This window comes from Symphalangus syndactylus, chromosome 13 (assembly GCF_028878055.3).
Source record: "Symphalangus syndactylus isolate Jambi chromosome 13, NHGRI_mSymSyn1-v2.1_pri, whole genome shotgun sequence".
Lineage (NCBI taxonomy): Eukaryota > Metazoa > Chordata > Mammalia > Primates > Hylobatidae > Symphalangus > Symphalangus syndactylus.
The window spans coordinates 128038763-128141709 of NC_072435.2; the positions used below are offsets into that span (position 1 = coordinate 128038763).

Genomic DNA, 102947 nt, shown 5'->3' on the forward strand with positions numbered 1-102947 from the left:
AGCCGCCCACGGCCGGGGACCCCCGCCCCGCAGAGGAGGGCGGCGCTGCCCCCGCCTCCCGCTTGGAGAGCGCCGCCCGTAGGTGCCCGCGGAGGGGTCGCGACAGCCTAGCGCCCTCCCCTGAAGGAGCCGCGCAGACCACCGAGGGCTGCACGGGAGGTCGGGGCGCCGGGGCGGTGCGGGGGTAGGGGGCGAGGCCAAAGGTCGGGCACCTGCGGGCGGGGCGGGGCCTGAATGAGCGAGGGCGGCCGGGCGGGGCGGGGCCGGGGCCTGCGTGAGCGGGTCGCGGAGGGGGCGGAGCCTGGGGGCGGGGAGGGGGCGGAGCCTTGTGAGCGGGGCGGGCCGCGTGAGCGCGGGGGACGGAGCCTTGTGAGCGAGGCGGGGCAGGGGCGTGGTCGGGGCGGGGCGCGCGGGCGCTCGCGGCGGCTCTCACTTCCTCTGGCGAGCGCAGCCGGGCGGAAGTGCGTCAGTTGTTATCTGTTCGGGGCGCCGTCGCCGCCGCCGCCGCCTCACGAGCCCGGTGCCCAGGAGCTCGGCCTCCTGCCCGCCTGCCGCCCGCCGCGCCCGCCCGGCCCCGCCCGCTCGGCCCGATCCCCGCGCCGCGCGCATGGGGCGCGCCCCCGGGGGGGCGGCCGAGGGCCGCTGAGCGCCGGGCCCGCCCCCGCCGATGCGCCCAACCGCCCGCGCCGGGGGTCCCAGGCCGCGCCGGGCCCGGGGCTGAGCCGCCCCCCGCGCCCGGCATGCCCGGCCCGGCCCGCCGCCCGCCGCCGCCCAGGGCCGGAGCCCGCGCGGCGCACACTCAGCCCAGCGGCGCCGCGTAGCCGAGGGAGCCCGCCTGTTGCGAGCCAGGCGCGGGGCGTCAAGGTCACCGGCCCGACGGGGCGCACGCGCCGCCATGGAGGCCAAGGTCCGCCCGAGCCGGCGCTCGCGAGCGCAGCGGGACCGTGGCCGGCGCCGGGAGGCCGCCCTTGACGCCCGCGCCCAGAGCCCGTCGTCGGGCGACGAGCCCGAACCCAGCCCCGGCAAGGAGAACGCGGGCCTCCGCGGCGCGCCTCCCCGAGGCGCCGCCCCCGCGCCCCGCGCCGCGCGTCCCTCGCGCCGCCGCCGCCGCGAGTCCAGCTCGCAGGAGGAGGAGGTCATCGACGGCTTCGCCATCGCCAGCTTCAGCACCCTGGAGGCCCTGGAGGTAGGTGGACGGGCGCGGCTTCGCCGGCGTTGAGGCGAGAACGGGGCCCGGAGTTGACGCGTCGGGCGATCCCGGGACCCCTGGGCTTGCGACCGCCCGCGCCGTGGGCAGCCCTGAGGGGAAGCCCCGGCCACTTGGTCCCCGTTCCAGGGACCCTGGGTGCCCACCGCTTGCCCAGACCGTCGCATCTGGAAGACCCAGCAGCGTCGGTTGGGTTTGGGGACGTTTTGAGTTGCAGAGGCAAAAAAATCCACGCTTCGAAATTGGGGGCTGTCTGACAGCACCGTCGGCCTTTTATCGGTTGTGTTTCTGTTGCCAGCATATCGCTCTGCCTGGTTCAGGACGTGCTAGGGAGTAGTACTGGATCTTAGGGAGGTGGTGATAAAATGGATACTCCGCGGGCCATCCCGTTCCCTCCTCCCTTCGAGGGCTCTGCTGAGAAGGGGAGAAGGAGGGTTAATCTCAAGACCCCTCTTGGTGACTGCTGCCTGCTGCATGGTTAATAGATTGGCAAAAAATATTGCTTGTCTGGCTGACGGGCAATATTTGTTGAGCAAATACTGCCCCTCTTGCGTGAACCCAGCTGAGCAGAGAAGGAAATTAAATGCTGTCTGAGAGTTGGGGCAGGCACTGTCTCCCCAGGACTGGCATGGGCAGGAATGCTAGCAAGGCGCCCTCCACCAGGGCAGAGACCCGCCCATCGAGGTGTGCCCTGTGCAGCACTTACTTTGGGGGACCCTCATCTGCTGGACTTTGACTCCCAGAATCACCCCATTTCCAATCCCTCTCACTTTTCCAGGGGCTTGGGAGCCCATGGCCTGGGATCCCCCAGTCTCAGAAGCTGAGCTTTGGGAAAAGGGGAGATGCCTGCTGCAGGCCCCTGAAGCAGCAAGTCCTCTTTAAGTTCTCATCCAAACTCTGGGGACTGTAGAGAGCCTTGGGTCAGGGCCGGTGGCCAGGGAAGTGGCCCCAGAACAGGTGCCGCTTCGTGTCCCGAGTGCAGAGACAGAGCTGGGGCTTCGTGTCCCGAGTGCACGGACAGAGCTGGGGCTCCTGTGGGCCCAGGAACAGGGGGTGGTGGCCAGGCTTATCACACAGGCTGGCCATCCTCTGTCGTGCACATTATTAGATGGCTCCAGGGCTGGCACACACCATTGCTCTGTGCTGGGACGGGATGGCCCTGGGGCTGTCTTCTGCCCTCTCAGTGGTGATAATGACAGACTGTACGTGTACTGAGCACGTACTGCAAGCCAGGCCCTGCGCTCGGCTCCTGCACTGCAGCTGAGACCGCGACGATGCCCACTTTCCAGAGCTGTCGCCACCCACCCGCACCTCCTGGGTCCCTAACCGCGGCCTCCTCACTGCTCCGAGCGGGTCAGCCCTTGTACCCTGCCGTTCTCTGCCTGCCTGATGTTTGGTGCCTTTGTATCTCTGCAAAAATGTCACCTCCGACTCCTCTGAAGTGGTGCCCCCCACCCCCGTCGACGTTGCCCACCTTCTTCCTGTCATCCCCGCTCTGCGAAGCTGTTTTAGGATGTCTTTGCTCTCCATTATCCTCTCCCACAAGAACTTGTGAGCTGAAGGAGAGCAGACACTGTGCTGTCCTGTGCGTCTCCTATGGGGTCTGGTGCTGGGAAGAGCTGGACGTGTAGAAAGTGCCCCAGATGCGTGTGTCAGCAATCAGTGAGTGAGGAGACCCAGGGCCAATCCCAGGCCCACGTGCTTTGCCTGCAGCGGCTCTGACCGGCTGTCCACCTGCTCTGGCAGGGTCACGTGCCCCCAGCCTGCAGGCAGTGGGTTCAGTGGGTTTTGGTGACTTCGGCTTAGACCAGCCGGCCCCCCAGGTCATAGTGAGACAAGTCTGCTTCTGCGTGGCATTAACACAACCACAGCACCCCGGGGTGGTTTCATGTCCCTTCCTCTGCCCTTCGGAGCCTGCCTGGGAAAGTACGGGGCTTCTGCACAAGTCATAACCTCATGATCGTCCCACACGTGTCTTGGTTGGCCGCATTTTTTGCCAAAGTGTGGTGGTTTTTCCCCAAAGTTCAGATAAATCATAATCGTATCAATAGTAGTGACTGGTTCAGTAAGCATTGTCTCCACCAGGCAATGTTCTGAGCTGCCCTTCACAGACATCAACTCGTTTACTCCTCAAATGACCCACGAGGAGGGCTGGATGCCCCCATTCCACAGATGGGGACCTCGAGGCTCCCCGTTGAGGCAGAGCAAGGAGCACTGGGTGCCACGCCTGTCTGGTCTTGGAGTGAGCGGGCGCTGCCCTGCGAGGCCACCCACACGGGACATCGAGGGAGATGTGGCCACCAGGACCCAGCCCAGAGGCACAGCCTGCCCTTGGCTCTGCCACCTTCGCTCACAGTCCCTCTGCCCCACCCGCGTCTTGGGGGCGCTTCCTACTCTGGGATGCTGGAGGATGGGACACTCAGGAGTTGGAGGACGCCCTTGTAACCCCAGAGGCTGGGTCGTGCCCGTGGGACACTGCAGTGGTGTAAACAACCACACACAGGTGTAGACTTGCCGGGGAGGTGTAGCCTGCCTGCAGGAGTCCTGTTACCTCCTACCCAGACCCCACACGTGCTGGGACCAACTCTCGGCCCCAGCCCCGGCCCCTGGGGCAGGCCCCCCACTCGCAGCCCCTTCTGCCCCCAGGCAGACCACCCTCCCCGCCTGTCTCAACAGGCCCCCCTTGCCCTGTGCCCGGGGCAGGTCTCTGTATCTGTTTTGTGCCCCAGGCAGGTCCCTGCCCCTTTTCTGTGCCCTGGATGGGACACACAGGCCATTCTGTGCCCGGGGCAGGCCCCCAGCACCTGCACATTTATATGTGCTCCTGTAGGGGAGGAGGAGTCCCCACTTATCCTGTTCCTGTGTCTATGTGTGCTGTGAACACAGTGGGCACTCCCTGAATGGTGGTGGTGGTGGTTGTGGGCTGAGGAGGGCCAGGGTATGGCCTGGCTCAGGGTGTGCCTGCAGCCCTGGGGACAGCGTTAATGATTAACTGCGGATGGAGATGGGAACCCTGTGGCAGAGCTGAGGACCTGCAGAGGGGCGTGCTGGGCTGTGTGTGCTGGGGTGGGTGGGGCGGCGCGGCAGACCTGAGCCAGCCCGCTTGACCTTTTACTCTGTAACCAGGGGCAGTGGTTTGTGGGGACAGGAGGCCTGAGGAAGCCCCTCTGGCCTCTCCCCTGCTCTTGCTCTGACCGGGGACTCTGGGTGCTTGGGAACATGGCTCTTGCTGTCCCTTTTGTTTCCTGTGACAGCTCTGTCCCCTGGTTGTACTGACCAGAGGACACGGGAAGCCCCCTACCGTTGGAGCAGTGCTGTGGCCGTAAGTGCCCCATCAGTGCTGCTGTTCTCTACCTGCGGTCCTCCCAAGAAGGCTGGGGTCTGAGAGGTGTATCCAGGGCTGTGCAGACCCCGTCTTCCCACATAGCAAAGGCCATCCTTATCTGGCCTCAGGCCACAGAACAGGTTGTGCCGGTCCCTGCATCTCCCGGGAGATAGGCCAGGCCTGCTTAGCCCAGTGGGCTGCACCGCCCACTCCCACATGCTGGCCGCACAGCCCCAGCGACGCTGGCCATGGTGCTCTGGGCTGCGCCTGGGCCACAGGGAGGTGGCAGGGTGCCTGGGAGCACATTGGCCACCAGCTGCAGGCGGACACTACCATTCTGGTCTGGTGTCTGTGATTTTTGGTTAATTTGCATTTTTCAAACAGCAAATCACTTTCACCTGGTGACTTTCACGTGGTTCACACGTCAAGCTCCATAAAGAAGGTGCATTCTGAAGCTTGAGCTGTTCCCTGACTGGCACACAGGCCACTCAGAAGGTCCACGTGTGTCCCAGGAATAAAGGCGGAAGGAAAGCACCCGGCATCCTGGCTCGGTGGCCGGCGGCCTCCTCTAACGCCTGTGCTTCCACATTCTCTGCTCAGCATAAACCACAGGACATGTACCCAAAACGCTGCTGAACCCGCACAGACGGTTGTGCTTAAGAAATCCTAGGCTACTGAGCATGTGCGGCCCCCAGCCTCCCAGGTCTGTCTGTGGGCGAGCTGTGACCCCTGCTGAAAATGGCCCAGAACCCTGGTGGGCTTAGGGTGTGAGCCTGGAGCCGGTGGGCCTTGGCCAAGGGGAGGGTACAGGTTTTGAGACACGGACCGTGGTGGGGAATGTGAGGGTGTGAGGGACTGGCCCAGACACTGCCCTGCCCTGCCCTGCCCTGCATCCTGGTGGCTGAGCCAAGTGGTCTCTCTGTGAGCCCGTAGTGGGCCTGGTGGGCTTCACAGAGTGGCCAGGGTTCCAGGAGCAAGAGCCCAGGCATAGGGTCTGGGCTGAAAGTGTGACCTGGCCATGTGGGGGCTGGGCCCGGCCCGCCGAGCACCGTGTGTGGGGCCTGACAGTGTCACTTGGACCTCCGGGGACCACTGAGGCCACACTGTTGGTGGTGCCAGGGGCGGCTGAGTTTGCCGGGGGTACTGTGAGTCCATGCCTGGCCCATCTTTCAGACAGATGGGGGTGGGGGCTGAGACCGCAGACATTTGGGCTCAGTGAGGAGAGCCAGGGAGAGGGCAGGCTTCAGCCCAGGGAACTCCCTGTGGCTGCTTCCTGGTCTCCAGGTGGGGAAACTGAGGCACAGAGAGGGGAAGTGCTTTACCCACAGCCATGGGGCAGGGGTGCAGAGCTAAGCCGGGGCCCGCCCTGTGACAGTGAGGGGCTGCCTGGAGGCTGCGTGGATTCCTGTCCTCCCAGAGAGTCCCACAGCTGTGGGCAAGGGCTGCTCCCTCGGGGGAGGTGGACGCAGAGGCCCTGAAAGCAGCGTCGCTGGCCCCTCGGTCCATGTGGGTGCCCGCCACCTGTCCAGGCCCTGTCTGGGGGCCAGCAGCTCCTCAGGCCCTGCCATGGCTGGAGCAGGGCCTGCACCTGGCCTGCTTTGGCTCTGGGAAGGTTCTGCGTCCTCTGCCTGTGGTTCTGCCCCTTACGGGCCCCTGCCCAGTGGTTTGCTGGCCTCGGGGTCGGGGCTGTTACAGCAGGACAGTCACCGGCCCTCTTCCCCATCCCCTCCCCCCCGGCTGCTTGGGCCTGTCACTTCGTGGCTCAGGTTTCCAAGGCCTTCCCGTCCTTGCTGTGGCTACGCCGCGAGCCTGCGCCTCCGCACGTGCTGTGCACCTTCGCATTTGGGGCCTGGTGCCGGCTGCCCTTTGCCTGGAGGGGTCTCCCGGGGTCTCTGTGACTCACCGCACAGTCCTGCAGCAGGGAGCCAGACCCACACCAGACCCCTCATTCCCGACTAGGCTCTCGTGCCCTAGCTGTCCTTACGGGGAGGTCTGTCGCTAGACGTCTCCCATATTTCTCCTTTGTGTGATTGCTTCTCTAGAGAAAGAGAAGTGCCCAGAACTGGCCCTGCTGTCCGTGGGTGGCAGTTTTAAGGCTCCCGATGGTCGTGAGGGTCCCTCCCTGCTGAGGGGCTTGTGTTGTGTATTTACCTGGGCTTGTGTTTTTGTCACTCTGGAAGCCTCATTTCACTGTGTTTTCTGGCTCGTTGTTGCTGTTTGTCTTCCCACCTGACATCTCTACCTGGGCACTTTGTTGAATTCTCTCCTCAGCATGGGCAGTTTCTAGGGGACTCTTAGGGGGTTGTCATTGGCCCTGCTGGCGTCTGCACATGGCTGTGACGTTGCTGCTTCCCCGTGGCTGCGCTGGATTTGTGTGTCCAGAGCGTGAGGATTGGTGTTGTTGTTTGTGGGTATCTGTGTTTCTCCCTCCTTCCCTGTTTCCCCGCATTCTGATGGGCGCCCTGTCTTGCGCGGGGCGCGTCTCTGGTCCAGCATCAGGTAGGGGTGGCCCTGCTTGCCCAGCTTGTGCCGGCGCCCGGCCCTTCCTTCCCAGGCCCTGCGGCGTCCGTGCTGTTGCTGTCGGGCTGTCCTTGAACTCCGGACGTGGCCCTGGCGGGCCGTGTTGGTGGAGTCTCATTTCGGGTTGTTTGCCGACGGTTCGGATTTTTGCCACTCTGTTTCTAGTAAAGTTAGTCTGGTAGTCTTGCTTCCGCTGGTTCTGCTGCATTTTGGTTGGGAACTTTTCATCTTTTTCTGTAACGTCAAAATGGCATAAGAATTAACCACTTTCTCAGCGCCTGGACAGAACACTCGGGTCCCAGTACTCCAGTCCATTTACTGGTGACCAGTTAGAGACCCCAAGTCAGCATGGTTTGGGGTGGGGACACGGGTAATGAGGGAGGGGCCATGGGACCACCTCACTAGAAGTGGAGGCTGGGGGAGAGGAGCCTGGGGTGGCCTGGCCGGGTCAGGAGGGCCCTCTAAGTAGGAGGACCACAGAGCTGGGCCAAGGTCCCGGGGCAGACCCAGCCTGACTGCCCTAAGTCAGAGGCAGCCATGGGAGGAGCCCAGCCCACCTGAGTCTCCAGGAGTCCCTGAGTGACCCCTGTGTCCCAGGCTGCCCCCTCCCTCCAGACTCCCCCTCCATACTCCCCTACCCAGATGGCACCAGGACCCCCTCTGGCCTCAGTTCCTGCTTTCAGGAGCCCACAGGCCTGACCACCCTTCAGTGCCCCCAGGCCTCCTGCCCCTGTCTAGATGAGCTCAGTGGGTGGCCCCAGGCTAGAATCCAGGCTCTGGGCCTCGGGACCCCTAGGGCACCGCCTCGCACCTGCTGAGGCAGTCCTGGGCTGGGGATCTAACCCTTCTCAGTGGCCCAGGGTCAGGCCCTGACTCCCGCTGTGAGGCCCATGACAAAGCCATTTGTCCCTAAACAAGGGTCAGCATCTAAGCAGCCCGCGGATCCCTGAGGGAGGGCCAGGGCTTGTGGCGTGTGATGTGTGTGTTTGTGCCACGCATGTGCCTCCCCCAGAGACTCCTCGGGCCTGATGTCCTCCCCGGCCCCACCCCAGGAGCGTGTGGCATCTGAAGTGGTCGTGTGGCAGCAGCTGGGAGGTCCGTCGCTGAGCCTGGCCTGCACCCCAGGAGAGCTGGCCCACAGGGCCTCTGGGGAGAGTTCGTGCTGTTTCTTTGGGAGCCTGGGGAGGTGGCCGGCGGGGAGAGCCGGCCATCCAGATCTGTCAGGACCCACAGCTGCGTGCCCCCTGTGTGGGTGTGGGTCTCTCTCCGGGCCCCACGCTCACAGTGAGGCCTGTGCGGGGAGCATGGGGCCGGGGGCTGTGTTGGGATGTGACAGCAGTCGGAATGTTCCAGTGGGGAGGCCTTCGGGACCCACAGGGCCCTAGCCACCCTTGCAGAGGCGCCGCAGCAGCCACCTGCCTGTCACACACCTTCTGGCCAATCTCTGGAGGTCCCTGCTGGAGGCTGAGCAGCAGAGTGGATCTGTGGCTGCCCACCCCCTCCCGGCCCCTAGCCCTCCACTCTCATCCTTCTACAGACCCTCCATGGAAATGAGGATGGGCCATCCCCACACACCTGTCCTGGGCTGCCCCTACCACCCCCATGTGGGGATGTGGGTCGTGGAAGTCTGGGGTCTCCTGCCCTACAGCCTGGCATGTCCAGATCCCCTGGGAGCTTTGGGAGGTGCCAGGGCCCCTCGAGGTGCTACTGCACAGGGCCCTCCCTCCTGGTCAGCAGGCGACCCTGGGTGGGACTTGGCTGTGCCCCTCCCTGGGTGGGCCTTGCAGAGCTGGGTGGGGCTGTGCTTGGGTGGCCACCAACCTGTTCTAGGGGAGGGAGGCTGGAGGCTGAAGAACCATCAGGTGCTGGTGTCCCCGTGGGCCAGGACAGCTGGAGGCGCAGCTGCAGCTACCCTGTGTGATGCATGGAAACTGAGGCTTGGCCATGGTACTCACCCCACTGGGGGCTGGGCAGAGAGGCCGACAACCCCAGCCAGGTCTCGTGGCCACCTGCCCATGCTCCCGTCTGCTCAGCGGGCTTCCTCTGCCCTCACCACAGCAGTCTGGGCCCCTTATGCCTGTGTATGTGACCAAGGGTACCTGCCGCCTTTGCTGTCCCCTCTCTGCAAGGCCTCCAGGAGCCTGGGTGGCCAGACTGTCCCTCGGACTGGTGGGCCTCATCCAGCCTCGGCAGCCGCCCCGCCCTTTCCAGATCTATGCTCTGCCCAGGTCTTGCTGCTGCACAGTGGAGCCTCCAGGGCCGGCCAGGCAGGGGTGGTGCTAGGCAGCAGTGGTGCTGGACCTCTGGGAGAGGCCAGGCGAGCCGCTGGCCAGCAGGGAAGGGTTCTAAGCTGTTCTGCTTTCCCTGACAGACTCTATAAGCATTTATTGAGCACCGGCTGTGTGCCAGGCCCTGGGCCAGCCCCCAAGATACACCCACGGGCCCCGTTGCCAGCGAGTATTGGGATGGCAGTAAACAGGCTGTCGTCGGAGGCTAGGAGTCACAGAGGAGGACACGAGGGCTTCTGGGGAAGAGTGCAGGCTGTGAGGGGGCAGCACCGTGGTGTGGCGGTTCCTGAGAGCCCGTCAGGAAGGGCACGTGTGGCAGGTGGTACGGGTTTGGGGTGCTGGTGGCAGACTGTCTGGAGACCGCTGGGGGCTGTGGCTGGGGGGCTGCAGGGCTGGGGGGTGGGGCGCTGTGCAGTACCTAAACTCCGTGAGATGAGGTGCTCTGGGGACTCAGGGCAAATGGGGCACTTGGTTCCACGTACCCGTGGAGGACAGCAGGCGCCCTGAGGAGTGTGAGGGACAAAACGGCCGCCGAGCCACAGCTCCATTGGCACAGCAGAGCGTGCTGATCTGGTTTGCGTAGAAAGCTGGCCTGTGGGGTGGATGGGGTTCCCCAGAGCTGTGCTGGCGTCAGGGAGGAGGCCGGGTGGGCTGCCGGGCCCTCTGTAGCCCAGACAGGCATCGAGGTCTCCACGCCCGTCTTCCCAGCCCGTGTGTGTACCGTGTGTGTACCATGTGCGTGCACCCGGGACCCTCTGGCCGGAATCCGTGGTGTCTGGCTCAGGAGGCGCCGGCACTGCCCTCTGGACTCTGCAGGAGCCATCAAGCGTCTGGGGCTGGGAGCTGCACGCCGTGACCCTGCCCCACTGAGGCCAGAGGGACGCCTGCCCAGTCTGTGGCTGCCACCTTCCCTCTGTTGAGAACTTGGTCCTGGCTGGGCGGCTTTAGAGAGCAGAGCAGCCGAGTGTGTCCCAGGCTTACGCGTGGCCCCACCACCGAGCCTTGCTGCTGAGCAGCCGTGACAGTGACGGAAAGGCAGCGGGGCCCGGGCTCCAGGCCCAGGCACAGCTCCAGGGCTTTGTGTGCATCGCACCTGCTCTTCTCGGCAGCCCCCACGGTGGGTGCTGTGCTGTCCCCATGCTGCACAGGAGGAACCCGAGGCACAGAGCCGTGCAGTCACTTCCCGTGTCTACACTGCTGGCGAGTGGCTGAGCAGGATCAGAACTCAGGCAAGGGCTGGAGGCTGGGGCTGCCCCTCTCTGGCCTGGGCCCATGGGGCTGGCCTCTCTGCTCCCTGTCCTCTGTCCCCCGTAGGGCCAGCCGGTCCTGCTGTGTGTCCAGACCAGCCTCCAGGGAGTCCTGGCCCTGTCCCCGTCCCCTGTCCTGGCCCCTCCACTCACTCAGTCCGTAGTTTCCTGAATCAGACCTCATCCAGCTGCTGTCCTGCCTGGGAGCCCAGGGTCCTGCAGACTCCATCCAGCCTGGGACAGCCTGTTCATGCCCTCACAGGGAGCCCAGGCCCTGCAGACTCCATCCAGCCTGGAACAGTCTGTGCCCTCACAGGGAGCTCAGGCCCTGCAGACTCCATCCAGCCTGGAACAGTCTGTGCCCTCACAGGGAGCTCAGGCCCTGCCACAGCCCCACCCCCTCTAACCTCTCCTGCTTCGGTGTTCCCCACAGCCCTTGGCCCCTGCCCCAGTTGCTGCTGCTCATACCGCAGCAGGCCTCTGGCTGTCCTCAGCCAGACCCTCATCCCATGCCTCACTTGCCTGCCCCTCACACCCTGTCCTGTGGCCGGCATGGCTGCGTGTCTCTCCCCAGGGACCATGTGGCCGGGAGCTGGGCGGGGAAGGAGCCCAAGGGGCCTGCAGCGACTGCCCAGGGAGGGGGACCCTGATGTGGACCGGGCGCCCGACGTGGACTGGACTGGGTGGGGGCTACATTGGTCCCCCTGCAACTCTCCTCCCCGAGGCCCTGAGGTCAGAAGTGGGTCAGCCTCGCAGTCCTGTTCACTCTTGGAGCCCAGTCCCTACCAGCCCCTAGCCCCGGGGGTCGTCAGTTCTGTGGGCGCAGCTAGACTGGAATCCTGGGATAAAGCTGGGGCCGAGCGGCGGCTGCCCCTGTGGTCCTCGCACCCCAGGCCTGTGGCTTTAGCAACACCTGGCTAGCGTGGGCCCGGGCCGCCCTCCCATGGCTGAGGAAGAGGCTCTGTGTGTCCCAGGCTGCTACGTGGGATCACCAGTGGCAGCTGTCAGCAGGGGTGAGTGGCCGAGGGAGGGGCTCCCACGGCCAGGAGCTTCAGAGACCAGTGTGGGCTGACAAAGCCCAGCCCCGGTGGTTGGTGCTCTGGGTGCCCTAGCTGCCGTCATGGGTTCACAGGGGCCAGAGTGGGCCATGGAAATGAAGCCTGAGCCTGCCTTCTGCTCGGGGCCCAAGGCCTTGGACAGGAGTGAGAGGGGCTGCCGTGAGCAAATGCACAGCCCATTCCTGTGCAGGGGCCAGTGAGGGGAGGGGCCGGGACAGGGGCCTCTGGAGAGGGTGAGACCCCAGCGGTGGACTCCTTGTCCTAGCAGTGCTGGCCGCACAGCAGGGCCCAGCATGCAGGGCGGCTGAGCAGCAGCTGGCGGGGAGCAGGACACCCAGGCCCGTGGCTCCTCTCCTTCCTTCGACTGGCTGCCCAGATCTCAGCTCACAGGGTCCTGCCCTGCCTCCCCCGTTTGGGGACAGCCTCACCTGCCCGGCGTCTCCAACACCTGGCTCCTTTTTGTTGTCTTCATCTAAATCTAAATCCAAATGACTTGCCTTTTCTTTTATTCTTTTCGTTACTGTGAGGAAGTCCGTGTGTACAGAGAGTGCACGGACGGGACATATGTTCGTTTTGAAGAGTTGACCTCCCGGGTCAGAGTGACATGTCCCTCTCAGTGTGTTGACCACCATCCTGATGCGTCCTCACGCCCCAACCTGCGGCAGCCCCCCATTTCCTTAGGGACAGAGGGGGCAGCTGCCTGCTTTCCCCCACCTGCCAGCATTGGTGTGGTCTGTCCCTCTGGGGGCCCTTCTAGAATCCTTGGCAGACCCCACTGGTGGCCGGGGCAGGTTCCAGCGCTTCATCACCTCCCTCCTGGCAAACTGCCACCCTGGGCCATCTTCCCTGGTGCTGCCTCAACCCTCCACCCCCGGCCCTCCACCCCTGGCCCTCATGGCCGCCCAGAGGAATCCTGCGGGGAAGGCCTTTGGTTTGAAGGACGAGACTGCGGGCCACAGCCAGGTGTGATCCGTCGCCTTCCAGTAAATCGGAGCTGGAGGGAGGAACGCATCAGTGAGGCTCCGAGCGCACAGCAGGACTGACCTCCAGGCCTGGCTGGTGCGTGACAGCAGCCTCCCAGTCGGGCTGGTCAGAGGGTGACTGGGCAGCCTCTTTCACCCTCCAGGCTCAGCCCCTATCAGACGGTTCTCCAGGCGTGGCTGGACTGGAACCCTGGGATAAAACCAGGACCAAGCAGTAGCTGCACTGCGGTCCTCACACCAGCCTGCCCCTCGCACCATCCCCCACCTCCCTGCTTCAGGCCTCACGCCCACCATCCCCATGCCCGCCTGCCCCCGCCCTCTCCTGTCCACCTGCCGTGCCCCCTGCATTCATACCCGTCCTGGCACCACTCCATCTCAGGCAGCACTGCTGTTCTCCATGGCACCGTCCCCAATGGTCTGGGTCTCCGACTTGTCTCCGGGTAGCTCTTCCCAGCCCACACAGGGCCAGGCCACAGCCTCCACAGTTCCCAAGGGGTGGTGTGCAGCAGTAACAGCCAAGCTGGGCCTCACAGCGCCGCGCCTCCCACCCCACCCCCCAGGAGCCCTGACCCTACCTCCCTGCCCCTAGAGTGCAGCCACATGCCGTCACTGGGTGCTCGGGAATCTCAGCCAGCCCCGAGAGGCAGCAGCCACCATGCTTGTGGTGGTCCTGCAGGGGCAGCCCAGCTCCCAGCTCCTGGTCCCTGGCTAGGCATGAGCCACAAGCCCGCAGGACCACATCCTGGAGGCCATAGGAGCAGCTGGGCACGACCTGGAGGCCTCTGGAACAAGTGAGGTGTCAGTGAGGCTTGCCGGGGCAGTCCCCATGGGTGCGTGATGTGGGGTCTCCGTGAGAAGAAACCGGCCAAGGTGACATTGGACATGGGACGCCCTGGGCAGGGGGGAGATGTGGGGACTGTCGCCCACCAGGTGGGTGTGAGCCAAGGGGGAGATGGGTCACGGTGGGAAAGGGTCCCGATCCCACCTTTGCAGCTGGAGGGGTAATTAGACCCAGTCCCCACACGGGGCCATGGGTGGGGCTCCCTGTAGGGTCTCCTGTGCCAGTTTCTGTTCAGCTTTTGACCCAAGGCAGAGGGGATGTCGGGGCACAGGCCACCACAGGTCCCGGGTATGGGAGGCAGCCATGCCAGCTGGGCGCTGAGCGGACACTGAAGTGCTCTGCAGGGAGAGCTGTGGGGTTTGCACCCAGACTGAACACAGTTGAGAGGCAGAGGCTCTGGGCTTTGGGCCTGAGCTCTTGGAATGACAGAGACAGGCCTGACGAAGATGTGAGCCAACAAGGTTCTGGGAGCCAAGCAGCTGCAGCCTCCCTCAGCCTCCTGCCCACAGCGGAGAGCAGCTTCCCACCCATCCGAGAAGATCCCTGGGGGTTCCAGGCCTGGCTTTGCCCAGGGGAACGTGGTCATCACTCTAGGTGGGAAGCAGAGGGGCCTGCCAGAGAGGTGAGGTCTTGGGTAGGCGGTTCTCCAGAGCCTCCTGCCTGGTGCCAGGGAGGTGAGGTCTTGGGTAGGCGGTTCTCCAGAGCCTCCTGCCTGGTGCCAAGGAGGTGAGAGGCCCCTGCTGTGGTTTCAGGAGCAGGGCGTGGCCACCTGGCTGCAGGGGGTGGGCCAGGCCTTGGTGTAAACAGGCAGCCCCGTCCCAAAGAGGGGCAGTAGGGCTCTGTGTGTGCTGAGGTAGAATTTATCTCTCCATGTCTGGTTCACCGTAGTGTGATTAGGCATGTTATTGGTGCTGTACAGTAATGACATTAAGAGAGCCCAAAGCAAATTTACGAGAAAAAAACAAACAACCCCATCAAAAAGTGGGCAGAGGACATGAACAGACACTTCTCAAAAGAAGACATTTATGCAGCCAAAAAACACATGAAGAAATGCTCCTCATCACTGGCCATCAGAGAAATGCAAATCAAAACCACTGAGATACCATCTCACACCAGTTAGAATGGCCATCATTAAAAAATCAGGAAACAACAGGTGCTGGAGAGGATGTGGAGAAATAGGAACACTTTTACACTGTTGGTGGGACTGTAAACTAGTTCAACCATTGTGGAAGTCAGTGTGGCGATTCCTCAGGGATCTAGAACTAGAAATACCATTTGACCCAGCCATCCCATTACTGGGTATATACCCAAAGGACTATAAATCATGCTCCTATAAAGATACATGCACACGTATGTTTATTGCGGCACTATTCACAATAGCAAAGAGTTGGAACCAACCCAAATGTCCAACAACGATAGACTGGATTAAGAAAATGTGGCACATATACACCATGGAATACTATGCAGCCATAAAAAATGATGAGTTCGTGTCTTTTGTAGGGACATGGATGAAACTGGAAAACATCATTCTCAGTAAACTATCGCAAGGACAAAAAACCAAACACCGCATGTTCTCACTCATAGGTGGGAATTGAACAATGAGAACTCATGGACACAGGAAGGGGAACATCACGCTCCGGGGACTGTTGTGGGGTGGGGGGAGGGGGGAGGGACAGCATTAGGAGATACACCTAATGCTAAATGACGAGTTAATGGGTGCAGGAAATCAACATGGCACATGGATACATATGTAACAAACCTGCACATTTTGCACATGTACCCTAAAACTCTAAAGTATAATAAAAAAAAAAAAAAAAAAAGAGAGCCCAAAGCAGTCGCATAGAATTGCTACAGGAAAATCTGTCTAGCAATGTCACGGCAGCCTGCGCCCAGCCCTGGTGGTCCTCCCGGGAGGGGAGCAGGGAGGTCTGGGGCCCTAGCCACTACTGGGGGTGCTGGCGCCACTGCACGGCAGTGGCCTTGCGCAAGGAGGGCCTCCACCGCGCCTTCCTGGAGGGCCCCTGTGTGCGCAGGTGTGGTGCCACGTGTGCTGACCCAGGTGTGCACTGCAGACCTGTGGGGGGTTCAAGGCCTTGCCTGCCTCAGCCTAGCAGGGGTTCCTGCAGCTGGGACAGTGGCCTGAGGCGGCCCTGGCTGGCACCCCAGGGCGGGGCTGGGTGATGGGTGGTGCTGGGGACACGGCTCCTGGAGCCCTTCCAGGCCTCTCTGTGTCTTCATTCGACACTGGGGTGGTCACTGTGACCAACTCATGGGGTCCTGTTTGTGTGGATTAGATAAGCAGGGCCCAGGCCGGGCCTGGTGGCTCACGCCTGTAATCCCAGCACTCTGGGGGGCTGAGGCAGGCGGATCACCTGAGGTCAGGAGTTTGAGACCAGCCTGGCCAACATGGTGAAATCCTGTCTCTACTAAAAACACAAAAAAATTAGCTGGGCGTGGTGATCTGTAATCCCAGCTGCTCAGGAGGCTGAGGCAGGAGAATTGTTTAAACCCGGGAGGCAGAGGTTGCAGTGAGCCAAGATCGTGCCGCTGCATTCCAACCTGGGCAGCACAGTGAGACTCCATCTCAGAAACAAACAAACAAAAAGATAAGCGGGACCTGACCCACCACTTAGCAGAGCACCTGGCACAGACCTCACTGCGGTGAACACGATGAAGTGAGTGAGCGCGCGGCCGCCGCTGTTCTCCTTGGCTTGGTGCAGGGTCCCCCACCCAGAGCTCATGTCACGTCCCCATGCGAACCTTCTGGGCCCTACCTTCCATGGAGCCCAGGCATCCTTGGTGTGGTGGTTGGCACCGCCCATGGGGGTGGGGCTGTTGCGTAGCTTACAAGTGAGGACACTGGGGCTGCCCAGGGCACACACTGTCCCTCAGTCCCTGGGGACTGCCCCCGTCTGGCCTGGACTCCTGTCCCGGCGCCACCCCCACCCGTGGTCTGCCCCAAGGGGAGCTCCAGTCCTCACAGGAGGGGGGGTGGCCACGCTGCTGCCTGTCATGGTGGCCTTGGACGGGACACTGCGTGGTCTCTGAGCTGCACCACCAACCCCTCAGGTGTACGTGGAGTGACTGAGCAACTGCGTAGGGTGGGGTGTTGGGTGCAGCGGTGGGGCGGGCAAGGGCCCCTGACTGGGCCTCCTTGGTCACGCCTCTCTCAGCAGCTGGGCAGGGTAGTGCTGTGGCGTTACTGTGGGGCCTCTGAAACCTGTCAGGCGAAGCCCACAGGGCCAGCCTCATCCTGGAAAGCCCCAGAGTGGCCAGCAGAGGGGCCAGCCGCATGGCTCTCCCAGGCCTGGGTACCTTTCCCACCGTCTTAGGGTAGCAGGCGAAGCGCTGGCTCGCGTCTCAAGAGCAGAGCGCTGGGATAGCCCTCCCAGAGCTTCCTGGGAATGGCCTCCGTTCTCTGCAATGAGTATGGCTGCAGCGCTGGCTGGGGGTGTGTGGGCACAGGGGCTGCGCCTGGAGCCGGAGAGGTCGGAGGCCTCTCCTGCCCGGTGTGGGCACCCGCTCCTGTGCTGTCTTTTCTCTAGAATGTTCACTCAGCAGCGCTCGTGAGCCCTCTCTGGGGCTGAGCAGGGGGCAGGACAGATGGACGTTCTGGTGGGGGTCAGACGGGACAGGAAACTGCCTTGTGCTTGGTGTGACTGTGGCTGGGGTGGGGAGGGAGCTGGAGGGTGGGTCTGTGGATGGGAAGAGGGGCCGGCAAGAATCTTTATATTTTTTTGAAAGCAAAGTAACACTAGAGCAGGTTTACAGAAAATGTGGTAAATTTAAACAATTTGCTCTTGACACACGCATCCTTCTGGCCAGCTGTGAACACTGTGGCGATGGGGAGAGGTGTGGAGCGGGCCTGGGGGAGCGTCTGTGCCCTGAGGGCACCACCCGGTCCCGCCTCCTCAGATCTGCCCTCTGCCTGTCCCCTCTGACTCTTTGCCCAGTAGAAAGACAAATCCCAGCACAGCGGTGCCCTGAGTGGCAGGCTGCCCTCGCAGGTTTCGTGGTTACTGTGAAAGGTAACACCTTGATGTGTTCCTACTTTTGATCCAACGCTGCAAACAGCTGTTCTCTGGGCTGCAGCCTTTGATTCATCCGGGCTGAGACCCTCAGAGCTCAGTGGGACTGGGAACCGTTTCTGCAATGTTAGCATATTGGGTCCACAGCTGCCTGGGACGGGCAGCCCTGACAGATCCTGGGTAGACGAGCAGGAACTCTGGAGGCCGTGGGCTCTCGGGCTTGTGCAGGAACAGGCTGCTCACAGCAGGGCTGTGGGTCTTGAGTGCTGGCTCTGCGGACAGCACATGGCGGGAGCTGGGCCTCGGGGAGGAAGGAGTCTTCCTGGAGCGGGAAACAGCAAAGAGCTGGAGTGACAGGATCAGCCCTCGTGGGCAGGGCCCGGAAATGCTGCTGGGCCTCTCAGGGCCTCCAGCTCAGACTGGTGGGGGTGGCGCTTGTGTCATGGGGAGGGCGCCCAGCCGGGGAGGGTGTGGCACCAGCACCACCATGGCCCTTGTTTCTGTCGTCTGTCCTTACTGGAGGGACAGCCAAGGTCCTTCTCCCCAGGGACACCGTGACTCTATGCGGGGGCGGGTCCTCCTCCCCAGGGACACCGCGGCCCTCCTCGGGGGCGGATCCTCCCCAGTGGCTTCCCAGGGTCCTTGGCAGCAGCTCTGACATGGGTCCTGTCCTGGGCTTCACTGCTGCTGTTTTCCTCACAGCTGTGCCCTCCCCAAGAGGATTGTGTCCTTTTGTGGACACTTCTCCCTGGCTGGCTGGCTCCTCTGGACCCTAAACTTGATGGGCAGTATCTGTCTGCACCAGCCCTGGTGCCAGGAGCTGAGCCAGCATACAGAAGGTGCTTACTAGTGGTTTATCGAGTGTGGAGGTGGGGACCCCAGAACTTGGGGCTGCCCGATGTCCACCGGCAGGGTGGAGGCTGGAGTGTCCTGGGGCTGTCCGCAGGCTAGAAGGTGCTCTGAAGGAATCGAGATGGGACGAGAGGGGACCAGGGGAGGCTAGCAGGTTTACAGGGGGCCTGGGGGTCTCCCCAGGGTCCAATAGCCCAAAGGTGAACACGGGGAAGCATCTCTGTCCCAAATCCACAGACCCGTCCAGGAGCACTGGCCAGAACCCCTCAGGCCCTCTGGAATACGGTGTCACCTGGGAGAGCACTTCTTGTGGGGCCTGGGTGTCCCCTGGAGAGGCTCCTGTGGTCCCTGACCCCCACTGCAGGGCACTCACTCAGTGTAGAAAGGCAGCCCTGGTCTCAGCAGGGCTCAGGGGCAGTCCTGGGCAGCCCTAGGCTGGCCTCCTGTGAAGCTTACTGGAGACTGCCTGCTAGACTAAGCTTTTTTTCGTCTGGCCCCTTCGTTGGCTGAGCCCTGGGAAACTCCCATCCCCCGTCCCACAGCAGCATCTCACCTGCCATCTTCCTTCCCCTCCCGCCATCTTCCTTCCCCTCCCATCCCCCGTCCCACAGCAGCATCTCACCTGCCATCTTCCTTCCCCTCCCAAGTGGGGAGGCTCCTTCCTGAGAGCTGCTCAGGTGGGTGCTTCCCAGATGCTGTCCTGGGCCCAAGGCCCTGGGGTCCCGCCAATTAACTGGCGTTTCCCTGTCTCCCTGCAGAAGGATATGGCCCTGAAGCCACATGAGCGGAAGGAGAAGTGGGAGCGTCGTCTCATCAAGAAGCCCCGGGAGTCGGAGACCTGCCCCCCTGCGGAGCCCAGTGAGAACAGGCGGCCCCTGGAGGCAGGCAGCCCTGGGCAGGACCTCGAGCCTGCCTGCGATGGGGCGAGGAAGGTCCCACTGCAGCCCTCCAAGCAGGTGAGCAGGTCCCTCCCCGACCGGAAGCTCTGCGGCGGGTCAGTGCTCACCGCCCCAGGGCCATGCCAGCACCTGGACACCACCCCACGTGGCCCCCGGGCCTGCCTGGCAGCGCGCCCATCGTTGTCAGGCTTGGGGTGCAGGACACGTGGACAGGGCTGGGGCCGAGCAGAGGCAGGAGCCGGCTGGGTCACGGAGGGGCCGTGACGTGCCCAGGGCCACAGCAGGAGAGGTGCCCGTCTGGGGCAGCAAGACGCGCGTTCCGGGCTGGGGCGCCAAGCTGATAGGCCGGCCCCGTTTCCCTGCCGTGTCCGTCAGGCTCCGCCGACTACAGGTGTCCAGCGTGTCTATAAGGAGGGGGTCCAGGCTCATTGCCGAGGGCTGTCCTGTCCACACGCAGCGCCATCCGCTCACGTGTGCGGCGTGGGGAAGGGAACACTTGGTCCCGGCAGTGGCTGCAGGCACGTGACTGTGGTCAGTGGTCAGGTGCGTGGCCCAGCTGGGAACAGGGCTCTGCCTGCCCTGCCCGGGGGGCCTCCTGCCCAGGAGGGGCTGTCAGAGCAGGTGGGGGCTTCCCCAGCGCGTGGGGCTCTGTCCTGGGTGCGGCTCAGCCTGCAGCTGCTTCCTCCGCAGGGGTCCGCTGGTGTGCGCCTTCCTTCCAGGGTGGGGCTCTGCGCGGTGTCCTCGGCTCCCCTCGGTCCCCTTGGGAATTGGGCTGCTGGAGAAGGGCAGCATGCCTCCTGGGCCCGGGCTGGACGGGGGTTCCGCGGGCGGTGACACCTGCCCAGGTGGACACGTGCTCTTTCTTCCATGCAGGTGTGCTCCCCAGAAGGGGGGCCGCTCCCAGCCAGCCACTGGGACCAGAACGGCCCGGCCCAGCGCCAGCAGCAGCTCCAGCCCAGCCAGCCCAGCCAGCCCCAGGGGTCCCTCCCAGCCCCGTCGGCACTCCCGGACCCCGGGCAGCCCTGCCAGCCCTCCCAGCGGCCACTCCTGGGTCAGCGCAGCTGGCCCCAGCGGTCACTTCTGGGCCTGAAACAGCCCTGCCAGCCCCGGCGGTCACTTCTGGGCCCCGGTCAGCCCTGCCGGCCCCAGCGGCTCCTTCCATCCCCAGATCAGCTCTGCCAGCCCCAGCGGTCACGCCCGGCCCAGCCCTGCCGGCCGCATTGGGCACTCCCAGGCCCCAGGCAGTGCTGCAGGCGCCTGCGGTCCCTGCTGACCCCGTGTCACCACTGCCGGCGCCTGCGGTCCCTCCTGGCCCCACGGTCCCTCCTGGTCCCCTGCCTCTACTGCCGGCGCCTGCGGTTCCTCCTGGCCCCAAGGCACCGCTGCAGGCGCCTGCGGTCCCTGCTGACCCTGTGGCACCGCTGCCGGCCCCTGCGGCCGTGGGCCAGCCCGTGTCACTGTGGCCAGCCCAGTAGGGCATCCTCAGGACAGCGCAGCCGGCCCCTGTGGTCGCTGCTAGCCCAGTGCCAGCGGTACCAGCCCCCACGGCCACTCCTCACCCTCCGACCACGCCGACGGCCCGCCAGCTTCCTCCCAGGACAGTGCTGCTGCCCCCGGCGGGCCTTCCTAGCCCCGTGTCAGTACAGCCAGCCCCGAAGGTCCCTGCTGGGCCAGCCCAGCCGCCCCCGGCGGTCGCTGCTGCGCCCCAGGCAGCCCCAGCGGTTAGTGGAAGCCCCAGAGCAGCCCGGCCCACTCACGCCTTCACTCCTGGGCCCAGGACGGCCGAGGCAGCAGAAGCAGCCGCTCATGGGCCCAGAGCAGCCCTGCCAGCCCCTGCGGCCGCTCATGGGCCCCAACAAGCCCTGCAAACCCCAGCCGTTGCTCCCCATTCCCGATCGCCCTTCGCTCCTGGGGCAGCCAGGCCCATCCTGCCGGCCTCTCCTGGGGCTCCTGTGCCAGCCGCGGCGGTCCCTGTTGGATCTGGTGCCAGCCCGTCAGCCCCGGCTCTCACTCCTGGCCCTGGGCCATCCCTGCCGGCCCCTGAGGTCACGGTGGACCCGATCCTGTGCCCCCGGGATGGTCCGTCAGGCCCCATCTGTGAGCCCTGGAGCCTGATGCCTGCAGGCACCTCCCCATATGGGTTTTCCAGCCCACTCCAGTGTGATCTGCACCCCGGCAGGGCCCCGAGGGCCAAGGCCGCCTTGCCCTTCGGGCTGGAGATGCTTTGCCGGACTAGCCTGAGGCCTTGTCTAGACAGGGCTGGGCCGTTTGTCGTTGGAAATTGAGGCTCGGCCTGAGGCGGGAGCCCCTACAGTGCTGTGATCAGGCTGAGGCTCACCACACCAGGAGGAGAGATGAACCCACGTCTGCCTGCCGCCCCTCCATGCTCCCTCTCCCCCGACTGGCGTCACAGTGCCCCCACCTGCGTTGCTGCCTGTGGTGTGCGTGCCCTGGGAGGGGAACACAGCCCCTGAGGGCGGGGACCTTGCTGGGGGCCCCTCAGCGTCTTTCTGTGCCTCTGAATTGCCAATACTGTCCTTGCATCTCTGAGTCTATGTGCACGCTTGCCCCCGGCGTGTCACCTGTGCGGAGCGCGTGAGCCTGGTGTGTGCGTGCTGTGTGTGCGTGCGTGTGTGTGAGACGGTGTGAGAGTGAGTGGCGTTCTGGGCATGAAGGATCTGTCGGGTGCTGCAGTTCCTGCAGAATGGCCCAGTGGCGAATGGTGAAGGTGTGGGTTTCAGTCCAGGCCCTCCCCCTGGTAGTCAGGAGGTGCTGGTGTCCACCTCCAGGGGCCCCAAGCTACAGGGGGCACACGGGCCCATCTGGTGGGTCAGGACCTGCAGGGGACCCGGAGGCTCCCACCCCCACCTCTCAGGACTCTGCCTCCACCACCCCCGTGGGCATGCACCGAAGGGTTGCCCGCAGGGTCTCCAGGCGAGGGGGACCCCACAGGGTGGGCAGCGCCTTCTCCCGGCTTCCCCACAGTCCCCTGCAGTGTCCCATCTGGCTGTTGACCTACATGCAGTCGGGCACACCTCACACTACAAGGCTACTCCTGGGCCCATCCCTGCCCCTTCCACGGCCTCCAGCTGTGGTCAGGGTTTGCCACCCCCTCAGGACCTGGTCTCGAAGCAGCCCCACTCGAGTCTTCTGGAGTCCGAGGCACGCCACTCGCCCAAAAGGGAGGGGTTGTTTGGGGGGGCTCTGACTGTCTCCAGACCTCAGGGGAGCTGGGCAGGCTCTAGCCAGTGGTCCTCCAGAGAGCAGCGTTGACCACCTGGACCCCTGCGCCGAGTGACGGGAGGCCCTGGTCCTGCAGGCCTGGTCTTGCCCAGCTGGGCCGCCTCAGGTGTCAGGAAGGGGATGGGTGTCCCTGGCTCCCAGGCCAGGCAGCTGCTGACCTCCAGCCCCCCTGCACTTGCTCATGAGGACCCCACCCCCGCAGGCCCTCCCGGGTCCTGACCAGCCTCTGGTGCAGCATCTGCTTTGGCCTCCGGGCCCCCTCGCTCCCCACCCACCCAGGCCCCTTCCTCCGGTGCTCACCTGGGGCCTCCATCCCAGAAGCGCAGGGCTTATTTTTCTGATTAAAGAAAATAAAAAGTGCCGTGCCACTATTTTTTATAACAGCATCAGCGTTTGTAATTTAAACAGACGAGCATGTGTCTTACGTGATTTATTCCCACAAACGGCTTTTGTGCTGGGCTTGGCTCGGGATTCATTGCACTCTGACCAAACAGAGGGGAGACCTGGAGCATCTGTTCCTGACCTTCCTGCCCACCCATCTGAGTCCTGGAATGGGGGTTTGTACTGTACTCAGCATGGGGGCATTGGCCTCCAGATCCCCCCACCGCAAGGCTAATGTGTGGGCCAGTGCGGCAGGGGTCGAGACCCCCCTCTCGGCTCATGTCTGGGGGGCACCCATCCCCGGGGTCGGTGCCCTGGGGACTGGTGGGGGAGGGTGGTTCAGCTCAGGGTCCTCTGCTCGGCCTGGGCACCCGTGGGGGAGCGTGGTTCAGCCCAGCGTCCTCTGCGCAGCCTGGGCACCCGTGGGGGAGTGTGGTTCAGCCCAGGGTCCTCTGCTCGGCCTGGGCACCCGTGGGGGAGTGTGGTTCAGCCCAGGGTCCTCTGCTCGGCCTGGGCACCCGTGGGGGAGCGTGGTTCAGCCCAGCGTCCTCTGCTCGGCCTGGGCACCCGTGGGGGAGTGTGGTTCAGCCCAGGGTCCTCTGTGCGGCCTGGGCACCCGTGGGGGAGTGTGATTCAGCCCAGGGTCCTCTGCTCGGCCTGGGCACCCGTGGGGGAGCGTGGTTCAGCCCAGCGTCCTCTGTGCGGCCTGGGCACCCGTGGGGGAGTGTGGTTCAGCCCAGGGTCCTCTGCTCGGCCTGGGCACCCATGGGGGAGTGTGGTTCAGCCCAGCGTCCTCTGCTCGGTCTGGGCACCCGTGAGGGAGGATGGTTCAGCCCAGCGTCCTCTGCTCGGCCTGGGCACCCGTGGGGGAGTGTGGTTCAGCCCAGCGTCCTCTGCTCAGTCTGGGCACCCATTGGGGAGTGTGGTTCAGCCCAGCGTCCTCTGCGCGGCCTGTCAGGTACTTGTGTCCTGCTCACGGAAGGCCGGGACGTGGAGGGGCCAAGTCCTGGCTGCGGCACCCTGGCTGAGCTCCGGGCTGGACCTGGCACACTTGGGGTGCGGGCTTGGAGGGCGGTGCCATCTCAGAGTCGCCCACACAAGCCATTGCCTCGCAGAGGGGCTGAAGTTGCCTTCAGACGTCCCCCGTTGTCATGCATGGGGGACAGTGATGATTTAAACAGCCTCCTGCCCTCCTTCCACGTTCAGGCCCCCACCCCCACCCCCACCCCCGGGCTTCTGTGAGTACAGAGAGGGCCGAGTGAGTAGAGCCATGTCTGGGGCAGGCCCGAACGGCCTGAGGGAGTGGAGAGGGGCCATCCATGCTGGAGCTGAGCAGTGGCACTTGGCTACCCCTTAATGGGGAAGGCCAGGCTGCCAGGGAGGGCTGAGGAGGGCGGAAAACTGCAGCCTGGGTCCCCGTGGCCAGCAGCTGGGGGTGCAGAGGACACCTGTGGAGGAAACATTCAGGACCCAGAAGGGCTCACAAGGCCTGGCCGTGACCCTGCAGCCTCCAGCTCGAACCCACCGTCTGCACTGGCCTGTGGTTGGGGTGTCGCCATGGAGAGGGCAGAGACACCAGGGCCCTATGGTGCTGGACATCCGTGTTGTGTCCTGGGGCCCACGCCCTGGTGGGGGCACTGCTGTCAGGCGTTGCCCTGGGAAATGCAGATTTTGTGTGGCCAGATCTTTGATGTTTCTGAAGAGCTGGAAATCTAGGTTTCTCTGGATTCGGCAACGTTGAAATGTTGGTGGTCAGTTCTAATTTTTATGACTCGCTTTGCTAACCAGAAGGTGCAGCTGCAGGCCTTCGGGGCCTCTGGCAGGTGGGATTTGGCTCCCGTCACAGGCGCAGGTTGGAGCCTGAAGCCTGGGTGGGACATGGCTTGTTCCCTTGTTTCTGGAAGGGGTCGGTACTCAGTGGGGCTGCGCCTGCCCGGGGAGATGGGCTTGGGTCCTGGCTGCTGTAGAGGGGGTGGGGGCAGCCCAGCCTGAAGGTTAAGGATGGAGGTGTCTTCCGGGGGGTGACAGTGGGGATCTGGGGGAGGCTGCCCGCTGCCTGACTAGAGACCCTGTTGCTGCCTCAGGAACCCCTCTGGAGACTGGGGCCTGGGTGCAGTGCTTTAGTGACCATCAGCCCTCTGGTCACCTCTCCAGGGGCCTCTGCCCACATTGCTGTTGTTGGCACAGGCAGGCTGGTCCCCTCCCATCTGCAGAAGGGGTTGTGGGGAGGGTGTGAGCCTTCTGGGAGAGGCGGAGGCGTGTTCCTGCAGAGCCCACAGCAGACGGGGGCAGTGGTTGGTTTGTTGTTGGGGGAGGAGAAGGGGAGGTCGGGGTGGGTTCCTGGAAGATGGGTGACCCTGAGACTGTGGCGGTGGCGCCAACCCCATGGGGGCCTGGAGCTCTAAGGCCCTTGGGTCCTCCCCAGGTCAGGCCAAGTCCATGAGCCATCGCTAAGCAGCCCCCAGGGAGGGAGGGGTGTGAGCATGGGTGGGCTCCCGGCACCTGGCCCATCATCCATGCCTGGTGCATGGGCCTCTGCCTGCCGACCCTTTTCCGAGGGCCCCATCTCTCTGGACCCCTCACTGCAGGTGAATAGCCACAGTCCCACCCCCAGGCCCTGCCCTGCGTGTTGGAAACACCGCCTCCTGGGCCTTCCCCGTTTGCTCATTCGGGACCCTTGTCTGGGCACTGAGGATGATGAGCTCTGCCTCTGTTCTAGCATCAGGGCTTGGCTCCTCTGTGTGTGGGGAGACAGGCTGGGATAACGCGCTGGGTGACTGTGGTGAGGGCAAAGACGCAGAGGGCATGAGTGGGGGGCCGGGGGGGCATCTGGATGTGCAGAAGCCGGAAGGCAGGACCACCCGCAGGTGCCCGAGGGAGACCCAGGGCCGCCCAGAAGTCCAGGGGGGAGTCCTGGGGCCTCGGAGGGATCTGAGCAGGGCTGCGGCCTGACCCAGGATCTCTCTGGCCTCCCTGGCATCTTCCCTGGTGGCCCAGGACCACAGTACCGGACTGAGCTGGACTGGCATTGACCCGGCCGAGGCCACCGGCCATCCTCCTCCAGCCGGAAGCTGCAGTGATAGGGGACATCCTTAGCAGTTCACAAAGCTGTGGGGAGACTCCAAGGGAGAAGGGTTTCCATGCTGGGCCACAGGCCCGGCCACGGTGCAGGGATTTGGCAAGAAGCCTCTCCTAGGGCCGGTACACAACCTGGAGGGCTCCCTGGGTGGACCCTGGGACCTGGCAGAGTGCAGCTTCTCATCCAGCAGGGGTGGGTGGGGCCTGGACTCTCCTAGGGCAGCCACATACAGAGTTAAGAAGAAATAAGTAAAATTCATTTTAATAAAGTATTGCATTTCACTCCACATACTTTGAAAATAGTATTTCAACAATGTAATCTATATAAAAATTATCAGATCTTTTTTACTCTTTTTTTTTGTACTGCGTCTAGGAAAGCCAGCAGGTGTCTTACATTTATGACACTTGAGTTTAGACTGGCGGCTTCTGTGCCCAATGACCACAGGGCTGGCAGCAGGGAGGTGTGGGGGGTCCAGAACAATATACCCTCTGTGAGTGCTTATCTCATGCCCATGCTGTTCCCAGGTGCCTGCTGTCTGTCTCCTCATCCTCTACCTCATCAGCTCTATGGTTTGAGCGCCCTCATGCATCAGGCCAGAGTGTCTTGCCAGGACCCAGGATGCACCCCTCACTTGGCACGGACAAACCAGACACACCAGCTTCTGTCTTTCCCCATTTCAGTGGGTGAACCTGGAACCACTCAGAAGACAGGGCTAGAAGTTGACAGTCATTCTCCTCTCCTCACTCCCCTGTCCTCCCACCCAGCACACCCAGCCAGGCAGGTCCTTAGCTTCCACCTCCTGAATCTCCCTCTGAGCTGAATTTCACTAGAAAATAAGGAATACTACATCAAAATTTATGGGATGCAGCTAAAGCAATGCTTAAAGGAAAACTAGCTTGTGCTTATATTAGAAAAGAAGAAAGATCTAGAATCTTAAGGTTTTACCTTAAGAAACCAAAAAAAAAAAAAAAAAAGAAAGGTTTGTAAACCTATAAAGGAAAGCCATGGTATAGACAAGAACAGAAATACAGGAATTAATGAGGCAGGCCAGGTGTAGTGGCTCACGCCTGTAATCCCAGCACTTTGGGACCCCAAGGAGGGTGGATCACTTGAGGTCAGGAGTTCAAGACCAGCCTGGCCAACATGGTGAGACCTGTCTCTACTAAAAATGAAAAAAATTAGCCGGGCATGGTGGCACACGCCTGTAGTCCCAGCTGCTTGGAAGGCTGAGGCATGACAATCACTTGAACCCACGAGGTGGAGCTTGCAGTGAGCTGAGATCACGCCACTGCACTCCAGCCTGGGCAACAGAGCGAGACTCCGTCTCAAAAAAAAAAAAAAAAAAAAGAGAAATTAATATAAGGTAGGAAACAGACAATAGAGGAAATGAACAAAGCCAAAAGGTGTTCTTTGAAAACATTAACAAAGTTGAGAAATCCCTAGCTAGATCAATCAGAAAAAGAAAACACAAATCATGAATATTAGGAACAAAAGGGAAAGTATCATTATAGGCACTATAGACACGAAAGAGGTGAAATGGGGACAATTTTATTCCAACAAATTCAACAGCTTAGGTGAAGTGGGCAAATTACTTGGAAAACAAAACTGACCCAAGATGAAATAGATAATCCGGATAGTCTTTTTTTTTTTTTTTTTTTGAGACAGTCTTGCTGTATCACCCAGGCTGGAGTGCAGTGGCACGATCTTGTGCAAGCTCCGCCTCCCAGGTTCAAGCAGTTCTCCTGCCTCAGCTTCCTGAGTAGCTGGGATCACAGGCAAGTGCCACCACGCCCAGCTAATTTTTGTATTTTTAGTAGAGATGGGGTTTCACCGTGTTGGCCAGGCTGGTCTTGAACTCCTGACATCAGGTGATTCACCCACCTCAGCCTCCCAAAGTGCTGGGAACAGGCGTGAACCACCACGCCCGGCTTAGATAATCTGAAGAGTCTTACATCTGTTAGATGGAGTTTCTGGATGTCCATGTTTACCGTCTTCAGTGCCACCTCCCCCAGCCCGCTCAGCACCCTGTCACCAGCCTAACACTTGAAGTCTTTTCTGATTGTACCAGGCACATTTCCACCGGTTAACACGCATCAGCTTGTTTAACTGCAACCCTGTAACTATTCCCATTTGCTGGATGAGGATGCTGAAGAAAAAAAGCCGCCTCTAAATAACTTGGCCAAGGTCCACACAGTGAGCAGCTGGACCAGGGTTCAAGGCCAGCGGCTTGGCTTTGTTGTGGAATCTGTACCCTGGGCCATTCCCTGGAGGGCAGCTTTCTCAGCCTCAGTTTTCCTATCTGTAAAATGGGGATGTTACTAAATAGTCCATTTGTTTTCGGGTTGTTGAGATGATAAAATGAAGCTAACGTGCAAGGTTTGTGCTGTCTACATAGCTGCCATGATGATATCGATTCCTGCTTTTATTGTTATGAATTCTCAGAGTAATTTCTCCCACCTCCTGGACCCAGCCTGGCTGGTTTGAGGCCCAGACGCTAGAGGCTCATCTTTGTCCTGGTTGCCAGGCAAGGATCCTCCTGTGCAGGCCCTGTGGAGAGAGGCACTCGGTTAATCAGTGCCTTAGACACTGGGCCTGGGCCTGCCGCCTGCCGGGAGCAGCAGGCTGGGTGACAGGGTCCTAGAGCTTCCTCCCACCTGACAGGGCCCTCCTACAAACCAAGAGTTGGTCCAGGGGAAGGGGCCACTCAGCAGGGCTGGGGGCAACGCCAGCCAGGGTGCTGTTAGGTGGGAGTGGAAGAGGAAGGCTGAGCACCTGGGCCTGGCAGGTGCTGCTCCCCACAGCCTGGGGCGGGCCGGTCCGGGGTGAGTGTGGCCACCTCTGCTTTCCCAGCCTCACTCTGGTCGGGAAAGCTCTTCCGACTGGCATCCACTTTGTACTTTTGGTCATTCAGCCCCTGTTCTGGGCCTGGGGCTGCAGCGACAAACAAGACAAGTGACCGTGCTGCCCTTGGGAAGTTAAATTATAACTGGGACGACAGCAGAGCAAGTGGAGACTGTTCTGAGTGTGAGCACAGCCATGCCTGGGAAGGAGAGAAGGCACCGTCAGACCAGGCGATCAGGGAAGAGCGCTCTGGGTAGAGGGTGCAGCCACCCAGGCCTCTGATGGTGTGTGCCTGAGGAGCCGAGCGGGCATGGGGTGGGCAGACAGGGCTAAGGAGGGGCCTGGTCTCATACAGAGGGAAACCACTGAGGGTTTTAAGCCAGGGAATAACGTGAGCTCCTGTGTTTTTACAAACTCGTGGGGGAGGCAGCACGGTTGTGGGGGTGGTGGCGCCTGTCAGGAGGCTGCTGCAGCTGTTCAGGAGGAGGTGGCAGTGGCTTGAATTAGGTCATTCTTCTGTTGGACAGATAGGGCGCCAATTGAGCAAGACCAAATGATGCAGCCCAGGTGGCCCCAGCAAAAGTGGTGGAGCCCAGGAGTCCAGAGGTCCCAACTCCAGACCTGGCAGCACACACCTGCTGGAGTCCACTCTGACACAGAGCATAGCCGCTGCTCCCACCCCTCCTCCAGCACACAGGACTGCACAGGCAGGGCCTTGCAGACACTCACCTGCACTTGCCCACACACACTAGTGTCCCAAGGGCCTGCTGGCAATGCATCTCCTAGGCCTCAACTCAGCCAGCATCCCTCACATCATCTGTAGTGTATCTCATCCATCCATCCACCCATCTGTCCATCCATCCACCCGTCTGTCCATCCATCTACCCATGTGTCCATCATCCATCTGTCCATCCATCCACCATGCATGTATGCATCCATCCATCCATCCACTTGTGCATCCATCCATCTACCCATCTGTCCATCCATCCACCCATCCACCCGTCTGTCCATGCATCCACCCATGCATCCATCCATCTACCCATCTGTCCATCCACCCGTGCATCCATCCATCCACCCATCTGTCCTTCCATCCACCCGTCTGTCCATCCACCCACCTGTCTGTCCATCCATCCACCCATGCATCCATATTCACCCTTGCGTCCATCCACCCATGCATCCACACATCCATCCATCCACCCATCCACCTGTCTGTCTGTCCATCCACCCATGCATCCACCCATCTACCCGTCCATCCATCCATCTATGCATCCATCATCCACCCATCTGTCCATCCAGCCACCCATACATCTATCCAGACACCCATGCATTCATCCATCCACCCATCTGTCCATCTATCCACCCATGCACCCATTCATCTACCCGTTTGTCCATCCATCCACCCATGCATCCATCCATCCACCCATCTGAATCGCAATAGAAGAAGGTGGAGCAGTGTACCAGAGTGTCCCACACTTGGCGGGCAGTATCCTGCTCCCTGACACTGTGCTGACTCAGGGAACACTTGGTCTCTCCCAAACATTGCCTGAGTCCCTCTTTACTGTGTCTGCCTGTGCTAGGTAGGCAAGGATAAAAGACAGCCCCTGCCCACTGGGTGCTCACAGTCTATTGAAGAGAGAGACAGAAACAAGCAACCCCACTTCTCTTTTAGAGAGACACTTAGGGGACTGTGGGAGCCTGGAGGAGCTCTTTACCTAGCCTGGTTGGCATATGGAGTGAGGGGAGTGTCAGGAATGGTTTCAGGAAGAAGCAGGGCCACAGCCACACTGTGTGGTGTTAGCCTGGAGGAGGGGATGGCATGCTTTGCTAATACCAGGGTCCTGGAGACAGACAACAGAGTTTCCCTCATTCTGGAGCTTCTGACTCCGCACTCCCAGCTCAGAGTCGTTCTCCCTCCCATAGGCTATACAGTCTCATACAGCTGGGCTGCAGTGCCAGACCTCACCAGTAGGTGCTGCTTTCAGCTCAATGTGACTCCAGCCTGAGCTTCGAGCTGTGGGTGCTAAGAAGTGGCTACCCCTGGCTGGGCACAGTGGCTCACGCCTGTAATCCCAGCACTTTGGGAGGCCGAGGCAAGTGGATCACGAAGTCAGGAGTTCAAGACCAGTCTGGCCAAGATGGTGAAACCCCATCTCTACTAAAAATACAAAACTTAGCGGGGTATGGTGGCAAGTGCCTGTAATCCCAGCTACTAGAGAGGCTGAAGCAGAGAATCGCTTGAACGCAGGAGTCAGAGGTTGCAGTGAGCCGAGATCTCACCACTGCACTCCAGCCTGGGCAAGACTCTGTCTCAAAAAAAAAAAAAAAAAGTGGCTACTCCTCCAGTCTGAGGGTGGTAGGTTGAGTATGTGTGGGAGAGAGCCCAGAGGCTGTGCAGGCAGCGTGGATGGGTGGTGAGGAAGTTGGGCCCCCCTTCCAGTGCCCCCAGCAGCAGGTACACAGCCTTCCTTACACCCCTCCAGCACACCCTCCTTGCACCCCTCCAGCGCACCCTCCTTACACCCTCCAGCACACCCTCCTTACACCCCTCCAGCACACCCTCCTTACACCCCTCCAGCACACCCTCCTTACACCCCTCCAGCACACCCTCCTTACACCCTCCAGCACACCCTCCTTACACCCTCCTTACACCCCTCCAGCACACCCTCCAGCACACCCTCCTTACACCCTCCAGCACACCCTCCTTACACCCCTCCAGCACACCCTCCTTACACCTCTCCAGCACACCCTCCAGCACACCCTCCTTACACCCTCCAGCACACCCTCCTTACACCCCTCCAGCACACCCTCCTTACACCCCTCCAGCACACCCTCCTTACACCCTCCAGCACACCCTCCTTACACCCCTCCAGCACACCCTCCTTACACCCTCCAGCACACCCTCCAGCACACCCTCCTTACACCCTCCAGCACACCCTCCTTACACCCCTCCAGCACACCCTCCTTACACCCTCCAGCACACCCTCCTTACACCCTCCTTACACCCCTCCAGCACACCCTCCTTACACCCTCCAGCACACCCTCCAGCACACCCTCCTTACACCCTCCAGCATACCCTCCTTGCACCCCTCCAGCACACCCTCCTTACACCCCTCCAGCACACCCTCCTTGCACCCCTCCAGCAGCTGTGGGAGAGCTCCCTTTCCCTGGCTGCTCCTGCTGTCTGGGGCGCTCCTCAGGGCTCTCCCATCTCTTTCTTTGCAGATGGCAATTTTCCCGAGGCAGCCCCTGCTCAGGTTGACCCCGGAACTGGGTCACTTCCTTTCCCCATCAGGCTCACCTTGGGAATACAAGTTTTGGAGCAGCACCAGTGACCGCCACAAAGCCTCTGCCCTCCAAACGCCCGAGGGTGAGGACAACAGTCCACAAAACAGAGCAGGATGCAGTAGCTGGTGTCACGTACTATGGGTGCCACATCGGCTCCTCCCGACCAGGGACATGAGTCCAGCCCCCAGGAGGTAGCGGCAGGGGACTGTGGTAGGGCTGAGGGCAGGGCGTAGCGTCTGCCTGCAAGTCCCTGTGGCCCGGGCAGGTTCGGGATGGAGGGGCCCCAGAGTTGGGCTCTGCTCTTGCTGAATGTGAGGGGCCCATAGTCACCATCCATGGTTCAGCCAGGCCTGGAGACACCGTGAGGGCTCTGGGATTGTCCCTTCGGGAGGGAAGGCAGCGGAGAGAGGTACCACCCACCCACAGTTGTGCCAGGCACCTGCTCTCAGGATTCAGGGACGGCTTTGCAGGCTTCCAAAACACACAGGAAACCAGGACCAGCTGGGAGCTGGTAGGGACTGTGGGAGGTGGGGAAATGGAGTGTTGTGGACGAAAGCAGCCACGCCCTCTTTGCTCTGCCCTGCCCTGCCCTGAGCCAGGGAGCTGGACACCCACTGCAGTCCCCTGAGGCTTCTCAACCTTGGTGGGTGGGGAACTTGGAAAGTCTCAAGTCCAGATCCATGATGTCCAGTCCCTGGGGGAGGCCCAGGAGTCCTGAAAGCTCCCCGAGGGATCACTGTTTGCACTGGGCCAGGAGCCATGTTCTAGGGCTCAGCTCCTTAAGAGGAAGCGGGAGCTGCAAGGAGGAGGGAGCGCAGGCTGCGGGGCTGGGGAAGGGGTGCGCTGTGTCCACACGCATTTACACTCAGACACAGGATGGTGGCAGCTCCGCCCCTGCATACCTGTGCTCCATTTCTGCAGGGGCGTCGCGTTCCTGTCTCCTGCTGGAACTGTGGCCCAGCCCAACTAGGGGGTGTGGGGGCCTGACCTCTGCCCAATCTCCCAGGGGGCCTGTCCTTGGCCTGGCAGGTCTGAGGAAGCCGTAGGCCCCTTCTCAGGGTTCTCCAGGGTCTGCATTAGAACAGCAGCCCAGGCAGCCCCCAACTCCCACCCTCGCTCCCAGGCCTGCAGGTGCAGAGGCTGGAGGCATCGTGGGCGGCCAGTCTCAGTTCATGCCCCTGTAGGATAGTCCTTGTCTGAATGTGACAGCATGGGATGGGGTGTGAGAGTCCCCCTGGTGTGATCCGATTGGTGTGAGGCTTCACCAGGGCTGCAGAGTACGGCTGTCAGAGTTGTGCACTGCTCCGCTCCAGGGCTGCCATTCCCACGGTGCCGTATGTGGTATGTGCATTTGCCCTGACCGTTGCACGTTCCCTGGGAGGGCACCTTCTGCTCAGTCTGCACAAGGGGACGCGGGGGCTGGTGTGGGGTCTTTTGGGTGCTCCACTTTGGGCGGGGCCTGCACAGGACAGTGTGTGCTCAGAGCCTTGGGGGGGGTCTGGGGAGCAGGTGGGGCGATGAGTCCCTGTGCATGGGACGTGCTGTGTACAGGACCAGTGTGACTGCTGTGGTGGAGAGGGGTGTGGGTGCGTGTATGCGGCCAGCATGGCCCCTCAGCCTGGGGCGGTGTGTGTGCCGGCAGGTGCCTGTGGGTCTGCGTGGGTCTCTGTGTGCGGCTGGCGCGGCCCCTCAGCCTGGAGCAGTGTGTGTGCGGGGCGGTGTGTGTGCCTGCGGGTCTCGTGCACCCCAGAGGGTTTTCTGGCTGCATGGTGGGGCCACTGCTGGCTCCCGTCCCTCTGGCCCCTTCCCAGCAACAGGACAACTCAAGGGCACTAGTCCCGAACAGGCCAGGCCACACCTGAGCCCCCGACTGAGCCTGAGCCTCCCGGTGGAACCATATTTCTGTGGGCAACCCAGAGGCAGTGATTTTTGGACGTGCAGCCTGGAACTGGGGGACGGTGTGGAGGGAGGGGGTTGGTGAGGGGAGGGGACCCGGGGGGAGGGGCTCTCTGCACCTGGAGCCACCATGTTCCTGCGGTTACTGCCAGAACCCTCAGGGCCCCAGTGCTCCTGGTCCCACCAGCGGCTGGTCTGCGGCCACCCAGTGAAGTGCAGGAGCAGGTTGCTGAGGGTTCAGGAAATTTGAAGCCGGCTGTTAAACTGTTAGTGGCTTCCATCAGCTGTGGTTTGGGTACTGACGTCTCAGAAACTGATGGGCGCCCCACGCTGGCCCACAGGGAGCTATTCCTCCCGCCCTGGTCCTGCCGCACGCCCCACCTGCTGACATAACTGGACAGACTCAGCCTTCTTCCCCCACCCCAGGAAGCACAGGCTTGGTGGAGCAGCAGGGTGCCTCGTGAGGAGGGCAGCTCAGGGCTGCAGTGTGTGTGCTGGGCCGTTGGCGCCGTCAGTGAGCTGTGTCCAGGGCCCTCCCCGGCCTGCGCTGCCTTTCCCCCAGCACCTGCTGCCTGGCAGACGGAGCCACCTTCTGTGTGCACTGGGAACGGTCGATCGTTTGTCACTCTGGGAGGACAGGGGCTTGGGTCTGCTCTGCTCACTGCCCAGAACGGTGCCTGGCTCGTCGGGGCTCCATAAGCGTCAGGTGGACCGGTGGACGGGTGGACAGATAGGTGGGCAGACCACAAGGCCAGGGTGGGCACAGGTGCAGTAGCTCCTGCCCACCCTCCAGGGCAAAAGAGGCACCCTCCGGCCCCAGATGTGGACGTGTCATCCAGGGACTGTGATCTTGTCCCTGCAGCTCCTGCTGGGAATGGATGTGTGGCCTCCCCGGCCCCTGGTGTGGCTGGCAGGCAGCACTGAGAAGCGGCTGGGCTGCGGGCAGCCACCTTGGCTGTTCGAGGTCCTGCCTGGGGACAGAGTGGGGTGACCAGGACACAGGTTCCCAGTTCTACAGGGTTTTTTGAGACATGGAACTTTCAGAGCTAAAACCGGCCACCCGAGGAAGGGGAAGAGACCCCACCCCACGGCCTGCCTGGCCACCTCTCGGGGCCTCCGGGTTTGGGAGGAGCACACGCAGGGCAGCCTGCCGAGCCCCTCTGTGGCATGGGGGTGACGCGTTCTGTCTGCTCCCAGCCCTGATTGGAGGTGGCTGTCGTGTGGGTGTGAAGTGTAGAGAGGTGCCCTACTCCTCACAGCTCAGCTGTGTGGGTGTATCTTAGCCCCGCCTCCCTTCCCATCGGCTGGGTGTCCTTGGGCAGTGAGCAGCCTGCGCCACTGTACTCAGCAGCCCTGTGGCAGCCTTTCCCGTCACTGCCAGGTACTGCCCTGAGCCTCTGTCCCTAGCAGTGAGTGCAGGGCTCATGGGGCCATTACCAATGGTCAGATTCCCCACGGGGCCGGTGATACACGGTTCCTGGAGTGAACCTGGAAGCTCATTCCTGACGGGCTCTGAGGGACAATGATGCATTCCCGGGACCCAGCGTTGAGAACCGCTAGGAGTGGGACCCTTGGCTCCCTGCAGAGGTGGACAGAACCCTTGATGGCCCCAGCAGGGCAGCAAGTGTGGGACCCGGTGGGCAGGGCTGCCCAGCTGGGACCACGGTGCCAACTCCGGGGGTGAGAAAGGAGGGGTTGTGAGAGTCCAGCTGGTGACAACAGTGACACCTGGTGGCCTGGAAGGTGCCGGCCCCAGGCTCCGCTGCACAGGCCGCGCCTCCACCTAAACCTCATTGCACCGAGGGGCCCTGCTGGGGTTCCCGAATGTTACAGTTACAGATGCCGAAATGGAGGCTGGGGGAGGCCAGTCGCTTGCCCGAGGCCACAGTGCCAGGAAGAGCCGGGCAGCCTGGCCAGGGCCCGTGAGGGCTACTGCGCAGCTGAGCAGGTCACTAGCCCACCACCCTGCCCCCAGCTCCTGCCCAGTAAGGCTCAGACTCCTTGGGGCTGCATCCCTGCCCGGCCGGGGCCTCCTCCAGTGTGGACTGCTGCTACTGTGCGGCTTGATGGACCTCATGGGCCGGGGGCATTTGACCTCAGGGTCCTGGGTGACATCCCTTAATTCGCACTGGCACCATCTGCCTTGTGTGCACCCTGTCAGCCACCCAGGGAGGCCTGTTGCTGCAGGAGGTGCAGAGAGCGGGCCTCTGGCTGAGCCTGAGGTCGGCGGGGAGCCAGGCTCATGGCTGCAGCGAGCCACACCAGCCAGTCCTGGGACCGGTTTCCCCGGGCTGGGGCGTGCTCCTGACTTGGGTGACTCAATGTAAAGGGCCTCACCAGGGGCCCTGGGATGCGAGGCCTGGGGGCCCAGACATGCTGGGGCGTGTCACCACAAGGTGCAGAATTGTTCCAGATCCAAGGTGGCCAGAGAGGGAGACCGCTGGGCCTCCACAGGAGGCTGGGAGCTGGCTGTGCAAGGGCATCCCTGCTGGGCACTGGCCAGCAGGAGCTCTAGTCTCTCACTTCCCTCAACTTTGTGCAGGTTTGAAATTATTTCCAAGTAAAAAAACTAAATACGTACGGGGCTCAGGGTCTGGTCCCTGCGTGGTCCCTTAACCTGTCTGCACCTCTATTTTCTCATCTGTGAAATGTAAAGGAAAATAGTTTCTACTCGGGGCCACTGTGTGAGCAAATGTGTGAGTGTGTACAAAGCGCCCAGGCCAGGCCCTGGCATGCAGCGGCGCCCATGTTGGCTGGTGTCAGAGGTGGTGCTAGTGGGCAGTGAGTATGGGTGCTCCCTTCTGCAGGTGATGAAACTGAGGCACCGGGAGGCCGAGCAGTGGCCCAAGGGCCCATGGCCAGGGACAGGCAGGTCCCACCAGGTCCCACCATCACCTCGCTGCTTGCCCTGGGATGGTGCCGACCGAAGGAGGTGGTGTGGGCACAGCCAGGGGACAGTGGGTGGCACTGAGGCTCAGCCTGGAGGTCATAGCCCTGTACAGCCGGATGGGGTGGTGCTAACCAGCCAGGGTGTGGCCTGGCCGTTGCGGCGGAGAAGAGGCCAGGGTGTGGGCGGAGGCCCTGCCCGAGGTCCCTAGCACCCCCAGGATGTCTTCAAAGTCAGCGGCTTGTGGAAGGGGCGGCTCCGAGCACGTGGCAGTTCTTGTGTCACTGAGTCGGTGGGTCCTGGGTAGGTCCTCCCCGTCCTGGTAGAGTGTGTTATCAGTGTGTGCGCCGTCAGCTGGGATGGCATTCCTGGCTCTGCAGAGCTCTGCCCTGCTGCTGCTCCTGCCCCCAGACCAGGACCCAGCCCACCGCAGCTCGTCACATCCCAAAGCGCCCAGCGGCTGTTGGGGCGCCTGGGGCCGGGGTGCCGGGGGCAGGCACATAGCCCTAGCCAGGGGGCCCCGATGCGGACGTGGTGAGGTGGGGGTTTGCCTGAGACAGTGTCTCTCTCTGTCCCAGATGAAAGTCACCGTGTCCAAAGGGGGCGACCGGGACAGTGACGACGACAGCGTCCTTGAAGCCACCAGCTCCCGGGACCCGCTCAGCGATGTGAGTACCCAGCTGTCCGCGCCCAGAGACTCCTGAGTCTGGGCCGCCTGCCCGCTGCACCCTGCACAAGGCATCCAGGAAGCCGCTGGTTAGGGCCCAGTTTCCCATAAGGCTTTGTCTTAGCAGTTAGCATTTTGCCTTTGTTAAAGCATGATTTTTTACTCATTAGGACTTTCCTGTTAGGAGAGTTTTTTTTTTTTTTTTTTTTGAGACGGAGTCTCGCTCTGTCGCCCAGGCTGGAGTGCAGTGGCGCAATCTCGGCTCACTGCAAGCTCCGCCTCTGGGGTTCACGCCATTCTCCTGCCTCAGCCTCTCCAAGTAGCTGGGACTACAGGCGCCCGCCACCACGCCCGGCTAATTTTTTTTTTGTATTTTTAGTAGAGACGGGGTTTCACTGTGGTCTCGATCTCCTGTTAGGAGAGTTAAATGAAGAAATGGTGAGTGAGCTGGCAGGAGCCCAGAGCACAAAATGTTAAGCCTTGGACGCTGCTCCTGCACCGCTGGCCTGGGGGTGGAGGGCAGGCGGATGGCCACCAAGCCTTGAGATGGGCCGCCAGTGGGGACGCCTGGGCTGCCGTGGGTCCTGCCCTGCTGCTGGGGACACCCACCCGCCCCGTGGGCTGGGACAGGAGACAGGCGGAGTGTGGCGGGCAGCAGGAGCCAGGGTTTGTTAAACGTCAGTGGAAGGCGCTTCTTTCACCCTGAGCAGGTCTGGGCCGAGTGTCCCGTCCTGGCTCCCGATGTGCCCGTGCCAGGCGGAGGCACACACTGACCTGGGTCAGGACATGCCTTTGGTGTCCCTGAGAGAGGCTCCTGGGCCCCAGGTCCCCAGGGGGCCAGGACCCCCCACACTTAGGCTCTCATGTGGGATTTGGCCAGTGACAGGGCTGGACCCTGATAGCATGGCCATGGGAGCATCCGGCTGGGCCGGGGCGGAGGCGGAGCACCCCAGCGGGCCGGGCCAGGAGGAGGCCGTTGGCACCTTTTCCCCGGCTCCTGCAGGTGCAGGGGGCAGGGCGGTGGGGAGGTTTCTGCTGAATGGAACTTGAGGCATCTCATTATCATTTAAATGAAGGCCTCACTGCCTGGCTCCCCATCTTGTTGCCACAAGTTAGGAAAATAGGCTGGGAATTATCTGGGGCCGCTGCTGCCCTGGTTCGTCCTCTAATTGCCAGCCCCTGGTGAAGGAAGTCACATTCTGGGCACAACACAGCAGCTGGGGCTGAGGCTTAAACTCGGGGCAACAAAGACCCCCCAACTGTCTGGCAGCCAGGAGCTGGCAGGTGGGCCCATTCGGGCCCAGGGCCTTGGGCTCTGTCCCCTGACACCGTGGGGCCCTTCAGGAGCTGACCTGTCCCCGGCAAGGGTCTGTCTGGGGAAGGGGAGGGGGTGCCCTCCCTGACTCTGCAGTGGGGGTCGTGGATTGATTTGGGAGAGTGGAGGGCTGCCCTCAGCTAGCCCCATAGCCCTCTTTTCTTCCTCTGCCCCACCCCTCAGAGGGAGTGTTGGATCTTTGCATCTGACCCCCACTCCCCAGGCTGCTCTGGACCCTCTCTGTGAGCCCCACCCTGCCCAGCTCAGTGACCCACCCCATCCACTACAGTAGCCCTGAGCCTGTTTCCCCACCCCTCCTGCTGGGGGAGGCCCTGGTGGTCCGAGTATGTAGCTGGTGTGATCCACACCTTTGTCCTGAAGACCTCACAACACCTACTCGAGCCAGAGGGATCCAAAGGTATGGGGGGCCCCAGCAGCCCCTGCAGACCAGAGTGTGCCCTGATGTCTGAGGGGCCCCCAGCTGCCATCCCCCAGCCCCGACCCCCGCCACCTGTCAGGCCCCTGTGATGAACCCTCCTTTGAGGGCTCCATCTGGCACCTCCTCCCAGAAGCCTTCCTTGTCTAGCCAGGGCACCTTCCCCGAAGTCCTGCAACTGTGGACCCCTCTGGTGGGTGGGCATGGAGGGAGGTCAGCAGAAGCTGGGGCCCTGGGCTGACCTCCCTCAGGTCTTCCTGCCTCCTCTGAGGAGCATTTCTGGTGGGGCCTTCCCTCTTGGGGACAGGGAGCTAGCCAAGGGTGTCCCTGTGGGAGCCTCCTCGGGTTTGGATCCCAGAGCTGCTGCAGGGGAGCCTCAGACTGGCTGGGCCCCTCAGGAGGATGACAGCCCCTGGGGAGGACCCCACCACGACGCCTAGCTCTGTCCTCCTCCCTGCGGCCTCAGCCCTCGTGGCCTCTGCCTGAGAGGATGTCTCGCTGGTGGTCTTGAGTCTAGGCATCTGGACCTGTCCCCACCCGGGTTGAGGGCTGTGGGGCTGCGAGGCAGGGTTGAGGGCTGCGGGGCTGCGGGGCAGGGTTGAGGGCTGCGGGGCTGTGGGGCTGTGGGGCAGGGTTGAGGGCTGCGGGGCTGCGGGGCTGTGGGGCAGGGTTGAGGGCTGCGGGGCAGGGTTGAGGGCTGCGGGGCAGGGCTGAGGGCTGCGGGGCAGGGCTGAGGGCTGCGGGGCAGCCATTGGGTGCGTCCCTGGGAGTTTGGTACGAGCGGCAGCCTCACTGACTGTCCCCTCTTCCTTCCTGCAGAGCTCTGCGCATGCGGTCTCGGGGAGAGGCTACTCTGTAAGTCCCCCAGCACCCCCCCCTCCATCTTTGTCCCCCCGGGGCCTTAGGACCAGGTCCCCACCTCACCTGTCTGAGGCCCCACAACCTAGCTCACCCCAGTCCCGTGCCCGCTTTCCCTCTGGAGCCCCAGACTGGTTCTGGCCTCAACCACTGTGGGGCTGGTGGGAGACAGACAAGCTCCAGAGTGAAGATTTGGGGGTGCGTCCTGCTCACGGTTTGCCAGGGGCCCCCAGGCTGACATGCTGCCCCAGGGGGACGGGCTGGCCCTGTGGCTGTGGCCTTCCCAGGAGCCTCAGAGTAGTCAGCCTGCACAGACCCCAGCTGCGGCTAAGGGTGCCGGGATCCGCAGGGCCAAGGCCGGGCTGCTTGGGGTCCTGTTGGGGGCCTGGGACATTTGGTGTGGGAGGTGCCCATGGTGTGAGCAGCCACCTCCAATGCCCTGACCGGCACCTGCCTCACCCCAGACAGAGAGGCCTGAGCCCAGGCTGGGCAACACCCAGGGAGCCAGCACCCGGTGGCAGGCAGGGGGAAGGAGACCTGTGTGTGGGCTTCATGACGGGTGTGTGCCCGGGGGGAGCGGGTGTGTGCCCGGGGGGAGCGGGTGTGTGCCCGGGGGGAGTGGGTATGTTTCAGGGTGTGCCGTGCCTCCCCATGGGTACATGGGTGTGTTTCAGGGTGTGCCGTGCCTCCCTGTGGGTGCACATGGCACGGTGGAGGGCTCCTTGCACATGTGCCTAGACTTACTGTGGGAATGGCCTGGGAGGCTGGGCGCCGACCCCTGCCCCCCGGACCTGGAGGCCCAGCGCTATCTCCCCGGCCCCTATCACCGCTGTCCCCTGCCCTCCTCATGACTGTGTTTCATTTTCCCTTAAGTATCAGGAGGAACATTAATGACATCGTAAAACCCAGAGCTCCATAAAAGCCATTTCTACAGATTGACGGCCTGCTCGGCTTGTGGGAGGGTAGGGGCCTGGACTCCGCCCACCCCATCCCTGCAGCCCCCTCACAATTTCCAGGCCGGAGAGGCTCCCTCACTAAACCACAGCAGCTTTCTGTGGGGTGTGTAATTAAACCATGAATGACCCAGTGTGGCCGGGCCAGAGGGGACACAGCCTGGTGGGGACAGCCCCCCACTGTCTCCGTCCCGCAGCTTCTGCTGGTGGCAGAGCAGGAAGCGGCGAGGGAGTGGCATGGGCGGCGCCGCCACAGGCCAGGAGTGGACCCCATGATCCCTGGACCCAGGATCATGGGCAGGAATTGGCCACTTGGCTGGGTCACGGCAGGGGCCCAGCCAGGCCCTTCGCACCCCCACCCCAGCTCCCCTGAGGCTGCCCTTTCACCTGAGGGTCTGTCTAAAGCCCTGGTCTCGGCTCTGCCACCCTGGGCTCTGCCTTTGGCCTCTCACCTGGTTTGGCCCAGAGGCCGTGAGCCTTTGACCTGGGGTGGCTGGAGCTCACTTCTGGGCAATGGTTTCTGGAGCGGCTGCCCGTCCAAGGGGCCTCTTCCTGGGGCTTTCCTTCCTCCTGTGCTGCGTGGGGTCTCAGGCAGCCTTGCTGTTGTCGCCTGTGCGTGGGGGCAACCCTCAGAGGTTGCGTGGGTGTCCTGACAGCCATCGTCGTGAGTATGATGACACTTCTCCGCCCTTCTCTGGGTGGTGTCCTGACAGGCCAGCTCCTGGTGTGCGTGTTTGGGGTCAGAGTGTGGAAATGGGCTAAGGCCACCTGGCTCCGGCTGCTGGGAGGCACCTGGGCCAAGTGGGGTGCCCAGATGCAGCCTCCATGGGCAGGAGGAGGACTGTGGTCCCCGCATAGGTGCCAGACTGTGAGTGTCGGTGACATCTCCAAGTGCTGGGCAGGGCTCCTGCCGGCTCACTGTGGGTCAGGGGGAGGGCCGGGTCTTAAGCTCTGGAAGGTGGGCTCTGCCCCCTGTTGCTGGTGGGGTGTGCATGTGGCCACCTCCTGTGGCCACCCCAGCTGGTCTGAGGCCCCTAGGGCACCTGGGTCTCTCTGCCCTGAGCCACTGGGTGCCCTTCTGCTTCTGGGTCTCCACTCACTATTCAAGTCTCCCCAGAGCACTCTGTGTTTCCTGAGAAAGCCCGTCGTTAACTTGCCAGCTGCTTGCAGCTTAACCCCCACAGCCGAGGCACAGAAGTGACAGATGGTGGGGTGGGGGTGGGGGTGGGGGGAGGGGCCAGCCTGCTGCACCGGGGTTGGGGTTCCCCTCCAAGCCGCAGGAGCCTGGGAGGACCCTGAGGGGTTCTGTGTGTGTGCACTGGGTCCTATGTGTGTGCACTGGGCCCCGGGACACACACACCTGTGTTTCAGACCCTTGTGCATACAGATGGGCCCTGCCGTGTGCAGGTGTGCGCCCGGGGCCTTGGTCCAGTGTGGCCCGCAGTTGCCCATGATGTCAGCCCTGGGGGTCCCTTGTGTCCAGTGTGTTGGGGGGTGCAGGTGAGAGCCTGGGCTCCAGGCGGACAGCAGGGAGGTGCCTGGCCTCCTCGGAAGTGCTCTTCCCCGGCACTGAGGACTGGAGGCAGGTGGAGGCCAGACCACCCCAGGGGTGGAGGTCCCAGAACCGGCCCCACGGGACGCATGCCCAGGAGCAGGACAGGACCCAGGAGCAGGACAGGACCCAGGATCAGGACAGGACCCAGGATCAGGACAGGACCCAGGAGCAGGACAGGACCCAGGAGCAGGACGGGGCCCGGGCGAGGGTCTGGATTGTGCTGGAGCCTGGGACCCACTAGTGGGGGTTCGGGACTTCCCTGAGGCCCTCAGACTCCCGGGGTGCTCCCTAGGCTGAGGCTGTCGTGCGTGTGTAGGCATGTATGTGTATGTGCATGTGTGTATGTGTGTGCGTGTGTGTGCGCATGTGCGTGTGGGTGGGTCTGTGCCTGTCCTGTGTGCAGCCCGTGTCCGCGGTACCCCCGTGTGGTGGGCTGCATGGGGCTGTGCATTGCCTTGTCGAACAGTGTCACGGGTTCCTCTCTGGGCCTCTGTGTGTGTGTGTGTGTGTGTGTGCACCCGCATGTGTGTGTGACCTGTGTTTGTGTGTTTGCATGTTGTGCATGTGGTATTGCGTGTTGTGCACTTGGCATTGTGTGTTGTGCACTTGGCATTGTGTGTTGTGCACTTGGTGTTGCGTGTTGTGCACGTGGCATTGTGTGTTGTGCATGTGGCGTCGCATGTTGTGCATGTGGCGTTGCGTGTTGTGCACTTGGTGTTGTGCACATGGCGTTGCGTGTTGTGCACGTGTGCACCCCTTGCCACCTGCCTATCTGTGACTGGGGCCTCTGGCCTAATGAGGAGGCACAGCCAGGCCAGCAGCCTCCTGTGTTGCTGAGCGGCACGGGCATTCGTCACCTGGTCTGGTTTTATGAACCGTCCTTAAAGTGGTGTAATTTTGTCCACATCGGTGGCCAGCAAAGCCCCAGCTATTGCTCATGCTCAGCAGCTTCTACCCCGAGTGTATGGTTTGGCCTTCTCAGCCACCGTCAGTGCTGTAAGGTCAAGATGCTTCCACCCAAGGATATGGTGACTGACTTCAGCGTGGCGGGGGCTGGTGGATTGATTAGACAGAATGAGGATCCATAAGAGCCTGCTGGGGTTGGAGCCATTCCTGCTGGCACAGGACCCTGGCTTGCCCTCCCACACCCGGCACAGAATGTTCTGGAAGGGCCTTTGGCCAGCAGGGGCCAGAGTGAGGGACCGGGTGAGCTGCAGGGTGGTGGTAGCAGCCCATGGTGAGGCCCAGGCCTCAGGGACCCATCTTACCCTGCACGTGGCATTTAGTTACTGGATCATCCCGATCTCCGGACAGGGTCACAGGCCCAGAGAGGCCAATGGGGCCACCCACCTCAGTGACCGGGAGCTGAGACCCTCAGACCTCCCTCACCACTCGGCCTCGCCCACCCAGGATTGTCCTCCATGCGGCTGCCCAGCCCCTTGTGCCCGTCAAGAAAAGTTGCCTGCATGGCTATGCCCACATGCCCTCCTCTGCCCCCAGTAGCGCCCACTTGGCTGCAGCCCCCCCAGGCCCTTCCTGTCCCCACTGGCGAGGCCCTCCGTCAGGGTCACAGACGCCCACCCTGCACAAACTGAGGTGTGGAGAAATCCGTCCCCTTGCTTCCCCTCCAGCCCGTGTGTGCTGAGCATGGCCATGGCCGGGCATGCACATGGGGAGAAAGATGGGAAAGACCCGGGTAAGGGAAGCCAAAGAGTCGCTGCCCCAGTCGGGGTGTTAAGTGTAGCACAAGAGGGTGGGAGGGGGGCCCAGGTTGGCAGGGGCAGGCCCCGGACAGAGAGGCCTAGAAGTGGGTGGGAGGAGGGGCCAGGCCAGCCGAAGCAGGCACAGGTTTGAACAGAGGGGCCGGTGAGAGGCCCTGAGGCCCCTAAGGAAGGAGCCCACCCTGTGTGCTTGGGGACATGCCTGGGACAGGGAGGCTGGAGGTGGGTGGGAGGGGCAGAGACCCAGCCAGGTGGGACACTGCAGATGCCCACCAGCCACTGGGGTCCCGCTGCCCTCGCTCTGTGCCAGGGCACAATACAGGCACTGTCTTTATGAGGCAGGTTTATGACACTCATTACGGGGCTCCTTGGGCCTCTTCTGAGCAGCCATAATTTGTACAGAAGCAATAAAAACCCATCAGCCCCTCCCTGGAGTCAGAACCGCAGTCTCCTGCTGACGCAGCCTCTCCCTGGAGTCAGAGAGTCAGTCTCCTCCCAACCCAGCCTCTCCCTGGAGTCAAAGAGTCAGTCTCCTCCCGACCTCTGAGCATAGGAGGGTCTTTCAGGCTGGCTGCTGTGTGGGGACCGTAGGGGTGGGGGCTGAGCCATGTCCTCGCCTGTGGTGGCCACAGCCCATGCCCATCTGCCCACCCATTTGTCCATCTTCACCCACCCACATCCATGCACTTACCCACCACCTGTCCCCTATCTGCCACCCGTCTGTCCGTCCATGCCACGGTGATCATGTGCCTGAGGGCAGTGACTTCAGCACAGCCTGACTCTGGGCTGGGCTCCATGCCAGGCACTGGGGTGTGAGGAGCACATCACACAGGGTCCCTGCCCTCAGGGAGCTGCCATTCCAGAGGGGACAGGAGCCAGTCGGTAAAGAGAGCAGCAGCTGCCAGGTTGGAAGGAAGGTGGGCCAGGGTCGGGGCAGCATCTCAGAAGGGGCAGGCCAGGGTGTCTGGGTAGGGGCAAGCCTGTGTGTGCAGGACCTGAGGCGGGCGGGCATCGCTGTGGGAGGGAACAGGGAGGGGTACAGGAGCGCTGGGCCATAGAGGATGGGAGGCTGTGCAGATAGTGCCACTATCCCCCACCACCCCGGGCTAAGTGACAAAGGGGCTGACCCACCCAGTGCTAAGAGGGGCAGCGTCCAGGCCGGGCTTGTTCCAGCAGCCCAGGCACCACCACTCAGCCCTGGGAGGTCGGCACGGGGGCAGCAGAGACTTGGGGTCCTGGGAGGTAGCCGTCCTGCTGTCCGCCTCCGCTCCGGGCCTGGCCTCCATGGGCTGCGAGAGGGTGGGACGCCATGTGCGTTGTTGGGCCCCAGGTGAAGGGAGTGTCTGCATGTGGGAACACCTTCATCTCCATGGCATTTAGATCATCTGACTCCTCCACCTGTGGTATTTGATTGCAAACAGGTGACGTCCGTGAAGAGGCCTCGCCTCTGTCTGCAGATGCGGAAGCCGAGGCCCAGGCGTCAGCTGCACCTGTCGCACCCTCTGTCAGGGCAGGGTCCAGATGGGGCCGATGGATTTGGTCCCCTCCCTGTCCACCCCTTTCACCTCGCCACCTCCCTGGCCGGCATGTGCCCACACAGGGCTCACTCCCCACAGTGGGCATGTGCTCTTTTATCTCCCGTTTTGTGGGTCAGAATTGAGCAAGGCTCAGCCGGGTGGCTCCTCTATGCTGCACTGTGCTCACTGGGGTCTCCCGGGGACGGTGGCTGGTGGCTGGGCTGGGTGGAGGGTTCAGGGTGGCTTTGCTGAGGTGCCTGGCTTCTGGGCCTCGGTGGCTCAAGGCCCAGGCAGCTGTGGCCAGCCCTCCCAGAGCCTCAGCCAGGCCGGCAGCACCATTCCAGCACATTCTGCAGGTCAGAGCCCCCCAGCCCAGGTTCTAGGGGAGGAGTTGGACCCCAGCCTGGAGGGGCCTCATGAGTGCCGCCTTTCAGCCCACCCACAGCTCCCTGCAGCGCTCCCAGGTACGGGGGCCACAGCCGTCCACCAGGCAGGACAGCCCCATAGGGCAGGGAGATCCCCGACCGAGGAGGGCAGCACAGGCAGTGAAGGTGGCGGCGCGCAGCCCTGCTGGAGAGGGCCAGGCCGGAGTCTGGGGTGCCCGTCAAGCTGAAATCCAATTATGGGAACAGGCCGGGCTGCTGTGACACGGGGGTTAGGAATTAATGTTAACACTGTTTCTGGTTAAGACTTTTTGTGTCGATAAATAATTCATGAGGCAGTTAGCACTTTGAGCCTGACAACACGAGAATATATTAATACGGTCGGCTCCAAGAAAGGTCAGCCACGTGCTCGGGGCTGGGGGGCCATCTTTTATTCATTCCCTGACACAGGTTCATTAATTATTCCAGCCCAGCCGGGGCTGTGCTGGGAGGGACACTAATGAGAAAAAGGAGAGTGGATTTGAGATCCACACGCCATCCGCTGTGGGGACGTAGAGGGCGAGACGGAAGGAAACCCCGGTGAGGCCTCTGAGGCAGGATGCGGGCTGCAGCCTGGCCCCCTGACAGTGCTGGTTGGGTGTGAAGAGATGAGCGGAGCTGATGTGCAGGTGTGTGGGGCCCCGGCTGCCAGATCCCAGCTCTCCCAGAGAGATGAGGAACAGGAGCAGATGCAGCCAGTATCAGAGAGCAGGAGGTGCATGGGGAACTGAGGCTGAGGCTGTGGGTGCCCCAAGCACACTAGGCCCAGGGGGTGCAGGAATCCCCAGAGAAGCCGCTGAGCAGAGACCCAGAGGGGAGGCTCGCGGGGCCAGGGGTTAGGAGTCCTGCGTGTGTGCATGTGTACATGACAATGTGAGTGCACGTTGTCCATGATGGTGTGAGTACATGTGTGTCGATGATGGTGTGAGTGCACGTGTGTCCATGACGGTGTGAGTACGTGTGTGTACATGACGGTGTGAGCGCACGCGTGTACATGACGGTGTGAGCGCACGCGTGTCCATGACGGTGTGAGCGCACGTGTGTCCATGACGGTGTGAGTGCACGTGTGTCCATGACGGTGTGAGTGCACGTGTGTCCATTGATGGTGTGTGAGTGCACGTGTGTCCCTGATGGTGTGTGTGCACGTGTGTCCATGATGGTGTGAGTGCACGTGTGTCCCTGATGGTGTGAGTGCACGTGTGTCCCTGATGGTGTGAGTGCACGTGTGTCCATGATGGTGTGTGTGCACGTGTGTCCCTGATGGTGTGTGTGCACGTGTGTCCATGATGGTGTGAGTGCACGTGTGTCCCTGATGGTGTGAGTGCACGTGTGTCCCTGATGGTGTGTGTGCACGTGTGTCCCTGATGGTGTGAGTGCACGTGTGTCCCTGATGGTGTGAGTGCACGTGTGTCCCTGATGGTGTGTGTGCACGTGTGTCCCTGATGGTGTGAGTGCACGTGTGTCCCTGATGGTGTGAGTGCACGTGTGTCCCTGATGGTGTGTGTGAGTGCACGTGTGTCCCTGATGGTGTGAGTGCACGTGTGTCCCTGATGGTGTGAGTGCACGTGTGTCCCTGATGGTGTGAGTGCACGTGTGTCCCTGATGGTGTGTGTGAGTGCACGTGTGTCCCTGATGGTGTGAGTGCACGTGTGTCCCTGATGGTGTGAGTGCACGTGTGTACATGACTCTGGGTGAGTGCATGTGTACATGGCAGTGCACGTGTGTGTGCACGTGTGTGCATGTGTGGATGTGTGTACATGATCTGAGTGCACATGTACATGACAGTATGTGTGCCATGTGTACATGACAGTGCACATGTGTGCATGTGTGTGGATGTGTGTACATGGTGTGAGTGCACGTGTGCATGACTGTGTGTATGAGTGCACATGTACGTGATGGTGTCTGTGCCATGTGTACATGATGCTGTGAGTGCACATGTGCATGATGGTGTGTACGTAATGTGTACGCTCGACAGGATGTGAGGGCAGAGGGTTAGGGATGTGCTGCGTGGCCACCCTGTCGTGTGGTGGGTGCCCTCTGCCGTGGGTGTGAAGCCCACAGAGTGTGTGGCCAGGGACACGTACTTAATAGGAAGAGGTGGCACTCGGGTAGAGAATGGAAAGCCGTTCTGATTGAGACGGTTCCTGTCCAGTGTGTGGGTCGGGCCGAGCCTGGAGGTGGCTGAGGTGAGTGCTTTCCCCGCCCACGTCCCATGGCGTCACAGCACAAATGCCGGTCCAGCCTGTCCAGTGTGTGGGTCGGGCCGAGCCCGGAGGCAGCTGTGGTGGGCCCTCCCCAGCCCATGTCCCAGGGTATTGCAGTGCAAATGCCAGTCCAGATGTTCCTATTTGTGGCAGTCACGACTTGAGAAAATTAAAGGTGATTTTGTGCATTTTAGAGCATTTAGGCCCAAGGCTCAGGGTGCTAAACAGGTTTCTAGTTCTGCACATGTCTGACGGAATGTTCTGGAATTGCATTGGGGCTGGGCAGTGCTCCCTTGGGGACTGGCCCCCAGCACCTAGTGCCCCAATCTTGTGACAGTCGGGAGCCCCCACGAGGACAGTTTTGTCCCCTCCAACCACAGCGTGGGGCAACAGGCAGTGCGGACTTCGGAGCCCAGGCTGCCCACGCGTGTGCCTGCCATGTCTCCAGCTAAGTGGACCCCGTGGATCCTCAGGGACAGGATCCATGTTCTCAACAGACAAGACCATGGATAGCAAATAAGCAGCTGATCGGAGATCATTGCTGGGTGGGATCAGGGTCCAGAGCAGGAGCTGGCCGCACTCGTGTGCAGGCACAGGGGCCACCACTGCACGGAAAGCTCAGGGAAGGGGCCGCGGAGCCCTGAGTGCCAGGAGGAGCCAGACTGGCTGGGACTCGAAGAGCGTTGGGGGAACGGGCTCACCCAGATCCCTGGTCAGAGTGAGCTTGGGTGTGGCTGGGCTGAGGCCCTGTGACCCAGGGGCCAGTCCCTGGGGCCAGGCCTGGGAGGGAGTTAGTTTGATTCATAGGAGGTCCTGAGACGGAAGGGGCCTGGGAGGGTGCATTCTCCAGCTGCCTCTCCTCCTAACCAGGGCTCCAGCCCCACATCCTCGCCGACGCAGGGCTCGCCAGGCCTGCTCCCTTGGCAGCTCTCAGGGAAAGTTCAGAAATGCATGGGGAGATCCTGGGGCCAGAGGCAGGGGTGCCAGCCCTGCAGCCGCACCGCTCCCCTTTCCTATCCCCAGCTGTCTCTTCACCGGCCTGGACTGGAGGTCAAGGGCTGCCTGAGTCCTGCAAGGCCTGAGGCAAGCGCGGGCTGTGCTGGGTGCACTGAGTGGGGGCCTCCAGTGGGCGCCGCAGAGCCCAGAGCTTTCCCTGGCAGTGATGGCCACGGGGCTGCCGCGTGGCACAGCCTCTCCTGAGGCACCCTCACAGGTGGGCGCACAGCCCATGGGGCCTCGGCACTGGGGAGGGTGCACAGGCAAGTCCAGCTCCGGTGTGTCTGCTCCAGAGCCTCACTCACCTGCAGCTCCTGGAGGCTGTGGCAGTTGGCTGCAGTGACTTGATTGCTTGTTAATTGCTCATTAATTGGGTAATTAGTGCTTTGTTGTGCTTTGAAGCCTAAACACTCATAAAAACTGAATTTGCTGAGTAAGCAAGCATAGCATTTTCACCACCCGCCACCGGATTATCTTGTGTAACCAGGTGCAAGGGTGCCTCCACCTCCAAGGACAGCGAGAGGAAGGTGGGCCTCAGTGTGGCGGGGCCCTGACCGGAGGGTGAGCGTGGCCTCCAGGGCTTCTGCCACAGATTCCAGAGCCTGGATTCAGGATTCAGAACCCACCCAGCCAGCCCCAGGCTGTGCCCTGGTGGGCTCCCGTGCACTTGGTCCTGTTTCCCCATCGGGCAGCAGGTGGGTCCGTGGCGACTTGCAAGTGAGCCACATCCCCACACACTGCCCGGCCCCCACCCCTCAGGCTCCATGGCAGCTCTTTCCGGGCGCCGGCTCTTCCAGTCTCCAGAGAAGAAGGGCCTGGGGAGTGGGCTGGGAGCATCTATGCTAGGATCAGGGTCAGAGAGGGAGGAGCTGGCCTTCAGGTAGGCCAGGAAGCCTCAGCCCCATGCCCCACCCACCCAGTCCAGTCTCCCAGCCCCGTGCCCCACCCACCCAGTCCTGCCCTCCAGCCCCGTGCCCACCCACCCAGTCCTGCCCTCCAGCCCCGTGCCCCACCAACCCAGTCCTGCCCTCCAGCCCCGTGCCCCACCAACCCAGTCCTGCCCTCCAGCCCCGTGCCCCACCAACCCAGTCCAGTCTCCCAGCCCCGTGCCCCACCCACCCAGTCCAGTCTCCCAGCCCCGTGCCCCACCCACCCAGTCCAGTCTCCCAGCCCCGTGCCCCACCCACCCAGTCCTGCCCTCCAGCCCCGTGCCCCACCCACCCAGTCCTGCCCTCCAGCCCCGTGCCCCACCCACCCAGTCCTGCCCTCCAGCCCCGTGCCCCACCAACCCAGTCCAGTCTCCCAGCCCCGTGCCCCACCCACCCAGTCCAGTCTCCCAGCCCCGTGCCCCACCCACCCAGTCCAGTCTCCCAGCCCCGTGCCCCACCCACCCAGTCCAGTCTCCCAGCCCCGTGCCCCACCAACCCAGTCCTGCCCTCCAGCCCCGTGCCCCACCCACCCAGTCCTGCCCTCCAGCCCCGTGCCCCACCCACCCAGTCCTGCCCTCCAGCCCCGTGCCCACCCACTCCAGTCTCCCAGGCCCGTGCCTCACCCACCCAGTCCTGCTCCCCAGCCCTCTCTCAGTTGACCCCAGGTCCCTCCCGCCAGGTGCCGCCTCGCCTCGGCCTTGGGCCCCATTCCCTGTGGGTCACCCTGAAAGTGCACCCAGCTGGTCCTGGCCACCTACCCACCCTGGCCCCGGCCACCTACCCACCCTAGTCCCTGGCATACCTCCATCTGGCCTGGTGCAGCAGCAGAGCCCAGCCCCACACTGTCTCCTGCACCCAACCCTGCCAGAATGGAGGCCAGACATCCCCTCTCAGTGGGCTCCACATGCCCCCTGACCCAAGCACCGCACACTGTCCCTGCCAGCCATCCCGTGGGCTTCCAAGCCACCTGTGGTGTGTGTGGCGCCTGCTCTGGGCTCACCACATCAGCACCTGGAACCAAGCTCCAGGGCAAGCCCACTGCTCACTGCACCTGCCTCGCCCGGGGGGGCCCTCCCTGATGTCAGGAGGGCTCCCAGCCCCACACCTATGGCCCCACAAGCCCAGATCCCCAGATCCCCAGCTGCGAGTCCTGGGCTCAGCTCCAGGCCCTTGCAGAGTAGCCATGCAGCTGAAGAAAGTTCTTTCCCTCTGAACCTCTACTTCCTCACCTATGAAATGGGCCGATACTGCTGTGACACTGGGGGCACAGCCTCCCACCACACCCCTACCCCGAGGCACATCAGGTGCAAATCCACTGTGAGCCTGGGGGGCACAGCCCCACACCTACCCTGAGGCACATCAGGTGCAAATCCACTCAGTGGGCCCCACCCATCCATTCTGTGCCAGTACCGTGGAAGGCCAAAGGCACCTCACCCTCAAGTGCCAGAGTTGGGCCCTGCAGCTCCAGCACCCACACCCGTAACCCCCTGCCCACGAGGGGCCAGCAGCCCCCCCCAGAGGTCACGCACCCCCCCCAACCCCGGGGACAGCTGCCCGGCTGCATGGGGTGAGTGCACAGGTGGCTCCCACCTGGCCACGCCCCCCCAGGCAGCCCAGTTCTGCCCATGGAGGGGAAGGGAAGTGGAGCCTGGGCTGAGCCCACACGGTGGAGGGGTGCGGATTCACAGGACTGAGGCGGCCGAAAGGGGCTGAGAATGACCTTTCCAATCGTGAGACATTTCACACAGTGTGAAGCTCAACTTGAAACCACCCCAGCTGCTCTCAGCCCTGGGGGCTGCCGGTGCCACGCCAGGCCCTGCCCTTTATTTCAGCCAAATCGCTTGGTTGGAATGCATTGCATATCCCGGCCGAGCATGCAGCCCAAATGAAGGGGGGGGGCCCTTGGCACTGCCATCTGGGAAGATGGGGTCCCACAGGGCAGGGCACGGGGCCCACCGCCACTCATGCTCCTGCCCCATCCCTTCCAGAGCCGCTCCCCCCACTGCCCCGAGCCATCCAGGGAGCTGGAGTTTCTGGGCTGCAGGTTCAGACAATAGGTGAAGCAGCCGAGCTGCCGTCTGCCCCACGAGGGCCCAGCACAGTCGGCGCAGGTGGCCCTTTTCCCCACTCAGCGGCACGTGGCTCCGTGGCAGGTCCTGAGGTGCCCACGTTCCACATACAGACATTGGGACACGTGGCAGGACACTGAGGGCGGAAGCCACCAAGGGCAGGATGACCAGATGGCACAGGGAGGGGCCAGGAACTGGCACACACAGGACGCGCCACGGCACACGTGCACACCGCAGATGCTCCTCGTATCCCCGGGCACCTGAGTGTGCACGCATGGCTCAACAGGGCCCCATGGAGGACACGTGTGCACACTCGGGCCACACGAGCTCAGCCGGGGGGGCTTCCACACCGGTGTTCCCAGCAGCTCGGCCTCTCACCCAACACTCAGACTGTGCCTTTCCACTCCGTCCTGCCCACGCCTTGCCGCTGTTAGAGGTACCTCAGGTTGGTGCAGGCGCCCGTGTTGTTGGGGCGTTTTTTCTGCTGGTGAGGAGGGGTCAGGGCCCCCTGCCCCAGGTAGTTCTGCTCGGGAACCTTCATGCAGTGCCTCAGGGCAGAAACCCAGCCCTCACTGGCCCTGCCTCAGCCCCTCTCCCACCCACCAGGCCCAGACAGCTCTCCTGGATGGAAGCTGGGGAGGTGGAAGCAGAGGCTGGCAGTGTTTCCAGCACCCTCCCCCAATGCTGGGCCTAGACCCTCCCCAGGACAGCCCCTTGGCCCCTCTGTCTCCTGTCTCCTCCCCACCCTGCCTGGTCGGGGCCCAGACACTGAGGGACTCCTGGGAGCAGCGACCTCAACGCAGGGTCCCTGCTCATGAATTTTTCATGCCTTTGTTTGAGCAGTGGGATCAGGCGGCCCCTGAGCGCAGCAAAGCCGTAATTAACGCTTGCGCTGGGAAGGGAAGGCGCGTGTCCTTTGCTGCCTAATAGCCGTGCTGATTTGTGTCTCCCCATATGTGGGGCTGACAGGCAGCCCCAACCCCAGCCCATAGCCACCCAGGGTCTGCAAGGGGTGCAGGGAGGCCTGGGTGATGGGGGCCAAGCTCCCTCCAGGCTGTTCGGGTAGCAAGGGTGCACTGCCAGCTGGCAGGGCCCGTGCCCGGCTGTGGGGTGGGCTCAGATGCCTCTGAGGGATGAGGGAAGGGGGAGGGGTTGGTGGCAGTGGTGGTGACAATGACAGTGAAGATGACACTGATGGCAGCTCCCATTTATGAAGCCTGGCCGCCAGCGGCTGCTGTCCCGAGCCTGCCACGCACGTTGCCTCCTCTGACTCAGAAGCCCCATGAAGGCGCCTCTGTCTCTGCAGATGAGGAAACTGAGGCTCAGAGAAACGAAGAGACCTTTGCCACGGTGTCCAGTATCCACGAAGCAGTGGGGCCAGGACCTGCCCAGACCGAGCTCCAGGGGGTGCATGTTAACTCTGGGCTGTGCCCAGCATTTGACACCCCAGGGCTGGGGCCCAGAAGCTGGGGGAGGTGTCGGGAGCCCACAGGGAGCTGTCACGCGGGGATGCAGTTTCTTGTTCTCAGCAGGAAGCAGTCATCAGTGCTCATGAGAAGTCTCCAGGTGCCCAAATGTTGGCAGCCAATTTTTAAAAAATAAATCAGGCCAAACCAAGCCCATGTGCCCCCCTGCCCAGCTTGTGGCTCTAAAAGCCATGTCTCAAGGCCGTTGTCCACCCACGGGTGAGGGTCTGGGAAGGCCGCTAATGGAGCCTGGAGGTGCTAGGCGTCCCCACTGCACAGCCACATCTGTGAATACAGTGACACGCAGTGGCCCCTGGGGTGGTCGGGGAAGCCACTCTCACGGAGGACGAAACAGGTGCCTATGCTTCCAAGCCCCACCGCGGCTCTCACACCCAGCCCAGGATGGAGGTGGGGCAGATAGAGCTTCCCAGGGCCTGGGGGAGCTGAGCTGTGGGCTTGGGGTGGGGAGCCCTGGCTCACACCTGGCCTCTGACTGGCACTGCTGAGTGGTCTGGAATCCCTGTCAGGTGCCTGCCTCTGGCCACCCCACACCTTAGGTGTGAGGGCCGCGGCCCTGGGCAGGAGGGAGGAACAGAGCCCAGTGGTTCGGGGGCAGAGCCTGCCCCCATGGCCACTCACCGGAATCACCCGGCTGCTACTCCCCACCCCAGGCACCCGGGTTTAAGTGGTCTAGGGGCCCCGAGCCTCGGTGCGGCTTAAAACCAGGCTGACTGAGGGCATGGGTGCAGAGAACAAGCACTGAGGAGTGGTCACGAGGGCCATTATTGGATGGTGAGGCTCGACAGACTCAGGGGCCTTGGAGGCTGGCAGACCATGGTACAGGGAGCTGCTGCCTGCTGGCTGCCATTGGAGCTCAGGACAAGCAGAGAAGGAGAGACTTGGTGTCAGGGTCTCCTTGTGGCTGCAGGAAGGCTCAGCTTTCCAGCCTTGGCCGTCGGGGTCATAGACAAGCGTGAGCACTGCCAGGGCTAAGAGACTCTAAAACTCCCAGACCAGGACTTCACCTACGCCAGGGTAAATGGCATCTTCTCGTTCTTGGCTTTGTGGGCAGACGATGATGGTGATGCTGGTGGTGAGGATGAGGGTGATGTGATGGTGACCTGATGGTCACGATGGTGGTGGTGGTGAAGATAACGGATGGTAGTGCTGTTGAGGAGGATGGTGACGTGAGGATGACGATACTGATGATAATGGTGGTGGTGTGAGGATGGTGATGACAATGGGGATGGTGATGGTTGTGACATTGGTGATAGTGATTATGGTGGTGGTGGTGGTGGCGATGGTGAGGATGATGGTGAACATGGTGGTCAGGGTGATGGTGATGGTGATGAGGGTGATGGTTGTGATGATATCATCATATGTGTATAATGTACACTGACTGTATATCAAGCACTGCCTTAGTGTTTTGCACATATTCACTTATTTAAGCCACACACTAACCCTATGAGCTGTAAGGGACGACCCCGTAAGTTGTTCCTATTTACAGAAGCACAAACTGAGACACAGAGCTCAGGGCCTCGCCTAGCGTGGGGCCGTGTGGCACAGAGCGGGCATCTTTGGAGCCTGAGTCTTGACCTCCTGACCATGCCCAGCATGTCCCTTCGGGGCCTGGGGTCTGTCCTCTGCTCCCAGGCATTCCTGCCTATCCCAGACCCACACCAGGGTGACGTTTCCTGAGCCCCCGAGCCCAGCCCCGGCCCCGTGAAAGGTAGCCTCACTTGGGCAGGCCCCGAGAGGTGGATGTGTCTCTCCTTTTCTGCTCGCCGTGATTGATTGCCTCATTCAATGCCGACTCCACTGCAGTTAAACATGAATTCAGTAGCACTTAATAACGTGAACTCATTCACGCCCCTGCCTGCGCCTGGCTGACAATGCCGTGCTGTTTGGTTAATTAGAGGGTCCATATAGCGTCCTCTTGTGCGCTTGCTGGAAAGCACCCCTCAGTGTCTCTTTGCTGTTGGATACATTAAACCCTCGCCTGTGCGGTCAGCCTGGCTGGGTCCAGCCGCAGACCTGAAACCCACGGGGAGATCTGTAACCAGGTCCGGGCTTGTGGGAGCTGCTGGCTCCGGCCCATGGGTTTTGGGGCCAACCCAGGCTCAAGCAGGGATCTGAGTGTGAGGACAAGAGCAGAGGCCAGACTGGGCAGGTGGCCCCCAGGCCACGGGTGCACCCATGTGGCCCCAAGTGTCAGGCTGCTCTCGAGGCCTGATTGGCCAGAACCCCGACAGTCTGGTGGGATTGCAGTTTCCAAGTCAAAGGCTCTGCAGCGCAAATTCAGCAGGGAGAGGCCTTGCTGGGGGTCCCCAGAAATCCCACTGTGAGGCCAGAAGGGCACCTGACGCCCCCACAGGCCTCCAGATGCTGGCGGGGCTGCCTCCTGTACCGCCTCCAGGGCGCACTCCCTCTCTGCCCTCCCCAGGCTCCCCGTGTCAGAGGGCGCCCTTGGTACAGTCTGGGCTCCTGCTTTGCCCTCTTCCGGCCCTGCTGGTCCCCTCAGCCCTGGCGTGTTCTGGCATGTCCCTCCCCTCCCCTGCGCTCCCCGCAGGAGCTCGTCGCTCTCCCCTGCCCCACGTCCTGGTCTTTGCTTCCTTTGCTCCTGGCTGAGCCTGGGCAGTTCCATTTCATACCTTCCTCACCAAACACCAAGGCCCGCCCGTATCACAGCAGGGGAGATGGAGGCCTCAAGGGGCCCAGGGCCGCCAGCAAAGCGGGTCTGCATGTGGGGGTCCTGTGGCCCAGTCCTTGGTGAGCTCCACACCTGCGGCCTCTGGGGCGGGGTGGGCCCGGTTCTGACTTGGAGCCCTCAGTGCTTGTGTGGTGGGCCCGGCTGGGCGGGTGCGGGTGGGACTGAGGCCCTTCTCCTCTGCCTCTCACCCTAAAGGCCAGACCAGGGGGGACCCTAGGAGAAGGCTTGGCCACAACTGTGCAGCCAGAAGAGGCTCACACCTTCCTTCTCTGTGTGGGAAAGGACACCCACCCTGGGGGTCTTGGCCCAGCCCACCAGGGTAGCACACAGCCGGGACAGACAGCCTGGGGGAGCCTGTCAGCCTCAGGAGACCCCCCCACAGGCCCACCCCAGCTGCCCGGCTTCCCCAGGGGTCCCAGCTGGGATCCCACCAGTAGGAGCCACCTGGAGTGTGACTCGTCATGGGCTGGGAGCAGCACATTCTGGCTGCAGAGTGTCTGCTAAAGCGCATTTCACACCGTACCGTGAACTCCGTCACTGAACACTGCAGCCGCGGCTGGACATGAAGGGTGGCCGTGCGTTCGGTTCCCTGCATTAACCCAGTGGGCTCCACACAGGAGGGCGCCGCCCACACGTCCGGCTGGCACTCACCACCCTCCGTGCACTGGGGGGTTTATTCTTCCGCCATGTCATTCATTCGACGTGAATTCCTCATAATTGCAGTTGCCAGGAAGGGATTTTCCCCCTTTTGATTGTTTTGGGGGACATCGCAGTCAGTTTGTTCTTCGTAAAGCCCTGCTTACTGAAAATGGAAAACGGATTTGTGTTTGGGATTATCACACCCCCACCCTAACCAGCCAAGCTGACAAATGGCGCTGGCATCGAGTGTCTAACCCTGAGCGGCCGTGGCCCTCCGTGTGCTGCCAGCCCCTCCTCTGCCCCCGGCTGTCCTGACCAGGCTCTGCCCTCCATGAGGAGCTGGGGTGCCTGGATCTCCCAGCCCATGTGGTGCCATCGATCCCCTCGGGGGGTCACGGGACAGTGGGGCTGCCCTGGGCCGGAGGCTGCCCTCCTTCCTGGTGTGAGGAAGGCTCTGGCTGGCCCACAATGGGGGTCTTCATGGCCGCCTTGCTCTGAGGGTCTGGCCAGTGAGGGCTCCTCTCGGGCTGCAGGGCCAGTCTTGTCCCCACCGCTGGCGAGTCGGCCTGGCTGTGCCCCTTTGTCCATCCCACCTTGGGGGGCTGTGATCCCAGTCTGCCTGGTGCAGCACCGGGCCCTGGCCCAGGTTCCTCCTAACCGCCCCGACCACCTGAGCCTGCTGGCACCTCCCTCTCCTGGCAGCAGCCAGGGCTGCCCCACCTGTGCCCCTGCAGCCTGGCTGCCGCCGTGCCCCGGGCGGGTGACACTGGTTGGTGGGGCCCCGACTCACTTCTGTCTCTCTGTCCCTGCAGTGTGACAGCGAGAGCGGCCCGGACGACAAGGTAAGCCCAGCGTCCTCCTCCTGGGCTCGGCTGATGGCCCTGCCCTCCCCTGCTGACTTTGGCCCTGTGAGGTGGGCCCTGGAGACCAGGCAGAAGGTCGGGCACTGGGGGGATCCCCTCGCCCAGTGGGTGCAGGGGGTTTGTGGCCTCCCAGGTGTGGGGGTGCTGGCCTCTCCGGGCTGTGGAAGAGCCTGTCCAGGGCTGGAGCTGGTACCGTGGCTGGCGGGACACAGGCCCAGGTGGGCATCGGTGCTGCCCCAGCCAGGAGGGTGTCCTGGGCAGGGCTGCCGTGGGGTCGGGCACATCAGCTCCAGCTCCTGGGCAGCAGAGGGCAGCTGGGCCTGTGCCCCAGGACTGGCCCCATCAGTCCTGAGGGAGCGGGGGCAGAGCCCAGCCCCCACCCTAAACCCGGTGGCCCCCAGAACCAGGAGGTAGATGCCCAGCCTGGGACCACATCATAGTCACCCTCGGTGTTCAGGAGCAATCCAGTCCCCACTAGTACAGGATTCCTGCAGCCTGAGCAGGAGTGAAACCCCCGAGCAGCCCCTGAGCCACGTCCCCTCAGCCTCGGAGCAGCCTCTGGGGGGCTCTCCTTCTGCCCCAGGGCAGCTCCAGGGCCCAGGCCTGCCCCACTTGCCCCAGAGCCCTGCAGGAAGGAACCGTCACCTGCTGTGGCCGAGGAGCATCAGGCCTGGGAGGGTGAGGAGGCCAGGCAGGCGGCGCGAGGTCCTGGCCCGTAACCAGTGCACCTCACTGTCCCCCTGTGACTGCCAAGGGCTACCCAGGGGCACCTGGATGGGGGTGAGGGCCCTGCCAGATGTGCCAGGGGAATGGACACCCCGGCCTCAGGGACGGCCCTGCAGAGGCCCAAGGAAGACTGCATGTGTGCGACGATTCTCGCCGTGGGCCAGGGAGACGCTGCCCTGGGTTTCCAGGCGGGTTTTTATGAATGGAACAGTTCTATGAGGGGTCTGCACAGGGGTTGGGGACGCCCACGGTGGCCCGTGGCCTGGCAGGAGCTGTCTGGGCTGTGGGGTCTCACAGCTGAGGGCCCGGTGGGGGTCCAGATATTGGGGTCAGTGGCGGTGGCCGGGGGAGGAGGGGCTGGGCGGTTGGTTCAGTTTGTGATGCACCAAGAAGTCAAGGTAAGTTGCCATGGAAGCCAGAGGCCGGGCTGTGCTGGCTTCTCCCTTCGCCGCGGCCTGGGGTCTGGGGCAGGTGCCGCATGGGCCACAATGCCGGGCTCAGCCATGTCTGGGGCTCTGGCTTCCTGGGCTGCTTCTAGCCACGATGTCCCCGCCCAACACACCTCTCCTCACCCGTCCACGGATGGACAGTGTTGGGGACGCGTCCTGGTGGTCGCCCACAGGAGTGGCCTCACCCGGGACCCCACGTGGCTCTGCGTGGCCCTCAGCCCCTGCCCACAGCTCCGGCGCCCGAACCCTGACAGGCCTAACATTTCAGAGGAGTGACCTTCGTCCTGATCTCAGGAAGGAAATGAGGTCACTGGCACCCGGGAAATAGCCGCTCACCCCCTCCCCACCTCCTTTCATTTAAAAGCAGTTTTTGGGGAAGACACTTTTCGACAACCAAGGGCTGCTCTGAGACAGGCAGGAAGGAGGGGATTTCGGGAGGCTGGGGCCTGCTGGGGGCTCCCTCTCCCCTCCCCGCCTGCCTTACGGAGATGAGGCAAAGCCGCCTGCGGCCCCAAAGGCCAGGTCCACGTGGAGTCGGCGATGCTGGCGGGGAAGGCTGACAGCCGCCCCCATGACTGCACACCCCCCATGTCCAGCAACCAAGGGTAACGCCAGCCTCCGAGACCCAAATGATGTCTGTGCAGGCCGTGCCTGCAGTGATGCGGCGCCTGGGCTGGAGGCCGAGGGGTCCATAGGAGAGCACAGGCTGAAAGAGGGTTCTAGAAGGGTCAGGTGGAGGCTGCACACTGGGGCGTTTATCTCTGAGACGCCTGAGCAGCCCCAGGGGAGATGACCAGCTCTAGGCGGTGTCCGGGAGGCTGAGTCCAGTCCAGGGCTCTGCACACGGAGGGTCCCGGCGGGCGAGGTCAGCATTCCTGCACACGGAGGGTCCTGGCGGGCAAGGTTGGCATTCCGTGTCGTTGGGGCCGTGTTGGGGCTTCCAGGGCTGTGGTGGCCACAGGTCCTGAGGAGAACAGCAGGGGAGGGAGAGGAGCTGCGGAGGACGGCAGGGGAGCAGAGAGGGGCTGCCAGCCTCTCTCCAAGGCAGCACTTCGGGTCACGCCCACTCTGGAGAGAGCAGAGAGGCCTGGTGGGGTGGGGACAGAGAAGGCAGCTCCGCCAAACGCTGAGTCCCCGTGATGGTGGCTCCTTCTGGCTGCGTCAAGGTCTGAGCGCCGGCCCACAAGGGGCACAGTGCTGGCAGAGTGGGTGGGACCTGCCTGTGGCCCCGTTTGCTTCTGTTGGGGGGCAGCTCCCGGAGGCCGGGCAGAGCAGCAGGGTGGGCCAGGAAAACCGCAGGGGCCTCTCCTTGTTGGCCCGTCAGCCTGTCCGTCTCTGTGTGGCCTTGGGGCGTGCTCTGAGGGGTGTGTCCCAGGCTGACTCAAGACAGAAGCCAGAGGTGGGGACGACCCTGGTGCGTTCTGGGAGCCGGCAGTGCATCCCAGGCTGCAGCGGAGCGAGAGGGAGGAGCCCAGAGCCCACAGCGGGAGTTTCCGTTCCCCTCTGAGTGCATGGGATGCTGCACCATAGGACACCCCCGTCCAGACGTCTCCGTTTCCCTGTGGCATCCAGCCCCTGATGCTCGGAAATTAGCGTCCTGAGTTTGGGAGAGTTGGGAGGGCGGAGGCCTCAGGTCCCTCCTGGTCTTCTCTGCCCAGCGCTGGGTTCAGGGGCTCAGGAACTTACGCTGGGCAGAGGGTGTGGGTGGAGCCCATCCTGACGCACACAGAGGCGTAGGCAGGTGTGGGAAGTCAGCCAGCGCCCCACTGGCCGTCCCCAGCCCTCCTCCCTACCCGCTGGGAGCAGAGGCACCCAGATCTCTGTCCCTGGGCACCGCTGTGCGAGGCCGGCACCCCTGCCAGGGAGCAGGCGGGAGAAGCAGGAGGGACAGCGCCCTGCAGGCTCCAGATGGCAGAATTCCCGGCTCTGAGGCAGGAACGTGGGGGCGCTTCGCATCAGCAGTGCCCGGAGCCCCTCAGCAGCCCTGGGCTTCTGTGGAACCCGTCTGTGAACTGGATGTGGAAGGAAGGTCCCCGAGTGCCCACATTTACAGGGACCCCCAGAGACCTCACTCAGACCTGGGAAGCCCATTGCGCACGTGGCCTGGCCGCTCCCGGTGGACAGAAGATGGAGAAGCCACAGACAGCATCCTGCATGGGGTCTGTGGGCGTTGACCCAGCAGCCATGCAGGGAACAGCCCTGCCCACAGAAGCGGATGCCGGGGCAGGTGGCAGTGCACCCCGAAGAAGCCTCCTGGACAGAGTGGTGGGGAGGGCGCGGGCGCACGTCTCAGGCCAGTGCGCTTCCACATCTTATCCCACACCTGCGGGTTTGAGCTTGGTCTGGGGTGCCAGCTCCCACCAGGCCAGCCACCCCTTGGGGACTCACCCTGGGCTCTCTTGCCAATCAAGGTGGAGACTTTGGGACAGCCTTCCTCCACGTGAACAGACTGACCAAGACACCTCTCCACCACCTCCCTCACGCTGTGCCTGCCCAGCCGCCCCTCCCTAGAGGCCGCCCGCCCAGCAAAGCCCCTCCTGGCCCTTGGCAGGAGGCTCCTTGGCAGCTGACGGGAGGCTCGGGCACTGCCAGACGGCCCCTTTGCAAGTCTGCAGTTTGTGTCTAACCACTTTTTCCTTGGAAAAGTGTGGGGTGAAGAGCGATATGGGACTCCATAGGCAGCCACCAGGTGGTGGTGGCAGCCTCGCTCCTCCTGCTGCCGGTGGCCGCCACGGCCACCTCCAGGGTCGGCTGTGTGGCCTGTCTGTGGAAGCCCACCAGGAAGCACCCCCAGTGCCGGGCCTCGGCCAAGAGCACCAGCCTGGAAGGGGCAGGGCTGGGGACAGTGGCATGAGGTCTGACATGGCGTGGGGCCGACCCCAGAGGCAGCCCACCATCCACAGCCTCCATGTTCTGTCTGCAAAATGGGGCCACAGTGGGGCCTGGGCAGAGGAAGAGAACTGCCCACCACCCCAAGCACAGTCCCCAGGGGGCTGGAGGCCAGCCAGTCCTCCACACCCAGCCCCTCCCCAGCAGACCCTCCTTCCAGTGGGGCGCTGTGCCTGACTGGGTCCTCTCTGAACCTCTGCCTTCTCGTCACTGAAGTTCGTAGGTTCTTGATCTTGGGAACTGCGAGTTCAGGCACTACCAGCACGACAGCCAGAGGGACAGATGGACGAGTGGACAGGCTGGAGGCCCCTGCCTTGGGGCACTCACCCCGCGGGACAGACAGAAGGATGGATGGACAGCTGGACAGGCTGGAGGCCCCTGCCTTGGGGCACTCACCCCGCGGGAGAGACAGAAGGATGGATGGACGGCTGGACAGGCTGGAGGCCCCTGCCTTGGGGCACTCACCCCGCGGGACAGACAGAAGGACAGATGGACGGCTGGACAGGCTGGAGGCCCCTGCCATGGGGCACTCACCCCGCAGGATGGACAGAAGGGCGGATGGACAGCTGGACAGGCTGGAGGCCCCTGCCTTAGGGCACTCACCCCGCGGGACAGACAGAAGGACAGCTGGACGGCTGGACAGGCTGGAGGCCCCTGCCATGGACACTCACCCCACAGTTGCTAGGCCTCCGTGGGGTCCTGGGAAATTTCAACAGCAGCCCAGTGTGCGGGCTGCGCCTTTGTTGTATCTGGCCGCCGGCAGGCTGGGCACCTTCTGAGGAAGGGTTGCTGCGTGTCTGTGGCTCACGGAGGCCTTCCTCTGTGTGTGACTAACACCCACCCACCCCAGCCCACTCCTGGGAGCACCTTCCTGGGGGCTTTGGAGGCCCATCTATCCTTCCCTAGGGACAAAAGTGCAGGGAGCGGCGTCCCAGGCGCCACCGTCTCTGGTGAACTTGGGCCAGGACTCCCTTTGCTGGACACAGACCCTGCCCACACCGGGTGACCATGGGGTGACCTCACAGGGTGTGTGGAGTTCTGAAGCCGCCACCCTCCCGCCTGAGCCTGCACTTTGAGCTGGGGCTGCTGAACCCAGAAGGGCCTTGAGAGGCTCAGGGGGGAGTGGGGGCCTTGGGTGGTTGGGTCCCCGAGACAGGCCATCTTGCTCTCTGTGTGGCAGGCTGCGGGGCCCTGCCTGCCTGGGTCCCACTTGGTAGAACTCGGCATTTGGTGGGGGCCTGCTGGGGACAGGAAGGGACGGCGCCCCACCCTGAGCTGGCACTCAGGCTTCACTGGAGCCAGGCGGAGGGACTGAGGGCATAGGCACAAGATGCGGACGTGTCCGTCCCTTTGAGGACCGAGACCATGACCACCACAGAGCAAGCACCTGGGTCCTCAGATCAAAGGCTCAATAGCCAGCGAGGCTTCTGCACTGGTCCCAGCAGAAGCGGGGCCTGGCTGAGGCAGTGGCGTCAGAGACTCAGGGCAACAGGGGTGCGAGGGGGGTCTCAGTGTCCCACAGCTGCTGTCACAAGTCACCGTAAACACAGTCACTCAAAATGGCACGAGCTGATGGCGGCGGTGGAGCTGGAGGTCCAGGATGGGTCTCACCAGGCTGAAGTCAAGGTGCCGACCTCCGGGGAATTGGTGTCCTGCCTTTCCCAGCCTCAGGGGCCCCACTTGGCTCTACCTGGGCAGCTGCTCCGCTCCACAGGCCTAGCCTCGCTCACGGGGCTCCAAGAACAGAGCCTGGATCGTCCTGAGGGCCCCGTGGTGTCCCCGTCACAGCAAAGGAAGATGTAGGACGCACTGGAAGCCCAGAAGTCCCAGAGCCATTGGTCGCCACGGGGCACCTCGGGGGTCCCACGAACACTGCGGCGGGCGTCAGACCCTCAAGCGTCGGGAAAGGCCTCGCCGCCTTGAGAGGGGTCAGCAGTTACCGGAAGACCCTGGGCAGTGGCAGGGGGCAGCGACAAGGGCCCCCCATTCGGGCCCTCACCCCCGGCATGTGGAGGAGGTGCCACCCCTGCCTCAGAAGCCTCGAGGGCAACCTGCACCCTCAGGAGGCCCAGCTGGGGGCGTCACTGCAGGGCACTGGTAGAAACTGGGGTCTGAAAACAGCAGCCCAGAGTGGATTTGGAACAGAACAGGGTGTCACAGAAAGGATGTTTCATAAGGTGGGTTTTGATGAGTGTGTTTAAATAAATGTAACTTAATTGATGTTAAATATGCATCTTAATGCTTTTCTAAAATGTGCAGTTGGGCCAGTTGCAGTGACTCACGCTTGTAATCCCAGCACTTTGGGAGGCTAAGGCGGGAAGATCACTTGAGGTCAGGAGTTCAAGACCAGCCTGGCCAACATGGCAAAACCCCGTCTCTACTAAAAATACAAAAATTAGCCGGGTGTGGTGGCGGGCGCCTGTAATCCCAGCACTTTAAGAGGCCAAGTGGGTGGATCACCTGAGGTCAGGAGTTCAAGACCAGCCTGGCCAACATGGCAAAACCCCGTCTCTACAAAAAATATAAAATTAGCTGGGTGTGGTGGTGCATGCCTGTAATCCCAGCTACTCTAGAGGCTGAGGAGGGATGGTCACCTGAACCCCGGAGGTGGAGGCTGCAATGAGCTGAGATCGCGCCATTGCACTCCAGCCTGAGCGACAAAGTGAGACTCTGTCTCCAAAAAATAAAAAAATAAAATGTGCGGTTGGAACTATATCTCGAAATCGGAAACCAAACATTCTGAAGACAAGCTTGTGTGGCCTTTGGCCCCATCCTGCCCCCCTGCTGGGGGCGACCTCCACCGCAGACGACCTTCTGAGCCCTGGTTTCCTTGCCTGTAAAATGGAGTAGCGCCTGCCCAGGACAGCTGTGGGGATGGCTGAATTCGATGCATTTGGGGGAGGTACGCGTTTCCTGTGATTTAATATTTCACGAATGTTAAACCTGTGCTGTGCACAGCTCTCCCTTGGGTGGGAGTGTAGCCGTGGCGTATCTCTGGAGGGGGGTCACGGCTTTCTCTGGCAGGCAGTATGGGGCCGTGGTGTCCCGTGGCCTCCACGGTAGCCACTCCACCCGAGCGTGAGCGTGGGGGCCACACCCACAAGTCCGGCATCATGGTGTTGGGTTCACGCTCCCTCCAGAGGCCCCAGAGGAAGATCCTTCCTGCCTCTTCCTACTCCTGCTGACTCTGGCCTCCCTGGCTGGTGGCCGCATCGTTCCTATCTCTGCCCCTGTCCGTCCTCACGTGGCCCCTCCTCTGTGTGTGTCTTTGTGTCTCCTCTCCTCAAAATGACGCCAGTCCTCGGATTTAGGTCCACCCGGATAACCTGGGAGGGCCCCATCTGAGGGTCGGGATGGGCGTGGGCTTGGGGCCTGCAGGCAGCCCCACCGTTCTCCCCGCAGGCACTCGTGCCTGTGTACCAGCCTGCAGGGCCGCTTGTGGCCTCGGGGTTCGGGGAGGCGCTGCCATCCAGGGCCTCGGGCACAGCATGCCTGGGCTCTTCCGCCAGCCCCTGGGGTCCTCTCTCCTCGGAGGCTTTCCCTGGGTTTCTGTGTTTCCGCGAAGTTCCAGTGCTTTCTGCACTTTCCCTGGGAGCTGAAATTCAATGGGATTTGCATTTCCAGGCCGGCAGCCGCCAGGGATGCTGAGTAGCATCTGAGCATCTCTATAGGTGGTTCTGGCTTTTGCTTTTTTCCCAACATTCTGGATGGAGATGGTGAGTGCACGGTTCTCCGGGCTCCCCCTGATGTCGCCCTTGGGCCTGGGGGGCCTGGCCTACCCCTCACCTGTGCACCACAGCCTTGCTCAGAGAGTTCACCCCTCTGCAACAGACAGAACCTCAGAGTCGTTCCATGGGAAAGCCACACTGCCAGCGTGGCCGTGGCCTGCACAGGCGGAACAACAGCAGGCACAGGCCCTACCCCCTACGCCACCACCATTCAAGGCCCAAGCCTGCTGGGTGCGTCTGAGTGTTCGTCCTATGGGAGGTTCCTCTCCAGGCCTTCCTGCTGCCCCCACCACCCACCCCCCTCCTGTGGGAGGTTCCTCTCCAGGCCTTCGTGCTGCCCCCGCACCCCCGTCCTGTGGGAGGTTCCAATCCAGGCCTTCCTGCTGCCCCCCAACCCCCGTCCTATGGGAGGTTCCAATCCAGGCCTTCCTGCTGCCCCCACCACCCACCCCCCTCCGGTGGGACGCTCCTCTCCAGGCCTTCGTGCTGCCCCTGCACCCCCGTCCTGTGGGAGGCTCCTCTCTAGGCCTTCGAGCTGCCCCCGCACCCCCGTCCTGTGGGAGGCTCCTCTCCAGGCCTTCCTGCTGCCCCCGCACCCCCCTCCTGTGGGACGCTCCTCTCCAGGCCTTCACGCTGCCCCCCAACCCCTTCGTGTGGGAGGCCCCTCTCCAGGCGTGAGAGGACACAGCCCAATTCAAGGACACATGCCCCGCGGAGTGGCAGCCTTGAGGAAGCAGTCTTGTCATCTCCTGGCCCCGGTACTCAGCTAACCATGGCCAAATGGAGGTTGGGTGCCCCCCAGGGCGGTTCCCAGGGTGATCCGGTGTCCTGGGGTGGCTGGGGCAGCATGGCTGAGAGGACCCTGTGTGCCCTACACTCCCTGGTTAATGGTTGGGGCCTCCAGCACCTTCCCATGATGACACCCCCGGCCCCCCGCTGCGTAACAATGACAGACGCAGTTACAGTGTTGGTTTCTGAACCATAAGCTCTGGATAAATGTGCCTCTGAACACCACCATCAGTCCCTAACTGGATTATGTATATTTGGCCTGGAAGCTTGATATTTAATATCAGCGTGCTCTCCGGTGAATGCCTTTCTTTCTCCAGATAATCTATTCCCATTCTGCTTCCTTCTAGGCTTCTAACCTCATTACATCTTTCATATCACAGCTACTCTCCTTTCTAAACAAAACCGACCTGCCCCTGGTTCTCAGAGTCTAATTTCACTCCCAAACTGGGGCACAGGGCTGTGGGGCGGGGCTCGGGGCTGGGTTTTCGGCCCCGTTGACCCAGGCCAGGATCTCTGCCTGTTCCAGGATGGTCAGTGCTGAAGGCAGCCTCAGGACTGAGGTTGGAAAGTGGGGTTGGAAGCCTCGTTTGTGGGAGGAAGATGGCTTCTGTGATTTGAGTGATGAGGTCCCAAGAGAGGAGCTGGCCACGTTGAGACTGGCCATAGCCCGATTGGAGCTGGCCAGTTGCTGCCCCTCAGTTCCTTCTTCCTGCTCCCCCAACTCCCCAGCCCCCTGGGGTCTCCAGTCAGCAGGGAGAGTGGGCACAGCTTGGCGGGACCCTGACCTGCTGGGCAGCCGCCTCCCGTGCCCTGTACCCAGAGAAGGAGCTGATGGCAGCACAGCTTCTCAGGGGGCTGAGGATGCACTGGCTGCATCTGCAGGGTCCCCAGAGCAGGGCCCGGAAGAGGGGACCGGGGATGGCATCCTCTCAGGGCCAGGCATGCAGGAAGGGGCTGAGCTAGGGTTGTGCCTCAGTCTGTCTTCTCTCCTCCCCTCCCCCGCCCATTCCCTCTCTGTGGGCCTCGCCATCTGGACCCCCGATGGACAGAAATGACCTCGGCACAGGGCCCCTTCACAGCCTTTGTCCTCACGGCCCCTCCTGGCTGGCTTTGCTCAGGCCAGCGCCCTGGGCCTGACCTTAACCCTGACATCCCTGAGGGCTCCATGCATCTCAGATGAAGCGGCCCCATCCCCATCTCAGGAGTGGCCCACCACCTTCCTGGAGGAGTATCCCTGCTGAGCCATGAGCCCTGCAGCCAGCCTGCCGGCTCAGCCCAGCTCAGCTCTGCCACAGACCAGCCACGCCAGCAGCATGTCTGTTTCCTCGTCAGTGAGACGAGTGGTGGCCTGTCCAAGTCCTCAGAGTACAGGCCTCAGGGCCCTGTGGCTTGCGGCATGCAGTGCGCCCAGAAGTGCCTGTGTGGACACAGTGTGTGCGTGGACGCAAGCGCGTGCCGTTTTCATGGCAGGAAACAGCAGGGCTTTGGGGGCGACTTGTTGCTAAAGGGAGTGCGTGTATTTGGTAAATAGTTCAAATAGAGCCTGAGGGCTGGAACTCCCTGGCTGAGGCCGACCTTGGCGATTCCTTCTATACCCTTGGAGGCATCCTGCGCACGTTGGCACCTTTGGGAACAGAAAGTGCTGATCCAGCTTGCAGAGGGCTCCATCGAACCCGTGTGGGAGCCGCTCCCACAGTTTGAATGGCTGCGGGCTCCGCCTTGGATAGGCCCTGCCCGGGCCAGGCCTTCCAAGCCCAGAAATAGAAACGTGGCCCCAGCTCCCACCTCAGTCCCGAAACCGGCGCCCAAGTCGTCTGTCCCTGGCCGCACCGGTGCCGGCACACGGCCGCCAGCCACGCAGCAGCTTGGAGGGGACCCGACCTTAAACACTTCCCGACTGTCGGGTCCAGAGCTGCACCCTCCCTCCCTTACTCATCGCGTTTGAGTTCACAGTTGGTGTCCTGGTTTTCTACTTGAGTGGGCGCTGGGATGGAAGGGTCCCGCCTGGGCGTCTGGGTTGGTCAGGCGCACATAAGCAGCCTTTGCAGGAAGCCATGGCTGGGCCCGGATCCCAGTTCTAGCGCCCCACTATAAGGGAGAGCCAGGTGCTTCCTGTCCCTCCCGGCCACCTCACGTGTAAAATCACTGGGGGTTCAGGGCGGTGGTCTTGGGGGGTGCGCTGCGCAGCCGCTTGCAGCTACAGCAGCTGCTTGGAGCCGTCTCCGACTTTGCACACCCGTTTCACAGAGGGAGAAACCGAGGACCAGGGAGGGCGGGGCTTGCAGCGGGTGGGTGGGGGAAGGGCTTCTCCTTTCAGGTCCCAACTCTCCACAGTGGCAATGAGGTCGCTCTTTTTTCCTTTTTTGAGACCTGGTCTCGCTCTGTCACCTACGCCGGAGTGCAGTGGTGCAATCTTGGCTCACTGCAGCCTCCACCTCCCGGGCTCAATTGATCCTCGCACCTCAGCCTCCCCAGTAGCTGGGGCCAGAGGCGCATGCCGCCACCTTCAGCTAATTTTTTTATTTTGTAGACGGAGTCTTCCTATGTTGGCCAGGCTGGTCTCGAACTCCTGGGCTCAAGTGATCCGCCCACCTCGGCCTCTCAAAGTGCTGGGGTTACAGGCGCCGGCCACCGCGCCCGGCTGTCGCCCTTTCTGACTCAGTTTCCCCTTCTGGGAGCGGGGTGGCACGTGTCCGTAACGACTTCTTGTGAGGACCAGAGGAGCAGCGCCCACACAGCGCTCAGTGAGGCCGGCGCTGCGCGCCTTTCCCCGGGTGGCCGCGATCGGAGGCAGCGCGTTCGGACCCCGGGCCGGCGGCGGGCGCGCGTGGATCGGCGCCTCGGGGCTGGATTAGTCGGGTCTGCCCGCGCCCCGCCCCTGCCCCGCCCGCGCTCCCGCCTCCTGCGCGCCCAGCTCCGCGCCCGGCGCCTCGGGGCCCGCGCCGCGCCTGACGTCCGCCCGGGAGCCCAGAGCGCGCGGAGCCGGCGCGGCGGACATGCGCGTCCCTGGCCCGAGCTCCGGCTGAGCAGGGCACGCGGGGAGAGGGGTCGCCTGGACGGGCCGGGGCCACCCGGGGCCCGCGCTCCACGCCCGCGTCCATGCAGCCCGGCTCCGGCCCCGGGACTAGTGGCGAGTGCCTGGGGCGCCGGCGAGGTGAGTGCGCGCTGCGGGCTCCGGAAAGGGAATCGGGACTTCGGGGGGACAGGGGAGGGGGAGCGACCGCCCCCTAGAAGAGCCAGACGCCCGAGATCCCCGGGCCTTCTGCCCACCCCGCCTCTCCCGGAGCCGAGCGCGGAGACCGCGTCCTCCCGGGGGCGCACGTGGCGGCGGGCGGGCGGGGGTGCGGCGCAGCCGAGGGTCCCAGGCCCGGGTCAGGGCACCCGGGGTCCGGGGGTGGAGGCGGGGCCGAGCGTTGTGGGGGGCGCGCGCCTTTGTCTGCGCCCCGGTGCGGAATCGGCCACCCGGGTTCCCGGCGCCGCGCTCACCTGCCCCGAATTGGAGTTCTTTGTCTGGGGCGGGGCGCGGCTGGCCCAGGCTGCGCCGCGTGTTTGGCCGAGGCTGCTCCGCGGGTCGGGTCCTCGCAGACAAAGCGCGCCCTGACCTCCGCCCGCCGCCGGGATTGTGCACCTCGCGAGGGCTGAGGCTCGCCCGGGCGCCCCAGCTGCCTCTTCGCAGGGACCCTGAGCCTGCGGGCCCGGAGTCCTCCCACCTGTACGCTGGGCTTGAGTGACCCCCTTCCCTCCACCCCACGCGGGCTAGGAGGCAGAGGCGCCTGCTCGTGCCTGGGTCACGTCCCTACAGATCATGCTGAGAAGTTAACACGAGTTTGGTGGCCCCTGGGGCTGCCACCCCCTTTGGGTCAGCTGGCCAGCGCCAGAAGCCCTGTTCTAGAAGGGAAAGAGCTGAGGGACCGCGTGGGGGAACGAGCCCCAGAAGGTGCAGCTGCTGTGTGTGGTCTAGGAAGGGGTTGGAGCCTGGGCCAGGCCCACAGAGGGCGGGCCCCTGTTCTGCTCTCAGCCCTCCCGGATGGGCGTGGCTGCACCTGGCCAGGTGTCCAGGTTCTCACTGTGAGGTGGAGGCCAGCTGCCTCTGGGGCCTCTGCTAGGGCCGAGGACCCCTGGAGCACCCATTCTCAGCTTCCCTGAGCAAACTTGTCTGCTAAGTGTAGGGCCCACTGTGGCGTAATCAGAATGGGTGCTGGATGGCCCCAGCCGCGCGGCCCGTGCGGAAGACCCTCCCCTCCCCTGCAGCCCTCTTGGCTTTGCTGGTGTCTGGGGCGCCCCCTTGTGGCCCTGGGGAGCTTGTGCTCGAGCCTGGGACGTGGAGTGGAACCCAATAGAGTGTTTGGGTCCCAGTGAGGTGGAGGGCAGCAGAGCCCCAGACAGGGCTCCACCTGTGGTTACCCTAGAGACGAGGACCGGCTTTGGGGGCTGTGCTTTGGGGTCTGCCTTTTGGGTTGGCCGTCAAATCGCGGGCTAAGCTGAATTCTCCTCCCTCTGTCCACCTGAGAGGCCTCAGCACCCACCTCCTTCCTGGCCCCTGGCGAGTCCTGGTGGCATGGTGGGGCCTGCTGCCCCAACCACAGAGGGGGCAGTTAACAGGTGGGCCACCTGGTGAAGAGGCAACTCAAATCCAGGACCTCAGCCAAGAAAAGGGCACGCGTGGGTGCCAGAGACGGGGCAGCCCCTCAGATGAGGGTCCAGAAGGCCTCCCAGGAGGGTGGTGCAGGCCCAGGAGAGGCCCCAGGGGGCTGTGGCAGGCCTGGGTGTTCAGTGCCTGGTTCATGGCTGGCGTGGAGCAGCACTGGATCCCCATCCTTGCTGTGTGAGGGGCCCAGATTTGGGGGCCTGGCCCAAGGGAGCACTTGGTGCTGGCACTGCTCAGGGATGAGCACAGCCAAGGAGGTGCCGAGGCCTTTCTGGGGAGCCCCAGTGCCCCCTGGAGGCCCAAAGGCTGGTCTGGACTCCTCCCTGCCCACCTGCACAGGCCCCTTCACTATTCCTCCTGTTTCTCTCGGAGTCCTTCCTGTTTCCGATGCTGGGATGGTCACTGCGTAGCCTGGGTCACCAGCAGTGGCCGGACAGGGCAGGGAGGTGGAGGCGGACCCCATGGGAGCCACACTTCTGGGGGATGATGTTGAGGCGAGCAGAGGGGAAAAAGCCACACGCCCCAACCTCCGGGCCCCCTGGCTTCCTAGGGGTGAGAGGTTCCTGTCTTTCTTTCTTTGTAACAAGCCAGGATTCTAGGGGTGGTGGCTGCAAGGCTGGGGGAGGGAGAGGGTCATCGGGGCCCTGGGCTGGGGCTGGGAGGGTCCCTTTCTGGGGTGCCGGGGTCTCCTAGCTTCCATCCGACCCGGCCCCCGCATGGTTGAGCTGGGTCTGAGCAGAAGCGTCCTCCTCTCAGAAGGAGGTCCTACCTTACTGCCTGGGGGTTGGTGGCTGGGGGCGCTGGACATAGAGTTGGTGTTTCACCCAGCAGGAGGCTGGGCTGCAGGACCCCCGCCCCTGCTGGCCCTCAGCAGGTGGACAGACCCCTCCCCAACCCCAGGAACCGCACAGAGTGAGCAGACCCTGTAGCGTCAGTGCCGGGAGCTCGGCATCCCCTCACACCAGCCGCACCTCAGCCCTTTAACACGCAAACGTGCGGGGCCCAACCACTGCTCCCTTCCAGGGGCCCACCTTCCTCCTGTGCAGGGGCCCTTTCGGCGCGTGTGGGTGTGGCAGGCCCTCCTGGCTCTTGCCATCTTACAGGCATGGACCTGCTGGTCTTCTCTGTGGTTCAGGCTCTTGCGACGTGACTGGGAAGGGCTTCCCATTCCAGCAAGAAGGTGGAATCCACACCTGGTCTTCTCTGATACGTTGATGGCTTTTCCCTTTTATGTTTGCGATCTGTCTGGAATTATTTTCAGATAGGGGGTGAAACAGGAGCTTGCTCTGAAGGACCTACGCCATGCCTGGCCCCCACAGCCTGTACCCCACGCCTGGTCCCCACAGCCTGTACCCCACGCCTGGTCCCCACAGCCTGTACCCCACGCCTGGTCCCCACAGCCTGTACCCCACGCCTGGTCCCCACAGCCTGCACCCCACAGCCTGGCCCCCACAGCCTGTACCCCACGCCTGGTCCCCACAGCCTGCACCCCACGCCTGGTCCCCACAGCCTGCACCCAACGCCTGGCCCCCACAGCCTGCACCCCACAGCCTGGCCCCCACAGCCTGCACCCCACGCCTGGCCCCCACAGCCTGCACCCCACAGCCTGGCCCCCACAGCCTGCACCCCACAGCCTGGCCCCCACAGCCTGCACCCCACGCCTGGCCCCCACAGCCTGCACCCCACAGCCTGGCCCCCACAGCCTGCACCCCACGCCTGGCCCCCACAGCCTGCACCCCACGCCTGGCCCCCACAGCCTGCACCCCACGCCTGGCCCCCACAGCCTGGCCCCCACAGCCTGCACCCCATGCCTGGCCCCCACAGGCTGCACCCCACGCCTGGCCCCCACAGCCTGCACCCCACAGCCTGGCCCCCACAGCCTGCACCCCACAGCCTGGCCCCCACAGCCTGCACCCCACAGCCTGGCCCCCACAGCCTGCACCCAACGCCTGGCCCCCACAGCCTGCACCCCACGCCTGGCCCCCACAGCCTGCACCCCACAGCCTGCACCCCACAACCTGGCCCCCACAGCCTGCACCCCACGCCTGGCCCCCACAGGCTGCACCCCACACCTGGCCGCCACAGGCTGCACCACGTCTGGGGCTCCTCATTCCGTTCTGTGGATCTCTGTCCGTCCCGGCATCTGTGGAAACTCTTGGGCTTCTCATTCCGCTCTTGGATCTCCTTCCATCTGTCCGTCCGTCTGTCCGTCCGTCCCAGCATCATGTCAGGTCTTTTTGTTGGTTTCCAGTGCTGTCATTTACTGGCGGTAAATTCACCTATTTATTTTTGCAGTAAATGCAGCTATTTTAAGTGTGCGGTTTGCTTTTTGACACATACCTATGACTGTACACCCACCCCCATCGCCCCTGAACCCCCGAGCTCCTGTCCACCCCCTGCACCCCTCTGGCTGACACATACCTAAGACTGTACACTCACCCTGTCGCCCCTGAACCCCCGAGCTCCTGTCCACCCCCTGCACCCCTCTGGCTGACACATACCTAAGACTGTACACTCACCCCCATCGCCCCTGGACCCCCGAGCTCCTGTCCACCCCCTGCACCCCTCTGGCTGACACATACCTAAGACTGTACACTCACCCTGTCGCCCCTGGACCCCCGAGCTCCTGTGCACCCCCTGCACCCCTCGGCTGCTGTGGCTGGGGCTGCGCTCACGGTCACATGGCTGCGTGCTCTTTGTGGTCTGGCTTTGGCTCCTGTGATGTTTCTGAGGCTCACGGAGCACATGCCAACAGCTCCTCCGTGTGTGGCTGAGGCAGACACGCTCACCGTTGATCACCTGCGGGCGCCATCTGGCCACGCGCTCACTGTCGATCTGTCTGCCAGTTGCTGGACACGGGTGTCCCTCTGGGCAGCTGAGCCTGGCTTCACACCAGGCCCCGGTGGACCCTGAGCCGCCTCCCCTCTGCCCTGAACAGCAAGCAGCACAGCTCCCTTGGCTGGGCCGTGTGGGATTCAGGGGAAGCAGCTCCCTTAGTAAGGACCTAGTAATGCATGTGTTCCAGATACCTGCCTGGGATTTTGATTGGGGTGATAGGAAACGTGTGCTGTGGCATGCGGACAGCAGGCCTCTTCTCAGCACCCAGTGCCCCTCTGGTCTGGCTTACGCCCTGGTGAGCTTCCTGGCTATGGGAGGGCCCCTGCCCTCGCCCTTCAGGGTTTTTTTTGTTTGTTTGTTTTTTAGACGGAGTCTCGCTCTGTCACCCAGGCTGGAGGGCAGTGGCGCGATCTCGGCTCGCTTGAAACTCCGCCTTCCGGGTTCACGCCATTCTCCTGCCTCGGCCTCCCGAGTAGCTGGGACTACAAGCGCTCGCCACCACGCCTGGCTAATTTTTTGTATTTTTAGTAGAGACGGGGTTTCACTGTGTTAGCCAGGATGCTCTCGATTTCCTGACTTTGTGATCCGCCCGCCTCGGCCTCCCAAAGTGCTGGGATTACAGATGTGAGCCACCGTGCCCGGCCGCGCTCCCAGGTTTTAGCAGGTTAGAGAGCTGTGGGTCTCGCGCACTTTTCACTAGCCAACTTCCTAAATCCCTTTTTATTGTTTTAACCCTAAGAGTCACAGATCATGTTACAGATCAGGGGGCAGACAAGCACAGAATCCCCATCTCCCAGCACCCAGCCTCCGAGTTAGATGCTCCCCATGCCCTGGTCTCTCACAGCCGTGCTCACTAGGCAAACCTGGCTGGCCCCTCCCTGGTAGCAGTGAAGCTGTTTATTACCTTTGTCATTGTTACATTTCAGTTACACAAGTATTACCAGAATGCAGTCTCCTTTGTAAAAACTTAAAATGTCAGAGTTTAAGCCAAGTCTCTTGTGCCCCCCACCCCCGCCATTCCCAGAGGGGACTGCTCTCTCCTGGTGGACACATGAGCTCGAGACCCATTCTACAATTTCACCAACATAGACGCCGACACGTGGGCACCTACGTAAACACACACGTGATGCTCATGTACACAAACATCCATGCACACACTGCCACCCAGGTACACACACCCGAGAATGTGCGTGCCCCTGTACATCAACCCGAGAGTGCCCATGTACACGTACCCGAGTGTGCCCACGGACACGTACCCGAGAGTGTGCCCACGGACACTTACCCGAGAGTGCCCACGTACACGTACCCGAGAGTGTGCCCACGGACACGTACCCGAGAGTGTGCCCACAGACACGTACCCGAGAGTGCCCACGGACACGTACTGAGAGTGTGCCCACGGACACGTACCCGAGAGTGTGCCCACAGACACGTACCCGAGAGTGCCCACGGACACGTACTGAGAGTGTGCCCACGGACACGTACCCGAGAGTGCCCACGGACGCGTACCGAGAGTGTGCCCACGGACACGTACCCGAGAGTGCCCACGGACACGTACCCGAGAGTGTGCCCACGGACACGTACCCGAGAGTGCCCACGGACACGTACCCGAGAGTGTGCCCACGGACACGTACCCGAGAGTGTGCCCACGGACACGTACCCGAGAGTGCCCACGGACACGTACCCGAGAGTGTGCCCACGGACACTTACCCGAGAGTGTGCCCACGTACACTTACCCGAGAGTGTGCCCACATTCACGTACCCGAGTGTGTGTTCGTGCCTGAGTGTGCATATGTGCCCAAGCACAGGCACACTGTCCAGATCCACGTAACACTTTTTCTTTGCAGTTGCTTCCTCCACACACAGAGTCCCCGATCTCTCCAGGGTACACACTGCAGTATGTGTGAACGTCAAAAGCCATGCAGTGAGAGAAGCCAATCGCAGCAGGTCTGTGCCGCCTGACAGCGTTCACGTGGAGTGCAGAAAGGACAGCTCTGTAGAGACAGAAAGATTTGTGGTTTCCCAGGGTTGGGGGTGACGGTTAGGGGTCAGGGTTTCTTTTTGGGGTGATGACAGTGTTCTGTCATTGATAGTGGTGACAGGTGCTTCACTGTGAACATACTAAATGCCAGTGAATTGTAAGTGTTAGACGGTGAGTTGGATGGTATGTGAATTACATCTCAAGTCTTAGTCCGTGCGGACTGCTCTGGCCCAGTACCCCAGCGGGTGCCTTGTCCACAGCGGACATTCACAGCTCACAGTGCTGGAGGCCGCAAGTAGGTCAAGGCATGGCAGAGTCCCTGTGAGAGCTTCCTGGTTGGTAGAGGGTGCCTCTCCGCTGCGTCCTCACGTGGTGGAAGGGGCCAGGTGGCTCTGGGGCCCTTTATGAGGCACTGATGCCGCTTGTGAGGCTCCACACTCAAGACCTCATGACCTCATCACCCTCCACCTCCTGATCCCATCACCTGGGGGGTGAGGATTTAAACGTGTGAATTCTAGGTAGGCAGAAACGTTCAATCCACGACTCAATGAAGCTGTTTAATCAAAACAAAAAAAAAAAGGGGAAACTAGGAGGGAAATATCTATTTAAGGTCATTCTTACGAAGCTTATTCCTGGAAACTGCCGTGAAGTCCTCCAGAGCATGGGGCCCTCCGTCCACCCCTCCCCCTCAGTGGCCACAGGCCCACGCTCTCGCCCTGACAGGCCCATGTTCTCGCCACCTGCTTGTGGCAGGTGGTTGAGCGAGTTTCTCTGGAAGAGACGGAGGAGTGGGGCTGTGCAATTTCTGCGATTGACTCTCTGAGAGCTCCCCCACATGGCCCGGGACACTTAGCTGCCTCTCAGCAACACTGAGCACCAGGCTTGGAGCTTGGCCAGCCTGGGAGCATAGTGCGGTGTCCTGTGGGCGCTGGGAGCTCGGCCGGCCCGGGAACATGGTGAGGTGTCCTACGGCCTTGCGGACCCACACGTCCAGCCTGGTCGGTATCCTGGTTCTCTCACCTTTGCCAGGGCGCCTGTGCTGGACTGTGGTTGGGAGCAGGAGGTGTGTCCTGGGGCTCTCCGTCATCTGCCTCTGGCCTGACGGGTGGGAGCCCAGCAGGGCCCACGCTACTGGTGCTGGTTCTCCTGGGAGGGGTGCAGATTTGACAAATGCCAGCGCTCCCCCAGTCCATGCCGGCAGCAGCCTTGGTTCCCAATCCCCCCCAAACCCCGTCTTCACTCAGACCCCCTCTAGGAAGCCTGCTGCTCCGAGCAGAGCAGGGCCTGTGTGCCCCGGCGTGAGCACATGTACACACGCGCGCAGAGCTCAGGACTAAGCGTGTTCGCCTCGTACACGGGGGCACCCACAAGGGCACATCCCGCCCGGCCCTGCTGGAAAACCACCCAGACTTTGTGTGGGCATCGGGCGCAGGGTGCACAAGGATGAGGACCACCCTGACTGCCCCTGACCCCCTTCTCTCTCTCCAGGCATCCGTGGGCTCCGAGCAGCTCTTTGCCCCGGGAACCGATAAAGGTAAGTAGGTCGCCTCGGCTCAGCTCCTGGGCCTCTGAAGGGACACGATGTGCCCTGCGTCTAGGTGGCAGGACATCCCCCTGAAGTCAGGGGAGAGATGGTCTTGGCACCTGGGGTGCAGAGCTGGGTGGGACCAGGGTGCTGGATTGCTGGGAAGCCCCCAGGAGCAGGGGAGAGTAGACGAAGCCACTGAGCCATAGGCAGGGCCTGGGCTCAGCTAGTAGCAGCAGCTCCCCGAGTGGAACCGTTAGGAATGCGTGCTCTCAGGCCCTCCCCGGGCTCGTGGGGTCAGACTCTGGGGACTGTAGGGCCACCTGCCACGGGCACCACAAGCACCTGTGGCTGCTGAGTTAAAGAGAAACGGGACTGACTCACTTCCCTGGCTCTGCTGCCTGCGAGCCCCTGTGGTGTGGTAGAGGGGCCTGGATAGCCATTCCAGGCCAGGCCTTCAAAACCTGTGGCTGTGAGCTATGGGGCGGGGTGTCCACGGGCCAGCAACCCTCTCCAGAGGGGACAGCCCGGCATCTTCTTAGGGCCTCCCTGGTGCTGGGATCCTGGGATTCCCACACCAGGACCTAGGTGGGCAGCATCTCCGGGAGGGCCGCGGGGTCTCGGCTCCTGCCTCCCTGGGTTTCCAGCTGGAACCACCCTTTTGCTGGGACGGCTTCACCCGGATGTGACTGGACAGGACAGGCCCTGCCAACGCAGGCAAGGATGGGCCCTACTGCCCTGTAGCAGGCATGGCCTTCACCGGCCTTCACGTTGGAAGCCTGTTCACATCAGAGCATCACCGCAAAGCAGGTGCAGATGGGGTGGTGTCGGAAGCGGTGTGCACGGGACGGGTCCCAGTAGGAGAGGCAACTGGCTTCGCAGACAGAGTGTCACATGGGGCTGTTGAATACTCAGCTCACTGCCTCGGCTGCTGCTGCTGCATCTGGACAGACAATGTCCCAGTGAGGGCTGGAGGTGCTAGAAGGGCACAGGAGGCCCTGCACGTGGGGTCTAGTCCAGGTCTGTGCGGCCCGAGCCTCTTTCCATCCTGATCATGGCTCTTACTGTACGCAAGGGTGGCTTGGAGATGTGGGAGAGAGGAGGAGAGGTCCCGTGGGGCTGACCCGGGGAGCTGGGAAAGCCGGTGGAGATAGTGCCCGTGGGCTCCCTCTCTCCTGTGTCCTCCGCGCAGCCTCTCTGCGGTCGCTGGGTGGTGGCTGCTGTGGAAGGCCTGGCCCCAGGTGAAGAGTGAAGATGGGGCTGCTTCCTGCTGCCTGTTTTCACCTGGGAGGAGCTCCTTGAGGCCCCAGCAGACCAGGCCCCATGGTCACGTGGGGCAGGGACGGCCGCAGCTGTCCCCCTGGGCCATGGCTCCACCATCCCAAGGCCTCAGGAAGGAAGCAGGGTCTGCTGGGGACGTGAACAGGAGGCATGTGGCACGTGGAACCTGGTTTTGTTTCTCCTGCGAAACTGGCCCCCTGACCGTGGCGGCTCCTGACCCCAGGAACGGGCTCCCCGCATGGACGCTGCCCTCTCCTGACTCCCGGGGACTTGATCTGAGACCTGCCTGAAGGGGCCTGAAAAGGAGGGTTTGGGGTGTGCGGGGGCGGGCAGGCCCCAGGGGCTCAGAGGGGCCCACAGGACCTGCGGGGGACGTGCCTAGGTGGGCAGAAGGGTGGCCAGGGAGCAGGGGTGAGGGTGGCAGGTGACAGGCAGTCACAGTGGGGGGCAGCCTCCCACCCAGTCCCTGCCTAAGTTTCCAGGAAGTGGTCAAGCTTTCCACCAGGGGGTTTCAGAAAGAAAAGGTGGGCACCAGCTGTGGGCGCTGCTGCTGCGGTGGGGCGGACCCATGCCCTGGGCTGGGGGCACATCCAGGGGCCGTGAACATGAGGCATAGGCACACAGGCCCTAGCTCCTGTGTTCAAATCCAGCTCCCCTCTTGGGCCAAGTCCTTGATGTATCTTGGTTTTGTCTGTTAAATGAGGTCATAGCAGCCCCTGTCCAGGGACTGACTCCTGCAGGTCTGTCCTGTCCCTGCCAGTGATGGCGTCTTCGGGCAGGTGGGCTACCCACCCCACCCCTGGCCACAGCCCAGGCTCTCAAGCCAGCTCCCTCCGCTGGGCGGGGCCTGGAGCCTTGGGTGAGATCCAGCTGGCTGTGCGGCCTCCTTGCCTGCCTCCTCATCTGAAATGGGGGCATAGCTGGAGCCCAGACATAGCCTGGACATCAGGCATCTACCAGGGCTCCCTGGGCCACAGGAGGGGCAGGGATGAGGCCCTGCTGGTCTGAACGCAGCCACCCTCTCTCTGCAGGCCCAGCGCTTGAGAAGTTGGAGGCCAAGGCTGGGCCGGTGCCCAAGGTGTCAGGCCTGGAGCGCAGCCGCGAGCTCAGCGCCGAGAGCTTCCTGCCCACAGCCAGCCCCGCGCCCCATGCCGCGCCCTGCCCGGGGCCCCTGCCCAGCTCCCGCGCCACTCCCCTGGTGAAGAAGGAGACCCCCGCCCCGCCCCACCACACCCCGCAGCCGCCACCCCCACAGCCCCGCGGCCTGCTCTCGACACACGTGCCTGCATCCCTTGGCGCCTTCGCGGGCCACGGCCAGGCGGCAGCCAACGGCCTGCACGGCCTCAGGTGGGGTCCCCGCGGGGGACGGGGCCTGTGTGGTCTCAGGTTGGGGGCTCTGCAGGGGTCGGGCTGGCAGGCACTGAGCCCCGTGTCCTGCAGCAGGAGCAGCAGCGCCCCCCTGGGCCTGGGGAAGCACGTGTCGCTGTCGCCACACGGGCCGGGCCCCCACCTGTCTACCTCACACCTGGCGCTCCGGTCCCAGGCGCAGCACCAGCTCCACGCGGCCATGTTTGCTGCACCCCCGACACTGCCCCCGCCCCCGGCACTGCCGGCCAGCAGCCTGGTCCTCCCAGGACACCCGGCCGGTAGGTGTCTCGGCCGCAATCTCGCCCAGGGCAGGGGTGGGGGGTGCGGGGACACAGCCACCGGGGAGGGGTGCACAGCCTGGCCCTCCACCTGCTGTGGTCTCTGCGGACCCTGCGCGCCTCTCTGGTTCCCCAAGGTGTGCCTTTCCCCAGGAGTCCCTGCTGGGCCACGGGCCATGTGTGTGCAGGGACAGGCAGGACACGTGCACATGCACGTACAGACACGTGTTCACATTGAGACAGGCGCAGGGGCCTCCCCTCTTGGGGCCAGGCCTCGCCCGCAGCCTGCTGGGTCCTGAGCCCCGGGAGGAGGGGGCCGCACATCAAGCAGGCGTCATCCCAGTGGACCCCAGCCGTGAAGCCTTCCTCCCTCGGCCCCCAGGTGCTTCTTGAGGCTCCGAGTCAGCCCGGTCCAGGCTGGGGATGGCCCCGTGTCCCGGGATGGGACCAGGACGCTGGCCTGGGGGTGGCTGGACCCTGGCTCCCGGGGAGGGGCTCACCGTGTTCTCTCTTGCCTCTAGATGCCAGCCTGTCGGTCTCATTCAGCCAGCCAATCATGTATTGCCAGCCTCATTCGGGGATTCTGATTGGTACTTGGTCACAGGCTCCTCTCTTACCTGCACCCCTGGGCCCGCACGTGGCGAGCGGCCACCCCGGCTTGGCCTGCCGACCCCGGGAGTGCCAGGTGACTATCCGCCTCGCCCCACCGGGAGCCCACGGCCAACGTGCCTCTCTGTCTCTCTCTCTTTTTCTCTTGTAGATCACGAGCTGCTCAGGCAAGAGCTGAACACGCGGTTTCTGGTGCAGAGCGCCGAGCGGCCTGGCGCCTCCCTGGGCCCGGGGGCTCTGCTGCGGGCGGAGTTCCATCAGCACCAGCACACACACCAGCACACGCACCAACACACACACCAGCACCAACACACATTCGCCCCCTTCCCCGCAGGGCTGCCCCCGACGCCGCCCGCCGCACCCCCGCCGGTGCGTAGGCCCGCGTGCTGGCAGGGGGCGGGGGCGGGCGTGGGGCGGGGACACGCAGCAGGCACACGCAGACACGCTCGCACACACACCAGCCCAGAAGGAGGTGGGGGGCCAGCGGCACCTCTCTGTTGTCTGTCCGGTCCCCAGCGTGCCCTCTGGTGTCCCCACCCCAAGCTGTGCCATGAGGCCCCCACCCTGGGCCGTGGTCCTGGACTTAGGCAGGCACCCCGTGCTCATGTGCATGGGACACCCTCACACCTGCACTAGATCCCCAGTGCCAGGGCTGGAGGCCCAGACAGGCCTCAGGGGCACAGGGACCATGACTCAGGGTGCCTCCCGTGTTCCCCGCCCCAGAGGCCCGGTCTGAGGAGGGAGTTGCTGGGGGCTCGAGTCCCTTCCACTTTCTCGAGTTTTATTCGGAAACTGGCCAGTTTGTCAGTAACCCGGTGTGTCCCCAGCGTGACCCAGCAGCCAGGGCTTCATGCCCCAGGCCTCAGCCGGGCACACAGACTGCCCGGGTGGGCTGAGTTCCCACCCCACGCAAGGGGACCCTTAGAGTGGCAGGGCCGCCCTGGTCTGAGACTGAGTTCAGAGCCGTGGGGCTGGCGCTCTAGAGGAGCCTGGGACGGCTGGCCGCAGCCACCAGCCTCAAGAATCACAACGCCATCCTGTCACTGCCCAGCCTGGCCAGGTGGGCGGGGGCCGGGGCCCAGCAAGGGTGTTGTGTGTGCGGGGCCTCACCCTCCTCTCCTTCCCTTCCAGTTTGACAAGTATGCGCCCAAGCTGGACAGCCCCTACTTCCGACATTCCAGCGTGAGTGTGAGTGTCCCTGAGGGGCCCAGCGCGTGTCGCTGTGCACGCAGGCCCTGGCCACAGGGCGGGCGGGTGGGGCTGCCCGTCGCCTGGCCTCACCCCTGCTGCATTGGTACCACCTTCTGGTTACAGGCAGAGGGTGAGGTGAGGACTTGGGCCCCACACTCCATCCGCTCTCCTTCTCTTACAGTTCTTCCCGTCCTTCCCTCCTGCCATCCCAGGACTGCCCACCCTGCTCCCACACCCCGGCCCCTTCGGGTCCCTGCAGGGCGCTTTTCAGCCCAAGGTACCGCTGCCCCTGGCAGGTGGGGCGGGCACAGCGGGTGGGTGGATTTTGGGGGGAGTGCATGACAACCTCGCCAAACTCTCTGCCCACAACCACCCCCCCTTCCCTCCCTTGTACCTGTCGTCATCTGGGCACTGGCGTGAGCAGCCCCTGCCAGGATGGGGGGCCCTGCGGTCTGTGTGCGGCCACCATGGGAGGGGCAGGGGGTCCGGCCTGGGAGCAGCCCTGGGAGGTGGTGGGACTGTGCAGAGAGCACACTGTGGACGCCTCGATGGAGAACATTCCAGTCCTTGGCAGGAGGCCCTGGTGTGAACAGCAGCCTCACAGGCCGTCCATACCGCGAGAAGGTTCTTACAGGGCCATCCACACCGCGAGGAACTTGGTTCCTACGGGGCCGTCCGCAGGGCAGGGGACCTGGGCAGCAGGAGGTTGTGTGCCACCTCAGCCAGGGGAGAGGGAACCCTGTGACCCTCCTCACTGTCCCCGGCCTTGTGCTGTAACCCCACCCTCCACGGAGGGGCACACAGCTCTCAGTCCTGAAGCCTCCTCACCTGTGGGCCTTGGGTTCTGAAGACGGGGCCTGGACCATCCCCAGTAGCTGCCACGCCCTTGACCTCCCAGGACCCTGCAGCCCCCGACTCATTGCCTATAGCTGCCCTGAAGGGCCCAGCAGGCACACCTGGGGCGCCGTCCACGTCGTGGATGGGCAGATAGCACTTCCGAGGACCAGGCACCCCTGGGCACCACAGGGTCTTGGGCCCCCAGACCCCGTGGTTGAGGAATTCAGAGGAATGGAGAAGGGATGCATGTGGTCCACCTGCAGGTGTCGAACAGGGACCCCCAGACTGGGACTTGGGGGCACTGCCCTGAGCCCAGACAGCCGGGACGCTGAGGCCCTGAGTCTGGGAGGGAAGGAATCTGTCCCAGCCACACCTCGAACACAGCTGCTTCTGGGCAGGGCGGCAGCCCAGAGGGAAGGGGCGGCTGAGCCAGTCCGGGCAGGAGAGGGGTGTGGTGTGACGGCCAGTCTTTGCTGTGGGACCTCCCTTTCCCTGGCACCCCTGGTGGGAAACGACCGTCTCCCCTTGGCCCATCCAGGCTCACGGCAGCTCCTCCTGGGCTGGAGACTAGGTCTGCACCACTCCCCCCTCCAGGTGGGGCTGTCTCCGCCCTGGCGGCAAGTGGCTCCCCAGGGAGGGTCGCCCACCTTCCCCGGCAAGAGCACCTTCTTCCACCTTTGCAGAAACCGGCGGGCTGAAGGTGTGGTAGTCCTGCAAGGGAGGGCAGGCTGCCCCTGGGAGACAGCGTGCGAGGCCCCACAGCAAGGCAAAGCAGGGCACAGGCCCACGCCAGAACCAGGAAGCCCGAGGCATCCTCCTGCCTGGGCGGCCCCACACGCACACAAGCTGTCTCTCTTTCTCCCCTCAGACTTCAAGCCCCATTGAGGTGGCCCGCCGAGCTGGTACGGTTCACACACTCCTGCAGAAAGCGCCTGGGGTAGGTGTCAGTGGGCGCCTGTCCCCACCCCGGGTGATGGCCTGCCCCGGCCCGGCCCTGTGTGTGCTGGTGGCCACAGCAAATGGGCTGTGTCCCCTCCCGGACCTAACACTCCTTTCCTGTCTCCGCAGGTGTCTGACCCGTACCGGGCGGTGGTCAAGGTGAGCGCGCGTTGGGATGGCCTGTGGCGGGGGGGACCCTGGTTCCCCCCCCAGGTGGCCTCGGGGGGCCCGTGACAGCAGGAGTCTGCAGAAGACATGGGTGGGGGTGGCGCCGGCCCCACTGAGTGCTTCCGTCCTGTCGCAGAAGCCGGGGAGGTGGTGTGCCGTGCACGTGCAGATCGCCTGGCAGATCTACCGCCACCAGCAGAAGATAAAGGTGAGACGACTTGGGCTGGTGCAGGGCGCTTGTGGACCCGTCTCCAGCCTGGTTGGGCCCTGGAAGGCCAGGCATGAGGCTGTGTGTGTTCACATGCATGTGCACAGGTGTGATCCTCACGCGTGAGCCGCCTGCCCCTTCCTCTGGGTACTGGGCTCTTACTCTAAGCAGGTCAGTGAGGCCACAGGGCAGTGCTGGGTGCCCGGGTGCCACAAGCCCCTCCCCTCGGCGAGGTGTGCCGGCCGGGCCACGGGGAGCAGAGCAGGGGCACGGGGTGCCGCGCCAGCTCCCCATGTCACTGGGGTGCCTCTGGGGTCCTCTGCCGCCCCCACTCCCCGCAGTGATTGAGTGTCTGCTGTGTTCTTGTCTTCAGCAGTGACCCAGGTGGACCCTAGTGCTCACAACTGATGTGCACGTGGGAAGGCTGAGGAAGGAGGGAGCCCTGTGGGCAGCTTGGTGCAGGTCCCACCAGGCTAGGAGCCGCGGGGGCAGGAGAGGGTCCCGGGAGGCCAGGACAGCGGGACTGTGGCCTCAGCCCCGTGCGACCCTGCACCTCTGCTGTCCCTGCGCTGTCCTGATGACGCACATCACCTCTGCACACAACTCTTAAAAATCATTGTGTCCTAAATACCCTTTGGGAGAGGCGTCAGCAGGATGGGATTCAGAGCAGAATGCTGTATGTCTTTTTGCTTTTTTTTTTTTTTTGAGATGGAGTCTTGCTTTGTCGCCCAGGCTGGACTGCAGTGGCGCGATCTCGGCTCACTGCAAGCTCCGTCTCCCGGGTTCACGCCATTCTCCAACCTCAGCCTCCCGAGTAGCTGGGACTACAGGTGCCTGCCACCACGCCTGGCTAATTTTTTGTATTTTTAGTAGAGACGGGGTTTCACCATGTTGGCCAGGATGGTCTCGATCTGTTGGCCTCATGATCCACCCACCTCGGCCTCCCAAAGTGCTGGGATTACAGGCGTGAGCCACTGTGCCCGGCCAGAATGCTGTATGTCTTTATACGTGCGTGTCTGGGTGGAACTTCTGGACACACAGCAGAGGAATCAGGTGCTCCCGGTGGGGGGCCGCCCACGGCAGAGCTGGGAGACCTCATCACTCCTGGTTTTGTCTTTGGAACTCAGGGCGTGGTTACTCCTCAGAGGAGGGCAGATCCTGTAAGAGGCTGGCGGTCCAGGGAGAGGGTGCACACAGGGTCTGCCCAGCCCTCACTCCTGTCCCCACGTAGTGCCAGAGTACCCCAGCATCATCATGGCCAGTGAAACCACCCCAGTGCCAGAGCACACTGCAGGGACCAGGAGGGGCCGGGCCAGGCCAGCCTGAGTGTGGGTCAGAGGCAGGACAGGAGGAGGCAGCACAGTCACCAGGACGCGGTGGGGTCTTGCTTGGCCACACCCCTCCTGGCTCTGGGCCCCTCTGCTCCCATGGGAGGGCACGGGTATCCCCAGTCCGCCCAAGCCTGGCCCGGCCTCCCACAGCCACCTGGCAGCCGTGGGTACCTGAAGTGTGGCCAGTGCAAGTGAGGGGCACATATTGTAGTTTCATATAATTTTAACACATTTAACTTTGAAAACTGATACCAAATTCAGTCAATGAGAAACTCTTCAGCATATTTGGAACAACTTGGTCATTTGAGTTTGCTTTTTCAATTATCATTTTTTTTTCTTGAGATAGAGTCTTGCTCTGTCACCCAGGCTGGAGTGCAATGGTGCGATCTCGGCTCACTGTAACCTCCACCTCCCGGCTTCAAGTGATTCTCCTGTTTCAGCCTTCTGAGCAGCTGGGATTACAGGCGCCCACCACTGCGCCCAGCTAATTTTTGTATTTTTAGTAAAGACGGGGTTTCGCCATGTTGGCCAGGCTGGTCTCGAACTCCAGACCTCAGGTGATCCGCCCGCATCAGCCTCCCCAAGTGCTGGGATTACAGGCGTGAGCCACCGCGCCTGGCCTGAACTTTTAAAAGAATCTAAATACAGAAGAAGTTATTTTCCATGACAGCGTAGCATCCCAACTGAGATGCACTAAGTACACACCACAGTTCAGAGGACGTGAGCTCTCCCGTTCAACTTTTTTGCTGATCACATGTAACATTTCCATCATCCTGAGTTAGAGAATACACCCTTGGAATCCATCCCACCTGCTCCCCTTTCTGGACTGGCTCACACCCAGTCCCTGTGGCCCCCCAGGCCTGGGCTCCCTGTGTTCAGGGCCAGTCCCCAGGCAGGTGGCCCTCACCCACTCTATCTTCCCAGGAGATGCAGCTGGACCCCCACAAGCTGGAGGTGGGTGCAAAGCTGGACCTGTTCGGCAGACCCCCTGCCCCAGGCGTGTTTGCCGGCTTCCACTACCCACAGGACCTGGCCCGGCCCCTCTTCCCCAGCACAGGTGAGACTGGAGTCAGGGGCCAGGTGGGGGGCGCAGAAACCTCACGCTCGTGCCCAGCCGAGCCTTCCTTCCTGTGCCAGGAATGAGAGCGCTTTCTGGACCTCAGCACCAGCTTTTGCTTTTTGATGCCCACCACTTACTCAGGTTAAAGCCTGGCAGCTCCCTCACCTCACCTCATACCTCACCTCACCTCCCCTCCCCTCCCCACCAGCCTCCCCAGGGTGGACCTGGGCCTGGGGCTGCTGCCCCTCCCCACCAAGTCCTACCCAGTGTGTCCTGGGGGGCCTTCAGCCCATGCCACACGGCTCTGAGGCAGCTGGTCCTGGCCACCCCTCCTCCCTGGGGCTCCCTCTCTGGCCCCACCAGAGGCAAAGGAGTGGCAGGGACCCAGGCCCACTTGAGGCTGCCCCCTTCTGTCTCCCAGCCCCCTTTCCCAGGAGGAGTTTGGCCTCTCACTGAAGAGCAGGAAGCTGCTCCTGAAGCCAGGCTGGACCCACACCCCAGTGCCCCTTCCTCACATGCACGGCTGCTCCCAGGGTCCCAGGACTGGCCCAGCTGCAGTGGTTTCCTAGGAAGGGTCCCAGGACTTGGCCTGTACTGTCCTCAGTGGCACGGCCCAGGGTGGGGTCTGCCAGGAGCATCGAGGGCCTCCCTGCCCTTTGGAGTCACCCACTCCCCCGAGTCACTCCTCCCCCAGGTCACCCCTCCGCCAGGTCACCCCTCCCCCGGGTCACCCCTCCCCCAAGTCACCCCTCCCCCAGCAACACAACGTGACCACACGCGAGTGTCATCCTCCAGGCATGCAGAGGCACACAGACTCGGGTGCTGATCCGTGGGCACCACTGTCAGGCACAAGTCCATGTTCCAGGCCCCCAGGAGGAAAGTGGGCTCAAAGTTCAGCCACAGTGTGGGGTGGACACAGGCTGGGTGCCTAGAGGCTGGCTGAGGGCCAGCCGTGTGCACAGACCTTTCCAAAGATGGTGTCTCAGCCTGCACGATGCACGCCTTTCTACACATACACAGTTACACACGCAGTTACACATACACATCCATGCATGTGGGCACACGTGAAGCATGAGTATCCACATACAGCTGAGCCTTGAACCACACAGAGGCTGGGGCACTCCCCACCACACAGTTGAAAATCCAGGTATAAGTTTTGACTCCCCCGAAACTTAGCCTACTGTTGACAGGAATCCTTACGATAGCATAAACAGTTGCTGAACACCTGTTTTGTGTGTTACATGTATGATGGACTGTATTCTTACAATAAAGTCCACTAGAGAAAAGAAAACCTTATGAGGAAGACCATGACCAGGCGTGGCGGCGCACACCTGTGGTCCCAGCTACTCAGGAGGCTAAGGCAGGAGGGTCGCTTGAGTCCAGGAGGTCAAAGTTGCAGTGAGCCGTGATTGCACCACTGCTCTCCAGCCTGAGCAACAGAGCAAGACCCTGTCTCACACACACACACAAAATCATAGGGAAAAGATATTTGCCATTCACTGCGTGGAACTGGATCACTTTAAAGGTCTTCATCCTTGTTCTCACGCTGAGTGGGCTGAGGAGGAGGAGGGGCCGGTCTTGCTGTCTCAGGTGGCAGGGGTGGGAGAAAATCTGTGTCTTAAGTGGACCTGCACAGTTCAAACCCATGTTGTTTAAGGGTCAGCTGCATGCACACGTACACACACGTATACACACAGGCACATGTACACACACGTATACACACAGGCACATGTATACACAGGCACATGTACACGCACAGGTACACATAGGCACACGTACAGGCACACATACACGCACACAGGCATGTACAGGCACACATACACGCTCACAGGCATGTACAGGCACACATACAGGCACAGGCACACGTACAGGCACAGGCACGCACATGCACAGGTACATGCACACATACAGGCACACGTACACACAGGCATATGTACATAGGCACACATACAGGCACACAGACATACATACATAGGAACACGCACACAGGCACATGTACATGCACAGGCACACGTACATGCACAGGAACATGTACACAGACACAGGCACACGTACACAGGCACACATACACATAGGAACACGTACACAGGCACAGGTACAGGCACACGTACATACACAGGCACACATACACGCAGGCACAGGTACACGCAGGCACATGTACACACAGGCACACGTACAAACAGGCATGCATACATAGACACATAGACACACAGGCACCCATACACACAGTCACACATACATACAAAGGCACACGCACACAGGCACACTTACACAGGCACATGTACACACAGGCACAGGTACATGCACAGGCACACATACACGCAGGCACAGGTACACGCAGGCACATGCACACAGGCACACGTACAAACAGGCATGCATATATAGGCACATATACACACAGGCACCCATACACACAGTCACACATACATACAAAGGCACACACACACAGGCACATGTACACACAGGCACCCGTACACACAGTCACACATACATACAAAGGCACATGCACACAGGCACATGTACACACAGGCACAGGTACATGCACAGGCACAGGCACACAGGCACGTGCAGGTACAGGCACATGTACATACACAGGCATACATACAGGTACAGGCACACGAACACAGGCATAGGCACACGTACACAGGCACGGGCACACGTACATGGGCACACACAGGCACACATACAAGCACACGTACACACAGGCACACATACACAGGCACATGTACACACAGGCACTCACACACAGGCACATGTACACACAGGCACAGATACACAGGCACACGTAAGCAGGCATGTACACACAGGCACACGTACACACAGGCACACATACGCACAGACACACACAGGCACAGATACACAGGCACACGTAAGCAGGCACGTACACACAGGCACACATATGCACAGGCACACGCACACGTACACAGGCACATGCACACGTACACAGGCACAGGCACACGTACACAGAGGCACAGGCACACACAGGCACACGTACACAGGCACAGGCACAGATACACAGGCAGACGTACCTGCACAGGCACACGTACACACAGGCACACGTACATAGGCACGTGTACACACAGACGTACACACAGGCACGTGTACACAGACATGTACGCAGGCACACGTACACAGAGGCACAGGTACACACAGGCACGTACAGTCACATGCACATACACAGGCACATTTACAGGCACACCTACACACAGGCACACCTACACACAGGCACACGCGCACAGGCACAGGTACACACAGGCACACGTACACACAGAGGCACAGGTACACACAGGCACACGTACACACAGTCACATGCACATACACAGGCACACTTACAGGCACACATACACAGGCACGTGTACACAGGCACATGTACACACAGACACGTACACACAAGCACAGGCACATGTACACAAAAACAGGCACATGTACACAGGCACATGTATACAGGCACGTGTACACAGACGTACACAGGCACACGTACACACAGGCACAGGTACACAGGCACAAGCACACAGGCACACGTACACAGAGGCACAGGTACACACAGTCACATGCACACACAGGCACACTTACAGGCACACATACAGGCACACGCACACAGGCACACATACACAGGCACACTTACACACAGGCACACGTACACAGTCACATGCACATACACAGGCACACTTACACAGGCACACATACACAGGCACACATACACACAGGCACACGTATACGTAGGCACACGTACACAGGCACACGTACATACACAGGCACACAAGCACACGTACACACAGGCACACATAGGCACACGTTCACACAGGCACACGTACAGGTACAGGCACACGCACATACACAGGCACGTACACACAGGCATACATACACACAGGCACTGGCACACATACAGGCACATGTGTACACAGGCACACGTACACAGGCACACGCACGGGCACACGTACACAGGTACAGGCACACGTACACAGGCACATGTACAGGTGCAGGCACACAGGTACAGGCACGTACACATTGGCACACGCACGGGCACACGTACACAGGTACAGGCACACGTACACAGGCACATGTACAGGTGCAGGCACACAGGTACAGGCACGTACACACTGGCACACGCACACGTACACACAGGCATGCACACAGGCACACGTGCAGGCACACGTACACACAGGCACTCGTACATAAGGCACACGTACAGGCACAGGCACACGTACACACAGGCACACCTACACAGGCACACATAGGCACATGTACATGCAGGCACACGTACACAGTCACACACACAGGCACACGTACACACAGGCACTCGTACATAAGGCACACGTACGCACAGGCACGTACGCACAGGCACACGTACATAGGCACACGTACACACAGGCACACGTACACAGGTACAGGCACAGGCACACGTACACACAGGCACATGTACACACAGACACGTACATACAGGCACACGTACAGGCACAGGCACGTACACACAGGCACACATACACAGGTGCACGTACATACAGGAACATGTACATACACAGGCACACGTACACACAGGCACTCGTACATAAGGCACACGTACGCACAGGCACGTACGCACAGGCACACGTACATAGGCACACGTACACACAGGCACACGTACACAGGTACAGGCACAGGCACACGTACACACAGGCACATGTACACACAGACACGTACACACAGGCACATCTACATACAGGCACACGTACAGGCACAGGCACGTACACACAGGCACACATACACAGGTGCACGTACATACAGGAACATGTACATACACAGGCACACGTACACACAGGCGCACGTACACAGGCACACATACACACTGACACGTATACAGGCACGTACTCAGGCACGTACACACTGGCACGCACACAGGCACACAGACACAGGCATGTGCACACAGGCACACGCACACACAGGCACACGTACATAGGCACATGTACACACAGGCACACGTGTACACAGGCATGTACACACAGGCACATGCACACAGGCACACGTACACAGGCATATGTACACGCACAGGCACACGTACAGGCACAGGCACACGTACAGATACACGTACACACAGGCACACATACAGGTACAGGCACTTGTACACACAGGCACGTACACAGGCACACGTACACACAGGCACATGTACACACAGGCACCCGTACACACAGAGGCACACGTACACGCACACACATGGGCTCTGCATTGCCCAGTTGTCCTGCTGCTGGAACCTTCCCCAGCCACCAGGTCCTTGAGGCCTGTCCCTTCCTCAGAGCTCCCAACCCCTGCTGCAGCCCCCCTTTCTCCCCTCAGCGTGCTCGGTCTCTTCCACGTTCGTGAGCATTTGATGGCACGTCGCACGTGGACGTGTGAAGGTAGAGCCCTGTCCACGTAAGGGTGATGGGCGTGCCCAGCAGCCACCCGAGGCTGGCTTCACAAGCATGGTGGCCTCTGGGCCATGGAGCAGCCCAGTAGTCTGGGTTTCTCAGAAAGCAGAAGTCCAGACTGCAGTTTCTGGCTGTCCGCAGCCTGGCTCAAGCCCCCAGGACACCTGCTCAGTGTGGCGCCCAGCTCTGGGCCCTCCACACTGCCCGCCCCACCGACCGTGCTCCTTCCCTGCCTCCCCTTCCCTCCTCTGGACACCTGGTGGCTGCCCCTCGATGCTCTGCCATTTGTCCTGCGAGGCTGGGCCCCCTCAGTCCTTGGGGCCAATGCTGCCTCCTCCTCCATCTCCTTGGCAGGTCTTGATATCTTCTTGCTGGCAGGGGGCAGGATTCCTCGTTGCTCTTTTTTCTCTTCCGTATAAACTTTTAATCTGCCTGTTAGGTTCCAGCTTTCACTGGAGTTGGGTTAAAGGTGTACATCAACCTAAGAGGAATTTGTACGTCATCTCTGGTATCATTTTCCTATCCCTGACCATGGTGTAGCTCATTTATTTAGGTATTAGTAGAATTATTCATAGATGCTTTCTATTTTACTGATATTATGACTGGAATTTGTAAGTTACATTCCTAAGCTGTTGCTAGAAAACAGAAGTGCGTATCTGTTTTGAAGGTTTGTATGCCATCTCTTGATTCTGTAACTAGCAATCCTGCTAAGTTCTTACGAATGCAAAGACATTTGTCTGTCAATTCCTTTACCTCTTCTGTGTAGGAAGTCATATATACGAGTGGATGGTTTTGCCCCCTTGTATAAACTGTTGATACATTTCTGGAGCCACTTTTCCAGCGCTTTGTTCCAGATGAGTTTCCCTGAGTAAGCCTGGCCTTTAATTCCCTTCCTGTGCTGCACTTGTCAGGTTTTGTCGTGAGGGCTGTTTGCCGTCTTCGGTGAGTTAAGGAGCTTTCCTTTTTTCTGTTCTCTGGAAGAGCTCTTGTGAGGCCCGATCATCACTGCCTTCAAGCCTTGGCAGGCTCACATTTCAGGTTCCAAGTACTGATTTTTTTTCTCCATTGGGTGTGGTATTCCTCAAGCTGTTTCTTCTGGCATCAGTTTCAGTAACTCGAGTGTTTCTAGTAAGTTGATTTGGGGCAGGCTCCATAGCTGTCGGTGTCCATCCATCACACCTGAACTCCGCAGGCCCTGGCAGTTCTTAATATTGCTTGGCTGTGCCATCTGTCTTTTTTCCTTCATTAATCTCACCAGAAGTTTGTCCATTTCACCAGTATTTTATTTTTATTTATTTTGAGACAAAGTCTTGCTGTGTCGCCCAGGTTGGTGTGCAGTGGTGTGATCTTGGCTCACTGCAACCTCCACCTCCCGGGTTCAAGCGATTCTCCTGCTTCAGCCTCCCGAGTAGCTGGGATTACAGGCAGGCGCCACTACACCCGGCTAATTTTTGTATTTTTAGTAGAGACATGGTTTCACCATGTTGGCCACGCTGGTCTCGAACTCCTGACCTCAGGTGATCCTCCCGCCTCGGCCTCCCAAAGTGCTGGGATTACAGGCGTGAGCCACTGCGCCCAACCAATTTCACCGGTATTTTTAAAGGAGCAGCTTTGACCTTGTTGCCGTCTCTGTGTGTTTTCCTGTGTGTTGCTCACTTTTCTGGCCCTTTCTAGCTTGATCTGGTGGTTGAGAATATTGATTCCTCAGCGTCTCACAGTGCAGGCATTTGAGGCAGTGTACTCCCCACCTCCTGCTGCACACACTTTGAGAAGCTGTGTTTTCATAGCATGGGGCAGGCTGTCTTCCTCTAGTTTAGAAGAGTGGCATCAGCTTTCATGCCAGAGCTCAGTGGAGACCAGAAGCTCTGAATACAACCTGCCGTGTCCTACATGGGAGGCATGAGCACCCCATCTTTGGGGTCCCTAAGATTGGGGCTGGGAGGGAGCCGGAGTAACCTAAAGATGACGCCCTGCTGGTCTTTACCAGAAACCTGCCCTCTGGACCCATGTGCAGGACGGCCCCTGACCCAACAGCACTGAGTCCCCTGTAGCAGCCCCTCCCAGGGCCAGGGCCCCACATGGTTGTTCTCCAAGGGTTGTTGAGGGGCCAGGGCTGATGTTGACATTGTGCTGTGGGCTGGGCCTGTGCCCAGGAATGCCACGAGGGGCTGCCATGTGCAGCCTCCAAGACAGAACCATGTCCATGCAGGCCTGAGGCCCAGCACCACATTAAGAAGTGAGGACCATCTATCAGCTCCCAGGTGAAAGCTCTGGGATAAGGGCTTCAGGAGTGGTCCGATCAGGGCGCATGTTACTTGGACTTTGTCTGCCCAAGTTGCAGCCCCTTTGCTCCGAGGGCTGCACCGCACTCAGCACCTCCCTCCCTGACCCCCCTTGGGGTCCCAGGATGGCTGCCACTGCGGCTCCAAGTCAAACCGCCTCCAAATTGTGGGGTAGATTCCACCTCTTACTCTGACTGGACACACTTCACCCCTCAGGGCATGCGAGAGAATGGGAGGTGAAGGTTCACAGAGGAAATTGGGGTGCTCCCTGTGAACAGAGCTGCAGATGGGAGGCCCTGGTGCTCTCTCCTGGCTTCTGTCAAACCTGGCTGCCCCCCCCAGGTGCCGCCCATCCTGCCTCCAACCCATTTGGACCCTCAGCCCATCCTGGCAGCTTCCTGCCCGCTGGCCCCCTGACAGGTGGGTGCCTCTGAATTCAGCCCACACAGCCTGGCTGGTTCCTCAGCAGCCTTGTGGCAGGGGAACTAGGTGGGTGGGAAGGTGGCCCCAAGCGCCAGGGAGCCCCTTGGGTCATGCAGGCAGTACCCACCAGGCCCGAAGCCTCTGCAGCAGCCCCCACTGGGCCAGGTGGGAGCCGCAGCCCACGCCTCACACACCTCTGGGTCCCGCGGTTGCCCCTACAGACCCTTTCAGCAGACCGAGCACCTTTGGGGGCCTGGGGAGCCTGAGCAGCCACGCCTTTGGGGGCCTGGGCAGCCACGCACTGGGTGAGTGACCCAGCCTGTGCCCCCTCCCCCGATGCCCGCACCCCTCCCCCATGCCTGTGTCCTCTGCAGGAACCCTGATGCCTGGCTGACCTCCCTCCTGTCTGGGCTGGGCCTCCTTGGGGCACCCCCTTCTCAGTGTCAGCCTGGGACCCTCCTAAAACCCCTACTGGGTTCTCCTGGGGAGTGGCTGGGGAGCGGACAGACCCAACCTCATGTTCCCTGGCCTCTGCCCCCAGCTCCTGGTGGCAGTATCTTTGCCCCCAAGGAGGGCTCCTCCGTGCACGGCCTGCCCAGCCCCCACGAGGCCTGGAACCGACTGCACCGGGCACCGCCCTCCTTCCCGGCCCCGCCCCCATGGCCCAAGTCCGTGGACGTGGAGCGGGTGTCAGCCCTGACCAACCACGACCGAGAGCCGGACAATGGCAAGGAGGAGCAGGAACGGTGAGTGGCCCTCTTGTTCCCTGTTCTCTCTCCCCACTCCCGTCATCCCCGGTTCCCCCCCCATTCCCTCTCCTCCTCCCCGTTTCCCCTCCCCCTGTTCCCCTTCCCCGTTCCTCCTCCCCATTCCCTCTCACCCTCCTTGCCCCACTGCTGCCCACTCACGCTCTGTCCAGCTCTGTGCTGAGCCCCGGGGTACGGGGTACGGGGGCCAAAGCTCTGCTCCCCAGCAACTCCTCCCTGCGGTGGGGAGTGAAGGCTGGGCCCTGGGGCTGGGAAGGATGAGGAGGGTGAAGACCCCCACCACAGGCACCCACACCTGCCATCCGGGAGACCTCCAGGTAGCCGCGCCCTGACCCACGGAGTTTGAGGGAGGAGTTCGGGGTGTGGCTGCCGGAAGGCCCCCCACCCGTCCTAACAGGGAGGGGCCCGTGGGGAGCTGAAGTCGCTGCTGGCGGCTCATCCTGCTTCCGTCTCCCGGCCGAGGTTTCCAGGCCGCCCAGCGGGGAGAGGACGCGTAGGTGTTGGGAGCCTGTGGGGGTGCGGGAGCCGTGGGTGCTGAGGGGTCACTGGCCACCCAGGAGCTGGAGGCCCCGCCAGGCAATGGGAACAGCCCGGGGCTGCACCGCGCGGCAGGACGGAGGTCTCGGGAGTGACGGGTCCGCCCTGCCACCCCCAGGGACCTCCTGGAGAAGACGCGTCTGCTGAGCCGGGCCTCGCCCTCCACCCTCGCTGGCCACCCCGTCAGCGGCCTCCTGCTCCGGGCCCAGAGCGAGCTGGGCCGGCCCGGGGCCCCCGCAGAGCGCGAGGCCGAACCTCGGGTCAAGGAGAGCCGCTCCCCGGCCAAGGAGGAGGCCGCCAAGATGCCCGCGCGCGCGTCCCCGCCCCACAGCAAGGCGGTCCCTGGAGACGTGAAGGTCAAGGAGGAGCGCGGGGAGGACGAGGCTTCCGAGCCCCCGGGGGGCGGCCTGCACCCCGCGCCCCTGCAGCTCGGCCTGGGCCGCGAGCGCCTGGGCGCGCCGGGCTTCACGTGGGAGCCTTTCCGCGGCCTGGAGCTGCCGCGTCGCGCCTTCCCTGCCGCCGCCCCCGCCCCGGGCTCCGCCGCCCTCCTGGAGCCCCCGGAGCGCCCCTACCGCGACCGCGAGCCCCACGGCTACAGCCCCGAGCGCCTGCGCGGAGAGCTGGAGCGCGCGCGGGCTCCGCACCTGCCGCCCGCCGCCCCCGCCCTGGACGGCGCGCTGCTGCCCTCGCTGGGAGCCCTGCACTTCCCGCGCCTGGCGCCGGCCGCGCTGCACAATGGGCTCCTGGCGCGGACCCCGCCCGCTGCCGCCGCGCTCGGTGCACCGCCCCCCCTGGTGACCACGGCGGGGCCCCCCACGCCCCCCGGGCCGCCGCGGAGCCGGACTACGCCGCTGGGGGGCCTCGGGCCGGGCGAGGCGCGCGACTACTCCCCGTCCCGAAACCCCCCGGAGGTGGAGGCGCGGTAGCCCCGGGGCCGCAGACGCCTCTCCGAGCGCACCGCTGTCCGTTTCTCCATCAGTTCCTAGAACTCAAGCACAGCTCCCGCCGATCCTGGGGCGGCGCCGCCTCTCCACCCGCAGCCTGCGGAGGCGGGGACTTGGGTGTCGGCTTTTCTGAGGGTGATCTTTTGTTTTCCGAGTTTGGGATTCGGCTGTTGGGAAAAAAAAAAATCGCATTTGTACCTTTTCCCCCTACAGATGAGAAGTGTTTGTAATGGATTTGTATTTTTCTTAATTTTATGCTCTTTAGACGTTTAAAAGAACCAAAAAAGAAACTTCTGCTTCTTCGTTTTCGGTTGGGATTTGCAGTTTAATGGCCTCAGATCCTTCTCCAGATCCCCAGGGTTTCTTTGTCTTATTTATGGAGAAAAACCGGTCACTTTGTCCAGCGCACTGTGAGGCCCCCACTCAGGCCAGCCCTGGCCCCCCCCTTGGTACTTGGAACCGAAGTTACAGATCTATATTAAAATAATAATAATAATGTACAAAACTTTGTTTTTTTGCCTTATTATGCTGAAGTGTAATTTCTTTTTTGGTTTGTTTTTTTAAAAGCAAACGAAACGTGTAAATAGTCTGTTGATATAAATATATGACGTTACTAAATTCTTAATCTAGCTAGACTTTATAAAAACGGTTTCCAGAAACCCCTCTGGTTGTTAGTCTAACATGGTCACAAAAACCCAGGCGCTGCCGGCTGTAAACATTATCAGAAGTTTAATGGCAGCAACTTTCCTTCAACTATGCAAGCGCTCCCCGGCGGCTCTGCTGGTTGGGGAAGGAAGGTTACGCCAGCGACCTCCCAGCCCCTGGGTCCATGGAGGGGTTGGGTCCCCCCAGCAGGGCCCCTGGGCCAGAACAGCACTCCTGGGCAGCTCCTGTGGGCTTCAGGACTGGCCGGCTCCAGCCGCAAGGGCGATTCTGTGGACGTTTGTGTGGATGGTGCAGTGTTCTCGGAATCTGTAGACCAGATCAGTGGAGGTTTAGAAGTGCAAGAGTCTAAAGGCTGATTACAAAAAAAAAAAAAAAAAAAAAAAAATCACTGCTGTGTGTTTTCTTCCACCTGAGGCATCAGCGTCACCTCGGTGTGGTCATCGCCTCCCAGGCTCTTGGCCTGGCCTCCTCTCTTTGGGTTTTGCCCTCGCCCACATGAGCCCCCCCATGCCCTGCCCCCCTTGCGGCCTTTTGTGTTCCCCGATGTCTGGGCTGTGTCCCTGCCGGGCTTCCCAGCCTTCGGGGTCAGCCGTCGAGCCACTTGCTCTGCTCAGTTCTGTGTTTCAACCACGTTTCCACGGTGGACCCTGTTTGTTTTAAATATTCTGTTCCCATGTCAATCAATGACGATAAATACAGCCTTGATTTGGATGAAACTGTGGTCGCGTGTTCTGTGTGGCGTTGGGGGGCCAGCCTCACCCAGGCTGACCCCCTACAGCCGTGCGTCCCTCCTGCGCACCTTGGGATGCTGGGCACCTCAGCGGCCCCACGCTGTCGGTGCCATCGCCCCGGAAGTGAAGCACAACAGGTCCCAGCTTCCCAGCCCTGCTGCCACCCTGGCTTTGCCCAGCCCCCCTCCCCCAGCGCCACCTCTCCCCGTGGAAACCCCAGCTCCTGGCTCTGCCGGATGCCCCATTGTGCTCCTTCATTCTTGGGGGTGTCACGCGGCCCCCCGTCGTCCCACCCCCAGCGACCCCGCGGGCCGCCTTCCCTCACGTCCACGGGGTTTTCTACATAGAAGGTGCTCTTAGTTCCTGCCTTCATGCCAGAGTTCTGGCCCCGCAGGGACTTGTGGGATTGGCCTTGCCCTGGCTGTGCCCAAATGAACAGGAGCTCAGAGGGCAGGAGCCAGGTGCAGAGGTGGCAGCCCCCACCCTCCAGTGCAGTGAGCGCCAGGCCCACCTGCCTTGAGTGATGGTCAGGAAAGCTCCAGGTGCACACCTGGCCTTGACCTCAGCGTCAACTCCACCCCGTCCCTGCCAATTCACTCCTCACTGAGGGGTTCCAGGGCTGCAACCTAAGAAGGAGGCCTCGTGGGCCCACTGCGCACCCAGCAAGGAGTGCCCTGCGTCCCACAAGACCCTTCCAGGCTGACAGGAGGGGCAGGTCCCACTCCATGCCCCACCAGGTCATTGGGGCCTGGACCATCTGCCATGTGGGGCTTCTATGCAAGGGTTTGCTTCCTGTGGAGTCAGCCCCACCACCCCGCAGGCCTCTGTGTCCCTGCAGGCCTCTGTGCCCCAACTTGGGCTTCAGCCTTTACAGTGAGCTGCCACTTAGCGATGGGGAGACACTGGGAAATGTGTCGTGCGATTTTGCCACTGTGTGAATATCACAGCGCATGGCACACACCTGGATGGGGCAGCCTGTTGCTCCTGGGCTGCACCCCATGTGACTCTCGAATCCCATCGGCAGCTATAACCCGGTGCATGAAAAGGTACAGTAAGAATGCAGCATTCTGGCCGGACGTGATGGCTCACGCCTATAATCCCAGCACTTTGGGAGGCTGAGGTGGGCAGATCACCTGAGGTCAGGAGTTTGAGACTAGCCTGACCAACATGGTGAAACCCCATCTCTACTAAAAATACAAAAAATTAGCCGGACATGGTGACACTCGCCTGTAATCCCAGCTCAGGCAAGAGAATCGCTTTAACCCAGGAGGCAGAGGTTGTGGCGAGCTGAGATCGCACCACTGTACTCCAGCCTGGGAGGCAGAGCAAGACTCTGTCTCAGAAGAAAGAAAGAAAAGAAAAGAATCCAGCATTCGAATCTTCTAGGGCCGCCCCTGCCTATGCAGCCTGCCCTTTCCCACAGCGTGGCTGGACGGCACGTGGCTATGCTTCCAGTCCCCTCGTCTTGGTTATTCCAACCTACACATCTAATCTTCAGGAAGACTCCAGGAACGCATATTCTGCCCTGAGTGAGCGGATTGTGTTAGTCACCTGTGGGCGGCAAGCCACCCAGGCGCCGAGGCAAGAGACCGAGGACAGGAGCTGTTCCAGTATCATAAAATATAAAACAAGAATAGTCATGCCAGATACAGATCTTAGATATAATTATATATGAATATCATTAATCATTAGTTGGTAGTAATTACTCTTTATCCCAATATTATAATAATCCTCATTCTATAATCATAACCTAGGAAAAACCAGGCCATACAGAGATAGGAGCTGAGGGGACACAGTGAGGTGCGACCAGAAGACAGGAGTGCGAGCCTTCTGTTATGCCCACCCAGACAGGGCCACCAGAGGGCTCCTTGGTCTAGTGGTGACGCCAGCGTCTGGGAAGACGCCCGTTGCCAAGCGCACCGTGGTCTAGCGGTAGCAAAAGGTGTCAAGAAACAACACCCGCTACTTAGCAGACCGGGAAAGGGAGTCTCCTTTTCCCTGGGGGAGTTTAGAGAAGACTCTGCTCCTCCACCTCTTGTGGAGGGCCTGACACCAGTCAGACCTGCCTGCAGTTATCCGGAGGCCTAATCGTCTCCCTGTGATGCTGTGCTTCAGTGGTCACGCTCCTAGTCTGCCTTCATGTTCCATCCTGTACACCTGGCTCTGCTTTCTAGATAGCAGTAGTAAATTAGTGAAAGTACTAAAAGTCTCTGATATGCAGAAATAATGGTGTAAGCTGTCTTTCTCTTTGTCTTCTCTCTCTCTCTGCCTCGGCTGCCAGGCAGGGAAGGGCCCCCTCTCCAGTGGACACGTGACCCACGTGACCTTACCTATCATTGGAGATGACTCACACTCCATACCCTGCCCCTTTTGCTTTGTATCCAATAAATAACAGCGCAGCCAGACATTCGGGGCCACTACCGGTCTCCGCGCATTGGTGTTAGTGGTTCCCCGGGCCCAGCTGCCTTTTCTTTTATCTCTTTGTCTTGTGTCTTTATTTCTACACTCTCTCGTCGCCGCACACGGGGAGAGACCCACCGACCCTGTGGAGCTGGTCCCTACATCTGGCGCTCTGATGTGGGGCTCTCCTTCACTGTGTGAAGTTGCACCCTGAGTGCGGGATTCAGCGGAGGAGTTCAACAAGAGATTCCTGAGGACTGTAGTCAATAAGCTTGGTGGTAAGCTACAGCACTCAGAGTATTCCGGGGACACCACGGGACAAGCCAGTACTAAGTACTCAGACTCGGCTAGAGTCACAGGCCCCCTTGAAGCCTGGTCCGCAGTTGCTGTGGCAGCCTGAATTTCAGGCCCATGAAAGACCTGCTCAGCAGGTAAGCTCATCTACCTTTGCCACTCACAAGCAACAAACTACATACATCCCTGAAAATGACACTCCTCTTATGAGGTCTATAGCTCAGGCAAGGGAATACGGGGATCCCAAAGCCTGGCAATTTCCTGCAATTTTACAACTTCCAGTACCTGCCACCCCAGCAGCACAAAAATCACCCACAGCCCGTTGTTGATCTTGCTCAGCAGGCAGCTGATCTCATGGCACCTTCACGCTCTGTATTAATATCTTGTTTTTCAGCTTTACAATAAGCAGTCACGGCAGCTGGTTTGGTTATCGCCCCAGAAAAAATTCAGACTTCATCTCCCTATCACTATTTAGGAATGCAGCTAGAGGACAAGGTCATTAAGCCTCAAAAAGTTCAACTCAGACGAGACTCCTTAAAAACTCTAAATGATTTCCAAAAATTACTTGGAGATATTAATTTTATTCGTCCCTCCCTCGGCATTCCTACATACAGGGCAATCCTGATTTACGCAGTAAAAGGTCCTTGACTCCTGAGGCAGATTCTAAATTATAGCTTATAGAACAATGCATTCAACAGTCTCAGGTTACCAGAGTAAATCCACATTTACCTTTTGAAATACTAAGTTTTCCCACTGAACATTCACCAACAGGACTCATTATTCAGGGACATAATTTAATTGAATGGTGCTTTCTTCCACACAACTCCTTACGGACACTAACTATTTATGTAGATCAAATTTCTACCTTAATTGGTCAGGCTCGTTCTCGTCTCCTTCATCTTTTGGGAACAGAGCCCCAAAAAATCATTGTTCCCCTTACCCGATTACAAGTTCAACAGGCTTTTGCTACTTGAATCGCTTGGCAAGTGCATTTGGCAGGTTTCCCAGGTATAATTGATAATCACTCTCCTAATCTAAAATTATTTCAGTTCCTTAAACCCACTGCTTGGATTTTACCTAACATTACTAGAAACACTCCATTACCTGAAGCTGTCACTGTTTTCACTGCTGCTTCCTCTAATGGCCGAGCAGCATACACAGGACCAGGAGAACGTGTTCTTAACACAGGAGCTATTTCAGCACAACGAGCTGAGCTGCTTGCTGTTATGGCTGTCCTTGAAGACTTTCCCGAACCAGTTAACCTCGTCTCTGACTCAGCACATGTAGTACATGTTGCTCACAACATTGAAACTGCCTTAATCAAATTTTTGCCCGATGATAACCTATTCTTTCTTTTTCAAAAATTTCAGTCTGTGCTCTGAGCAAGGTCTTCTCCTTTCTACATTACTCACATTCGGGCCCACACACCCCTCCCCGGACCCCTCTCGACAGCAAATGCCAGAGCTGATACATTAGTTACTCCCATTTTTACAGATGCA

At 61.7% G+C, this 102947-nt stretch overlaps 1 protein-coding gene across 13 annotated transcripts; it reads left to right on the forward strand.

The window, feature by feature from the left end:
* The first annotated feature begins 464 nt into the window (after window positions 1–464).
* On the forward strand, window positions 465–98739 carry FBRSL1 (fibrosin like 1). 13 transcript variants are annotated; one of them, XM_055238088.2, is made up of 20 exons: window positions 694–1186; window positions 19108–19305; window positions 37439–37528; window positions 40098–40133; window positions 58130–58159; window positions 77714–77759; window positions 80063–80378; window positions 80472–80677; window positions 81199–81267; window positions 81438–81655; window positions 82418–82468; window positions 82659–82754; window positions 84183–84251; window positions 84383–84412; window positions 84558–84629; window positions 86885–87017; window positions 94903–95106; window positions 95331–95414; window positions 95651–95855; window positions 96532–97478. In XM_055238088.2, exons 1-20 carry the CDS (start codon window positions 896–898, stop codon window positions 97337–97339), a joined length of 3252 nt encoding a protein of 1083 aa, XP_055094063.1. In that variant the 5' UTR covers window positions 694–895; the 3' UTR covers window positions 97340–97478. The 13 variants fall into 13 exon arrangements, with proteins under 13 accessions (XP_055094069.1, XP_055094068.1, XP_055094071.1 ...); XM_055238085.2 differs by having other exon boundaries at window positions 695–1186; window positions 82418–82474; XM_055238087.2 differs by having other exon boundaries at window positions 695–1186; window positions 80475–80677; window positions 82418–82474.
* The last annotated feature ends 4208 nt before the right edge of the window (window positions 98740–102947 follow it).

Bases quoted from the DNA above. Each gene is read 5' to 3' on its own strand.
- FBRSL1 (XM_055238085.2), top strand. From the start codon at position 896: ATGGAGGCCAAGGTCCGCCCGAGCCGGCGCTCGCGAGCGCAGCGGGAC. The intron at 82,475-82,658 runs GTGAGTGTCCCT...CTTCTCTTACAG, and splicing joins TCCGACATTCCAGCGTGAGT to TTCTTCCCGTCCTTCCCTCC. The intron at 95,107-95,330 runs GTGGGTGCCTCT...TTGCCCCTACAG, and splicing joins GCCCGCTGGCCCCCTGACAG to ACCCTTTCAGCAGACCGAGC.